At 41.1% G+C, this 125169-nt stretch overlaps 1 protein-coding gene across 1 annotated transcript; it reads right to left on the reverse strand.

The window, feature by feature from the left end:
• Window positions 1-65356: 65356 nt before the first annotated feature.
• On the reverse strand, window positions 65357-112049 carry LOC121863999 (acidic leucine-rich nuclear phosphoprotein 32 family member A-like). The gene is made up of 8 exons (XM_042362875.1): window positions 111919-112049; window positions 97463-97606; window positions 93971-94090; window positions 92375-92487; window positions 92138-92175; window positions 91310-91524; window positions 85614-85686; window positions 65357-73455 (listed from the first exon to the last, which is right to left on the reverse strand). Exons 1-8 carry the CDS (start codon window positions 111964-111966, stop codon window positions 73406-73408), a joined length of 801 nt encoding a protein of 266 aa, XP_042218809.1. The 5' UTR covers window positions 111967-112049; the 3' UTR covers window positions 65357-73405.
• Between the last annotated feature and the right edge of the window lie 13120 nt (window positions 112050-125169).

Genomic DNA, 125169 nt, shown 5'->3' on the forward strand with positions numbered 1-125169 from the left:
CAAGCTGGGTCTTTAAGCAAATGTAAACAAACTTTGATTCATGATAAATACAGTCGACCCTCGTTAAAACGGAGTAATGGGGGGGAAGGGTGTCCGTTTTAGACGATTGTCCGAATTAACCGATTTAGGGGTTAATATTGCATAGGCCTAAGTATATGATATTGGAAATACAGTACCATATATACACTGTACGCTGAACATGATACACAGTAACAAAAATACAGGAACTACTGTAAACATCATATAACTAGCAATATAAAACATTACAATATGTAAAAATAAAAAAGTTAATACCGTAAATTGTTAATTTCATTTACCTTTGGTAGATGACAGATGAGCTTGATGTGGTGGAAGTGGGGGGTAGAGGTGATAACTTGTCATTCGGAGTGAGTAGAGCTATGATGCTCCACTGGTCCTTGTCCCCCACTCGTAGAAGGCTGAGGTGACTGAGGATGGCCTGAGTCAGCAGCAGGAGGGTCATTAATATTGTCAGCAGGCTCAACAGCTGCAGCAGGGTTGAGACAAACTGGCTTGAAGAATGAGTCGAGTTTCAGTTGTTTACCTTGCTGATGCTGCTTCTGGATAATGAGTTCCCTAAAGGCTCTAATATGTTGATAGTAATGCTGAACATCAGTTTCTGCTGACAATTCAATGTACGAAATGACATTATCAATGGATTCTCATATAACAGAGAGTTTGGGTTTCTTGGGCAATGGTTCGTCGTCTTCCTCATCTTCACTATCTCTGCTGTCACCAAAGAGAACTTCATCCGCTATTTCTTTTTCTGTTAAGACTTGGTATCCAGGGTCACCCTCTGTGTCTTCTAGCCAGTTTCTGATGTCGTCTTCTGTGACATCATTTTCGCCCGCCCTCTTAAGGATACGATGAAAGTCCCTTGCCTCTAATCCTTCGAAATCATATTCTACTGTACCTCCACATTGTACAGAAGTTTTTTCCAAGCATGGGTAATTTTATTATACATTCCATAGCGATTTCTAAATCGCCATAACCACCCGTCACTAGCTTCGAAATTCTCGATGCCCATATGACTTGCTAGCTTAGCAGCAGCAGCTTGAATTTCTACACCACGGACGACATTACCACAGGATCGTTGCTGCATAAACCACTTCGTCACTGCCTCCTCAAGATTTGTATCTTTTGCCACTCTCATACGCTTCCTTGCACCAACAGATGATGACTTAGAATTTGCATCAACATTATATTTCAAAGAAAATGCAGTGAGTTTGTCCTTAGCCTTGCGTATGTCCGAAACTGTTTGCTCTTTAACACCATACTCGTCACAAACTCTAGCCACCGAAGCACCAGCCTCTAACTTCCTTATAAGTTCCAGTTTCTGGTTCACAGAAAGGGTCACATACTTCCTCTTCGGCGTATTACTCACCCTTGAAGACATGATGTAAAATACAAGGCTGAAAGATGCCCAATCACTGAAATATCAACGAAAATTGCAGGGCAACACAACACTGATACTCGAATATGGCGCTAAAAGTCAACAATGACTGGCGGTCTGGCGTGCGCAAGCCATCTATCGGACAATCCCAGAACCAGAAATTTGACACGGACAGTCCCTCGCTTAACTCAAATTTCATCCGGTTTATCCGATATCCGGATTAAAGGGGTCCGTTTTAACAAGGGTCGACTGTGTATCTACCACCCAAAATTGCACGATTAGAGTTATCAATTGAATAAAGCTAATAAAATACTGTAATGTACCCTAAAGTTATAGAGGGGTTAGCACTTGGCTTCTCAGAGAGAGAAACAAAGAAGTCTACTTGTGATGCACAGACAACAGGCACTGAAGGAATGACACAAGATTGAGAGGCCCATGTGTTACTCATCTCCCACACCCATTTTTTTTATTAAAGGTTAGGGGTATCACACAAAAGTAAACAACTGTATAATATTGAAAATTGTTCAGAAAAAATGTTAGGGGTCCTGGGAAAACAGTGTTTTCAATGTGTGGTCTTGTCTACCTATACTTCAGTCACGCTAGCCAAGTATCAGGTTATAATATGAGAGCCAAATTCAAAGTACTGTAGTATATTTTTAAATAAATCATTTAATACCTCCATAGTGATACAGTACTGTACAAGGAAGTGTCCAGTTATGTACGTAACAAGTTTGAAATAAGTTCAAAGTAAAACAAGAATTTTTTTTTTAAACTGAGTACTGTAGTAAGTCTAAAGAAAGTATTACAGTACTACTATACATGTAGAATATATGATAGGATCTAAACACTTAAGATTAATATACTGTAATGTATTTTGTGAAATACTGTACAAGAGTGCTTTGATTTACAAAAATTTGCTAATACAAAAAAAAAAAAATTGTGGTTCCAGCGCTTTGGTATACGAACGAAAACTCTGCTTTAAGAAAACAACTTACAATATGTTTCCGTAGCATAAGAAAATGCTGAGTTGTTAACACAGGCATTTGGGAGCATCTTATGCTGAACACATACTGTACAGTAAGCAGTGTACTGTTGAACACATACTGTACAGTAAGTAGGGTACTGTTGAACACCTACTGTACAGTAAGCAGGGTACTGTTGAACACATACAGTAAGCAGTGTAATGTTTAACACATACAGTAAGCAGTGTACTGTACTGTAGTGCAGGCTAGTGTGTGGCAACATTTCTGTACTTATACAGTACTGTATACATAATGTATACAGATACTGTACACAGTGGCATTTCTAGCCTTCGGAAAGTGGGGGGGCCACTTTGGGGCCAAGGTAAATGTTAAACCAAACCTGTGTACAACTTGCAAGATGCAGTTTTTGGCATTATTACACCAATTAGATTGACAAATGTGAAGTGACGTCTCTCATGACGCCAGCCTAAAATAATCAGCATATGGCGGTATAATGGCAACGCTCTTATTCCACTACCGGTAATCATGATTCATTGGAGTATTGACACACTTGAACATATCTCTAAAACTGTATTATTGCTCCCATAGTCACATAAAGGGCGGGTATACCACATGACAAACATTGAAAAATATAGCAGCGTCTTTACAATGTATGTACATACATCAGCGAAAAAATGATGATCTCACGCTTCACACATAATGGAAACAACGTTTACGTATTCAGACATGGGCGCCGCATGCAACTGTTACATTATACCCAATGGCAAAAGGCAATGGTGCGGTTTCAGTTCACACGGTACTGTGACGGTAGCAGTATATTCAGTGCAGCTTAATCCTACAATTATTATGTCAGTTGCCAAACTCGTCGACAAAACAATCTAAATCAATTCCCTCAGCGCATGCACTTTCAATCGATAGTGGCGCGATGTTACTCAGTCTGTCACTGGACATGGAATTTCTCAGGAATGTTTTCACTAATTTCATTTTCGAAAAGCTTCTCTCGCATGAAGCACTGGTAGCAGGGAGTCACAGCTATCAACAGTAATTTATACAAACAGTCAAATGCAGCCTTATAAGGGCATATAAATGACATAAATTGCACGAGCGATGAAGGTTGTTTATGTTCCTTCACGAGCAATTTCTTCACCAGAGGCATCTCTTGTAAATCACTTTGATTGACTGAGTGTGTAACTGCAAATGCCTTCAAATCTTCTTCAGACAAGAATGTCTGTCCTTCTGGACAAAGAGCTGAAATCCCACAGAAAATTGCACAGGAGTCATTGGAGAAACGCCTGTCTAATTCACTAATCAAACAGTCTAGGACTTCATAGAAGATGCCAATGTGCACATGACTCACGTCAGATCTTTGACCGGTCGTTTCCAGCACAATGAATTCATCATTCTGTCGGGGTTTTCTGGTTATATTTCGTGTCTTTGTTGGTGAAATGCTGCATTTCTCACAGAGCTCATCAATCTTCTCGGAGTAATGCTCAATCAAGTTACAGTGGCGTTTATCAGCTAGATCTTAACGGAGCGACGAAATGAGCATTGCTGCTTTTCCTAAGTCTGCTTGCTTGTCCTGTAGCTGCTGTGATACTTTATCAACTTTTCCAAGAATCTCTGAGAAAAACTGCAATAAGTAGACAAATTCTGCATCTATTTGCGCAAGTAAACCTCGAGCGGATACGGCTCGTGCTCCAGTGTCTTCTGTAGAAGTCTCCTTCAATAGTCTTACTATGCATTCGAGACGCAGCAGAGCAATTTCACATGAGGTGGACCGACACCACAACCGCGTATCACTCAGATGCTGCAGTTCTCGGACTTGTTCTCCTGGGAACATTTCTCGTTGTATAAAAATGAACCTCTCGTGAACGACAGGTTTTTAGAAGTGAAGATATAAGGACACTAACTTTTCAGAAGGAATTCTAAACAGCAAGAGCACTGTTGGCAACATTGATCAAAACCAAATTGAGCCTATATACCTTGGTGTACATAATAGGCAAGGAGCTTTATATTTTGAATGCATTTCTGAACACCGCTGATTCCTCCTCTTGATGATGTCCATCAAATCCTAAGCCAACAGAGTGAAGATTTGTAATCCAAACCGGATTTTCCAAACTTTTCGAATTAATCTAAAATGATAGGTACGGCATCCATGACACCATGGGAGTGAAGAAATGAAAGCACTCCCTGAATGCAATGTGACGCACTTCATCATAAATCTGACGACTATGTGCCAACTGCTCCTGTTTTTACTAACATCCTTTGGCCATCAGCGAATAAAAAAAAAGCCGTAATGACATGATTTAGCACTTTCTGCCAATTTCTTCTCTCACCATACCATAGATCTTGGCCCGTGTCAATCATCTCACATTCTGTAACCTTCGCCAGAACTTCTGGTGTATTCTCATTCTTTGGACCGCGCGGCGATCAGCTATAACAGGATCTTCTGGGGAGGATTTGTGGCATTGTGAGTTCCAGGTGCTTTCAATCGCACCATCTTTTCCATCAATGCTTTTGTATCCAGTTGGAAGCCGCACTCTTTCTGAATCACGTCATCTGCATTGCCCAGGCTGGTGAATTTTAAAATGCCTGCCAGGGAAACAGAACATTGTCGTTGAGAATATTCAGCCCTCATATTGGTCAAACCAGCACCCGAATAGCCAGGCATGGACTTTCCTTCACTATATGGGATACTCCCATTTCAAATAACATGGTTGCTATGGCAATTCTGAGATGTCAATTTGGCAATTGTCTTCCTCCTTATTTTTCTGTTTCTGCAATGGTATACACGCAGTAGTTATAGCATCAGAAATCCTCCTTTGACTTCTTTTGCAGGAGGCCCTCAGATTCCTTGTTTTCTGTTGCACAGCATTTGTTTTTAATAACAGAAATTTATCCATATTTGTACATGGTAATCTGTTATCTGTAAAAAAGACAAAACCTACAAATTAATGATAAATTATCCAAGATAATACGTAGAAATGGTACCACATGCGTAACCTGCAAAGGGCTCACGACCTATCGTCGTATTAGCATAATATAAAGCGTGTTAATGCTTCTCCTGATTAAATATTATTTGCGTCATTATTACACTGAATTACTCATTATGATAACTTCAGTCATTTTTGGAAAATACAGTACTCACTGATGGTGATCCTTGATACAGATAAACAATTATGGAATATGCGTGTGATTTGCCTATCACCTGGTGACTTGGCGAATGCAACTGACACTCGGTTTTCTTATTTTAATGCAATTCTTGTACCTTATTTCATTAATAAAGATCATTTTTTAACTATAGGATTATGGAGTAATATTTACAATCAGTCAATCATTCAGTTCAAGTCAATCAGAGTGGCTGTAGATGAGCTGAGCTAGACAGTGTAAGGTAAATCAGTACAGTCCATCCAGTTATTTCATTACAAAAATGTAGGCCTAAAAGCATTCTCACTTGACATATTAATTACATGTTCTTGTGACATATAATGTGTCTCAGAATGCCCCAGAGCCCATTACCAATAAGCTTTAATTACTCTTACCTGTGCAAACTGAATAGTGAGATGACTGATTGGCAATATTACTCTATAGTTGCTCGTTACTCACATGTTCTCTCTAAGCATACCTCCTTAGCAAGTAGAAAAAACCCACAGTGGCAGACCAGAAATATTTCTTCTGGGTAGTTTCGGCGACAAATTCGACAATTACTGTCAGTCTGTCACCCTCCTCAGTGGAAATACCGTGGTAATGTTCTGCATCTACCCATTAAGACAGTTTTGTTTATATACACGTGATGTGACCCCACCCGCATATCTGCACCCTCCCAATTCCTGCCCTCCTGGAGCCTCCCTCCCCTCACCCATGCCTGCATCTGGCGTCTGGTCCTGGTTTTGGGAATATTTTTGGAATTACAATTTTGAGAATAATATAAGTGGGGGAACCGAGACCAGCCCAAAATCTGGGGGTGTGCCCCCCCCGTAGAATTGCCTGACTGTACAGTACTGTAATATGTTATCCTCCAATGCGAATCTACCACCAACCTGCCCCACCATCACCCTTAACAACCACCTACAGTTTTCCAAGAGTAGAATATATTCTGTTATGGAATAAACAAACTTGATACTGCACTGTACTGTTTTATTAAAATTATTATTATTAATACATATTCTTAGTATTATTCCCCCCTCCCAAAAAAAAAAATTAAATTGCATTTATACATGGGAAGTTTTTAGCTGTAGGAACGCATCTCCTTTTATATTATGGTGGTCAATGGAAAAAATAGTTTCTATTTATAAAAGATTTTTCAGGGATATATACCTTTCATAAATAGAAGCCCTCATGGAGCCAAGAATGTCCTAACACTTAACCACTGCAACAGACTTGTACCTCATGTGAGTCAGTTTACACAATTGTGACAAGTCTCGTATGAGAACAAGCCTTTTTTTTTTTAAGTGTTGGCCAATTATGGCATTAATAAAACATTTCACATGTCCTAGTAGGCCTCCTCACACCTCAATAGGGCTCTAATTTGCCTTTGTCATCACGGATGATGCACATTTGTCACCATTAGTGGCAGTCTGCCCAGCTCCACCCTCCTCTCCCCTGGTAGCTCACCCCACACAATTCATTTAAAACACTCCACAGTGACTAAACAAATGTAAGAAAATTATTTATATTTTATTCATTATTCTTCTACATGCATATTCTATTTCACAATACTGTACAACAACACATCTTTAGGACTTTTTATACTTCATTCATATTGTTCACGAAACAGTAAGCTAGTTTTACAATACTACTAACAGATAGAGTATTGAAAAATAGAACTTCATTATGTAAAAAACATTACAAAACTTTCAAGATACTGTAACCCACCACATGATCAATACCCAGTAGTATGTGTGATCAATACCCAGCAGTATGTGTGATCATTACCCAGCAGTATGTGTGATCAATACCCAGCAGTATGTGTGATCAATACCCAGCAGTATGTGTGATCATTACCCAGCAGTATGTGTGATCAATACCCAGCAGTATGGGTGTGATCAATACCCAGCAGATATGGGTGATCAATACCCAGCAGTATGTGTGTGATCAATACCCAGCAGTATGTGTGTGATCAATACCCAGTAGTATGTGTGATCAATACCCAGCAGTATGGGTGATCAATACCCAGCAGTATGTGTGTGATCAATACCCAGCAATATGTGTGATCAATGCAGTAGTATGTGTGATCAATACCCAGCGGTATGATCATTACCCAGCAGTATGTGTGATCAATACAGCAGTATGTGTGATCAAATACCCAGCAGTATGTGTGATCAATATGTGTGATCAATACAGCAGTATGGGTGTGATCAATACCCAGCAGTATGGTGATCAATACCCGCAGCAGTATGGATCAATACCCAGCAGTATGTGTGATCAATACCCAGCAGTATGTGTGATCAATACCCAGCAGATATGTGTGATCAATACCCAGCAGTATGTTATAATCCAGCAGTATTGTGTGATCAATACCCACAGTATGTGTGTGATACCAGCAGTATGTGTGTGATCAATACCCAGCAGTATGTGTGATCAATGGTATGTGTGATCAATACCCAACAATAAATGCAACGCGTATGTATGATCATCCAGCAGTATGTGTGTGATCCCGTATGAGAGTCAATACCCAGCAGTATGTGTGTGATCAATCCCAGCAGTATGTGTGATCAATACCCAGCAGTATGTGTGATCAATACCCAGCAGTATGTGTGATCAATACCCAGCAGTATGTGTGATCATACAGCAGTATGTGTGATCAATACCCAGCAGTATGTGTGATCAATACCCAGCAGTATGTGAGTGTGCCCAGCAGTATGTGTGTGATCAATACCCAGCAGTATGTGTGATCAATACCCTTGGGATGCAGTATGTGTGATCAATACCCAGTATAGTGATATTACAGCAGTATGTGATCAATACCCAGCAGTATGTGTGATCAATACCCAGCAGTATGTGTGCAATCAATACCCAGCAGTATGTGTGATCAATCCAGCAGTATGTGATCAATCAGTGTATTTGATCAATACCCAGCAGTATGTGGATCAATACCAGCAGTATGTGTGATCAATACCCAGCAGTATGTGTGTGATAATACCCAGCAGTATGTGTGATCAATACCCAGCAGTATGTGTGATCACCCAGCAGTATGTGTGTGATCAATACACCAGTATTAATGTAATCAATACCCAGCAGTATGTTGTGATCAATACCCAGCAGTATGTGTGTGATCAATGCAGCAGTGTGTGTGATCAATACCCAGCATGTATGAGATCAATACCAGCAGTATGTATGATCAATACCCAGCAGTATGTGTGTGATCAATGCCAGCAGTATTGTGATCAATACCCAGCAGTATGTGTGATCAATACCCAGCGGTGTGTGTGATCAATACCCAGCAGTATGTGTGATCAATACCCAGCAGTAATAATGATCAATACCCAGCAGTATTTGTGATCAATACCCAGCAGTATGTGTGATCAATACCCAGCAGTATGTTGATCAATACCCGTGTGTGATCAATACCCAGCAGTATGTGTGATCAATACCCAGCAGTATGTGTGTGATCATCACCAGCAGTATGTGTGATCAATACCCAGCAGTATGTGATCAATACCCAGCAGTATGTGATCACACCCAGCAGTATATGTGTGATCAATACCCAGCAGTATGTGTGTGATCAATACCCAGCAGTATGTGTGATCAATACCCAGCAGTATGTGTGTGATCAATACCCAGCAGTATGTGTGATCAATACCCAGCAGTATGTGTGTGATCAATACCCAGCAGTATGTGTGATCAATACCCAGCAGTATGTGTGATCAATACCCAGCAGTATGTGTGTGATCAATACCCAGCAGTATGTGTGTGATCAATACCCAGCAGTATGTGTGATCAATACCCAGCAGTATGTGTGTGATCAATACCAGCAGATATGTGTGATCAATACCCAGCAGTATGTGTGATCAATACCCAGCAGTATGTGTGATCAATACCCAGCAGTATGTGTGTGATCACCCAGCAGTATGTGTGTGATCAATACCCAGCAGTATGTGTGATCAATACCCAGCAGTATGTGTGATCAATACCAGCAGTATGTGTGTGATCAATACCCAGCAGTATGTGTGATCAATACCCAGCAGTAGTGATCAATACCCAGCAGTATGTGTGTGATCAATACCCAGCAGTATGTGTGTGATCAATACCCAGCAGTATGTGTGATCAATACCCAGCAGTATGTGTGATCAATACCCAGCAGTATGTGTGTGATCAATACCCAGCAGTATGTGTGTGATCAATACCCAGCAGTATGTGTGATCAATACCCAGCAGTATGTGTGTGATCAATACCCAGCAGTATGATCATCACCCAGTATGTGTGTGATCAATACCCAGCAGTATGTGTGATCAATCCAGCAGCAGTGTGTGTGATCAATACCCAGCAGTATGTGTGATCAATACCCAGCAGTATGTGTGATCAATACCCAGCAGTATGTGTGATCAATACCCAGCAGTATGTGTGTGATACCCACAGTATGTGATCAATCCAGCAGTATGTGTGATCAATACCCAGCAGTATGTGTGATCAATACCCAGCATAGTGTGTGTGATCAATACCCAGCAGTATGTGTGATCAATACCCAGCAGTATGTGTGTGATCAATACCCAGCAGTATGTGTGTGATCAATCCAGCAGTATGTGTGATCAATACCCAGCAGTATGTGTGATCAATACCCAGCAGTATGTGTGATAATACCCAGCAGTATGTGTTATCAATACCCAGGCAGTGTGTGTGATCAATACCCAGCAGTATGTGTGATCAATACCCAGCAGTATGTGTGATCAATACCCAGCAATATGTGTGATCAATACCCAGCAGTATGTGTGATCAATACCCAGCAGTATGTGTGATCAATACCCAGCAGTATGTGTGTGATCAATATCCAGCAGTATGTGTGATCAATACCCAGCAGTATGTGTGTGATCATCACCAGCAGTATGTGATCACCCAGCAGTATGTGTGATCATCACCAGCAGTATGTGTGATCAATACCCAGCAGTATGTGTGTGTGATCAATACCCAGCAGTATGTGTGTGATCACCCAGCAGTATGTGTGTGATCAATACCCAGCAGTATGTGTGATCAATACCCAGCAGTATGTGTGTGATCAATACCCAGCAGTATGTGTGATCAATACCAGCAGTATGTGTGATCAATACCCAGCAGTATGTGTGATCAATACCCAGTATGTGTGATCAATACCCAGCAGTATGTGTGATCAATACCCAGCAGTATGTGTGATCAATACCCAGCAGTATGTGTGATCACACCCAGCAGTATGTGTGATCACCAGCAGTATGTGTGATCACCAGCAGTATGTGTGATCAATACCCAGCAGTATGTGTGATCAATACCCAGCAGTATGTGTGATCAATACCCAGCAGTATGTGTGTGATCAATACCAGCAGTATGTGTGATCAATACCCAGCAGTATGTGTGATCAATACCCAGCAGTATGTGTGATCAATACCCAGCAGTATGTGTGATCAATACCCAGAGTATGTGTGATCAATACCCAGCAGTATGTGTGATCAATACCCAGCAGTATGTGTGATAATACCCAGCAGTATATGATCAATACCCAGCAGTATGTGATAATACCAGCAGTATGTGTGTGATCAATATCCAGCAGTATGTGTGTGTGATCAATATCCAGCAGTATGTGTGATCAATACCCAGCAGTATGTGTGATCAATACCCAGCAGTATGTGTGATAATACCCAGCAGTATATGTTATCAATACCCAGCAGTATGTGTGATAATACCCAGCAGTATGTGTGTGATCAATACCCAGCAGTATGTGTGTGATCAATACCCAGCAGTATGTGTGATCAATACCCAGCAGTATGTGTGTGATCAATACCAGCAGTAGGTGTGTGATCATACCCAGCAGTATGTGTGGTCAATACCCAGCAGTATGTGTGATCAATACCAGCAGTATATGAGATCAATACCCAGCAGTATGTGTGATCATACCCAGCAGTATGGTGATCAATACCAGCAGTATGTGTGATCAATACCCAGCAGTATGTGTGATCATACCCAGCAGTATGGTGATCAATACCCAGCAGTATGTGTGTCAATACCCAGCAGTATGCATGATCAATACCCAGCAGTATGTGTGGTGATCAATACCCAGCAGTATGTGTATCACACCCCACAGTATGTGTGATCAATACCCAGCAGTATTGTGTGATAATTACCCAGCAGTATGTGATCAATACCCAGCAGTATGTGTGATCAATACCCAGCAGTATGTGAGATCAATATCAGCAGTATGTGTGATCAATACCCAGCAGTATGTGAGACCAATACCCAGCAGTATGTGTGATCAATACCCAGCAGTATGTGTGATCAATACTCAGCAGTATGTGTGTGATCAATACCCAGCAGTATGTGTGATCAATACACAGCAATATGTGTGTACACACCAGCAGCAGAGTGATCAATACCCAGCAGTATGTGTGATCAATACCCAGCAGTATGTGTGATCACCCAGCAGTATGTGTGAGATTAATACACAGCAGTATGTGTGGTCAATACCCAGCAGTATGTGAGACACACTCAGCGTTATGTGTGATCAATACCCAGCAGTATGTGTGGTCAATACCCAGCAGTATGTGTGATCAATACCCAGCAGTATGTGTGATCAATACCCAGCAGTATGTGATCAATACCCAGCAGTATGTGTGTGATCAATACTCAGCAGTATGTGTGATCAATACCCAGCAGTATGTGTGATCAATACCCAGCAGTATGTGTGTGTGATCATACCCAGCAGTATGTGTGGATCAATACTCAGCAGTATGTGTGATCACACCAGCAGTATGTGAGATCAATACCCAGCAGTATGTGTGATCAATACCCAGCAGTATGTGTGATCAATACTCAGCAGTATGTGTGATCAATACCCAGCAGTATGTGTGATCAATACTCAGCGGTATGTGTGATCATACCCAGCAGTATGTGAGATCATTACCCAGCAGTATTGTGATCACACCAGCAGTATGTGTGATCAATACTCAGCAGTATGTGTGATCAATACCCAGCAGTATGTGATCAATACCAGCAGTATGTGTGATCAATACCCAGCAGTATGTGTGATCAATACTCAGCTATGTGTGATCAATACCCAGCAGTATGAGAGATCAATACCCAGCAGTATGTGTGATCAATACCCAGCAGTATGCAGATCAATACCCAGCAGTATGTGTGATCAATACTCAGCAGTATGTGAGATCAATCCCCAGCAGTATGTGTTTTAGTGGGTGATCAATACCCAGCAGTATGTGTGGGTATACCCCCACAGTATGTGATCAATACCCAAGTATGTGTGATAATTACCCAGCAGTATGTGTAATCAATACTCAGCAGTATGTGTGATCAATACACAGCAGTATGTGTGGTCAATACCCAGCAGTATGTGAGATCAATACTCAGCAGTATGTGTGATCAATACCCAGCAGTATGTGAGATCAATACCCAGCAGTATGTGTGATCAATACCCAGCAGTATGTGTGATCAATACCCAGCAGTATGTGTGGTCAATACCCCACAGTATGTGTGGTCAATACCCCACAGTATGTGTGATCAATACCCTGCAGTATGTGTGATCAATACCCAGCAGTATGTGTGATCAATACCCAGCAGTATGTGTGATCAATACCCAGCAGTATGTGTGGTCAATACCCCACAGTATGTGTGATCAATACCCTGCAGTGTGTGTGATCAATACCCAGCAGTATGTGTGATCAATAATCAGCAGTATGTGAGATCAATACCCAGCAGTATGTGTGTTAGTGTGTGGTTAATAATCAGCAGTATGTGCGGTCAATACCCAGCAGTATGTGAGATCAATACCCAGCAGTATGTGTGTTAGTGTGTGTGTGGTCAATACTCAGCAGTATGTGTGGTCAATACCCAGCAGTTTATGTGGTCAATACCCAGCAGTAGGTGTGGTCAGTACCCAGCAGCATGTGTGGTCAGTAGGCAGCAGCATGTGTGGTCAGTAGGCAGCAGTATGTGTGGTCAATACCCAGCAGTAGGTGTGGTCATTACTCAGCAGTATGTGTGGACAGTACCCAGCAATATGTATGTATCATGTTTACTTACTATATAATGTAAAAGATAAAGATACAGTAAAACAAAATTTTAACACATCTACAAGACAAACAAGAACAGTGTTTCTTAAGTGTGCAAATCTCATCAGACCTCTTTGAAGAAAAGTTTATTACAGTGGTAGATATATGAGAGCATCCTACAGAGGAAGTTACACAAATGATCCAAGGTCGTATGTTACAGTTAGCTCTGAGTCAGTTGTTAATTGGTTAGGGCAAAAAGGCTTTGTCTGCCAAATACTACAACCGTGATTCTTCAGTGGTGAGTCAGGCATTGCACATGAACCAAAATGAAAGCGAAGGATGCAAAGTTTAGATTCGAAAAGTAAATTGAAGGGTCGTGATACATGTGTACTCAAGGGAGCGAGTCAGAACTAATTAACTATTAATGAGAGAACAAGGATCACAGTCATAAGTTAGGGACAGATGATGATGTGTTAGATGACATTATCTCAACGCGTGTGATATTAAGTACCTGTACATGGAGAAAGTAATGGTGAGGTCAAGTGACATTACATTTATGCTGGTTAAGCTACTAAGTTAGTGTTGGTGAGTAAGGATGAGTAAGAGAGGTGGCTGCTATGAGCCACCTCTTTTATTTTAGTCATACACACAATGGGTCATTACTGCCACACCCCGAGAGCGTCACAACCCTTCAATGATACAACATGATGGGAACTATCAGATAAATGTTGTGTGGCAGAGACCTTTCTTAATCCCCAAACACTAAATATATTTTATTTGCACTGCTTTACTGGTTCAGTTTGTCTTCATAAAACGAACACACCACCCGATGTCTCCAAGACCACGTGAGTTCCTTCATATCAACACCGAGACGAGTTACTGCAATACGTGAACACCACACCACCCGATGTCTCTCAATGACCAGCCCAGGCCCCGACCATCAACTGTAACTATAATAATTTGCATGTTCAATTCAAGTTCCTTCTTCTTTCAATAATGAAAGCTTTTATTAAACGACCCACCCACCCCATGTCTTTGTATGTAATAAGTCATTCTTGTCCAATGTATATTTTCAGCCTTTGGGCTGCAGAATCTTTTCAATAAACCGTTAATAATTATTATTATTATTATTATTATTATTATTATTATTATTATTATTATTATTATTATTATTATATTACACACACACACGCACACACACACACAAAAAAAGGGTGAGAACATACTTTAAGGCAGTCGTCGTCTTTTAGACCATGGAGACAGCTGCCAGCCTGGTATGTTGAGCCTATCTCCACCCCACCAGGATTTATCAACATCCTCCCTCCAAAAATATAGTACAAAGATTGACGATCAATCCACAACTGATATACAAAAGTGATAACTTCAACTCGAAAGGAATGAGAACAAATGTTACAGTGACAAGTCAATGCCCTGTGGTCAGAGGTCATGGCCCACCCAAACCTGACCACTTACCAACACCAGATGTAATAGGTACCCAGTCTCAGCTACACCAGTTGAAATATAAGAAATTTCAACTCCACCAGGTGAGAAACAAGGGCTCTCAACTCCACCAGGTGACAAATGAGAATTTCCAACATCAAATGAGAAACAAACCCCTCTAACACCCTGTGAGCTGAGGGACCTAGGCATGGGAGTGTAATTAGACACAAACCAGAGACCAGGATTGCACAAAGTTGTAAAACCTTCTCTGCTGTGTGAAGGCACCACTATCAACCCCCCAGATAGTTTACAAGACTGGCTGCTCTGCAACCAACGAGATTATTTCCATGTCTGTAGTTAATTTATGTGTTCACTCCAAACTTCTCTTTTTGTACTGAAAGCTTTTGTTAGTCAAGTGACCCACTCTCATTCACACTACAGTACAGTACATGTAACCTTTACCATCTATTTATTGTATATTTTCAGTCGTTTGGCTGCTATATCCTCAATAAACAGTTAATTATAATTATTACACACACACACACACACACTTGTATTTTTGGACAAAGTTTTGTCTTATCTAAAATTAAGACAACTCTGTCACTACACTAAAGTATTTTCAAGTCAGTATAAACTAATTTTTGTTTATAAACATGTGAACACTGTTAACCTATTTATGGTAATTTCAGTACAGTACTGCCAGTGTTTGAACTTCTCATTTAGACTGGGTACTTTTTCACACTAAAACACCTGTCAGTTTACAGTTACAGTCACACTAAAACACCTGTCAGTATACAGTTACAGTCACACTAAAACACCTGTCAGTATACAGTTACAAGCACACTAAAACACCTGTCAGTATACAGTTACAATCACACTAAACACAAACACCTGTCAGTATAGTTACATCACACTAAGACACCTGTCAGTATACAGTTACAAAGACGCCTATCACCATACAGCTAGTCATACTGAGCCACCTGTCAGTGTAGTGACTGTCAGTATACAGTCGCATGCATATAAAGACAGCCAAATGGGCACTTACCACAATGGATCCTAATAATCTGGTAATTGTGGAGGCAGGTAACACAGCCTCTCGTCCCCTTCTGCCCGCCCTCCCCAACATTACTAAGCTATCACTATGCCCAGCCGTATTATGTCTTACTATGTGTATCTTATTATCAGTCATATTCATTGTCATAATCCCTCATAATTCACCATGATAATGGCTGTACAATAGCCATTTTTGCAAGACAGTCAATCATGAGCAAACAAATTTCCATTGCATAATACTCATACAGATTCTTCACTTGCCAGTGCAGTAGCCAAGAAAGAGTTGCATCACTACACAAGGTCAGTGATATCCTGACCAATCAATAGCAAGAAAATAAAGTCACTGTGAAAAAACCTGTAGCCAATGACAAGGTATTTTCCACATGACATCTGAGGGAGGGAACTTTGAACCAAGATGCCTTGGTGGCCAACAGTAGTGAGGGAGGTTACCCGGATAACCCACTGCAGCCAAAAGGTTAAATGTAACCTCCTATGTTAAACAACACCTTAGGATAACTGAACTAATACAACCACAGTTAGTTTCATCGCACACATGACAGGACAAGAGTAATGTTCTGGAGTAGGAAAAACTATGGCTACCCAATAGGATCAAGATAGGCAAACCTGTACAGCACAGTACCAAATTACATTATTTTTTGCTAATACTGTACAGTACACATATACTGTATAAACAGCAGATGCACTGGACAAGTAGAAAAATCTTGAGAAAAATGTGACAGTACATAAAATTATTATGTTACAGTATACAGTACATACTGTATTATCCTGAAGTTGGAGAATGTATATAAAAGATGGAAGGAATAAACAGTACTGAAGAGTTATTGAATTTCAGAGATGCAGATGAAGTAACAATCTCAAGTTTGGGTAACAAGTGAGGTAGACAAAGACATGCCATTCAATGTTGGAGGGAAACTGATTATATGTAGATATAATGTACAGTAACATGTAGTACCAGCCATGCTGCCTCCTTGTGTACGGAAGGCTTTGTTTACAGTGTGCTGTATCCACACTGTCCCTAACAAGCAGTCATGCCTATGGGACCCACTTTCACTTTCACCTGTATTTTACATACCTACACATATTTATATCTGCACATACAGTACAGTACATCTAACTTTATTAATCTGGATAAAGACCATGATATATATAACTGTACTGTACAGTATAGTACAGTATATAAGATGGCTCTAGCAAAAGATCAAGTAACTGAAGAAATGTTATGTGACAAGTGTGTTGGTTCATTAGTGCTTTCATGCACCTAATGATTTGATGGATGTTGTGACTGTCCTACAGTATGAAGGGAAAAGTGCCAGGTATGAATGTAGGACCTGAGAATCCGTCAGTGGTGAGGAAATAGTAGGGCAAAGGAATAATTAAGAGAATTAAAAAGTTCACATGTGGTAAAGATAATATGTGTCTTCATATCGAATTTTCACAAAATTGATGATAAATAAAAAAGTTGGTAGTAGTGAAGAGGATGGCAACAGTTATCCTAGCCATAATGACAATCTACAGAAACAGTATTGTGATTATTTGATGTGGGAGAGAGACTACTGGAAGCTGCAAAAGATTTCTGTATGAAGAAGTAGGGGAAGGTCTTCACTAGACATTTAGATCTACAGGGAGTACTGTAACATTAATATGATGGATGGGAATGCTAGTTGAAGACACTGTTGCTTCCATAATTATGTGTGTATATACCAGTAATATAGCTATAGTATAAGAGATATCATAAAAAGTTTAAAGTAAATCACAGTAAAATGGTGGTGGGCTGTGAAAAGTGTCAAAGGGTAGATATGGTAAAAAAGTCCTTTGTTTTTAGGAAACAGAAATTTTTGGTTATGATGAAGGAATGGGTGGTGAGATAACTGATAGTTTTGAAGGAACATACACACACTTCAGAGGCATTAAACACACATTACGTAGATACAATGTTTGAAGTCTAATTAACTCCACAGGGAAAGTTGGATTTCCCTTAACACCCAAATTTTAGGAAATCACTTCACAAACCTCACTGTAACTTCAAACTTTTTTTATTGTAAACTTCTCACCAACTCATATGGTATTCCTTAATAAGTAACCTTAAGGAAATAAAATATTCAGTACTTATTGAATATTAAGAAAAAAATTTAACTAGGCATGCAGTAACCATTTACAGAATTATCTTCCCGGCACTACAGAACAGTATTAGGTAAGAACCAATCAAAAGCACTGTACTGCACTGAACATCTCATGCAACATTTACAACTAATTTTCCTTCACTTTCTCTCCTTGTAATGCTGTACAGTAGTTCCATCTCTCTTCTATCACTATTAATGTGGCTAATATCCTCACAACTTTCATTTTGTACACTAAAAATTTTCACAGGCCCAAGACCCTTAGACAGATTCCTCACAAGAGAAACTCATCCTTGAACCCACATTTCCTTCAACTACTTGTACTACTAAAGAAAAAAATCATCATCAGCCATCTAACAGATGCCTGGATCAATTCCTTGGTCATTTATTTCAATATCGAGCAACAGAGATGGCAGTTTGCCACCTGTAGCTCAAGTTACTTATAATAAAACACCCAGTATGCACATGCATACAACCATGCACACAGATACAGTATATGTACCAGTACAGTACATTCGTACTGTATAGTACTATACAGTATTTATTAAAGAGTTCTTAATATTTTGTAAAAAACAATGGTTAAATATTTCCTATGAATAAAAGAAAACTTAAAAAATTTAAAGCATTTACTGAGTTATTAACTGCTTGAATAAAATTTTGTCAAATGCCTCTGTTATTTGCACGTAATGATAAGTATACCGGTACTGTATATATTATATACAGGGTATAGTAGTTCGACACACTCTGAATCTCTTAAGTTAACTGTAGAAAGGGCAGTTCTTCCTATAACTTGGCAGGACATCATAAAGCATTTTGTTTCATTCCTGTATGTATGAATGACTAAGTTTTTTTTTGTTCAGTACTTAGTTACATTCTTAATTGTCACTAATATGATAATTAATACTAACATTACAATTACTCTACGTGTTGTACAGTACCTAAATAAATTTTCAGATTCTGATTAATATCAGCAGAGCTGGTCAACATCTCATTTTAAGGGCTGAACCTAGCTAACCCATCTCACATAAGGCTGTCTGGGGGCAGGTTACATGTCATGTCTGAACTCGATGATATAATGCTATTACTGCACTTTAATACTGGTCTTTCAGTGTGTGCCGTAAATAAGGTTAGTGCAGTAATTACACTAGTCCATCAACAAATAGAAATTATGAAACTGTAGACAGAACTCTCTACCACTTAAATACTTGTATCAACAACAACCTTCAATTACAATTTTTCAGATATACTGTGGTCCCTCTGTTAACGAACACAATTGTTCCACAATTCGTTAAATTATTTGTTAACCAAATCCATTGTTTTAATGGGATATTGGAGTAGTTGCTTCTACTGAGTACATACAATGTGCAAAGTACCTTTGGTGTGTATGTGGGGTGTGGGGTGGGGATGGAGAAATCACCTTTCAGGGACCCATGTTGATGCAGTAATTTCACCAATAAAATTTTAAGTTCACTAGGTGTAATTCAAGTATTTTATCTAAATTAACACTGCACTGCCCTATATTTTAAATATGTTAACTAAATTTCAGAATGACCAATAATTTTTAATGTAAAAATGAAAAAATACTCAAGACACCAACAAAATAGATGTTCACTCACTGTAAACAAAGCCAAACTGACCCGGTGGGTGAAATCAAGTGGCTGATAGTTGCAAAAAACTAGTTCTGTACTGCATATATTATCAATATGTTAACTAAATTTTAAAAAGACTAATAATTTTAATATAAAAATGCAAAATATTAAAAGAGCACAACTTTCTTGATATTGCACTGGAAACTAATGTAAACATAGAACAATTTACTGAATTGGCAGACTAGCCCATCAGCTGATGCTCACAACAAAGCGTGTTTGTCGTGGAAATTTGTTAATCAAAGTTTTGTTACGACATCCAAAAATCGTTATAGAAATGTAGTGCATTAACAGCTAAATTTCGGCTTCATTAAATTATTTAACACAGTAAAACATTCACCATCATTCACAGACACAACACTACTCTCCTTCACCCCAGATAATCCAGACATGTTTGTATTATTGTAAACCCGACTACATACATACCTTGCCCTTCTATCTAAACATCCCCGTTCATCTTGAAGCCGCTTGTGAGGTCTGCTGATGGATCTTTACTACGCTGTGAGGCTGGTCGTGATGACCTCCCACGCCACCATTCATCGTGACACTGCGCCTCTCACACACTCACAACACACACACCCAGTTTACTAGAGACACACTAGTGATATAACTGAGTGACAAAAACTAACATTATCATAAAAACAAGTGATCACATGCTAGACTACACTGACACCTATAAACATTGCCAACAAGTCTAACAGAACACTAGAGTACTACTGTATACTGTACTTCATCTTGTTGACATTATCTATCCAAAAAGCAATGTGAGTGAGGACAACATTATCCCAGCTGAGGGGTACAGTACAGTGGATAAACATAACATTGTCACATCACTCAGCAACAAGTGTTAGTCCACCACCACCACACCTGATGCCACACAGCCCTAATTGGGTTTGTATAACCAGCAATGTCGCACTCACATGTCACCTACCACCTGAGCTACAAACATTAAAACTCCTCTAATGTTAATGTCCGTGCTCCCTTGCCCCCCCCCCTCCCTCCTCCCTGCCCCGCCCTCATCCACTGTGCACAAGTTTATCTTTTATTGTTAATTTGTTTCCTTACCCCTCCCTCACCTGCAGTCCCCTCCCCTCCCTCCTACCTACCAGCCCCTCCTCTCCCTGCAATCCCCTCTCTCCCCTCCCTCACACCGTCCCCTCCCTCCCCTCCCTCCTCCCCCTGCTACCAGTCCTCCCTCCCCTCCCTGCAATCCCACCTCCCTCCCCTCACCTGCAAGTCCTCTCTCCCTCCCCTCCCCCTGCACCAGCTCCCTCCCTCACCTGCACCAGCCCTCCCTCCCCTCCCACCTACCAGTCCCACCCCTCCCTCCCTCACCTGCGGTCCCACCCCTACCTCCCTCACCTGCACCAGTCCCCTCCCCTCCCCTCCCATGCCCCTCCCCTCCCTCCCTCCCTCCCTCCCCCCACCAGCCCCTCCCTCCTCACCTACACCAGTCCCTACCTCCCCTCCTCCCCTACACCAGTCCCTACCTCCTCCTCACCTACACCAGTCCTCCTCCCTCCTCACCTACACCAGTCCCTACCTCCCTCCCTCACCTGCACCAGTCCCTCCTCCCTCCTCACACTCCTAGTCCCTACCTCCTCCTCACCTACACCAGTCCTACCTCCCTCCTCACCTACACCAGTCCTGCCTCCCTCCCCTCCTCCACCAGTCCTCCTTCCCCCTCCCTCCACCAGTCCTACCTTCCTCCTCACCTCCACCAGTCCCTCCTCCTCCCCACCTACACCATCCTCCTCCTCCCACCTACACCAGTCCCCTCCTCCTCACCTACAGTCCTACCTTCCTCCTCACCTACACCAGTCCTACCTCCCTCTCCCTCCCACCAGTCCCTACCTTCCTCCTCACCTACACCAGTCCCTACCTCCTCCTCACCTACACCAGTCCCTACCTCCCTCTCACCTACACCAGTCCCTCCTCCCCTCCTCCACCCCACCAGTCCCCTCCCCTCCTCCCTCCTCCTCACCTACAGTCCCTACCCCCTCTCACCACCAGTCTACCTCCTCCTCCCCACCTACACCAGTCCTACTCCTCTCCACCTCCACCAGTCCCTACCTCCTCACCTCACCTCCTGTCCTGCCTTCCTCTCCCCTGCACCAGTCCCTACCTCCCTCTCACCTACACCAGTCCCTACCTCCTCCCCACCTACACCAGTCCCTCCCCTCTCACCTACACCAGTCCCTACCTCCCTCCTCCCACCACCAGTCTCCCTCTCCCTCCCTCACCTCACAGTCCCTCCCTCCCTCTCCACCTACACCAGTCCCTCCCTCCCTCCCTCCTGCACCAGTCCTACCTCCTCCTCACCTACACCAGTCCTCCCCTCCCTCCTCACCTACACAGTCTCCTCCTCCCTCACCTACACAGTCTCCTCCTCCCCTACACCAGTCTCACCTCCCTCCCCACCCCTACACCAGTCCTACCCCTTCCTCCTCCCACCTACACAGTCTACCTCCTCCTCCTCCACCAGTCCCTACCTCCCCTCCTCACCTTCCACACCAGTCCTACCTCCCTCCCCCACCTACACCAGTCCTCTCCTCCTCTCCCTACACCAGTCCTCCCTCCCTCCTCACCTACACCAGTCCTACCTCCTCCCCACCTACACCAGTCCTACCTCCCTCCTCCCACCTACACCAGTCCTACCTCCTCCTCACCCCCTACACCAGTCCCTACCTTCCTCCTCACCTACACCAGTCCCTACCTCCCTCCTCACCTACACCAGTCCCTACCTCCCTCCTCACCTACACCAGTCCTACCTCCCTCCCCACCTACACCAGTCCTACACTCCCTTCCCCTCACCTACACCAGTCCCCTGCACTCCCTCCTCACCTACACCAGTCCTGCCCTCCTCACCTACACCAGTCCTGCCTCCCCTCCCCCACCTACACCAGTCTCCTCCCCTCCCCACCTACACCAGTCCTACCTCCCTCCTCCACACACCAGTCCTACCTCCTCCCCACCTACACAGTCCTACCTCCCCTCCCCACCTCACCAGTCCTACCTCCCCTCCTCCCACCTACCAGTCCCTCTACCTCCTCCTCCCCACCAGTCCTCCTCCCTCTCCCTACACCAGTCCTCCCCTCCCTCCCTCACCTGCAATCCTCCCTCCCTCCTCCCTCCCCCTCACTACACCAGTCCTCCTCCCCTCTCCCTACACCAGTCCCTACCTTCCTCCTCACCTGCACCAGTCCTACCTCCCCTCCTCACCTACACCAGTCCTACCTTCCTCCTCACCTACACCAGTCCTACCTTCCTCCTCACCTACACCCAGTCCTCTCCTCCTCACCTCACCAGTCCCACCACCTCCTCTCCCACCTACACCAGTCCTACCTTCCTCCTCACCTACACCAGTCCCTACCCTCCTCCCACCTACACCAGTCCTACCTTCCTCCTCACCTACACCAGTCCACCTCCCTCCCCTCTCTCACCAGTCCCTACCTCCTCCTCCACACCACACCAGTCCTACCTCCCTCCTCCTACACCAGTCCTACCTCCTCCTCACCCCTACACCAGTCCTACCTCCTCACCTACACCAGCCCTACCTCCCTCCTCACCTACACAGTCCCTACCTCCCTCCTCACCTCCCACCAGTCCTACCTCCTCCCTCCACCTACAGTCCTCCCCTCCCCTCTCACCTACAGTCCTACCTTCCTCCTCACCCTACACCAGTCCCTACCTCCCTCCTCCTACACCAGTCCCTCCCCTCCCCTCCTCCCACCTACCAGCCCTACCTCCCTCCTCCCTACACCAGTCCCTACCTTCCTCTCCACCTACACCAGTCCTACCTTCCTCCTCACCTACACCAGTCTCCTCCCTCCTCTGCACCAGTCCCTACCTTCCTCCTCACCTACACCAGCCCTACCTCCTCCTCACCTACCAGTCCTACCTCCCCTCCTCACCTGCACCAGTCCCTACCTTCCTCCTCCACCTACACCAGCCCTACTCCCTCCTCACCTACACCAGTCCTACCTCCCTCCCCCACCTACACCAGCCTACCTTCCTCCTCCTACCAGTCCTCCCCTTCTCCTCACCTACACCAGTCTGCCTTCCTCCTCACCTACACCAGTCCTACCTCCTCCCCACCTACACCAGTCCTACCTCCTCTCCCACACCAGTCCTACCTCCCTCTCCCACCTACACCAGTCCCTACCTTCCTCCTCACCTACACCAGTCTACCTTCCTCCCCACCTACACAGTGTCCTACCTTCCTCCTCCCACCTACACCAGTCCCTACCTTCCTCCTCCCCTACACCAGTCCCCCTCCTTCTCCTCACACCTACACCCCAGTCCCTACCTTCTCCTCCTACACAGTCCTACCTTCCTCCTCACCTACACCAGTCCTGCCTTCCTCCTCACCTACAGTCCCTACCTTCCTCTCCCCTACACCAGTCCTACCTTCCTCCTCACCTACACCAGTCCCACCTTCCCTCCCCCACCCACACCAGTCCCACCTTCCTCCTCACCTACACCAGTCCCACTTCCTCCCCACCCACACCAGTCCCACTCCTCCTCACCTACACCAGTCCCACTCCTCCCCACCTACACCAGTCCCACCTCCCTCCCTCACCTACACCAGTCCCACTCCCCACCTTACACCAGTCCCTCCCCCCCTCCCCACCCACACTCACCTCCTCCCTCCCCACCCACATCAGCCCCACCTCCCTCCCCACCCCACACCAGTCCTCCCTTCCTCCCCCTCACCCACACCAGTCCTCCCTTCCTCCCCCCCCACCCACACCAGTCCCACCTCCTCCCACCTCCACCAGTCCCCCACCTCCTCCCTCACCCACACCAGTCCCACCTCCTCACCTACACCAGTCCCACCTCTCCTCACCCAACCAGTCCCACCTTCCTCCCTCACCTACACCAGTCCCACCTCCCTCCTCCACCCACACCAGTCCCACCTCCCTCCCTCACCCACACCAGTCCCACCTCCTCACCCACAATCAGTCCCACCTCTCCTCACCACACCAGTCCCACCTTCCTCCCTCACCCACACCAGTCCCACCTCCCTCCCCTCACCCAACCAGTCCCACCTCCTCCCTCACCCACACCAGTCCCACCTCCCTCCCTCACCCACACCAGTCCCACTCCTCCTCCTCACCCACACCAGTCCCACCCTCCCCTCCCTCACCCACACCAGTCCCACTCCTCCCCTCCCCCACCCACACCAGTCCCACCCTTCCTCCTCACCCACACCAGTCCCACCCTCCTCACCCACACCAGTCCCACCTTCCTCCTCACCCACCAGTCCCACCTCCCTCCCACCCACACCAGTCCCACCTCCCTCCTCACCTACACCAGTCCCACCTCCCTCCCTCACCCCACCAGTCCCACCCTTCCTCTCACCTACACCAGTCCCACTCCCTCCCTCACCCACACCAGTCCCACCTCCTCCCTCCTCACCTACACCAGTCCCACCCCCACCCACACCAGTCCCACCTCCCTCACCCACACCAGTCCCACTCCCCACCCACACCAGTCCCACCTCCCTCCCTCACCCACACCAGTCCCACCTTCCCTCCCTCACCTACACCAGTCCCACCTCCCTCCCTCACCCACACCAGTCCTACCTCCCTCCTCACCCACCAGTCCCACTCCTCCTCCCACCTCACCCCAGTCCCTCCTTCCTCCCCACCTACACCAGTCCCACTCTCCTCCCCTCACCCACACCAGTCCCACCTCCTCCCTCACCCACACCAGTCCCACCTCCTCCCCACCCACACCAGTCCCACCTCCCTCCCCACCCACACCAGTCCCACCTCCCCTCCCCACCCACACCAGTCCCACCCCCTCCCTCACCCACACCAGTCCCACCTTCCTCCTCACCCAACCCACCCCCACCTCCCTCCCCACCCACACCAGTCCCACCTTCCTCCTCACCTGCACCAGTCCCACCTCCCTCCCCACCCACACCAGTCCCACCTTCCCTCCCCACCCACACCAGTCCCACCTTCCTCCTCACCCACACCAGTCCCACCCTCCCTCACCCACACCAGTCCCACTCCTCCCTCACCCACACCAGTCCCACCTTCCCCTCACCCACACCAGTCCCACCTTCCTCCCTCACCTACACCAGTCCCACCTCCCTCCCCTCACCCACACCAGTCCTACCTCCCTCCTCACCCACACCAGTCCCACCTCCCTCCCTCACCTACACCAGTCCTACTCTCCTCCTCACCCACACCAGTCCCACTCCTCCTCCTCACCCACCAGTCCCACCTTCCTCCTCACCCACACCAACCCCACCTTCCTCCTCACCTACACCAGTCCCACTCCCTCCTCACCCACACCAGTCCCACCTCCCTCCCTCACCTACACCAGTCCCACCTTCCTCCCTCACCTACACCAGTCCCACCTCCCTCTCCTCACCTACACCAGTCCCACCTCCCTCACCCACACCAGTCCCACCTCCCTCCTCACCTACACCAGTCCCACTCCTCCCTCCCTCACCCACACCAGTCCCACTCCCTCCCCACCTACACCAGTCCCACCTTCCTCCACCCACACCAGTCCCACCTCCCTCCTCACCCACACCCAGTCCCACCTCTCACCACCAGTCCCACTCCTCCCCCTCACCCACACCAGTCCCACCTCCTCCTCACCTACACCAGTCCCACTCCCTCCCCACCTACACCAGTCCCACCTCCTCCTCACCTACACCAGTCCCACCTCCCTCCCCTCACCTACACCAGTCCCACCTTCCTCCCTCACCCACACCAGTCCCACCTTCCTCCCCCTCACCCACCCAGTCCCACTCTCCTCCCTCACCTACACCCTCCAGTCCTCCCTTCCTCACCCACACCAGTCCCTCCTTCCTCCTCACCTACACCAGTCCTCCTCCCTCCCCACCTACACCAGTCCTCCTCCTCACCCACACCAGTCCTCCCTTCCTCCTCACCTGCACCAGTCCCTCCCTCCCTCCTCACCTACACCCAGTCCTCCCTCCCTCCTCACCCACACCAGTCCTACCTTCCTCCTCACCTGCACCAGTCCTCCTCCCTCCTCACCTACACCAGTCCTCACCTCCTCACCCACACCAGTCCCTCCTCCCTCCCTCACCCACACCAGTCCCACCTTCCTCCTCACCTACACCCAGTCCCACCTCCCTCCCTCACCCACACCAGTCCCACCTCCCTCCCTCACCCACACCAGCCTACCTCCCTCCTCACCCACACCAGTCCCACCCTCCCCACCCACACCAGTCCCACTCCCTCACCCACACCAGTCCCACCTTCCTCCTCACACCTACACCAGTCCACCTCCTCCCTCCCTCCCCCCCCTACACCAGTCCCACTCCCTCCTCACCCACACCAGTCCATCCCTCCTCACCCACACCAGTCCCACCTCCCTCCTCACCCACACCAGTCCCACCTCCTCCTCACCCACACCAGTCCCACCTTCCTCCCCACCACACCAGTCCCACCTCCCTCCCTCACCTACACCAGTCCCACTCCTCCCCACCCACACCAGTCCCACCTTCCTCCTCACCCACACCAGTCCCTCCTCTCCCTCCCTCACCTACACCAGTCCCACCTCCCTCCCCCTCACCTACACCAGTCCCACCTCCCTCCCTCACCTACACCAGTCCCACCTCCCTCCTCACCCACACCAGTCCTCCCTCCCTCCCCCTCACACCTACACCTCCAGTCCTCCCTTCCTCCTCCACCCACACCAGTCCTACCTTCCTCCCTCACCCACACCAGTCCCACTCCCTCCTCCTCCCCCACACCCAGTCCCACCTCCCTCCCTCACCTACACAGTCCTCCCTCCTCACCTACACCAGTCCCACTCCCTCCTCACCCACACCAGTCCCACCTTCCTCCCTCACCCACACCAGTCCCACCTTCCTCCTCACCTACACCAGTCCCACTCCCTCCCCACCCACCAGTCCCACCTCCCTCCCCACCCACACCAGTCCTACCTTCCCTCCTCACCCACACCAGTCCTCCCTTCCTCCTCACCTACACCAGTCCCACCTCCTCCTCACCCACACCAGTCCCACCTCCTCCCTCACCTACACCAGTCCCACCTCCCTCCCCTCACCTACACCAGTCCCTCCCTTCCTCCCTCCACCCACACCAGTCCTACCTTCCTCCCCACCCACACCAGTCCCACCTTCCCTCCCTCACCCACACCAGTCCCACCCTCCCCTCCCCCACCCACACCAGTCCCACCTCCCTCCTCACCTACACCAGTCCCACCTCCCTCCCCCCACCCACACCAGTCCCACCTTCCTCCCTCCACCCACACCAGTCCCACCTTCCTCCCTCACCCACACCAGTCCCACCTTCCTCCTCACCTACAACAGTCCCACTCCTCCCTCCCCTACACCAGTCCCACCTCCTCCTCACCCACACCAGTCCCACCTCCTCCCCACCCACACAGTCCCACTCCTCCCTCCCCACCTACACCAGTCCTACCTCCCTCCCACCTCCACACCAGTCCCACCTCCTCCCTCACCTACACCAGTCCTCCTCCCTCCCTCACCTACACCAGTCCTCCTCCCTCCTCACCTACACCAGTCCCTCCTCCCTCCCTCACCTACACCAGTCCTCCCTCCCTCCACCCACCCAGTCCCACCTCCCTCCCCACCTGCACCAGTCCCACCTCCTCCCCACCTGCACCAGTCCTCCCTCCCTCCCTCACCTACACCAGTCCCACCTCCTCCCTCACCCACACCAGTCCCACCTCCCTCCTCACCTACACCAGTCCCTACCTCCTCCTACCTACACCAGTCCTCCTCCTCCACCTGCCAGTCTACCTTCCTCCTCCCACCTACACCAGTCTACCTCCCTCCTCACCTGCACCAGTCCTACCTTCTCCTCACCTCCACCAGTCACCTTCCTCCTCACCTGCACCAGTCCTACCTCCCTCTCCCCCCACAGTCCCACCTCCTCACCCCACCAGTCCCTCCTCACCTGCACCAGTCCTCCCTTCCTCCTCCACCTCCACCAGTCCTACCTTCCTCCTCACCTGCACCAGTCCTACCTCCCTCCTCACCCCCACACCAGTCCTACCTCCCTCTCACCTACACCAGTCCTACCTCCCCTCTCCACCTACACCAGTCCTACCTCCCTCTCACCTACACCAGTCTCCCTCCTCACCTGCACCAGTCCTCACCTTCCTCCCTCCCACCTCCACCAGTCCTACCTTCCTCTCACCCACCTGCACAGTCCTACCTCCTCCTCACCTACACCAGTCCTACCTCCCTCCTCACCTACACAAGTCCTACCCCCTCCTCACCTACACCAGTCCTCCCCCTTCCTCCTCACCTACACCAGTCCTACCTCCTCTCACCTACACCAGTCCTACCTCCTCCTCACCTCACACCAGTCCTCCTTCCTCCTCACCTACACCAGTCCCTCCTCCCTCCTCACCTACACCAGTCCCCTCCCTCCTCCCACCTACACCAGTCCTACCTTCCTTCTTCTTGCCATCACAGTTCAATGTCTTATTATATTTATCTCAAAAGATTTACAAATTATGGAATGAAACTTGATATCTATGTCATCAAGTCCCTCCAAGTAACGATGTCTATGTGAACTGTGGGGGTGAGACCTGCTCTTACACGTCTAAGATGAAACACTTTTTCTCCCTCATGCATATATAACAATAGTCTATTGTGTGACAAGTCTCCGAGAAAGTCACTTTTCTCTTACATAAGTGATATTGCAAGTGTCCCACCAGCTGACACATCTTCAAATACTATACCAAAATTTACTTTACTGTGCCAAGACTAGTTTGGCAGTGACATGACAAGTGTTGTTGCTACAGTCTATGAATGATAATCAAAGTCAGTTGAGTACAGTAAAAATTTATGCCAGATTAGAAAGAAAAATAATGACAATATGGTTTGGGTCTGCCAGTCTGGGTTGTGTGTTAGGAGCCAGATTTTTTTTTAGATTTGCCCCAAGGGGACTAGTTTATTGGGCACCCCCTTACATCCTGTGCAAGGTGAAGAACAGAAGCGTTTACAGCGCCCATCTGGGAAGCATGAGTAGTTGATGCTTGCCTCTATGACTTGTGCGTTAAGGGCGTAAAAGCCTGAAGGGTCATGGGTTTTGTCAGCTAGTTACATAAAGTGACAGAATGAGGAGTGCGTGGGGAAAAATTCCCAGTACAATTTATCTGTTTATGGCAAAGTGTGGCAGGTCCCTAATAATGTCAAGTGGCAGGCCTGTCACTAGGAGGAGGAATATCTGGTCAGGGAGGGAAGAGGTGTTGGTAACGGCTGGGGACCTGTAGGAGGAGGTCACAGGGCAAGTGAGGTTATAGTGAGAGGGGGTGTAAATGTCCGGTTGACCACAAAGTTTACAAACAGTGCAGCCAGGCTCAGGGTAGCCAATGTACTAGGCGTGGCGAAGTACAGTGGGGGTGGAGGTGATATGGTGTGGTGGGACAGGTACAGTAGGGTGGAGGGAGGCATCTATGCATTGACAATGATGGGGGACAGTGCCTTTTAGTGTGATTGTGATGGCAATGCGTCGACATGCCGGTGGGGTAGGGGTGGTGTCCCCGTCACCATGGTAGCCCTGGTGGAGACAGCCAGTAGCAGGCACAGCTTGCGGTGGGTGGTGGACAGGTTGGCACCACGTGTCGTGAAGATGAGGCAGAACTTCGCTCGGGAGCAGGACACACCAGGGCAGGTTGAGGCGCTACACCAGCAGTGAAGGCTGCCGCGTGGAGTAGGCCGTGAGCAGGGGAGGCTCAGAGGTCTAACAGCCTGTGTCAAGCCAGAAGAGGGTGACTGGGTGACAACAGAGCAAGAGTAGGTCGGAGATGGTTGAGCTGGCCAGCGTAACAAGAGTTTTTCATCAGGGTTGGTAAATTCTTGGAAGAGGGATATGATTTGTGTCATGTCACTGAAGGGGGGTTGTGGGGGTGGGCACGGTGAACAAGGCCTGACAGCGTCAGAGTAGAGACAGGGAGAGGCCCAGTAGTAGTTGAGTTAGGAGACGGCCAGGACTGCTGTGTTGTAGCCAGGTGAGGCCAGGCAGGGGCAGGTGTTGTTGAAAGGCATTGCTGGAGACAGAGGGGCGCAAGAGGAGGCGGCCTGTGGGGGGGTGGCGTTGTGGTAGACGCGGCCTTCGGGGAGGCTTTTCCCCTAGAACAGACGGGCGAATGGGGCATTGTTGAGTCAGCATTGTGCTGCCACCACAGTTACAACACCTGGGAACAACTACATAGCCCACACCACCCTTATTAAGGTGGTCTTTGATTTTCTGGGCACAGGCGGCGGAGTTGTGGTTACGTGAACAGAAGCGACATCTGGGACGATCACGTCGACAGCAGGCAGTGAAGGTGAGACCCCAATGATAACAGATAACACAAAAAGCAGGCCCAGGATGATAGGGTTCTGCATACAGTGGGGGAGAGGAGTGGGTGGGCCTCCACAGTGGTTGGGCACTCCCTTCCCTTCCACTTGACAATGACAGCAGCTTGTGGGGTGTTCCCCCAGTAATCTCGACGTATACCGTACTGAGTATACTAGAATTAAAGTCATGCGTATCTTCGATGTCAGCGTATAGGGGGAATTGTTTCACTAGGATGTGGCAACATTCATCAGCATCTACGGGGGGGCCAGGACAACCCTATCAAACCCAACAGTACTGTTTCATAGACCTCAGGAGTCTGACACTTGATAAAGTTCAGGTTCTTACCTTGTTGGAATTTAATGTTGAGACAGTGTTGTCTACAGTACTTCATCATCCAGTTAAACCATTCCTCTACGGTTTTCAGAGAGTCCTTGGGGAAGTGCAGATTCAGCTTACTTGGCTGGTTGGCAGAGGACAGGGTGATAGGGTCTGTGGCATTAGTGTTTCCACTCCGGCTAGTGTTTCCCATTGAAACAATACCGTCACTGTCATAATCACTGGGGTCTGACTCTCGAAGGGTGATGGATTCAGTATGACCAGTCGAGTTGGCGATGGCATCCGTATCAGAAATGTCTGCGTCCATGAGAGAGCCTCTTCTGGGACATTTATGTGACCCCATGCTGGCAAAAACTTGCCGGCTGAGGGGACCTTTGTGGGACGATCGGGAAGTCAAGAGCACCTATGGGCACGTCTGTCACCTTATGTGGTCATGCCATGACTGCTGTACCATCACTAGTCCAAAACAACCTAATTTAAATCTCTGTCAGAGGTCAGGTCACAGCCTGGTATCAAATTACAAAACTGCTGACAGGTAAGCTAAGTACAGTACATTACTGAAGCTTAGCAGGGATACATCTTGTTGTCCCAGATTTAAAGGTTATATAGTAAAGTATAATTCTTGAAAGTTTATCAATATGATGATAATTGTTGAAGTTTTATTTCTCAAAAGCATCATATTATTTTAAAGAAAGAATCATTAACAATCCACATTCATAAATATTTATAATAGACCCAGAACAGATTTATTAAGCATTAAATATGTAGCAAAAACAATTATTTAATAAAAGCATTTGGGTTTATCAGCCAATCAACAGGCTCACTGAGACCCTAAAACAAAGACCTTAGTTGTGTTTACAACTTAAAAATAGCCATTGATAAAATTATCAATAACAAGGGTGGGATTCTACAGGCCACTGGCCCTCAGCATGGCCATCTCTAGTGGGTGGCCATTAGGTAAATAAAGTAAACAAGTTTCTGCAGTCAAGCTGCTTAAGGGAGACTGACAACTACCATACTTGGTACATTACACAAACTTTTACCTCACACTGTACAACATAGGTATCAATTGTCATGAAAACATCTGGTTGGAATGTTAGTGTTGCCCCAATAATCTACAAATTGATGGACAGAGATGGACAGTGATATGGTTCCTACAGACCCTACTAAATGTACAGTACAGTATTTTGATATGCAAAAGTATAAAAAAAAAAGTTGCAAGACGAAACTAAGTCTACAGGTACAGTACAAAGTGGGTTTCAAACTCCACTGAGATGGCAATGAGTGACATACAACCAGTTTGTTCAGGTCAACAGTAAGAATCATTCCTCATTGGGTTGTTGTAAAAATCAAACTGGTTCACAAATATCCAGACCGTTCGGGGAGATACTCGGTACCTAGTATCCTGTCCCAACCCAAGATGTCAGGCCCACATGACAGACACCGTGGGTTGACTCATAAGTTTTATGGTGTGCTAGATGGGCCTAGCATAACTGCAGGTCATATTATCAAGATAAACTTCATGAGTACCTTACCTATTCAATCACAAACTATACAAAAAGGTACAGTACAGTATAAAGAAACGATCACAGTGTAGAATCCATGCAATTTATCTTATTTTATTTTATTTTCTCATACATAAACTGCGGTTGAATTTAAAAGTTTCTGGTGACACGATAAACCTTGAGGATGATGCAGTGATATTAACAGCCAGCTCTTTTTTCAATGTCAATTTCTGGTCCAAGTTAAATGAGTCTTCACCCAACGTTTTAGTATTTACAATAACCTGACTGATGCGACTGAACCTATTATAAATGTGAAAAACAAAAGTTCACCTTTGTCCTTCCATCTGGATCCTACAGCCCAAGTTAACACCCTCAACTCCTCCCACTCACATCTGTATGCTCTTCAGCTTTCTTTGACAATTCTTCTTCTAGTTACACTATGCACTTTCTGCTCAACTATTCTAAACATAAGCTTCTCTGGTTTTCTACCTTTTTGTAATCAATAATTCAAAAAAGCATCATGCAATGAACAGTGCTGTAGGCAATATTGTACAGTATGTAACTTCATACAGAGTATAATCTAAAAAAAATTACCAACTGAATCTTACCCGCTAATACTGTACTGTTTTAGACATTTTGAGAATTTCAAATACTGATGATAACAGTGTCATGTTCCTTCTTGTTTTAAATTGTTGCATAACAACTATAAATTATGAAACTCTTGCATGACTAATTATGAGTTAAATTATGTTACGGTGTATTTAAAGTAATCTTTTAATTTTGTCTTCATGTATCACGATCAAGCTTTATAGAAAAAGTTCAGTAATCATATTTAAAACACCACTTCTAGCATAAACACATTTGAAGCATCAAAATCCACACACACACGCACACACACACAATTCTCCAACGTTCATTAAACTGATTTTTTTCCACTGAAGATGTACAGTTGTATAGCACAGATCAGCAACTAAATAATATCCTTCAACAACTTGGAATTACCTACAGTTTACTGTACTGTAGGTCTAGATCTAAAAGCCTTCCAACCTCATTATTAGTTATGATGCAGATGACCTCATAGTTATGAAAAAGAAAACAGAGCAAAAGAGCAATACTGTACAAAATGAGTACAGTAATGCCTGGTTTAAATTCAAAAACTACAATACAGTATTTGCTAACCTCAATCAATACACCTCATCACAGTAACACAAACACCATGAAGCAGATAGGGAGTAATATATTGTAATGAGGTCTACAGTACTACTGAACTTTCTAAACATTGCCATTATGCTTCAACTCCAAACACTTCTAATTGGACCATATGCTCCCTTCACCGGCTGACAACATTGACAGGAGAAGGCAGACATAACAGCTTGACCCTCACATACTGTATATGTCCATACAACAAGGAAGTTGTGGGATGCAAGACTCCATATAATAATGCCAATACAAAACCTTAGACCTTTAATATGTCTCATACAAATTAATATCCGGCCATATATCAAGTGTCCAGCATAAGTGGCACATATAGCGAAGACAGATAATGTAAAGTATATCCTTGTGCTGTCCAGTATAGATATAGTAATACCCCGCTTTACGCAGTTCTCGTTAACGTTTCCATTTCTGGCGGTACCCCGCCAGAACCGGAATTCCCACTTTACGCGGTGCATCTACTCATATCTGGAAGTGGCGCGGGCAGGGTGCGCACAAGGTCACTTAGTCATTAAACATTACGAAGTTCTTACCGCCACCCACCGGCCCAAGTTAGTGATAGTGAGGATATGGACTTATATGGACTTTGAGGTTTGACAAAGAGGCCCTGCAAGCCTCTGTGGTGGGTAGTGTACAATTGATACAAGTGATACAGGTGAGGGCCAATAATTATTAATCTGCCCTCTGCCTCGAGCCAACCCCATCGTGTGCCCAGCCATCTTTTCTACTAATGTAAGTGTTAAAAAACCTAATATTATTGATATATCTCTAAATTAATAATTGTGTGTGCATACCACCATAAAATTAAGTTATTTTACTACACGTAGTATTGTGTCTAAAAAGTGGGTTGGGGGTCGGCCAGTCTCTATTTCAATTAATCCCATATGTTCTGTTGTTCCATTTACGAGTTTCCCATTTCTGCGGGCCTCCGTGGGTTTAATTGACCGCGTAAAGCGGGGTTATACTGTATTCTTAATTGAAACCAGATATAAATCTCATGAAATATGCATGTACCTGTACTGTATTTAATGTCAGTTTCTTTCCTCCCACTATGCATTGTACTGTACAGGCAATTACAGCATTGTACATGTATACTATATACTGTACTGCACCATATTGTATAATGAAATACTTAAACCCAAGACAAGTTACAGACAGTGCAAAAGTGTTTGATACATGTCACTGTCACGCTTTGAAATATAGTATGCAAGAGTATATTGCCTCAGTTATATAAACAAGCATTTTAAGTTTGAACTGGTATATTTACACGATAACCCTACTGTAACTTTCCTTGTGGTTCTGAGGGCCACCCTCCATGAGTTCAGTGTTAGTACAGTACTACAGGAGGAAACTTTAGTACATTACCCAGAAAAAAACTGTACTATTTGGTAGGATGACACTGGACAACACCCACCTTACTTGTGACCCAGATGAGTATCAGCCCCGAGTCACAATGGTGAGGACAAGCATGGCATGTATGGAAAAGCGTGGCTATGAGATATATTTCCTACTATAAATTGTTTTTGAGCGTAAGAAGACCAAAGTGATTATAGCAGACCACAAAACTCCCTATCACATTCAGCACTAGTGAGGTTTTCCACTGCAAGAGCCTCTGTGACACATTTTTACACCCATTATTTGCCTATACTGTACTGTATGTGTTGCATTTTAAATTACCCAAGCATAAAATGAGAATGTATAAACTAGCTAAGTATGGATAAGTAAGGTGCAGCTGGGTAAGGTTAGATTAGGTATGGTTTGGTTACATTAGGTTAGGAAGGGTAAGGTGAGGCAAGGTTAGATCAAGTAGTGTAAGGTAAGGTAAGGTTATGTTACATTAAGTTAGGTTAGGTTATTCATAAACACAAGCATACCCACCCAAGACTCGTATCACACCACACCAGCAGAACACTTCCACCTGTAAGACCCAGCAGCCTTATATCCAGAATTTCTACACCTGTTCCTGATACTGTACATTGTAACCTTTATCTCATACTGTATTCCCAACTTGCTCCAGTCTCCTTTATGAGTCACACTAGATACTGAAGATATAAGCTCAACCCAAGGCCTAATGTGGAACCCCATGTTATTATAATGGACCCTATCACACAAGTGCTGTGGCTACATACTATTACTTAAATAATCTGAACACAGTACCAGTACCCACCACAGGTATGCAACTCCTCCATACAGGACTGAAAACCATGGAAAAATTTTTTTTTTCATTAAGCCTGACACATTTGATACATCAGTCGATTATGGGGAGTAAAGTTTTAACTGTTCCTATTACAGGTACAGTATTCTGATCAATAATTGTTGAAAATTTGTATGTTTGAAGCATGAGGAGGTTGCATGTTCTTGAGTTTCAGCAATTTTGGAGCACCTGTGAGACCTAGTCAAGTCTGTATTTTACAATAATGATCCAAATGTAATGCTTTCACATTATCTTCAAGAATATATTAGATAAAAAAAGTATTTTCCCTTGTATTCAGCCAACAATGTTTACTTCTACCAAAGATCAAAACTAAAGGTATCCCTCTATTTACGATAGGGTTGTGTTCCTGAAAACCTTAACAAACAGAATTAATCAATAAATAGAGCCTTTTAATATGTTTCAATGGGATATGTTTCTGGCCTGTCTGACACAGATGTGACACAAAAAACGATACTACACTAATTAAATACAGGTACAAAAAATTAAACAACATTCACTTCATTAATAATAAAAAGCCTGCTGTCAAACAAGGTCCAACTCCCTCTCCAGAGACACAGTCTTCCACAGAGCCTTGCCTTCCTCAAGAGGTGGGAGAGTCAGCAGGATGCTTGCTCACCATTTTCAAGTTACAGAGTTACTGTACAGTACACTATCACTTCACAGTCACCAAACTGTAAAATTTTAATTCCCAGACAAAATTTCTTAAACTGTACTGTACATGTACTGTACTCGGAAATTCATTACAAGTACCTGTATACAACAGACTGAAGGGCTTTAACATTCTTGGTTCAAACCCCACAAAATGATGTTGGTTGCATTGATATAATGGAACAATGAATATTAATTTGTAAACAGAATCTTACGAGAGACCATAAAGCTCAAAGGCTGGAGATCACTTCCCATCAAGACTGCACAGTACTGTACTGGACAACAGCAAGTGTAGTGTGGTAACATTGGAATGTTTTTTCAGGTTGGATGCGACTTTTTTTTGGGTAGCAGCTGATTAGGTATCACCATGGACTCAAATCTTGCAGTCCTGGATTCAAGTGCCAATTACAGACTGAACTGATTTACATGGATTATGTATTTCTGCTTAAACATCAATTGATATCACTTACACAAACTCTTTTTCCAAGTACCAGGTAACTGAAATATGTATATCTTAAACAAAAAGATTAAACTTGGAATAGACAAGCATCATCCAATATGCTAAGCCTCAAACACTAACAACCCTTCACTGCATATAAAGAATACAGATTGTGAAGGAATGTATGCTACAGTACATCTAGACCAACTCTATATCACTCAACTTGAACTAAACATTTACTGATTCGTTCTAATGTTTTTCCTTATCTTGAAGATATTTTATGAGGCTCACTCTTAATCCACCCAGTAACAAAGCATGTAAGAGAAGGTATTTTTTTATCATGTCTGTGAGGAAAACACATTATTGTTCAGTAGCTAAAACAACTATCTGTGCATACTTTGTGGGAAACAACATGAGACCATGGATGATAAATTTTGGTATATGACGGCTGTCACTAGTCACACGTAAAATTTTGGAGCATATCGACCCCCACCTGCACAGATAGTTGTTTTAGCTACTGTACATTCTTGCTTTTATATATATGAGGAAGATACATACTGGACTATTTCTTTACTATGTACTGTACCATAAAGTAAATAAACAGTACTGTGTGAAGATAAGGATTCTTTTATGATTAAGAAGTAAATACATGCAGATAGTAATATACTTTCCATTGTAATCGACCGTAGTTTTGATTCACTGGATGAATGATCAAACCCAACACACTCCACCTCAGCCTCAGCCACACCCACCAAGATAACACTGGGTTGACATTCAGAGGATGTGACATTATTCACAGTGGCATTAAAGGTATTGTTAATTTTAAATATTAACTTCCTTTCATTTAAACATATCTACAGTACATGCAAATATGAACCAGAGGACCAAGAGACATGATTTCAACCTTAACCAACTAAAAATCTTAAACTGTGTAAAAAAAAAAAAAAAACACACACATCATTACCGCCACCACTCCAGTGCAAGCCCCAGCAGTCACAGTGGGTGCCCATCCTCTCCAGCTGGTGCAGTCTGCCAAACTCCTGGGTGTAACTATAGACAACAAACTTGACTGGAAGGCCCATGTAAATAACACAGTCAAAGCAGCCTCGTACCGTCTCTACATGCTACGAAGACTTAAGTCACTTGGGACACCCACGCCAGAGCTGAGGACCATCTACAACGCCTTTATTCTCCCCAAACAAACGTATGCGTCACCAGACTGGTCGTCTTCTCTCAACTCCACCCAACAACGTCAGCTAGAGAAGGTACAGAAAAGGGCCTGCAGAATCATGCTCGGCGCAGAATACTCCGGCTACACCAACGCTCTCTCCACCCTGGAAATGCCATCCCTCAGTGACCTCCACCACCAAGCACTGGAAAGGTTTGGCCGTGGACTACTGCACCACCCTCGCCACCTCCTGCCACCCACCCAACTCACGCAGTCCGCCACTACAACAAAATTCAGCCCATAAGAGCCCGCACTGATAGATATAAGAACAGCACCATCCCATCTATTGTTAAAATAATAAACAACTCCTGATTTATGTACTGTACAGCCCTGTAAATGTATTCAATGCATATTATATCATTATGTCTAAATCAAATGTAAGTCTGTATATTTTCAGCCACCGGCTGCAACTCTATTAATAAACGTTGTTCATCACCCCCCAAGACCTCAGGTAAACTGTACAAAATACTCCTTCACAAAGAGAGCTGTGGACTCTTGGAAAATAGTGTACAGGTTACAATATGATGCTCATACGATGGGTAAAACATTACAGGTGAAATATCATCTATATATAATTAATGCAAACCCATGTGTAGTATGAGTAAGTCTTATTACAATAGTTATGACAGAACTCCTAATATTGTATATAAAAGGCTGATTCTGAGGTCCTCTTTTTAAGCTAAGCCCAAAGCCAGGCAGCTTATAATGAACAAAACAATTGAGGAGTCTAGGGAGGTAGATTATCCCCTAACTAGCAGCTGGGAATTAGTCTTATAAAACACTAAGTCCTCGTTTAACATTGCCCCTGACAACATTGTTTTGTTATAACTTCACTACTCTTCAGGTGCCCACGATTCGGACAACGTCCCGCGGATTCGGTATAATGTCGTCACAGACTATTTTGTACAGTGCATCACCCTCTCTCATCTTGGCGCACTACGCTCTCTCGCAGAGTGTCACAGCGTCCCCAGTCTTTGATAGGCTTCCACAGCGTACGTGCGTGTTTAAGTGTTTTTGCTCTAAATACTGTATTGTAGCCATTCGAAATTGTTTTCAAGTGCCCATCACGTGCTAGTGTTGTGAAGAAGCAATGTAAAACCTTTTTCGGCGAGCCAAGGATGGTTTCAAAGTTTTAAGCGTCGTTATAACTTCCACAATATTAAGATAACTGGTGAAGCCACTAGCTCAAAGATTGTACGCAACATGAAAGAAACCCTTCGGTGTTATAATGAGATCTACAAGGAAAAATGAAGAGGAGCACTAAGCAGTTGTCAGGATGGAGAATGGAAGGAACACACAACTTGTTAAACTTTGTTCCTACATAATAGCTACTGTACTGTATACAGGTATTACCAAAACCTCTCCACTTTCTAAGCCTGAGAAATGAAGAAACTTTCCCTTTTGTCACAGAATGTCATGCTTGATGAGCAAGCAGAAGGGACCAATGTCCAAAATCAAGTTACATATGACAGGTGGTCACTGAATGGAAGCCTGGTCTCCATGGTCAACCTTAATGCCTATCATCCATTAGTCCAAGTGTCTCTTCCGGTAAACCAACCAGGCACCTCATACAAGTAAACTATAATAACACATCTGAAAAAGGGGGCAGGTTCCATGGAATAAAAAACTGTACCAGCCCAATACTCACCTGAAAAAAACGAAGGTATAGTACAGCAATACTCACTCCTTAAAACAGGTCTCAAGACACAGCTAAGACTAAGAGACAGGTTAAGTACTATCCAGAACCCAAGCTCAGTATGAGAAATAAAGTACTGTACAGGCAATCCCCAATTTATGAAAGGGTTCTGTTCCTGAAAATAACCCTTTTGTAAATAGATTTTTCATAAATTGGGTCACATTTTCCCATAGACTCGCAATTTAAAGGCCGAGATACTGTACACTCCACCACAACAGTAGAAGAAAAAAAATCCAAAAGTGAGATACTACAGAACTGTACATGCAATGGAGGACAATAAAAAGCTGCACCACACACACACACAAACTCAGTTGAACGTGTCTTATACTTCTCATACAGAATAACCAAAATAAAACATCACTGCATACATACTTTAAAGAAAAAATACCTGAAATACAGTCTATACAGTATTTAGAAGTAAAGAATTCCCTAAAAGTTAGCTAAATGGGCGTGTTGATGTTCCAGAAGCTTCTAGTAAGTTATGTCATTTGTCAGAAGAATGGAGGTCATAAATAATTATTGTCTGATTATATAAACAGCCCAATACTATACTGTACTTAGATTATCTCTCTATATATTTATTTGTACAGTATTACTAAAATGTTGTTATTGCTTTCAGTTTTTTCTTTTAATTGGTATTGGTAAAGTTAAGCCAACGACTTGAGGTAATTTATGCCAGATGCTACTTGTTGTCACCAAGGATACAATCCCTGGAGTGAGAGAATGCAAGACACCTGGTCACACTATTTATTGGCTAGGTAGGCATGGCTGACTTTTTTTTCATCATCATTTTCACCACTGAACAGCTTACTAGCCATTTGAGTGGTTGGTCCATCCAGTGTTAGTACAAGAGAAACCGGACTCCGGGAAACATGTGAAGTTTGGTAGGGTCACACTGAATAACACCCTTCTCACGTGTGACTGGGCCAAGAATGATTCGAACCCTTGACCTATTGGCGAGAGATACGCACGTTACCGCTGTACCACTAAGACCCCTCATGAGAGCATCTTGCTGCCAACCCAAACTTTTAAAAATTGTGGCCATGCATTGTAAATAAACAGAAAAATAGATGTAAAGTATTTTTAATGAGGGAATTCCACCTTTAAGGGTGTGGCCAACCCCCCCAAATTTCTACCTTTGTGACACTTCTGGGATGTATGCACACCATGCCAAATTTCAGCTCTACCTAGAGAAGAGTTTTCTAGCTTAACACCCACTGCCAGGGATCTTTTTTTATGCTGAACTATTTTAGAACGTCAAGAACAATAGACTATCCCATAACTGTCACCCGGGAGCTGAGTTTATTAATGCCCTATCTTCCCTATCACAACTACAGTATGTATCTCCCTTAAGACCCAGAGCTGATATTTTTGCTTTTGCATGTCTACTTAATTTTGGCCAAAGACAGACACAGGCTATGAGATGCCCCTCTAATTCTAATGCAGGGCCCATCCTCTATAATGTTGTTTGTTCTTCACCCTCTTTAACATAGAGCTGAAATTTGGGATAGTTATGTAATTGATGATGTAATCTGGGGTGTTGGCCCTAACTAATTTGGTATGGTTATGTAACTTTACTTCATCAAAAACAAACCCGGGCAATGCCGGTTACTGTCAAATATTTCCGAAAAATTATAATTCTTGATGATTGTTCTTTCTTTTATACCAGTTAATTTTTCTATCAAATTAATTTCCTTATTTACCTTTTTATTTTGGTAGTCACCAGATAATTGATCCTTTATCTTGTGTATAATACACATGCAAGAACCTAAATTTAAGCTCCCTTCACAAAAATACTACAGTACTGTATAGCCATCCTTTAAACTAATACAGTATCATGGCTTCATTAGCTGATGGAGAGACTCACAAAATTAATCTCATTAATGAGTTGCAAACAGTAGAAGATGCCAACTGATGTATCATTTGGAAGAGAGCAAGAGATTGAGAGAAATGTTTCGCTCTTTAAATGTGTTCTCTGCACACAATGATGTTGCCTCATACTACTACACTGTCTTATAAATTCACAGTACTGCACAGTACAGTGTGCCCACAAAGTCCCGCTTTGATTTCAAACATTTATAATGTGCAAGCGGCATAAAATATTGAAATGCAGTTTTTTGCATTTGAAAGAGTAACTACAGTGTATTCAAGTTTTATTTTTCACCAAAGCAAATGCAAAAAAACAGCATTTTAATATCTTATGCCGTTTGCACATTATAAATGTTTGAAATCAAAGCGGGACTTTCTGGACATACGACATATGAACCCTCTCTCACGACTACTATACTGTATCCACATTATGCTAACTTTTTTATTTTTTTTTTACGGCATTAGCTCACCCGGGCACAGGTACTTCTTAAAGACCCACATCAAGGCCTGGTGGGCGAAAATACAATAAAATAATAATAATAATAATGATGACGACGATGATGATAATAATGAAAATAATAATACGTAGTAATAAAATTAATACAAATTTATAAAAATTATAAATAATAATAATAATAATAATAATAATAATACGTAATAATAATAAAAACAATAATAATAATAATAATAATAATAATAATAATAATAATAATAATAATAAAGAGCCATAAATAAATACAAAGTTAAGAAAAATATATCAAGAGTGAGAAATTATATACCCCTGTATGTACTGTATGTTGTGTTGTCAAAGTAAGAGAAACAATTGAGACCCTGCAATTGTGTGTAAATGAGGCAGAAAGTCAGTTCAGCAACCTGGGACTGGGTCACAATTCTCGTGATGCCATATGGCAGCGGGGTCTACCATTAGACAACACATTATGCTTCCAATATTTTCCCAGGCGGTAGTACCTCCCTGTTTGGTAGTTTGAGAAAAAACAAAACAAAAAAACACAGCTAATATTATTATTATTATTACCATTATTATCTTATGGTATTTACAGTACGTATATAGTTATTACTTTGCAAACTAAATGTAAGTTAAAATGGGAGAATTTAACCGTTTGTGGACAGGACTGCAAAATTCCAGTGCAGGTATACAAATAACATACCTGTACAGTACCTAAACAGTGCAAGGAGTGTACGGTATACAAAAAATGGCAAACTAAGTTGATTCGACCAAGGTTAGCAGACAAAGCCCAAAGATGCTTATTTCCAGTAAGATCATTCTCTAGCATTATTAAAACCCAGATAAAGACCTGCAGATATATCAAAGGTGAGACTCAAAAATGACAGATACTATCTGAAACCAAAGATGAAAAGGTGCAGTCAATATATGAATGTTTTCCTGTGTATGTGAATGATGGGACGATACCAACAGTGTAACAAACAATTAACCTAGTTTTGAAAGTTCAGCAGGGTAGATGGGTGTGTATTACAGTCAGGGGAGTTATGTTTAATGTCAATACAAGTGGCCTTGGTAGTGTGCACTCCAGTGTGTTATGGTAATTGCGTAATGAATTGTAAGGAGCCCTTAAGCAATGAGTTTAAGGGGACCGTGGAGGAAGAAAAAATATGAGTATTACAGTACTGTATACTGTATATCTAAAACAGCTGAGTACTGTACCATAAAACAAGTAGTTACAGTGCTTGATAGTATTAAATTGTAAGAGGCGCTCACAAGGAATATGTAACCTTGGTCAGGGGTGCAAGTATGTACAGTATTTATACCTGGAGAACACTTGAATGGGAAGTAGTCAGGACCCTGAATATCTGCACTCCAAACAAACTACAGTGTAAATTAACTATACTGTAGAAGCAAGTAATTACCCCATTTTGGTAAATATTAAAATAGAAACATGTTTAAATGTAAAATATATTTAAAGCTATCACAAAAAAAACATGCACTTAAGAGATAATTAACACTCACCCAATCCAGGGTGGTGATGGACCCAGCCATTAACTCGTCTAAAATTTTAACTTCCTCATTGACAGTTTCGGTGCTTTGCTTCCTCTCTCTACTGAGGTACAGTAGGTGTAGAAGGCATCTTAACTTGTTTAGAAGTCATTGTAGCAAGTAATAAAGGTGATGCTGGGAGATAAAAGATGAACCCGGTCACAAAAGAGATACTGTACTGGTTGGTGCCTGTGATGGATGTGTCTACAACTGCAGGGAGGAACTTTGACACTGGTTCTCAATTAATTATCATTTTCTCCTTTTCTTATTCCAGGTTCAAACCTTTTTCATAACTTATGTCCTGCAATAAAATTTTCAAATTTTCTCTTTGACATCATTTGTGGTACAAAGAATTTTTCTGCAGAAATTGAATTGCCTGTGCAGCACTGTATCACATTTTTCTTCCATAACACCAGATATCATCCACAATACTGTACAGTACTTAATATTGAAGCGGGTGACACAGAAAGGGAAATTATGGTCTAAATTGTTTCATCACTGTACAGGTATGACAAAATTACAAACTTGGAGACTGGAAATGGAGGGTTTTCTGATATACAGTACAGCATGTGCTGTATACTGTATATATTTATAAAATCACTTCAAGTATTGGTATACAGGAGTAGAGCCATTTTTGAGATCTGGACGAAAAGTTCCCAAAAGCTAAGGTACATCACATCAAATCATGTTACGACTACAACTTAAGAATATTCTAGCCCCTCTCCGAGTTTCAAGTCTTCGGAAGAATACTGTACAGATCGAATGAAAAATCATAAGGGTCAGTTAGCCATAGATGTGGGGCAAAAATTTATAGCTAGTGTGAAACCAGCCTAGCCAACACCAAACCCTGCAGGTGCTACTATGTGATACCTGATACAGGTATATATGTTCATAATGATGAATGGAACCACCTACAGTATTTATTACTTTCATAACTGTAATTACCATGTGTGATGATATGCACAAACCCACATACTGTACTGACAAACAAGTGACAGCAGGAAGAATAAATAACTAAAAAATAAAATACCCCTGTAAGTAAAAACATCAAACCATACAGGACGAGCAAATCCAGCGCTGGCATTAACCCAAGTTAATGTTTTCATGTGTGTAAAATTCCCTCTTCATTCTAATTGAAAACAAACAGTTTAGGTGAATTTGAAGAAACAGTCACCTTATCAAATTATTTCAAAATTATCCACCCCAGTACTGTACAGTACAGTATAGAAAATTTACCATAGATGAAGTGGACAAAAATCTTTCAGTGATACTGTATAAAGTGAGATATGAATTGAGCACTGCAGCATTATGAGAGGAAGTGGCATTGTGGCCTAAGTAGATATGAGGCCTCCTGTACTTAAAAAATTCTTTACAGGCAGTCCCCGTCTTACGACAGGAATACGTTCGAGGACCCTAATCATAAATCGATTGTTCCTAAATCAGAACAGTGTAATTCCATAATTTAGGATAGGTTAAAGCACACCCCTGTCCATCCAAAAATCAATACAGTCAACCCTCGCTTTACGCGGTCCCACTTTACGCGTTTCCACGTTTACGCGGTACCCTGCCGAAACCGGAATGCTCACTTTCCGCGGTGTGTGTACCCTTTTACGCGGAGAGCGGCGCGAGCAGGGTGCGCACAAGGTCGCCCAGTCATCAAAACATTACCGAGTTCTTCAACCGCCACCCACCACAGCCGGCCCAAGTCAGTGATAATGATAGTGAGGATATGGACTTATATGGACTTTGAGGGGTTTGACAAAGAGGCCCTGCAAGCCTCTGTGGTGGATAGTGATACAATTGATACAAGTGATACAGGTGAGGGCCAATAATCTGCCCTCTGCCTCGGAACCAACCCCCCATCCCCGTGTGCCCAGCCATCTTTTCTACTAATGTAAGTGTTAAAAAACCGAATATTATTGATATTTCTCTTAATTATTAATTGTGTGTGCATACCATTATAAAATTAAGAAGTTATTTTTACTACAACGTAGGAATTGTCTGAAAAAGTGGAGTTTGGGGGTCGGCCCGGTCTCTATTTAAATTAATCCCATATGTTATGTTGTTCACTTTACGCGTTTCTCACTTTACGCGGGCCGCCGTGGGTTCAATTGACCGCGTAAAGTGAGGGTTCACTGTAATATAATAATATAACAGACACAACAAATAAAGTAAATTTTATAAATACAGTACTGTATAGTGATGTATAGAATAATGAAAATAATAAAAAAATTAATTTAAAAAAAAATATTTTTAGATAGATGTACAGTACTGTACAGTATTGGGATCCCATCGATAAGTGTGGATGATCCTAAGTCGGACAGTCATAACTCAAGGACTGATTGTACAAATAATGAGTCGACTAAAATTACAAACTTCAAAATAGCTCTAGACAAAATTATCAAGAACAATGGAAGGATCCTACACAGGCCACTGGTCTCTTTCCCTTGCCATCGCCACCTCTACAAAGTGGCCATTAGGTAAATAAGGTAAATTTTTTGTCAGAAAAGCACTTAACTATACAAATTTCATATCAAGGCATATTTTTGGAAGGTTTGCAGCAAGTCACTGACTGATTTCATTGTGGTGGGTTATTGGTGTCTGTCTTGTGGCTAAAAGTCTACCTACACCCCAAATGCATCAGAATAAACAAACAAATAAAACAAGAGAGAGAGAGAAGTGGAGGGACTCAAGACAGTACAGTACAGGTATCTAAAAGTTTCTGACGGTATAGCTATCAACGTTTATCAGACAAGTAACAGAGGATGTCTATAATAACTGTAAAAGAAAATTAACACAATAAAGTCGCTTGTCCTGAAGGAGGAATGCTTAAAATGTAAATTTGAGCCAAAGAACAGCCACAAGAGCCCCCTACATTAATAAAAAACCCATTAACTACAGTCAAAACCCTGTACCTGTAATACAGTACATTCTTATGAAAAGTTAAATGTCAACCACCTTAGCAAGTAGCATAAAAGTTGCAACTTCATGAACAACTCTTTAAAAAGTGCCTAACAATTATCACAGCATATGAAAATTAAATTAGTAAAAACTGAGTGAAACATGGCTATCCTCCTCCTCGTCACTTGTCAGCTTAATAGATGGTTAGGTGGTCAATCAGTTCTCTGTTGAGCACTGATGGCAAGCTCTGGCCATAAAAGGGCTTTTGAATGTAAAGTACAGTACAGTACTTGAACATATTTCAGAGTTGGTTAAGCCTGGACTTTGTTAAGTGAAGCATATGAACATACAAGTTTATTGTTAAGTGAAGCATATGTACATATAGAGAAATCTGTTAAGTGAATCACATGGAAAAATAAATTTATGCAGGTAGTTAAAGGAAGAATATGGAGAGAGAAATCTGTAACTATGAGAAGTACTGTACATGGAAAAACAAATTTATATCTAAGTGAAGCAGTGGAGACGATCCTGAGCTACATATTAAAGAACAGAAAAGTTAAGTTCAAGGAAACATGACTGGTTAAATCTTCCAGGAAAGAGCCAAGGTGTTGTGTATAAGTGAGTGAGTACAGTACAATACTGGTAGATATACTTGAGTGACATCATGGGAGCAAATATGGTATAGCAAACTGAAGTCAAGTGTGCTAGCATGATTAAGTGAAATGTGTTGATATATGCAGTGTGTGCTATAAGTCCTCAATGAGTCAGCATCCACTGCTTTAAATGCCTCTACTGAGAGAAACTTGAGTAAGATGTGAATGAAGGTCACATGACCCACAATGAGAGCACTGAACCTAATACTGTACATGTTACAAGTACAGTACTGTATTTTATGGCATATAAGATGCACTTTTTCCTAAAAAATGGCGAAATAAATCACCCTGCATCCAATATGTAAAATTGAGGGTTCCCTGCAGGCTCATAAATCCCAGAGATGCTGTCTTCAGTAGGTTAAATTTACTTATCCCAACACCAGAATAAAAATTTAATTATTGTAAATATTAAAGCTGGATAACCTGAGACAATTATCATCTGTACAGCACCCAACTCTTCAGAGCTAATCAGTAACCGTTTTTGAACTCTTACAAGGGTTAATATCTATTAATGTCACACCTGTCACATTTATCTTATTATTTCTATTAGGAACCATCCTTTAGATTTTCAAAGAAACTTGAAATTATGATGATAACAGTGAATAACGCCGACAGCCATCACCAATCGCTCTTTAGTCTCACTAGCACATTACGTCATCTATCAGCGCACAACGAAGACTAGTACTGTACAGGTATTCGTGTTTCTGCAGTGTTTACCGGAGTATGGACACCTTAGTACAATACAAAGAGTAATGATCAAAACAACAATTTGGTAACAACATATCAACAAGAACAGTGCTAACACGTTGAGTTTATGGTATTTTACGTTCATTTTAAGAACACTGGCCACAGGGGGGGAAAGATTAAGCTATACTATTAGCCACACACTTGCTGTATCATGTTTCATATTAGTAGGAGTAAACTTTAAATGTTTAAATACATAAAAAAAAATCCTAAATATTCCCAGCTCAAATGGGGGATGTGTCTTACAGTATATGACCATGCATCTTATAGTTATGCTGTAAAATACGGTGTACTGTACTGTACTGTACTGTACTGTAATGTACTTCCAGTCACTAACAGAAGTCAAACTACAGTTTTTAGGAATCTATCATTTTTACTCTGGTACCTAAAATTACCAACAATAAATTCTTCATAACTACAATAACCACACAATATGTACATAAGAGTACCACTCTGTATCCAGTAAAGAGAGCCAACAGCACAGTTGAAATGAAGTTTTGTAAAACATGATGATGAAGGATTTACAGTAACACTAGTTCAGTAATATACCATACGTATTTTCTCATAACCAAATACTGTACGTACTGTAACATAATCAGTACAGTATATGGTAGCTTAAGACTTAATTTACACCAAATAGGAATTATTGTACAGCACTGAGGAATCCATTCAGATTGCTTTTAAGAGAAGGAAGAAGCACACTGAATGAGCCGATCAGTGGTGTAGAGGATAAAGGTAAAGTAAAAGGTAATCAACCTCAGCAAAAAAAAAGGGGGGGATCCACAGTAGCTTCTGTACTGGTGGTGGTCATGTCTATTGTCCAAAGGAAGTACTGTACTGTACTGTAACTTAGAATCATGAAAAAAGATGAAAATACAGTAAGTCCTCGCTTAATGTTGGGGCTACGTTCCTAAAAATGCGAAATTATACGAAATAACGTTAAGCGGATCAATTTTCCCCATAAGAAATATATAAAATGCGGGAGTTACATTCCTGAGCCTTCCTTTGCCCATGAAATACATTACATACGTATACAGAAAATCATTGCCATTTCTATAGAAAATAGTGCATACATATACAACTACTAAATTTGTACAGTATTGGTATTCACCGATGGGCAGAGGTGGTAGAGCGAGTGTGTGGAGGGTAGTGAAGCGAAGGAGGCTGATGGCAGGAGGGTGGGAACGGAAGAGGAGGGCGGGAGAGGAGGAGAGTGGAAAGTCAGTGAGACTGTGGCTGCCGAGAGAGCGTAGCGCGACCAGATGAGAAGGGGTGATGCGCCGTAAAAAGTAGTTTGGGACGACGCAAAACGACGTTGTACCGAGTCATCGGAACGTTAAACGAAATTTTGGTATCTAAAGATTAGCGACGTAGTCCCGAAACAACGTTAAGCGGGCCAATGTTATACGAGGGCTTATTGTACAAAAATACAATGAAATATTAATTTTTATGCCTGGATTGTAAATTCAGCTGGGGAACAACAGGGGCAGATCCAGGATTATCAAAAGAAGGGGGTTCCAAGAAGTTGAGGGTGGGGAACATGGCGAGCACAGTGCGCCCATCCAGTTTTTTTTTTTTTTTATTTGGAAGGGGGGGGGGGGCACTGTAAGCCACCCCAGAATTTTTGGGGAAATTTGACCACTATTATGGACATTTTTAGGCCATTTGGAAGCCAAGTGCACTTGATGTTAGATATTCTGATGCCAATAGTAATTACTTTTAACTACACAAAAATGTCTGAGTACAATACAGTACTGTACTGCATCAAAGAAAAAGTTTTGTAATTTTCTGATGAAAAGGGGGGATCCAGAGCCCCAGGAACCCCCTGAACAAGGATAAATTATCAGAATCTACTTAGTAAATGGCAAGTAGGCTGTAGCCCCCTGCCTTCAGCTCTATAGTAGGTCATCAAAAACCAACACTAAACTAGCTACTGTAGCTAATCTATTTGCAATTTTAGCAGAAACAAACTATTGTACAGAGTACTACTGCCAAACTTGAGTATATTACTAAGTGCTTCAAACTTCCTACAGTTACAGGTCACAGGCCAGAAGCCAGCCTTTTCTAGTGGGTGGCTCAAATTTTATGATGATGTAGCAAAAGTGGAGTGGGAAAGTAGAGAAAAGGAAACCAGGGACCAATATGCTGCACATAAAGCTCATCAGGGGGAGTCTAAACACCTACTTTCATGACTGAATCAGATCTCTTATAAATGATATCACCCACTTTGGTTACAAGTGAAGTCATTACACATCATGAGACAGACTGAACAAGATACAGAATACTGTACTGTATAATGATAGGGGTGAGTGATAAGTTGTGGATTATCAGACCAAAAACCCTTTGTACAGTACATGTTATTTCCTTCCAGTTTTCAATATTCACTAACAAAATTTGGGGTTAATTAGTAAGGTACCAACTGGGGAAATATTTATCCAGGAGCATGAAAGGACTATTGGCCATGGCCTACTTTATTCAGTGTTTCCAACTTAAATTTAGACTATTTTTCCTTAAATTCCCTCTGGATCTGTTACCAATACATGCATTCAAACAAATGTTTTAGTGAAAACCCTATAGGTTGCAAACCACTATTAAGTTCATGGAGTCGTTATAGACATTTATGTAAAGAAATACATGTACTGTATTGTACAGTATTAATGCAAAGTGTCAAACAGGAAGAGTGGAACTGCAATACTCATCCTTATCAGCTTACTAACATCATATCAAGACAAAATCCTCACAAACCCCCAGAATACCAAGGTCGTCACAATATGAGCTCTGACTGATAACTGAAGCATCCAGTCAAAATTATGACGATGATTGCCTTATACTTATCTATTTAGTTACAAAATGGTTAAAATCAAGAGTTTGCAATAAGAGTACCATACCTTAGCTATTCCATCTCAAAAAAGGGGTAAAGTCTAGGAGATTCTGTGGGAATTTGTCCCAACAATTTCCCCTTAAGAATTTTGCCATGGATGAACTGTGGAAGGGATATGAACAATAGGGGTTACTGTTATGTATAAACAGCAGTAACCCCTACTGTGTGCATTCCTTTGAAGAAGACTTCTGACAAAACATTAGGAATAAAGCTCCATCTCTTAGTCATGTTTCCTTCACTACCGTACCAGCATGTGGCAGGGATGTTGGTGGCAGGGATGTTGGTGGCACCCTAAACTACCAGTATGATTTGTTAATTTCCCTGACAGATCTGTTGTGATACATCTTATTGTCACCCCAAGGAAGCATTGCCCTACACCCACTTTGCAGGGTTTTGTAGGGAGCTACCAGTATGGTATTAAGTTTTTAGCTTCTTTATATTGTATGTCTATTTAGTCATACACTGAAGGAAACTGGTCAGAATACAGTACAGCACTACCATAAAGTCCTCAATATATGCGAGTTCAGCATACAGTATATGAATTCACTCATAGGTGAAGACTCTATTTCTACCAGGAATTCAATTAATTCGAGCAAAATTCAGCCTAATGTGAGATGTCACACTCTCTGATATGGATTCTAACCCTGATATTGACTGCAGATGTCACTCCAACACCATCACCCACTATGTGAAACCTCTACCGCCACCTCCATCATCTCGTCTACCCAAGTTGATGTATCTGCTGTTATTGTTAAGTCCACTGTACCCTCACTTTATCTATTATTTTAAAAATATTGCATTGATCTGTTTTAGAATTTGTCTTGAAATTTTGTTAAAAATGGGTATGGAACATTTTTATTTGGGGTTATGGAACGCACCCTACTTTTTTCCCATTTAACTAGGCATTTGATAGATGCGATTTTGGTTTGTGCGAGGGTTTTCAAGAACGCACCCCTCCCATATATTAAGGATTTACTGTATAAGAAAGTATATAATATTGAAATTTGGGCATACAGGCAGTCCCCTGGTTTGGAACATCCGACTTACCAACATCCACCAATACGAACAAGGTACAGGTATTTTATTTACCTGATGACTTCTTTTTTACTTTCATTTGATGTATTTTGTCATTGTGTTTCTTCTTTTGTCCTCTTAAATTAAGTGAATTCAGATGTATATAAGGACTTGGGCTATGATGTACTGTAATGGGATTTTAAACGTTGTTCTGTAAGTAAGGTACCAGGTATGCACATAGCATGTGTTTCAACTTATATACATTTTCGACTTAAGAACATCCCCAGAAACGGAACTCATTCTTAACCCGGGGGACTGTCTGTATTTTGAAGGTGATACCGAAGTTAATAAAAAAAAAAAGTAAATAACCACATAACTAAAGATCTTGAAAAGCTAAGCAGATACCCATTAACAGAACCATTTTAAGATACAGTAATGTACACAACGCTATGTGCATAAATACAAATCTTTATCAAATTTCATTATCACAAAATTATGACAAACTCACTAAAATAAAGTTTTCTTCAAAGTAAACTTTTTTACATCATCTCACTCATATTCAATTAAAAAAAAAATGTGTAAAGCTATAACTACCAGTAAATACAGGGTACAACAATTTATGATTTCAATGACTTCCTACTTATTAGAAAGACACTGCATATGGTCTGCATACTACAGTTTGTAAAAGTCATTCGGTAATGGGAGAGGTTTTGCACCTGTGATTTAAGGCACTTACAAACTAAATGTTTCCTACCTCTACCGCAAAATCTGTATTCCTGAAATATGAAAATGACTTACAGTAAACCCAACAGAAAGGGTCTCATTAATCTCAACATTTATGTTCTCAGGATACATTTCTTACTAGTGTATGTAATTTGCCCAGCACAGCACAGTACTTGCCAACAGTGCCTAACAGAAATGAAACCAACCGCCCCAGCGCCTAACATGCCGATCAGTGGTGATGAGGTTAACGTAAAGTAAGAAGTTTCATTTCAAAGTTTTATCTTTTCAATATAATATATAAAGATAAAACAATGATGAACCCAATATGAAATGCAGTTTATATATGGGTTGAATGCTGTTTTGTCTTCGTACTTTTACAATGAAATTTTTTGACATGAATCTTCAAACTACTTATGGTATTGTACACAAGATATACCCGGTACCATATGTCCTCAAAGCATAAATATTGTGATTTATTAGAAAACTTGCATTTTGTTTAGTCCATTTTCACGTTTCATGAGAACTAAACAAAATAAAACCAAAATAATACAAGCAACAAAATGGCTGAATGCAACAGCAGGTACTTTCCAGTGATCTCTGTGACAATCACCCCACATGTGATATATAAAGACAATACCAACTAGCACAATAAAAAAATTACATTTCCTTAATGTCTAGTAGCCAAAATATCTATTAACTTGTTTATCTTAGCAAACCTGGATGTGAAGAGCCAAATTTTAGTGACTCAAACAAGACTGAACATATGCCACTGAATATTAGGCCTACATGAGTTAGGAAGTACTGGGACACTTTAGTACAGTATAAGGGAAGGGTAATCACCTTCCTTGACCAGTGACACAGCGGAGGGCCAACTCACAGTACAGTAAGATCAAGTGACATTACTATACAAGATTATGGTTATAAAAAACAAATACCAGAGCTGAAGGTCAACCTTGTCCACTTCCTGACCTTACCAGCACCTCTCCCCTCACATCAGCCCTCCCCTTCACCATACAAGAATTCTATGTCCTTCACTAACACCCCTAACATTTTCCCCTCATAATAATCTAAATAATTACCTATACTGTACCCATCCAAAAATTCCCCCCCCCCCCTAATATGGTGGGGTGGGGGACTGCCTTTGGGGAGGGGACAGCCCCACCCGTCTCTGACAGTGCAGGACAAGTGTCAGCTATGGAGATGTTATCAGCAATGGGCAGGCCGGTGCAGGCTATAAGCCTATATTCCTAGGGGCCTGCGGTGGTCCCTCCTGCACCACCTATTACACCCGTCCCCTCCCATTTACGCCCCTGCCACCGACATTTAACACCAAATTCCATTAACCCACGATAAAATCTGGCGGTGTGGGTGCTTGTGGAGGTACCGGCACGGGATGGGGAGGAACGGGGGAGTATTAGTGAGAATTACAAGGCCATGTAGAGAGCAGAGTTGCCAACTGGCAGCGGTGGTCGTCCCAACAGCTGGTGACGACCCACAACTTCACTCCACATTTATGCTGATCTACACAAACTACATCTTATATAACACTCACCTTTCGATACGTGTAAGCTTTGGTGTTCATAACGCACAGTTGTTTCGGTAAATCAACCGCAGAGACATCAAGTATAGGGTTAATTCTTAAAGTAAAATCCTAAGCTAGAAAACATATATGGAACGTCAAGTGACGACTAGCGCACCCCAGGCAAAATAACAAACCACTCGTCATCGTACAACAACTTCTTTTAAATCAACCGAAGATTTTTCTTCCTCCTGAATAAAATTACACCAATACTTTTAAATTATTTACACCTTTGGGTGAGATTTATTTCAATCAACAAATTCTAGTATTTTAAGAATTGTTGACAGATAATGGATGGCAGTAGTGACAGGAGAGAGAGTATTGGAACGTGCGGCAAGTGGGATGGGCAGGGTCGCTGCTGGTCCAAGTGTCACCGACAATCCCTCAATAAAACTTTATAACTCTCGAAATTATGAAACATATCATAGCAGTTTATTGTTTAAGTATGCAGTGCTAAAGTAGTATATATAGCGAGGTGGTTCTTGTTTTTTCTATGACTATTATTCAGCGGAAAGTAAATATGATCCTTGAATATTATTCATTAAGAAACGACTTCGTTATAACGTTAGCTACCCTGTTATACAGTGTTAAATAACTCGACAAGGTCTTTTTATGAATGGTAAATTTCTAGCTCTCTGGGAAGGCTCACAATGGACAGCATTTTATTGAAAGTAAAGAAGTTTAGGTTAATGATACAAGAAACTCCAACTCAACACATGGCGCGATCATTTGAATCTCTCAAAGAAGGAAAGTTTATACATAAAAACATTATGCTTCAGCATTAAATGTATATATACAGAAGTCAAAAATTCCTTTAGGATAACATATACAATACACTTTGTGGACAAATGTTTAACAAAAAAGATGCCTGGACTACCACATTGCATCAACAGGTTCTGCAATGTCCGGGTGCAATGTGAGCCTCCCGGACCGGCTTGCGAGACACTAATTGAAAAATGACGCTAATTCATATTCTTGTGTAAGAGCAAAGCCGTGGGATGGACACGGTCTCTCTATATTACTCACCTCCTCGTGATCACCCAGTTGCAGACAGTCTAAAACATAAAGTACAATACTGTATAAACGCAATGAGATCAATGATCTACGGATATTAGTAAAAAAATGCTTATGACTCTTATGATATGATCCATTGTAATCTACTTGTTAAATACAACCAGGATGAATTGTTAGAAATATAATGAAAAACAGACTCGGAGTCTCTACCTTCATTCTATCTCTTGGCAGGTGAACTTATCTCTACTTCCAGTCTCTATAATTCTAATGCTAGGTCTATATATTTAATTTCTTTTGTGATAATTTGTTATTTAACTTGAGCCACTTACTTCGGTGCACTCCTATATTACGTACCTTCAGTTAGGAGGCTGATTCATCTTACGAACCTTTAAGAATCCGCGACTAGGCTCATAGCTAAACTCAGAGCAATTTACCTTATTTACCTAATGTTACCTGATTACATGTTATGATACACCGCGTAAATTCTTATTATCCTGCATAAATGTTCGGAGGTAAATACTGGTGTGGTCGTTGGGTTGTCCACGGCCGCCAGGCACGCAGCCGCGCATTCGTTGAATATTCTATCTGCAGCGGTTGCGTAAAGTTCGGGTCCGACTAATTACCCAAATGTAGCCGCAATGAAGTCAAATAATGGTCCTACATGAATAAATCGGACTGCCAACCATTTCTCGAATAGTATTTGGTGTCACGAAGTCACGAAAAAATGGTAAACTCTGAATAGATCTGGTATAATTACCCAAATGGTGTCAATGAAGTCAAATAATGGTCCTACATGAATAAATCGGACTGCCAATCACTTCTCGACTGGTATTTGGTGTCACGAAGTGGTAAACTTAATTTAATCTGAGTTAATAGATCGAGTGCATGTACCTAACCTAACCTAACACAACGCAGATTAAATTAAGTTTACCAATTTTTTGTGACTTTATGACACTAAATAATAATCGATAAGTGATTCACAGCCCGATTTACGCTTGTAGGACCATCATTTGACTTCATTGCGACTACATTTGGGTACATTTGGGTAATTACTCGCTCCCTCGGTACATGCACGCGATCTATTAACTCAGTTTAAATTAAGTTTTCCAATTTTTTGTGACTTTGTGACACCAAATACTATTCGAGAAATGGTTGGCAGTCCGATTTATTCATGTAGGACCATTATTTGACTTCATTGCGGCTACATTTGGGTAATTAGTCGGACCATAAAGTTCAGGTGTCGACGAGTAATCTCCTGCGGACAGAGTGATACGTACTTGTGTGGGAAGCTTTTGTGCGTGAAGCTGGCGCAGGATAGGTTCGGGAAGTCTGTCTGCGTGCCGGGAGTTCAGCCTACACATCTCCTCCCAGAGAAGTCCCGGAGTTGAGTTTCCAAGGGAGATAGAAGATAGGTTCTGCAGGAGACTGGGGCGGGTCCGTTGGTAAAGCATTTTTAAGGCGTCCCGCAGGGTGGCGAATTTGTTGCTCTCTGGAGGGTTGGAAGTAGTCCGTGATACATGCATGGCGACTTCCGTGGGCAAGGAGAGCAGGGCACCGTACTTTTGCTCGTCAGTAGCTTGTGAGCTGATGAGGATTGCTTTCACATGATCTAACCAGTCCTCGACGTTGTGGTTGAAAGTCGGTAGAGAGATCCGTTCCTCCTCCATCCTGTGTGAGTGCGTTTTTCCAGGGGTCACCAATTGTAGGGTTTCGTGATAGATTGTCTAGCACTCAGGATGGGATGGATGGAAACTCTAGGTGGTGGTTTTATTATATAAAATATATTATATACAAGACAGTCTGGTGCTGGAGATGCCGTGTGGTGAGGAGCTTGCTCAGAAGACACGTTCAGTGAGTAGCGTGTTTTAGGAGGTATCTGTGCAGGAGCTTCGTTAGAGGAGATGTTGCGTGTTGTTGTCCTCCAGGTTGAATGAGAGCTGGACAGCGAGGAGATTGCTTGGAGGAGGTGTTGCGTGTTCAGGAACGTAGGGCAGAATGAATCTCAATGGAGAGACTGAGAGCTTATATACACAGCAGCTGGAAGTAAACCCGTGGGAACTCGCCGGTTTCTTGACTCCGTTGCTTGGGTAGACGTAGGTGGTGACCCCCCCCCCCGAGCAGCTCGCTGGTTGCTAGGCTACTGTTGCATTGGAATGCGGATACGCAGTTGTAGGGGAGAGATCCACTACAATCTATTGCCTGGCCGTGTAGATCGGGGGTGGTAATGGACCTTTTGAGATTTGGTAACTTTTTGGGAACCATGTATGGTTGCTGTCGTTATCTGGTGGGAGTCTTTGAAGGAGTTCTTGCTCTGATCGTTCTATCTTTTGCCAGATTCTGCTGGCCAGGGTGTGCAGCTGCTGGTTGATGAGTTTCATTCTCAGGTCTCTATGTATCTCGGCTGTGGTTCTGGTGAAAGGGTATCTTTCGCCTGTGACGAATCTTAGGGCTTCATTTTGAACCACCTGTAATTTTAATGTTTGAGTGGTGCTCATAGTATGAAGAGGTATTGCTGAGTAAGTTAATATCGGTGTGATAAATGATGTCACCAGGCGGAGTTTTATTTTCTCAGGAAGCTCTTTAAAGCGGTATAGTTTTCTCAGCTCTCTTCTTGCTTTTTCCTTCCTGGTGTGGACATGATGGGAGTAACCTGTCTTGGATATATGCAGGCCCAGGAGGGTCCCTCTGCTTTTGTATTCTATCTGGGCATTATTGGTTACTAGTGGATGGGTTTTCCTTCTGCATAAGGGTATCACTGTGAATTTCGGGAGACTGGTTTGGATTTTACATTGTTTTTCGTAATTATTTACCCTTTCTAATTCCCGCCTGGTGTTGTCGGCCTGTAGTGCTGGCGATTTTCCTTGGTGTGTTGTTATTTGAGTGATGTCATCTGCATACATAATATCTTCGTTACCAATTCTCAAATACGTTTGCAGGATTACATTTCAAGTACTGTACAATGAAGGATCCCGGGGGTTAGTGTCCTGGGGGTCCGGATGCCCCCGTTTTATCAGAAAATTCCAATACTTTTTCTTTAATGCAGTATAGTGCTCGGGCGTTTTTGTATAGTAAAATGTAATTACTATTGACTCCAGAATATCTCCTAATAGCAAGTGCACATGGCTTCAAAATGAACTCATAATGTCTATGACATTGGTGAGATTTAAAAAAAAATTCTGGGGGTCTTATGGCCTCCCAGCAGGGTGGGCTCGATGTGCTCGCCATGTTCCCCCACTACAACTTCTTGGACCTTGCTGTAGTGTAGCTACAGTCAGCGTAGCGGATGAAATTTTTTATTTATTTTTTATATTTATTTTAATAATGACGTGCATGCATCTTCAAACTGTTTTTTACTTTGATCTTTATATAATAATAATAATGTATCTTCTGTTTTACAGTTAAGTATTTTAGGCCTAGTGGGAGCATATGCAATATACTGTATTTATATAGGTTTTAAACATGTTAACATTTTTGTTTAGATGCCCAAGTATTTCCATGGACGGGAAATGTTTCAGCTCTCTTTCTGCCTGTATATACACAAGAATCGAAATTTTACATACAGTTGAATTTTCTGTTTCAGACTCAGTTGAGTGTTCTTTGTTTTAATTTTATAGCTTAATTATTTAACCTACAATCTCATTCCACGTTCCCATATCGTACTGCTATGCTGCACAGATTGCGTCCTACTAAAGCAGTTCTTCACAGGTGACGGTCTTGACCTCGTATACTTCGTGATGGTGGAACAATCCTAAGGCATCCCGCCAAGGGGTGGAGTAACCCATTAGTTGTTGAATGGGTGATCTAGAACATCATCAGCACACTTGGCCACCTTCATTGTTACACGAACTCTTGTATGAATGAAAAAGAATAAGGAAGAGTCCTACCAAGTTAAAAGAAAATCAATTTTATCTTCATGAGTTTACTAATTAAACTTTCGGTATTTGTTTTCATTTAATTAATTAAGCCCTGGGAGCGGCAAGCCTAACATAGTATAAAACTATGCGGTCAAAATCATTTGTTGAGAAAAGCCAGTAGTTACCGTTGTGAGAGGAATGCCAGGGGTGCTTCTAAACTATCGGGTATAGTTTAGACTTTACAGGTTTTAAGCTCTAAACATGCAATCCTCACGCAAACCTTCGCCAGCCCTTTGATCTGACAAAACTGACAGTGATCTTTTAATTTCGATGTTACTATGCTTTTTGATTTTGTGATACTTAAGTTCTGAATGGACTCGTTCAAGGAATCTAAGCTATGAATCCACGGAAGTAGGGGAAAACGATACGATCATACGAACGTTCAATACAGCACCGAGAGAAGAAAGAAGTGAGCGCCTAGGAATGAAAGGTCTAAACCGTCTGATTGTTGTAAAGATTTACAATTATTGAATCAAAATAATTTGGCTACAGTGAACCGTGAAACTACCTTTGTGATCCTAGCCGTTTTTCAGTGAACTCCTTCACCAGAACCTCCTTAACCTACCCACTGTCAAATTTCTCATAGCAGTTAACTTAAGTCAAGATTTTTGAGGTTTATCAGCTGCTCCTTACTACACGGGTTTGTGAAAATAGGTATAGTAAGTAGTACAGTACATTTCAACGTGGGAGTACAAAATCGACGGCCATTTGTCGATTATTCGTTTCTTGAAATTTCGTGCGGATCATGGGAGTTCAAATGCCAGGACATCTCTTTCTTTAAGCCTTCCCCTAGAGTCTGCTGCATATGTTAAGCTGTCATAATATCCTTCTCACGCTTCTTTTCCTATCGACTTTACAACCATTCTCACTCACCGATCACTGAAAACGCTGCTGCAGTACCCCAAGGTGGAAGATGGCAACTTTTCTATGACGTCTATAACATGTGCTAGTGTTCTATAGGGTCCAAGTGAAATAATGAATAGTGACTGAAGAATGAAACTGTACAAGATGTAACACATACCTTTTCATAACATCAGAGCTTTTTTACTTTTACTTTTATCCTCTTCACCAAATGATCGGCTCGTTAGCCACTTGGGCGATCGGTCACGTCTCTGTTACGCACTGTTGGCAAGTACTGGGCATGCACCGGTTCCTGAATGTACCTGAACCTGCTCCAGTGTTGTCTTGTCTCTAACAGATGTACAGTAGTTGTCGCCGCTGGTGAAATCTTCTTTGTTAATTTCAGAGATCAGGCACTAACTGTTTCACGTCAAAGGAACAACTGGCAAGACGCGGGGAGACTTCACGATGGTTGAAAATAACTGAAACAGGCAATTTGGTAATTGGGTGGTTTACTGGTTCGTATGAAGTGGTCGCCTGGGGTGCTCAAAGACGTCTAGTTTTCTTGTTTCGTCTTGTCAACACACGGTAATCGTCTTCCCCATTTGTGGTTTATTTTCAACGATTGACGACTGCAGCTGCTCAGGCCCGATATTCCCAAACGTGAGAACTTGGAATAGCATTCGTTGCTTTTAAGATCACTAACAGCAACCTGAGATAAAAACTAACGGAGTTGTCTATGTATGCAGTGTCTGATTCAATAACCGTGTCGGAGCATGTGAGGTGTTGATGTTACTATGAATTATTGCGCTACAACAACTAAAGTCTTCGTATGCATACTGTATTTTAGTTTAGAAATTATATGGGGAGACAACACATTTGTTTTTTGTGGATTTTTCAAATGTTAAAAATTTGGCTAATTCATGGATCTTATTAAGAAAGCTCTGTATGAAATGAGAACTAACTGGAGCAAATAATGATCAACGTGGAAATTTCACGTTACTGTTACGTTGAAATTATTCTTATAATTCATAGAAATAAAAAGCAAAAGGTATTGCAGAGATATTGTTATATAGAACATTGGTATAAGAGTTCCGCCAGATGAATTCTGCTTACAAGGATACCATCCACCATCGAGTAAGGTCAGAGCCAGACGAGACGTGGAGGTGGAAGACGGGGCCACAAAAGGTGCAAGTGGAGTACATGGCCGCAAAACGTGGAGGTGGAGGATAAGGCCACAAGAGGAGGGGGTCAGGGCCACAAGAGGTGGGGGTCAGGGCCACAAGAGGTGGAGGTCAGAGCCACAAGCAGTGGAGGTCAGAGCCACAAGAGGTGGAGGTCAAGACCACAAGAGGTGGAGGTCTGGGCCACAAGAGGTGGAGGTCAGAGCCCCAAGAGGTGGAGGTCAGAACCACAAGAGGTGGAAGTCAATACCACAAAAGGTGGGGGTCAGGGCCACAAGCGGTGGAGGTCAGAGCCACAAGAGGTGGAGGTCAGGGCCACAAGAGGTGGAGGTCAGGGCCACAAGAGGTGGGGGTCAGAGCCACAAGAGGTGGAGGTCCAGGCCACAAGAAGTGAAGATTAGGGCCACGAGATGTACTTAATCTTTTTTATAACTTTACTTTATCTTCACCATGGTCAGCAGAGTGAATGTGGAAAGGACCGGGATGTGTATGTTGAGAACTACTGAAGTTCTCAGGCTATTGTGAGAAGGTGAATCAAGCAACGAAGCTGGTAGGTCTTATAAGAAGGTCTTTCAGATATCTAGACGGCCCTTCCCTCGTAACGCTCTGCAAGAATGAGGTGCTTCCCCATTTGGAGTACAGTATTGTCATTTCATAGCATCCCTGAAACATGCTGGAGATTGTCAGTTGATTGAAAATGTCCAAAGAATGGTCACCAGAGTGGTGCCAGAGATTTTGGAACTCTTGCATTTGCCTAGTTTATACCACAGGCGGGAAAGGGGTGACTTAATTGAAGTTTATAAACTTCTCAGAAGGCATTACTCAAATGCTCATACCTGTAACTGGCAGATGCCCACTCCACTAGAGGTCACAGCTCAAGGTTGAAGAAGCCACAAGTTCAGAAAATTGTTAGGGCAAACTTTTTTGGGAGTGAGATTGTAAACGCTTGGAACAGTCTGCGAGTGTTGTGACGTTACTGAGTGTGAACTCATTCAAGACCAGACTTGACCATCACTGGAGCAGGTACAGATACATTCTAGAGCGAGTACATACCAACAGTGTGTAATAAAGACATGACTGACTGCTAAAGCAACTAACGAGTCAATCAGTGGTGAAGAGGATAAAATAAAAGTGCTGTTAAGCAATAGACACAGGGTGATCAGTTACATACCAGGTACATCTCTGTTACACATTGTTGGCAAGTACTGGCTCCAGAATGTATCTGTACCTGCGCCAGTGCTCGTCAAGTCAGGTTTTAAGTGAGTTCAAAGTCAGTGCAGTCACAACACTCTTATGCAGATTATCCCAAGAGTTCACAACTCTTGTTCCAAGAAAAATAGCTCTGACAATTTCTGTACTTGTAGCTTCTTTAATTTGAGGCTGTAACTTCATCTGGGTCAGGAATCCACTAATTCCTCTTTTCTTGTAGGTGAGGCTTGTACGCCCTTCTGTCGAATCCCTCTTTTTCTAGTAAATTTATCGATAAAGCAAGGAGGGTTCATGCCTTTACATGTTTTTAGAGCCCTGTTGTCAACTACAGGCCTCCAGCCTCCTCCTGGTGCATGCTAAATGAGTCTATGCTTCGACTTATTCAGCTTTACTGACATGTAGCATTGAAACTTCTTTATTTCTCCTAACAAAATAAATTACCCCTTTTAAGACTTTTCAATTAATAACTTATTACTAAATTCATTAATCAGACCAAGCCTCTGTTTACAGTAAATTTGGCAGGAGCATCTTCATCTATGTTAGTCTAGTTCACTGAAATTCATTCTTATTTCAAATTCAGTTAATCTTTGCTTACCATTCAAAATGCCTTTTTTTGTTCGTTGTAAATAGTAAATTCTTCTATATTTTGTTAATTACACTGTCCTCTAAGTTTCCTTCTTGGGTACACGTTGATAATTTACATCGTTACTCTCTAATATTTATTTATTTAATTTTTTTCTATTTATAATATTTTTATTGTTGCTCAAGGTTCTTTCACGACACGAGTGATTCACAATATCCATTTATCTTACTTTTTAGATCTTAAAATTTTCACCAATTAGATTCTTATTCATCAAGTAGTATTGGCTTCATCTACCTACAAACTCTCATGTTTCTTTCTTCCCTTGTGATTTGCCAAATCAATTCTAGCTACATAAGCAATTCTATGAACATCAGTCCTGATTGTTTGACTGATTTACTAACTTAATCATGGACTGAAAGAAAACTTTTTAACTAACTTTAAACATGTGATCAAGACCTGGGCTTCAGCCTGTAGATGAGGTAAGAGCTCATTACTCTGTATCATAGCAGGGCTTCATTTTTTAATACCAATTTTGGAGTTCAGCTTCCTAATACAGGGCATCTTCATAATTAGCAGAGAAAATTACATACCAAATTTCATTATTTTTTTTTTAGTACAGGAATGTACATTTTAACTCTTGGACTTAGCTCTAAGCTACATTACATGTATATTGTCCATATGCTGTACATATATACCGCTAAGCAGTACGGGATGATATACACTCACTCTAAAAATTATCTGGTCTGTACAGGTACGGTCTTATAGCCACAAATTACAGTATTTCAACCTTGAAACAGAACTTTAAAATTTAGAGAAAAATTAAATCCCATACAGTACCATACTAGTTAGTGATAAGTATGAAACACAATTTGTGAAGATTTGACATCATTTCCTAAAAGCTTTAGAATGTCACTTATGCCAGGCATGTGAAGATACAAAAGTTTAAGAAAACAAGTCAGTGAAGAATTTTGGTGTGGCTTCTTTAATAAATTAAATTGGCCTGAGTGCCTGACTGACTAGAAAATACACACAATATGCAGTATTTTATTTCTCATATTTTAGTACAGTACAGAGTATTAGCTATATTGAGAACAACCCAACAATACTGGTATGGTATGAACAGCACCCTTCAACTGGCTGAGGCAATTCTCAAATATTTACTCAATATTAATTTTTTAAAGAATTCAATGGTTTTTAAATCATTCATCAATATCTTTAATGCCATTATCTGCACTACTTCAGGTAATAATCTTAACTCATCTCTACAGTCCTTCTCTGAGTCACACCTTACTTGTACTATCTCATCATCATCTCTTTAGTGTGACCTGCATTTTCTAACCCTCTTATAGAGTTTTCCATGTAAATATTCCCTTCTTGTCAGTCTTTCCATATACTGTTCTCATGGTCAGTCATTCTACATGCCTCAATCAAGTCTATACACAAATACAGTACAGTACCTGCAAACATCTATAGCCTTTGGAGTGTTTGTCTTGGGTACATTTGAGCCCATATTCATTGCCCTTTTTTGTAAGGACATCTGCTTTATTGTTTTCCTTACAACAATTCCATCGGACAGCGAGATACAGATACAGTTTTCCTAATGGCAAAACTGCACTATACTGTACTATAATACCATCAATATTAAGGTTCTATGACTAAGCCATTTTCTTCAACAAACTTTAAGCATATCTGTATTTTCTATACCTGAAGCTCGAATCTTAAAGTTCAGAAGCAAAATTATTTAATACAGGGAAAAGATAAAACCTTTACAAAAAAATGAAAGTGTATTTGCAATTTGCTTTCTACATTATTCATTAAAACAACCTCCCAGGAACGCAGTCTTATGATCACCTCCCAAAGCAGAATTAGTATTTAGAGTTCACAGTATCAATGAGCATTGTACTCAAATCCAATTCAATGTAGTAAAGTACAAAAATACTTTTTTTTTGGTAAATCACATGAAATTGCAGGTAAAAATTACACTATTGGAAAAGTGCCAAGAGTTTCCAATTCACAAAATACATATACCATTCACTTATCAAAACAACAGTAATATGTACGCTAAATAAAAACTAATTTATAAGTACTACAGTACTCAAAGAAAGTTTTCAGTGTTGTACTATTGTTAACCCATAATATGTTAACTAACAATTTAAAGTTAGCTGTATATTGAAGATAAATTCATGTTTAGACTGAAAAAATAAAATAAAAAATAAAATAAATTAATACACAAATCTGAAAGCCCAAAAGTTTTCCAGTTGGTGGGGTTCAGTACTGAAGGTGAAAAGCAGGAAAAAATCATTGAATATGCAACTAGAAAAATTCCCAAGCAACAGGGATGAGATTTAATAATGCTATACAATAGCCAGATTTGACTAACAGGCTTCACAGAACACCCAACAGAGTTTGAAGATAAATTAAAATTTAGGTGCACTCGACTTTAAATCATGACAACCACTCCCTATAACACCAACTGTAACTCACTGAGAGCCCACAAATGAATGATTCTTTTACAGGAATTGTGACAAAAAGTGACAGAACCCACAGCCATCAGTTAGCTATGACCATAGTTGGCCCTCAGTGAATTGAGCCAATCTCTTGAATTTATACAAAAGTTATCATTGGACCCAGTAAACAGCAATCACCTGAAGATTTTCGTCTTAAACATTGACTCATCATTGTGAAATTAATCTGCTGACAAGACAGATTAACTCCCCAGAAGTAAGAGTTGACACTGGTAATCAGGCTCCGACAACATTAATCAAAACACCGATAAAAAGAAGCCAGACATATGACTAGGAATTATTCTTAATTGCGCTTTTTCCTGAATTCACCTGATATTTTGAATGCCACCAGAGTGTTATCTTTACCTGACTGAGGGGGGCACTGTGATACACATGAAAGGCTCACTGACACTACACCTACATACACAAGATGTCTACTTTGTAATACTGTATGTACACTCATTCAGCTACAAGCCTATGGGGAAAAAATATAAAGGTGTTCACCAGACATCAGGGGTTCACCTGGGTTTTAAAACCAAAGGGGCAGATGATCATGATTTTAGGACTAACCAATGTAAAACAAGCCCACAAGCCAATTAATAAAAAATAAAAGGTTTCTAAAAATCATATGCGTACTGTATATACTTCTGCGCAACATATTTTCTGAAGGGGTAACAAGAACTACCCCTAAGAATGTCATTCCACATGTGATATTGTTTGTTCAAACAAGTAATGGAAAGATTTAATTAACAATCCTCCTACCAAGTTGTTGTTTTGAACACTGGGAAGGCGCAGCTGATTAAGTTAAGTGAAAAGAAGTCATGTGGCATGCAAATGAAACAATTATGATTACTGGTATACTTAAAGCAAAAAGCTTGGATATATTTTAATTTTCACCCTGTTCAGTTCTTAAGTGCTTGGGGTAGGGGTTAAGGTGTTAAAATGACTTTATGGGGGGGAAAGGTGACATTTCCACCCTCTTGGTGAACCCCTGGACATGGAAGCAGACGCTATCTGGTTGGGCCAGATCCTACAGCAGCAGCCAACCAGTGTCAAAATAATGGCCTTAAAAATTGCCTTGCATTTTCTGTACATAACCATAACCAACAAATATAAAATGTCTTTGGCTCAAGCATTTTAATCTTGAAGATGGAGACACTGATTTTAAGTACTATACAGGGTGATCATAAATGTAGATGAATTATAAAATCAGGAGGACCAGGATTCTGTATTACTTGGTCCTCGTCATTATATTTCAATTTATTATCAAACCACTTTTATTACAATACAGTACTGTACCCTCAATATTACCTTGACACTAGTTTCTTCCCCTACAGTTTTTAATATTTAACTTGCTGCTTCTTTAATCATTCCAAAGGAAACTTGAGAAGAAAATTCCAGCTAAATAATGGCTGATTTTGCACTTGTGGTTTCATCAAGGCTGAAGACAATATGTTGACACTGGAAGCATACATGAAATGGTGAATAAGAAATGTAAATAATAAAAAATAAAAAAAATAAAAATAATAAATAAAGGATACTATTCATAGAACTATAAATAATAGACAAAACATGATAGGATAAAAGTAAAAGCAGCAAAGATGCAACCTCAAAATTCATATCACTGACCCAGTTGACCAATAAGTCCTTGACAAATGAAAGTGTGTTGAAAGGAGGTACAGGTTTAACTCAAAGAAAGAAACTAATAATACAGGACAAAAGGTATATTTTAATATTCTAAAAGTCATATATATAAGAACCACAACAGACATTGTAAAATGTTAAGGACCCTTGCAGCCCTCAAACTCTTTGGAAGAGGCCAACATGTCTTTGTTAAAGTACCGGGTTTGCCAATGTACTGAGGCACTACGGAAAATTCATTTTACTTATCCAGCTTCAAAACCTTACGAACTGTATGTAACAACTGTGCTGCAGTCAGTCGTTACATTTAATGCACTTACACTGAATTGTGTAATCAAACTATGGACTATTACACTAATAATTTGAATTTAGTAAGGCTATAAATAATGCCCCTACTGTAAACATCCAGTTCCTTACCCTTGTGTTGTGCATATACTGTAAATGAAGATATGGTAGTTACTGGCACTGACCTTCCAGGACAGAGGTTAAAGGAAGTATACAGTGGTGCAGTACAGTGCTCAAGTGCATCTTCTGACTACAGCTTCGTGTGTAATGCAGAGATTGTCATCAGTATGGCATATGCCAGTTGACTTGGGTCACTAAATAAATTTCTGGCATACTGTACTCAGTTTATCCCCTTAGAAACGTCTGCTTAAAATATTTATAATGGCTCCCATAATGTTTCACATAATACTAATGAAATGAATTGTGTCATAAGTCTGTATTTGAGCAAATAACTCTTACTTGAAGTGATTTCCACCTGCAGTACATAAAATATTAGTTTCAATTAAATATGCACGTACCAGTAGGCATTAAATTACAAGTACAGCAGAAATAGATATTCTAATAAACTGTAATAATTAGCTCTGTCATATATTCACATAAAACAATTTCAACAGCAGATTCTGTGGTATCCCACAATATGAAGCAAATATTAGAAGGCAGGTCTTGTCAACATCAGAACTTGTCTCCAACTCCTTTTCTAATAAATATTTTTTGAGTTACACTTTTACAAAGGTGACAGCTGACTATTCAATTAAGAAGCAAAATTATGAAGTTGGCTTACTGAATTTTACAAAATAAATAAATTAACCATAAACCCAAAGCTGCCACACTTTCGAAAGCAGTCACAAAAACTCAGACAATTAAATAATTTATAGTTGCAGAACTGATAAACAATGTTGAAAATATCAAGTTATACACACATGTAATAAAAAAAAAAAATGTGAATACACGTACACAAATTCTCAGTATACTGTACTACTGTGTGTGTGTGTGTGTGTAAATTATCTTTTTTTTCTTCTTATTAAGAGAAAAATCTTACACTACAATGGCCAGACACAATCATTAGATGTGATCCCTGATAAATCAAAATATTCTCCACAAGTTGTCTTCAATACTAACACTTGTAACTTTACTATTATCATTTCATTACCTCACACACACATAAGACTGCTCACTCTTACACATAAGTACAGTGCAACATAAAATCTTTACCACACAAACTTCAGATTTTTTTGAGTTTTTAAAAAAATTTGTACTTAATTGACACAGAAGGTAGAAGACTTGGGCAGTTAAAAACAGACTGAGAATGTGGATAACCTCCCTCTAGCCTTTCCACACATATCATACTAATAGCAAATTTAATGAGCCTCAGCCAAACAATTCCAGTGGCTGTATTCAGAAGATGCAACACTTGTATCAATACTCTGGAGACTAAGTTGAGTGTGTAGGCATGAGAGCCCTCCGGTGTGGTAGTTCTTACACAGTACAGTAGTGGATGCTTATATCTGGGAGTAAAACATACCTGAATAACCTGGTCATAACACAAGTTTTAAAGAATAGGATACAAAGCAGCAAAGATAAAGCAGTGGTATGAGTAAGAGAACTACCTCCAGCTGCTATAAAAGTAACAGAAAAAATGTTCACTTGTTACATAAGTAAGAGAACTACCTCCAGCAGACACACATGCCGGAGCCTTGATTCACAAGATTAAAGATAATTGGTAAAAATTTCAAGCAAAACTTAAGAGCAGCTAACATTAAAAACATGTATTGAAGCTTTATAAATAACAGTAATAAACTGGCAATAATTTAGAACAAACTGCTGACCTTTAACTGATTGGGAAAAATATATGACTGGCTAAAACAGAGCAGGTTACATTAACCACAAACACTGGGCATGAATAGACAGAATGGGGCCTCCGACGGGATCATTGAGGGGTGGGAGGCCGTGGTGGCACCCCTCAGGGAAGGCACCTCTCTCTGCATGGGGTCTACGGGTTTACTACTCCATGAGGAAGCACCTGGGGACACCAAACTCCTTTTATTTATTATTCTCTCGAGATTTCCCATATGAAACTTGTACATATATTTATTGTTAGTTATAAGCTCATTACCATAGCAGATCTCCTGAATTTTGAACATGTGGTGAGGGATTCTCATAGTTAACTCAGGTCCCAGTCCCAAAATGCCACCCCTACTAACTACCCTGGGAGGTGATCACACTAACGACCCGAGAGTATGCGGCGGTTCAGTGTGACCTTGATGGCACCTCATGCCTCCCACATCTTCAAGCAGTGTAGGCAACATTTGGCAGGCATTCAACCCTTCACATGTTACAGGGCCTCTTCTTATCTCTGGTAAATACTCTGTAATAAACCTATGAGTATAAGTAGTTCTAATTAATTTATAACAAATATACACCCAAACATGTGAAGTGCTCAATGCCAGCAAAACATGAACTACACATGACAAGTTGCATCAGATTGCAGCAAGTTCATAAAAGTTAGAGCACAGGCAGTGCAGGATTATACCGGATGCTCACCAAGGCCAGTGTGCCACTTCACGCACCCATAGACGACAACAGTAGCCCAAATTACCTCCTTACACCCTAAGTCAACTGATAGTTGCTTTGTGAGGCATCACATTCCTTTATTTCTCACCTGCTGATGCCCAATGCTACTGTGATTTTAACACTTCAAAAATATCTCTTTGGTTGCCCTAACAAAAGTAATGTCAGAAACTGTGGAACAAGAACTTCCTGTAACTGGAAATACTACTATCCCTATTTTCTGACAATACAAGTCTACCATGAGTGCAATACCCTGGATTTCTACTTCATAATTAAGAGTGCAAGTCTACAATAAACTTTAAGTTGACTTTCATGGGTGACGATAAACCTCACATCAATGTAGAGGCACATGGGCTTACTAATGTCTTTAACAAATGTGTGTACACTTCATTTTTATAAAGCCTCCTGCTGGCTCAGATGACATAGCCCACACAATAAGAGTTCTGTGGGGTGAGACGGATAACTTGCACAATGCTGCTCAGCCTGATAAGAGCCTGTGATCACTGGCTGCAGCAGAGGCATGGCGGCGGGATACTCAATGATGGCTGGGCCCTGTACTTTGTACTCTAGTAACTGTGTGGTGGGCACGCCAACCAAACATCTGCCACCTTCACAACCACCACCAACTTCATGCATGTCAATATAGTCTTCAAATAACTGACACAACTTTACAAATTATCATATCAAATTAATGCTATTCATTAAAGTACTCCTTTCAATTGAAAAATTTTTTTCTCCTCATATTTGGTCATATAAATAATGACCAATTCCATAATAATTACTTATAAGGAGAAAGAGTCTGGTGTTAGAAGTGTGGGCAGCAAGAACAGGTGGTGATGGCGAGAGTGTACAGGCTGGTGCACGGACCTGCGTGGTCCACACCCACACAGTTGGGGGTCATGGCTGCTGCGGCTGTCCAACATGTGGCCTTCACTTTGAGATCAATGACTCACATTCCTAACTAGTGCATGCCAGTCCAACTAATGCCTCTTTGTTTCCATTGCACCATAAACTGTCTTATATTCCAATATATTCTAAGGCCTAGTTTCCAAGAGCTCAACTCCCATATCCTGCACTATTTTTTATTTAATTATATATTCTATTTACAAGACAGTATAAAGCTTAAGACTATTACCTTATGGCCACACCATTTGGACCACAAGCACGTTTGCCTTAAAGAGATAAAGTCCACTTTTGTACCCCAACTTGACCAGCAACTGTCCACTACATGTGAGTCCATAACTCCCATCCCTGGTTAATCCTTCAATACTCAACAACCAATAAAATAATTACTATTAAAAAATAAAAAACAAATTAAAAAAAAATAAAACAAAAAGAAAGGAAAGAAAAAATAAATAAAAATAGTTTTATATGTACCGGTTACTGTATATATATATATATTTACTCCAATGCAAATTTCGCTCTGAAGGACGGCCTTAATATACTCATCAAGAAATGGGAAAGACAATGGAACCTTCATGGCAGGAACGCAGTCAATAACCCTAAAGCCAACCTCATCCAGCCTGGGCAGCCATGACGGAGGTCTTGCCCAGCCACATGGAGAGTCTCGCAGGGCAGACACCACCTACAGTATGTACTAATACACAACAATCTGTTACTGTATAAAGTATGAAAATTAAAAAATTAAGAATTGTCTTAGATAATCCTGTTTCAATGTGTCTTACAATTACTGTACTGATGGTGTTCTCACTATATTTTATATACAAGTCCCTTTAGCTAACCATCATAACTAAAATTCTTATACCTGTACATAGAAATATTGACACTGACCACCAATCATGATTTAAACTGAACATATTATTGCTGATATTAAGTTTAAAAAAAGATCTGAACCATTGTTAAACTACTAACAGATAAGTTAGATTTCTGACAACATTCCAAATACTTCAACAAATTCAAGACACAAACATCAAAGGAAAGAAAGCAACTTGTAAGTGATTTACAGCAGTTGAGATGGACAAACAAATTAGCCAAGTCTTGTTGTGCACTGGCTACACACACACACACACACACCAAGACCTCTGATGGATGCCACTCTCAACTTAAGGTTGGCTCCACTGACACACACACACACACGACCTGACGGCCAGCATCCAAGCTGTTTCACTGAGGTCCTACAGCCCACACAAGACACACAATAATTTGTATCTTCCAGCCAACTAAGTTCTTCCACAGCACGCTTGATGATTACCTACACTTTTCATGAGTTGCGCTTCAGGAACCATTACAAATAATGCCATCCAACAGCTCAACTAAAACTTATAATATTTAGTCAAATATATCAACATGAAGTCCCTCAACGTTAACTTCAATTGTGACAGTCGTGTTTGGGTCAAGTGAGGTAAGTGGTGGCCAGGGCAAGTGCAGCGAGCAAGGCAGAGGGTGCCAGTCAAGATGAGAGGGCAAGACTAACACCCCCCAAATTACAAAGAGGGGCTGGGAGAGGGTTTTTTTGGCCATGTTCCATCTTCAACACTGATATTCAAACTGAATCTGGTGCAATAATCAATCCATATTGGGCACAGTCCTGACACACAAAATTATCCCTCCCCCACAAAAAATATAAAAGTTTTATTTTCAAGATTAATAAAAGATAGAACAGACTTTGATCTTCCTATGCACACTTTAAACACATATCAACAACTCTCTAACTACTCAGTTGCCACCCAGCAGTGTTTATTGCATCCAGAAAGAGCCACACAAACTCCACAGTGAAGTTGTTGCAACAGTGCCTCCACCCGTCCCCTTGCTGCCCTCTCGGCTACAGGTTGCCACGTGCCACTGTAATGTAAATTTTAATCTTCCCCATCCTCGAGTTTCCTCTTTTGACCTCGCTGAGCATCACCTGAAAAATGTAAATAGTTTTTAGACACTACACATAAGTCATCACTCTCACTTTTGATGAATAAGTTGGAATAAGACAGGGAGAATTGGAGGAAGAAAGGGGGTGGGGGGGATTGAATTGGTGGAGGGGGTTGAGTGAACTAGGACTGGAGCCCCCCCTCCCCCAAGTAACTGAAAAATAAAGTACAGTTAAGAATTTGTCAAGAGAACATTACATACCATAATGTCACGTGGTTTGTTTAAATTGTTGTGAACTTTGTTTGCATCAGTCAAGTGTGTCAACTTTGTTCCCTCTCTATTTATGCTAGACACCTACCCCAAGAATCTTAGGGGTTACAGAATTTACTGTTGGATTTAGATAAAACTTTCTGAATTTATATAGGGTAGTGGTCATACCCCTTAAATCTGCAAAATAATTATTAGCATTGAAATCCCTAATTTGATCTGGCCTCTTGCCCTCATCACCATCTTACAGCCATTTTCTTTGCTTCCAAGGATTAGCCATGATTTTGTGTTGGAAAGGTGTAAGTGTTGCCACCAGGCAAATTTTAAGCAAGTTTTACAGCTGGATGATCTTATATATAGGACTAAAAAGCACCCTCTCAGGTGACACAGGGTTGTTACTCCGTGACGTAATCAAATAGTAGTCACCTACCTGGAAGAGGTAACTATACTGTATTATATAAATTTATAATTTTGTTGAATAGTAACAAACCAGAAATGCCATCAAAATATTAAATTTAATTTAAACATAAATCTATATTGTATTTATTAACCCCTATTATTTGATACACAAAAAAAAAAAATTATATATATATATATATATATATATATATATATATATATATATATATATATATATATATATATATATATATATATATATATATATATATATATAAAAAATATATATATATATATATATATATATATATCACTTTACACGGTTAATTCAACCCACAGGGTACAGCGGAAAGTGAGAAACTCGTAAAGTGAACAACATAACATATGGGATTAATTGAAATAAGAGACCGGGCCGACCCCCAAACTCCACTTTGACGACACACAACTATGTTGTAGTAAAAATATTATCTTAACTTTATGATGGTATGCACACAATTAATAATTAAGAGAAATATCAATATTAGGTTTTTTAACACTTACGTTAGTAGAAGAGATGGCTGGGCACGGGGATGGGGGGTTGGTTCGAACAGAAAGGGTGGTGTTGGCCCTCACCTGTATCACTTGTATCAATTGTATCACTATCCACCACAGAAGCTTGCAGGGCCTCTTTGTCAAACCCCTCAAAGTCCATATAAGTCCATATCCTCACTATCATTATCACTATCAATGACTTGGGCCGGCTGTGGTGGGTGGCGGGTGAAGAACTCGGTAATGTTTTGATGACTGGGCGACCTTGTGCGCACCCTGCTCGCGCCGCTTACACAACATGGCGGGAGAGATGGCGGGAGGTTTGGATCCAAATGGCACGGCTCGCCGCCGCTCTCAGCGTAAAGGGTATATGCTGTGAATGTGAGCATTCTGTTTGGGCAAGTGCAGCGTAAACGTGAAGCAGCGGAATGTGGGACGCGTGCAAAGCTGGGGTTGACTTCAATATGTATGTATGTATGTATGTATATGTATATATATATATATATATATATGTATATATATATATATATATATATATATATATATATATATATATATATATACCTAGACCCCGACTTACGACTACGTGGACTTACGACCGTCGGGACTTACGACCGCCTCAGATATAGATAAAAAATAAAAAAATAAAATAAAAAATAAATAAATTTTTTTAAATGACACACGCATTTTCTATACCGAAACGTTTCCAGTTAATGTAGTCTCCATGTATAATTAGAAAATTATGGGGGCCCCATGTGCATTCAGCTGACTACATTAAAGGTTAACCCTTTAGGTGCGTAATTAAATTTCGCGCCGGTTCCTGAAAAGTGTCAATTATCCTGCCAAAAATGAATTTCATATAATCACATTTTCTATATGTTTTTCCTAGAGAAATTTTAGTATATTTTCCAAATCTGGAAAAAAAATTCACATATGTGTGCAAATTTTAGAGAAAAAATGACATTTATACCCAAAAATGCAGGAAATTGGTATAAATCAATGTCTGGTATATGGCAAATAAATTTAATCAATTTGGTTACTTAACAGCAAATTTAGATATGTATTACATATTCAGATAATATCAAACAAAATAGTACAAAACTAAGCTATATTGCATTCAGGAAATACTCCTATACCTCAATACATAATATGTCCGCATGTCGTCTCATTTGGGGAAGTTTTTTCAAGGCCGTGGGATATCCCCGCTTGTCGCATTTAATTAATATAATATTTTGGGCGGGTTTACCCGCATGTCGCATCCAAAGGGTTAATGTAGTCAGCTGAATGCACACGGGGCCCCCATAATTTTCTTATTATACATGAAGACTACATTAACTGGAAACGTTTCGGTATAGAAAATCCGGACATCATTTTGAAAAAAATAAATAAAAAATTGGTCACAACTGCGGCGGTCATAAGTCCCGACGGTCGTAAGGTCAGAGCAGGTCGTAAGTACCGATGGACGTAAGTCCAAGCAGTCGTAAGTCGGGGAATATATATATATATATATATATATATATATATATATATATATATATATATATATATATATATATATATATATATATATATATATATATATATATATATATGTGTATGTATGTGTGTGTGTGTGTGTGTAATATTCAGAAATTCAGTGTAATTTCAAACGCCGCGCCATTGGAGAGACTGAGTTCATGGTCGTCTGAGGGAAGACCGCGCTCTCGTACGTAGCGAGAGTTTGTGGAACTAGGCCTATATGATATTAAATGTAATTTACCGAATTAATAGGGACGCGAATCATGAAATTAAATATCAGTTATTAAATTGAAAATAATTATAGATCGTTTCCCAGTCTGAAAATGTTGCGTACGTCCTAATTAAGCTGTTAATCGTCTGGTAAATAAGTCACTCCTGGAAAGCGTGAACCAGTGAGCAAGCGTGGCTGGGGAGCGGTGAGAGAGGTCAAGGACCACCTCTGTGCTGTACCCAGGAGAGACGGATCGCGTGACCTGGTTCCTTCGTTTATTTAACATCAGTATTAACAAGTAAGTTTTATTCAATCTCAGACAAAGCTTGATAGGGCGGTAGGAACAAACGGTGATGTGAGACAATAGCTAACAGCCCGGGTTTTTCAGGGTTCTGTAGACTCATCGCGGTATGATAACATCCACTGGCGGTATGAGACACGAGTGGTGAAGCGAGCTGTATGACCATCCACTGACCTGGGTTTGAGCCACCTGTTGAGTATGGTGAGAGTTGGAGTGAACCCAGCTGTCTAGGTGCCCAACTAACGACGTGACGATCGTTTGGGGTCATCAACTCTCCTCTACCTCGGCTCACAATACCACATATCTTCAAGCAGCTTAGTGAAAACCTTTTACTACCGGGAAGCTAAAGCTTCTCTCAACTGTACAAGGTCTGAGTGGCTCACTCCCTTCCGTTTCATGGATGTACTGGGGGTAAAGTGAAGCCAGCTGAGTGATACAGGGTCACACACTGGGACCAAGAGTCCAGTGGAACTTAGAGGTACATTTCCAAGGTTGAGAAAGGCTGGTTTGGGCCTTAAACTACAGGTGCCTGTTGGTTGTGCCTTAAAAAACTACGGAGTGCAGGTGGAATCTATGTGTTAGGTTAGGAAGCATGGTTCACGGGTATTGGTGGACTCAGTAACTTCTTAATAATAGTGATAATATTTTTGTGTGTACTTAATACTATTTTTTCAGTTACTAATGTATGCTGTGTGCATTTAATATTTCCTTATAATTTCAATCTCAGGTATAACCCTTGTTCCCCAGAGTAGTGTTTAAGTTAGGTTAGGAGGTGTGTATCTGTTGGGGTAATATAATTTTGCTGAGTGCCCTGAAGGCCTACTCAGGGTGGAGTTAATAAGTTCTATTTTTTATACCATTTTCTCAGTGCTGGATATCATTTTGTTGAGTGCCCTTAAGGCCTATTCATTGTAGTTATTGATTTCCTATTTTTTTATAAAATCTTCTCAGTGATTGATATTATTTTGTTGAAAGCCCTTAAGGCCTGTTTCATGTGTGCAAGCAACATTTCTTAATACTTTAAATTTATTGTTGTCTAATGAGGCATTGTCTGAATTTCTAATATTTTCAATATCATGTATAACCTTTATTCCCCAGAGTAGTGCTTTAAGTTCAGGTTAAGAGGTGTGCATATTGGTGTACCATTATTTGATTGTGTCTGTAGTGTTGGAGGGAATATAAGTGTCTAAATTTTACAGTGTGTCTCATTCATCCCAGTCACAGACGCTATCCTTCCACGGGTCATGGACAATTCATTTTGTTTAGTAAATTTAAGTGTTCTTGTGCTGGTTCGGGATTTCTCTCAAAGGGGCGCTTCCACTGCAATTACCATCTAATAATCTTTAATAAACCCCAAGTCTAGTGAGAAATTAAAGTCCAGCAAATTCCGACCGGTTACATATATATATATATATATATATATATATATATATATATATATATATATATATATATATATATATATATATATATATATATATATATATACACACACACACACACACACACAGTGATCCCTCGGTTAACGAAATTTTGGTAAACGAATTAGCTTCCATAAGATTCTTCACTTCGGTTAACAAATTCCTTACGAATTTTTCCCAACATGTTTTCGCTTGCTTTCGGCTGCTCACCAACTGTAGTATTCGTTACCATTTGAGTAAATATCAAGAAGGTTGTACTATTCAATAACTTTAAAAGTTTTATATTAAAATTTTTAGTAATTTTAACAATTATTTAACATAATGGAAGTACAGGGAACTAGTTTTTAGCGCACCAAACAGCCACTTGACTCACCCAAAATGGCGTCACTGTGTGTCCCTACTCAGTGGAGGAAGCATCTTGCTCGAGACTCTTGAACATAAACTGTTTTTACGTTTTTACAGTACAATTATTGGTCATTCTGAAGTATATTTTACATATTGACAATATATAATCTTGAATGACACCAAGTGAACTAAAATTTTATGGGTGAAATGGCAACATGAAGCATGGGGTGACTTCTCTTCCACCCCAATGCCTTCTCTTCTCCCTTCTCCTCCATCCCCACTTCTAATTCCCATCATCATCATCAACCAGGAGCCTTCTACATGCACACCTCAAAGTAAGTGTACTTTACTGCATTTATTTTTAGTTTGTATGTAATTTTCGGTGAGCTGGAACCAATTACCCAAAATCCCATTGAAACAATGGTTTCGGTTAACGATATTTTTGGTTAATGAACGACCTTCTGGAACGAATTGTGTTCATTAACCGAGGGACCACTGTGTGTGTGTGTGTGTATATATATATATATATATATATATATATATATATATATATATATATATATATATATATATATATATATATATATCCTTTAAAAACAATAATTTAAATTTTGCACCATTTTCAATATTCCCCTGTGCGGTGTGGCAAACAGACGCCACCCTTTCCTGCCTCAGACACCCGCTGCTCCGAGAAGCCTCAGTCCACACGTGCCTACCGTACTATAAACGCTACTGTGATTACCTCTTCTGTTTGTCCTCCCACGTGCATTCCACATGGCTCTTGGACGTAAGCCAGCCTCATCCAAGGCAAATATTACTAGCAAAGACTCTGAAGTGACCAAGAGATCAAGAATAGTGATGACCTTAACGGAAAAAAACTTTTATTGGACAAGCTCAGAGGTGGAATGAGCTATGGCTCGAGATGTGGTGAAGACTGACAATTCATTTGTGTCTTGTCAGAATACAAGTCTTCAAGTGGAGGAATGTGGGTGGAAGAGGACTGGCTGGCTGGCGTGACTGCATGAGGGTGGGCAGACGCCAGGACAGTAGGGAGAGGCTGGCAATGCGGGTGTTGCCGACCTCAACGAAATATAAATTTTTTTATTTACGTGTAAATAAAATTATTTGGTATATAACTGTGTTTACGTTTTTCCATTATTATACTACAATATGATTAGTTTCAAAATAATGATGTTAGTAAATGCCGTTACATTGCATCAGTGATCAGTGTGACCACTGGGCCGTGAGTGGAGAGCATGGCGTGGTTAAGTGCATGACCTACCTGAGCTGTTTGGTGGCCACAGGTACAGTGATTCCTAAAAGAGTATTCGCGGTTTTGGCTTTTCGCGGGGGTTTCAGGAACGTAATTCCCGCGAAAAACACGGGATTACTGTATGTACAGTACATATATATACAGTGGTCCTTAGGTTAACGATTTACCTTCAAATAAGATTCTTAACTTTAGTTGCAGGCAATCCCCTCAGATTCTTGGTATTTTCTGACTAGCTTCAACATGTTTAAAGCACGCATTTGGCGGTCCTGGCTGTAGTATTAGTCGAGTTAGTCTCTCTCTGTTTTCAGTGGAGGTAACATCTTGCTTGAGACTCTTCAACTAAATGCTTTTTTTCTGTTTCCAAGCAAATTATTGGTCATTTTGAAATATATTTTACATATTGACAATATATAATGCAGTGCAATGTTGATTTAAAGAAAATAATCTTGAAATACACCAAGAGAACTAAAATTTTATGGGTGAAATGGTGCCATGGGGTGACTTCTCTTCCACCCCAATGCCTTCTCTTCTTCCTTCTCCTCCACCCCCATTCTAATTCCCATCATCATCATCCAGGAGCCTTCTACATACACACCTCAAAGTAAGTGTACTTTTCTACCCTTTTTGTTGAATTTAGGCAATTTTCGGTGAGCTGGAACCAATTACCCAAAAACCCATTGAAACAATGGTTTCGGTTAACGAGTTTTTCGGTTAACGAGTAACCTGCTGGAACGGATTGTGCTCGTTAACCGAGGGACCACTGTATATATATATATATATATACAGCCACTCCTCGACTTATGACCTATCCGACTTACGACCACCGCAGTCGTACCAAAATTTTTTCAAATTACGTATTTTCGAGTCCTGACATTAGTGATTGAGCTGTGTAATGACAAAATTTTCGTCTGTAATTCCATTTAAAATGGCTGGCATGCTTAAAAGTGAGAGTTTTGTGGTGCTGAGAAGAAAAAGAGACACCCATTTTAGATTTTCTATGTATTATTTTCGCATTTTCGACTTATGACCAATTTGATTTACGACATGGAATTGCGTCCCTAACCCCGTCGTAAGTCGAGGAGAGACTGTATATATGTGTGTGTGTGTGTGTGTGTGTGTGTGTGTGTGTGTGTGTGTGTATATATATATATATATATAACAGACACCGCTTAACGCCACTTAACGCTAAGATATACCGTGCCTTGCCAAAGCTGAACTTTCACTTAACGCGCATTTTTACTATACGGTGAGTGTCCGCTCGAGAGCTTATTTTAGATTCAGACCACCCCCACCCGCCACCCTGCCTGACTGCCTGTTTTAGCTCATAAATTCATACAAATTACCTAGCCAGAATATAATTTACATTGCTGGAATTTATAATTTGGTGATCATTTTGAATATAAAACAACATATTTTATTAAACATACAATTTTAGATAAAAATTGTTCTCTAGGTAATTATGTTATCTTTTGTCCAAAATATATGACATTTATATTCAAAATATTCCTGGTCTTACATGAATCCAGCAATGTCAATTATATTATCCTAACTTTAGTTTGAGGTATTATTTATTAAAATTTAGTGGTTATCCCACACATCTCCTTGGGACGGTTGGTGGGGGTGGGGAGGGAGGACCGACCGACCGACCATCTGTTACCCCTGAAGAATTATTTTTTTTTATTAACTGAAGATATTTGTTTTAGCTCATAAAATCTATACAAATTATCCCGCCAGAATATAATTTACATTGCTGGAATTCACAATTTGCTGATCATTTGAATATAAACATCATAGATTTTGCATTAGACATACAAATTTTAGATGAAAAGTTTATTCTGAGTAAATATGTTATCTTTTGTGAAAAATATATGACATTTATATTCAAAATATTCCTGGTCTTACAAGAATCCAGCAATGTCAATTATATTATCCTAACTTTAGTTTGAGGAATTATTTATTACTATACCTGGTTTCAAAATTTCTCAGAGGGAAGAGCCAGTGAGTGTAGTGTGAGAAGAGGAGGAGTTGAGTCCATTATTTGAATGGACATTAACTTGGCGACTGTTTCTCTATTTCTTAAGTATTAATTGTGCATGTACCATCATAAAATTAAGATGTTATTTTTACTACAACATAGTTATTTGTCGTCAAAAAAGTGGAGTTTGGGGGTCGGGCTGGGTTCTATTGGAATTAATCCCATATGTTCTGTTATTCACTTAACGTTTTCACTTAATGCAGGACCTCTGTTCAAATGGACTGCTAACTATATATATATATATATATATATATATATATATATATATATATATATATATATATATATATATATATATATATATATATATATATATATATATATATATATATATATATACAGTGGGTATGCTATAAATCTAACGGATTCTACTACAAATATCTAATAATCTAACGGTTTTACCTATAAACTTGAGAATGCTATAAATCTAAACTAAACTCCTACAATCTAACATTATTTAAAAAATTTTTTTTTACTAATTTATTGTTTTTTATTACAAATATTAATGATATTCTTTATTTCAGGGGTTTAGATGCATATTTATGCACTTTTTTACAATTTACAATTTTATATTACATTTTTCAGTGTTAAGTGGTTTATATTTGGGGCCTGGAACGGATTAATCCTATAACTAATCTAGTGCTATAACAATGTTCCTAGAACCACTAGACTATAGCATACCTTACTGTATATATATATATATATATATATATATATATATATATATATATATATATATATATATATATATATATATATATGCAAGTAAATCACTGTGGGTGCGCATGATCCAGGTATATGCTGATAACCACAAGGAAAGAAGAAAACATTTCGTGTTTTCTTCTTTCCTTGTGGTTATCAGCACACACACACAGACCACCGACGGGTCAAGACGGGTCAGACGCACCTGGCGCTGCTCAGCAGCAGCCACGTCAACTGCTATGTTGGCCCATACCAACTCCCTCCCCTGAACCCTCCTCCCCACCGGAATATCAACAAGTTCTCGCCAGAAGTTACTATTTCATTTGGGAAAGGAATGGAACCAGTGTTGAATAGTGGTGAACAGTGCTTAAGTCAGTGAAAAACAATTTGGCAGTTGAGTCTTACCCATGCTAACCTTCACACAGTGAGGTCCCAGGTACCCAGTGATAATTCCCCTGAGATGCCATGATAGAGAGGCCTGGGACCACACCTCACCCACTTGAGTGAGTGAAGTCCTGTGACAACAGATCAAGTGGTGTCCCCATGATGCTACGACACCACGTAGTGAATGAGTTGCTACAGCATCATGTGATGCCCCTCATACACCATCTGTGAGAGAATTACTACACCACATCAGGCCCCTCATACACCATCTGTGAGAGAATTACTACACCACATCAGGCCCCTCATACACCATCTGTGAGAGAATTACTACACCACATCAGGCCCCTCATACACCATCTGTGAGGGAATTACTACACCACATCAGGCCCCTCATACACCACCTGTGAGGGAATTACTACACCACATCAGGCCCCTCATACACCATCTGTGAGGGAGTTACTACACCACATCAGGCCCCTCACAGCACCACCTGTGAGGGAACTAGTACTCCACGTGATGCCCCTCATAACACCATCTGTGAGGGAGTTACTACATTACGTGTCTGCTGTTCAACACCTCAGCTCACATGATCTACGTGTGTAAACATTAATCTGTATGTTCACTATATGTTCCTTCACCTTTCTCTAATGAAGGCTTTTGTTAAACCACCAATGTATGTAATAAGTCATTTATGTCCAATGTATATTTTCAGCCTTCGGGCTGCAAACTTTTTCAATAAACCGTTTATTATTATTATTATTTTATATATATATATATATATATATATATATATATATATATATATATATATATATATATATATATATATATATATATATATATCACAGACTGCAGAATGTTAGTGACTTTGAATGTTTATAAGAAGTTAACTATGTACCCACAGAAAGGCTGGAGAAACTCAACATTGGGGATATGTCTCTGGACTGTGCTGATTTCTGTTACCTGGATGGCATGAACAGTGCCGGTGCGGGTGCAGAAGTCTACTCGTTTGCAAGAGTCAGAAATGGATGGAGGAAATTTAAGGAGCTTCTGCCTGTTTTGATAGCAAGAAGACCATCCCTCAATGTGAAACAGAATGTATGCAGCTAGAGTGAGAAGTCTGCTGTTGTATGGGAAGGAAATATGGGCAGTTAAAAGGGATGACATAAGCAGGATCGAACGAGATGAAGAGAATAGTGAGGTGGATGTGCAATGTGACACTGAATAACAATAGGCCCAGTTCAGTTAAGAGGGCAGCTGAGTATTGAAAGTTTGGGTATGTGGTGAAAATGAGAGATCAATTGGGTTAAGAGGTGCAGGAGCCTAAATGTGGAAGGGAGGAGAACCAGGGATAGGCCAAGAATAATGTGAGGAAAGGAAGAGAGATTATAAAAAATGACATTTAGAGTTAAGAACCAGACAAGAGACTGTCAGAGACCAAGCAGCATGGAAAGTTGCTGTCAGGTAATCATGGTTAACACACTTAAGCATGGCAAATGGCTATAAAACGTGTTGATGATAATACATATATAGTATATAATATCCCTAACACTTTCTTCATCCAAGAAACATGTGAACAGAAATGGCACACATAATCAACTTTGGCAAATTGTGGGATTTTAAGATTTTGAAGAAACTGATGTGGTGGAGCTGCCTAACCTTTATGCAGAGGAATTGACTCACGAGGCTCTGGTTGGCTGAGCTGACACTGCTCGAGGACGAGGAAGGAGCAAAGCTAAATGAAGTTACCTTACAACAGAGCAAGGTGATGCATTAACCCACATTCCTTGACCAAGTGATTCAAGGATTGATAAGAATACCAACCTGGAGCAAAAGTTATAGACTTGCGAGTTCCATTTAATTAGGTTATTGGACCGAATTTAGTTAGATTATTGTGCCTAGTTAAGACAAGTTATTAAGCTGGTTAAGCCAAGATATTGTACTTTATTTAGATAGCCTATTGCACTAAATTTAGCCAGGGTATTGTGCCATATTTATACAGGTTATTGCCCAGTGTATGAGGGAGGCAGACTGCATGTGGTTTGGTGTGCATTAAATTTGAAATGGCAGCCAAGTAACAAATTACATGTAAGAAGGTTTGCTTATGTATTGGGGAGATGAGTGTCACAATTTCTTGCAAGTAAACAGATTTGTGTAGACATGCACTGGACAAGGAACTACTGTAATTTACACCAATTTGCACAGAATGAAATTTTTTCTACTCTTTGTATGTACACCCGTGGTCAATAGGTCTTTTTTTTTTTTTACGGGTATTAGCCCATCCGGACACAGGTCACCGACCCACATCAGGGCCCAGGGGGCGAAAACGCAATAACAACAACAACAACAACAATAATAATAATAATAATAATAATAATTCAGATAAGTAAAATTTATAATAAAAAATACAAAAATAAAAATAAAATAATAATGATGATAATAATAATAATGAAAACACTGCAATAATAATAATTATAATAATAATAAGGAACAATTAAGATAATAAAAAAAAAAAGATCATTAGTGAGAAACGATATATGTATGTTGTGTTGTCAATAGCAAGAGAAACAATTGAGACCCTGCAATTGTGTGTAAATGAGGCAGAAAGTCAGATGAGCAACCTGGGACTTGGTCACAATTTTTGCAATGCCATATAGCAGCAGGGTCTACCATTAGACAACACATTATGCTTCCAATATCTTCCCAGGCTGTAGTACCTCCCTGTTTGGTAGCTGCCTACTGCCTGGAATGCCTCTGTCAACAGTTACAAGAGACGACTTTACGTATACACTGTAATTGAAAAGAAGGGGGTCTTACCGTCTTCCTCTTCCTCGAGAACAACATCATCATCATCCTCTCCTTCGGCTGCCTCATAATCATCATCACCCACCTGAGGAACAAACCAAGTCAATAACAGTACAGTATTTATCATCATACACTTCAATAATAACTGGTGCCTATGTAACTATTGATTTAAAAATATAAATGACATTATTATTACAGTGGGGTATGCTATAACGAACGGATCCTACTACGAATATTCCTATAACGAACGGTTTTACCTATAAAATTGAGAATGCTATAACGAACGCAACTCCTACAACGAACGCGGATGAATACGGGACTATTTCACCTGGCGCATGAATATTGTTGTACCGCGACCCACAACAAGAGCGTCAGGCGCCATCTTTGTCTCATTGTGTAGCTAGTGCACCACTGTTATTGTTGAAATTTCGTCTTTTGATGTGGAAATTCGCGTTATTTGTATAACTATTTTGTTATACAAGTATACAATTGTAACAATGAGTCGTCCAAAGCGAGTGAGAAAGCTAATAACCCTTGAAACTAAGAAAGAAATTATAAAGAAACGTGAGAATGGAAGAAGCATTGCGAAACTTAGTGATGAATATGGGATGGCTAAATCGACTATATGTACGATTTTGAAGAATAAAGAGGAGTTAAAAACTGTGCAAGTGGCTAAGGGAATCTTTAGACTTAGCAAAGCAAAGTGTAATGTGATTGAAGAGATGGAAAATTTACTCTTAGTGTGGATAAAGGAGAAAGAAATGGCAGGTGGTAACATTAGTGAAGCTATAATTTGTGAGAAGGCCAGACAATTGTTTGAGGACCTTAAAGCCAAGACTCCCAGTGGAAGTGATAGTGATGTGCCAGTGTTTAGGGGTACCTGCATGCTGAATAACACTAAGGTAAGATAAAGTACCGTATTTTTTACATTTTCCACAGAATTTTTTCAGTGTTAGGTGGTTGTATTTGGGGGCCTGGAACGGATTAATCCTATAACGAACGAGGTTCTGGAACCAATTACGTTCGTTATAGCATACCCCACTGTACATATAAGCACTGTATGAATTGTTTAGGCACTGGATCACAAAATTGGTTCATGCAATCACATAAGGTAAAAATTTTAAAATTCAAAGGACCGTTAAAAAAAAAAAAAATACATATTTACCCTACTTTTAAAGACTAAGAACCCCAATGAAAGTGCTGGGCAAAGAATCCCACACATTACATGTAGAAAGAATCCCACACATTACATGTAGGGGCAAGAAATATTAAAAGAATTATATACAGTGGTCCCTCGGTTAACGAAATTTCAGTTAACAAATTACCTTCCATAAGATTCTTCACTTCGGTTAACGAGCATTCCCTCGATTAACAAATTCCTTACGAGCGCCCCTCAACATGTTTTCGCTTGCTCACTAGCTGTTGTATTAGTCTGCCAATACAGTAATTGGTTCTAAGGCTTAAATTCCTTACTATTCTAGTAAATATCAAGAAGTTTGTACTATTCAATGATTTTAAGTCTTATATTAATTTTTTTAGTAATTTTAACAATTATTTAACATAATTTAAGTACAGGGAAACTAGTTTTTAGCGAGCCAAACAGCCTGTCAACAAACCATACAAGCGTCAGTCTCTGTGTCTTTTTAGTGGAGGTAACATCTTGCTTCAGACTCTCTTCAACATAAACGCTTTTTTTCTGTGTTTCCAGTCAAATTATTGGTCATTTTGAAATTTATTTTACATATTGACAATATATAATGCAGTGCAGTGTTGATTTAAAGAAAATAATCTTGAATTACACCAAGTGAACTAAAATTTTATGGGTGAAATGGTGCCATGGGGTGACTTCTCTTCTCCCTTCTCCTCCACCCCAATGCCTTCTCTTCTCCCTTCTCCTCCACCCCAATGCCTTCTCTTCTCCCTTCTCCTCCACCCCGATTCTAATTCCCATCATCATCATCATCCAGGAGTCTTCTACATACACACCTCAAAGTAAGTGTACTTTACTCCCTTTTTTGTTGACTTTAGGCAATTTTCGGTGAGCTGGAACCAATTACCCAAAAACCCATTGAAACAATGGTTTCGGTTAACGAGCAACCTTCTGGAACGAATTGTGTTCGTTAACCGAGGGACCACTGTAGTGCAATACTGCATATACAGAGACCGTACAGTATTTAATTTTGAGTGTCTGCATAAACCTGGCCTAAGTTTCTTGTGATCCTGACAGGGGAATAAAGCCAAGGGAAACAATGGAACAATTGGAATTTAGGCTTCATAAAGCCCTTATAGGGCAGTGGTTCTTAAACTGCGTTAGCCCCATGCCCTCCTAACTCGGTCTGACCCGATGCCCCCCCCCCCAATGCACACACATTTAACACTTTCCCAAGCCTCACGTTTAGGTCACCCCACCCATGTTAGGTGAACCACTGTGGGCTGCTCCTGACAGCTTGCTTCCATGCAGAAAAGTTTACAAACATTTAAAATTTATGATTTATTTTCAGTCATATATTTATCTATTTACACGTGAGGAGTTTTGTACAGAAAAGCCAGCAGTACAAGGTTGCATCTCAGAGCCAGGTAAATTTACAGTACCCCTCCCCCCCCCCTGCAGGGATAAAGCGAGAAAAATCAACTTTAAAAATAATGATGGGAAAATAGGCGGATGCTCTGGAACGTCACCTGGGGCCTAAGGGTTAGTTAGAAAGCTACTCCATAGGGCTGTCAGGCACCCTCGCTCACTTGTCAGGTTGCCAAAGGGTACCGTATTTTTCGGCTTAAAATACGCACTTTTTATGACAAAAATATACTGTACCTCGAAAATTAACATGCGTTTTCCAGGACACTAGTCGATGAGTTGTAGCAGAGGTTTTTGAAATCAGCCCCTTACAAAGACTGTTACCTCATTACAGTACTTAACAATTACAAGTATTCTCTATACAGTACTATAAAACTATTGATTTAACTAATATTGTTGATATATTGAAAAATAAAAATAAACCCTTGCTGCTGTGTGGTCTGTTTACTAATGGCAGTGGTGCGGCAGCGCCATGTATTGAGGAGTTGCTAAAGGTTGTCTGCTGGTCTCAAAGTGCAGGAATGTTTGTTTCTTTATTTGTAGGCTCGCATATTTGGACACCTATTTACAGTAGGCTCTCATATTTGGAGACCCATTTAGACTGTAAAAACCCCACAAAATTAAAATCTTCCAAATTTAACTACAACTTCGTCATCCAAGTCAAAACACACACAACAACAACATTGGCTGTCCATATGTTTTAAACTTTACCACCACTGGTGGGTAGAATTTTTTTTAATTCAAAAACTTTAATTAAAATATATATGCACAGTAAATAAGTGTTGCTTTCATATTCTTACGTAGAGTAATGACGATATGTTTAAACATGTGCTCACTTACATACGCAATCTCACTTTTTTTTTACCATTAATTGTTAGCTACTTCAATTGTTCCATTTATTAACGTTAAATAACATTACTTAAAACAACCATACTAAGTTTTCTACATTAATTTTACTACAGCTACAAACAGGGTCTTATTTTCTTCAGTTTTATAATTATGTAGAACCAATCAGTCACTGGTTTTGCAAACAACGAGTTGCTTTTTACTTTTATTTTCTTGTTTTTAAATAAAGATTTTTTGTTTTATTTAGACATTGATATACATGTTTACATTTGCTTACCTTCTACTGTTGGAAAATATTTCCCGTCGTTGTCATACCGACAAAAACAAGAGAAAGAATGTAAACACTACAGCCCCCAAGATGCTGAGGTGACCAGGTGTATAAAATGAGTGCTGTATTAAAAATTTCACCTTCTTAAATTTTTGTTTTTTAAATTGATGAAAATGACGACTGATAAGTAATTCTAAGTGATGATATTCAAAGAGGTGTGTATACTTGTGCCAAAAGGGCTGTATAACTATCAAGCAACGGTTTCACTGGTGTTGGTAGTTGACAGCTACCAAACAGGGAGGTACTACTGCCTGGGAAGATATTGGTAGACCCTGCTGCCATATGGCATCACAAAAATTGTGACCAAGTCCCAGGTTGCTGAACTGACTTTCTGCCACATTTACACACAATTGCAGGGTCTCAATTGTTTCTCTTACTATGACAACACAGCATACTGTACATATATTGTTTCTCACTCGATTTTTTTTTATTTTCGTATTTCTTTATGGTTCTTTATTATTATTATTATTATTATTACATTTTCGCCCCCTGGGCCCCGATGTGGGTCAGTGACCTGTGCCCAGGTGGGCTAATATTCGTAAAAGAAAGAAGAAAAAAAAAAAAAAAAAAAAAAAAAAAAAAAAAATCATTTCCAAACCAGGGTGCGTCTTCCACGCCGAAAAATATGGTAGCCAAAGCATATGGGCAATAGATACAGCCTGTATCATGGCTACTCATTGAAAGTAAAAGCAGCTCATAGCTTGGGGAGTCAGTTCCAGATAAGAATTCCTGTAATATTATGTTGTAACATGACTTAAGCATATTAGGTAGCTTTCTCTTCATGTAAGGGTTACGTCTGATTCTAAATGGACATAAGAATTATGAAATGAAGCAAAGGTGAAGGTTACTAGACTAATGAAGGATCAGGTAAATTCATTGTACAGTACAGTCATCCCTTGGTCATAGCCCACTTGGTTATCGCGATTTTCGTTATGGCGCCTCCATCAAAATCTTCACAACTGCTGTTATAGTGCATTTTTCAAGCCAAGAATTTCGTTATCACGCAGTTGCCTCCAGGTGTTTTGACCCATTTGCTTCACCTACATCTATTGAGGATAAAATCTTTCACCTACAAATTGACAATAACACATTTGCTGTAATCAAACATATCTAGTTGCCTCAACAATTGCACCCCCAGTTGCAATTTAAAATTCTGTGTCATTACTAAGGAATAACGAAGTCTCGGGTGCACTCTAAGATTGAGAGAAAACGGAGGACTCAGGTGTCCTGAAGCGATGAAAAAACGGACTCCTCAGACAGGGGACTCAAATAAAGAAAGCATAGCTACATGTTTTGTGGACTACAGTATTGGGCGTACCCTTTTCATCACTTTGTAATAAATCTAGCCATGCCTATGTGTGTTTCTGATACTTAGCATAACATTATCTATATCTTTAGTGGGTCTAAATGGTCGTAAAATGGGAAAATTGGGGTTGGGTCTTGGGTGCCTGGAACCAATTAGAATAAATCCCATAGGTTCTGTACTTTTATTATCGCGTTTTTCGTTATCACGCACTCGGCGCGGTCCCAATTAGGCGTGATAACCAAGGAATAACTAAAGTTGAGAGTTGATACAAGCTAAGTACTTGCTCAGAGACTAAAAGCAGTTCATAAAGTGATTAATGTGTGAACTTATTATTGATAAGTATACATTTAAGGAAAAAAGACAGGTTTTTTCTGTGTGTGTGTGTGTGTGTGTGTGTGTGTGTGGGGGTGCAAAAGTGGGCTAACAGGCTGAAAATAACAAGGTCAAATGCAGCACTAAAGTCAAGCTACAGGATACAGCATTCCAACCCGACTAGGAGTATACTTAAGTTTATGAACAATATGGCAAAGCCCAATGTATACACCAAGACCTGTTTGGTATGTAATTGTGTCTTGAACCTGTGCTTTATGGGTACTGTACAGCTATATTTGAATACTATACATATCGTAACACATAAAAAGTGCAAAACTTACTGGGTTGTACTCCTTATACAGTGCATCCAAGGGTACATCTTCTTCCTCCTCATCCTCATCTTCCTCCTCTTCAACCTCTTCCTCATCAATTTCCTCCTCTTCCTCTCCATCTATGTCTTCATCATCCTGCTCGTGATCACCCTCCAAGACCTCCACGCAGTCGTCGTCATTCTCACCTTCACCAAGTACCTCTACACCATCCTCTTCTTCCTCACCTACAAAACACACACGAGGAAGAAAAAAAAAAAAAAAAAAAAATTATTATATTCCTTCTTGACAAAACACGCCCCAACAAACTTAATAAATATTACAAAAAATATGAGCTTCCCATTAATATCAAAGGACCAATATTTCTGCCAATTATTTCAAAAACACTACTTTCCTATTAAGTGATCATTCTCCTATAAAAACCATTGAGTGTAATCTAGAAACAATTAACCTGTTTAACAATACCATAAAAAACTGCATGTCTTCAGTCTGTTACAAGAAACAGTGATACTTGTTTTTCTCATAATTTTCACTCCTCCCTCTCATTCAGGGTAACTGTACTACAAACATCTTCTCCTTATACTACTGCCTGTACCTTACCCAATTTAAGATCCATTCCTAAATATTTATAACCACCCACAGTCAAAGGTGCTTGCAAATCCACCTCTCGTGAACTTGGTGGTGAAGAACGTTGAATATAGGAGTATATAATGAAAACAAACAATTTCCGACTCTCCCCACAAGACAATAGTGCTACTAATGAGCCTGGTAAAACAAAATGGTTCCCACATACAGACACAAACACACACATTCACCAAAAGCAAAGCAAAAGAGACTCACCATCCTCCTCCTCTTCACTATTATCCTCCTTATCAAACCTGTAGAAAATATTTTGTTATTGACTTTAGAAAATTCTGTTTTACTGTTAGCATAGGAGAAAAAATAAATAAATAAAATAAAAATTTAACCCATGGGATGAACTAAATTTTAAGGGGAATATACAAAGCTATAAGGTCATACATTTACCAATTAGAAATATATTACACGCTAATACGTGAATGCAATGGATCAACTCACCCATCAAGGTAGACCAGAGAGGGGATGAGAGCGAACATCTTTTCTCTGTAGTTCTCAACCTGTGCCACCTCGCAGTTGAAGAGGTCCAAGTTAAACAGAGACTTAAGGTCCTTCTGTATCCAGGAAAATGAAATCAAATTATAGTGGATGCTGAATAACAAAACATATTTACTGATAATGATAAAAAATAACCCACCAAGCGTAAGTGCCGTCCAATACGTTTACCCCCAAAGTCATCGATCACCAATATCTGAGGCATCAACTTGTGCCCTATTAAATGTTACGAATTAAAAAATACTGTATTTTGTACCTATAATGCTGGAGTTAAAATTAAGGAAAAGCAAAAGGTAATCTGGGGAATGGACAAGTTACTAGGTTGTGGGAAGCAACAAGAGAAAAATTTAAACATTTCAGGCCTTATGTGGAAAGGGAACAAAATAGTGGGACACATTTGTTACAGCAGTAAAATTATAAGAATGCACTTCATATTTGTATTGAATATTATTTATTTTTTATCTTTCTATTTTCACAAAGAAAAGATAAAACTTTGAAATGATAATTAAAATTGTATTCACAAACGAAAAGTGTACAGTACAGTATCCTCAAAACATGAATACTGTGGCCAATAAAACTCTTCCACTTTGTTTAGTTTGTTCATTACATTTAGCTCGTTTTCAGATTGTGAAAGCAGCACCACCTTGACCCCACCCCTACCTACATCAGGAGGAGACATATTTTAGAAACATCATATACAAAGTAAATACAGTACTGTATCGGCAGACAACCACAAATATTGTTGTAATCTTTAATAAATACTAAAGTAACAAATAATAATTCCTGAAATGTCCATCACATAAATAAGTTTTATATCCGAGAGGTTGTACCAGGAACTCACAACAAATACTGTCACATGACAATGAGGTTGACCTTTAACCCAGTCACTATGGGGATGCCACTTTTAATATTTTATTTTCCTAACAAGAAAATTTTATTCAACTGAAGAGGGAGCTCCATACACAAAGGGTTGCTGTAAAATGATATTTATCCAGTGATAATGATAACTATATAACTATGAGGTTGGACTATGAATAAGTTTTTCTGCAATTAGTTAACCCTTAAGCCCCCGGGTTAGGATGCTGCTGGCAGTACCTAAAGCAGGGATAAATCGAGAAAAAAATCAACCTTCCCCAAAATAAAATAAATAAATAAAAAAATAAAAAATTGGCGGACGTTCTGGAACGTCACCCGGGGCCTAAGGGATAAGGAATTTTAAAAAATTGGCATTTCAGGCTGCAGAATACATCAATGAACTTGTGTGTCTATGAAAAAATGCAAGGAATTGTGCAAGGTGGGCATTACAGAAGAGGCTTTGCCTAAGTGAACGGAGAGGACAAAGGGCTATATGAACCTACTGCAGAGATTTTGTATGAGCCAATCAACAAAAAATATTAACTTATATCCTGTGCAAAACATTAAGGTTTATACAATCTTAATTTGACTGACAAAAGTATATGAAGCACACTCATAAAACTTTTCTTATGGATGAAAATGCTTAAAAGATAATGATTCAACTGATGAAGTATTAAGATCACTCACCAAAGGTTCTAGTGTTTCCAAATCCTTAATCCTGTTCCCAGAAAGGTTCAGGTAGGCTAACTTTGGCAGGCAGGTGAGGGCATTCAACCCACCAGAGATTCGGTTGTCACTCAATTCCAACTGTGAAATACAAAATGCAATGATGACCATAGACCAATGAATTCATATATACAGTGACCCCTCGTTTAACGAACTGCCTTCCATAAGGATCTTCAATTCGGTTAACGAACAAAAATTCGGTTAACGAATTTCTTACGAACCGACCTCAACATGTTTTTGCTTGCACTGACCGGGCAACCAGCTTTATTATCAGTCCGCCAATACATTAATCGGTTCTAGGGCTTAAATTCCTTACTATTTTAGTAAATATCAAGAAGTTTATACTATTCAATAATTTTATAAGTTTAATATTCAATTTTTTAGTCATTTTAACAATTATTGAACATAATTGAAGGTAAAGTGACTATTTTAATGCGCGGCATCCAGCCTCTTAACACAGCAAACAGGCGTTAGTCTCTCTCTGTTTTCAGTGGAGGTAACATCTTGCTTGAGACTCTCTTCAACTAAATGCTTTTTTTCTGTGTTTCCAAGCAAATTATTGGTCATTTTGAAATTTATTTTACATATTGTCAATATATAATGCAGTGCAGTGTTGATTTAAAGAAAATAATCTTGAAATACACCAAGAGAACTAAAATTTTATGGGTGAAATGGTGCCATGGGGTGACTTCTCTTCCACCCCAATGCCTTCTCTTCTTCCTTCTCTTCCACCCCAATGCCTTCTCTTCTTCCTTCTCCTCCACCCCCATTCTTATTCCCATCATCATCATCATCCAGGAGCCTTCTACATACACACCTCAAAGTAAGTGAACTTTTCTACCATTTTTGTTGAATTTAGGAAATTTTCGGTGAGCTGGAACCAATTACCCAAAAACCCATTGAAACAATGGTTTCGGTTAACGAACGACCTTCTGGAACGGATTGAGTTCGTTAACCGAGGGGTCACTGTACTGTATCTATAATAAAAAAAAAAAAACATACAATTGTGGTCTATCACAGAGAGGCTTGCTAGGAACACCTTCAATGAAACAAAGGAAAGATCTGTTTGCATTAGTATTTTCTACCAGTAACAGCTTTGAAAGAGGCTGTCGTGTATATTGTGCTATGCACACAAACACAACATTCATTCTGTGGCTTAAACCCAAACATTACTTGTTCATATTCTTTTCAATGCATATCCTACATTTATACTGGCCTTCCTTTTTTCTCAGGGAAGACCTCAGACATTCAAGAACATGTGTTTCAAATCCACTGTCTATGTTTCTTCTTGTATCTGAATCCTCTATGTATACTGTACTGTACTGCAATTCCTTTAATCAGAATTCTATCTGAATATTCTAGGTATCTGAACTTTTGTCCCATTTGGTCCCATTCGGTTAGAATTTTAATTTAGTGCAACAATCCGAATGCAGCTGAAGTTATTCGTTCCTGTGTCTGCCACCAGTGGCACTGTAACCGCTTTGTTTACAAGCTTGCTGGGCTCTAATGTCATGCTATGTTAAACAATAAAACTAATATACAGTATAGCATATCATAAAATACAAAAGCACATATTTATGTATTAAAAAAGAAAAGAAAAAAAAGAAGCTTCTTCCACACTCAAACCATCCTTTGAACAATGCGACACAGCTTAGCTAGGCATGCAACCAGCTGACTTGAAGAGACACGAGTGTGTGTATGCCGTAATGTCACATCAGAGAGAGGGAGCATGGGTGGCTGGCAAGTCGGTGATGCAGTTACAGCCCAGTGTCTCCACACACGTTCACTTTACACATATACGAGCACAGTACCCTTTTTCTTTTTCCTTTTTTTACAGGAATTAGCCCACCCGGGCACAGGTCAAACGACTCACAACGGGGGGCCTGGGGGGCCCCGTTCTTATTTTATAGTTTTACATTATATTTTCTTTATTTCTAAGCCACATTTCAGTTTTGTAATGATTATTCCACAACTTTTATAGTTCCATTACATGTAACAATGGTAACATGAGTAGCCATCTCACAGGCTACCCATCCCCAGTTCTTCCCTCTTCCCAGTGAGTCAAGGTATTGCTGAACAAAATTTTGACCTAACGTTAATTATTGCATGTTCTTGTAGGCACATACAGATAAAAAGAATTGGACTGTATAAAATACATTGTCTGAGTTTTTTATGTTCTTTATGCATTGCCAGTTTAAAGAAAGAGCTGAAATTTGGTATGGAGGCATAGGTGGCCTAAAGAATGGTCATGCACTCTCCTGTCCTATCACCAGTATAACTCACCCAGTATTATATCAAAAGCAATATTTCTCTGAATGTCAATGATACACAAGAAATCTCTTTCCCAGTTGATGCGGATGGCTGGAATCTTGAGCAACATAAACTCTCATCATTCACTGTAATTTACTCTCTCAAAACTGTTGCATCCTTTCTTAATTTGGATCTACTAATGAGTAGGCTTAAAATAATAGCACTTTCTGCTGGTTGTCTGTGGCAAATCTCAACTAGTGATGAAGAAAAATTGCTAACTCTTGATACATAGATAGTACAGTACTGTACAATGATTTCTTATGGAAGGTTTGATGGCCTTGTCTCAAACAGGTGGGTTAGATTAGATCTGGTTACCTTAGGTGGTATATGAGATTTAGGTCAGGTTGGGATAGGTCTAGTTACCTAATTACAAACACAAATTGTTCATAAATGGTTAAACCACAAAACCCTGTCCCTGCAAACACAGGGCAATAATGTACAGTATACTACGCTATGTAACTGCATAAAGCATTACTGACAGGCCACCAGGGTTGCAAGACTGTTTTGTACATAAATAGGAAGATCTGAAGGCTGAATTTGATAAATGCTATCTATTTTGTTACTGTACTGTTAGACCCAAAGATTGACAAATGTAAGTGTACCCCAGGTCAGCGATGTACCCCAAGCGGGGCATAAAACTGCCTGCTTAACACACCAGTGTAGAGTGCGCAGCCACCAGTGATACTGTTTCACAAGGAACCCAATCACCCCACCTCATCTCAGTGTGGCAGACACATGCATCAAACACAAGCAGCCACGGGGATTCCTTGTGAGACACCAGTACTGCTGGTGGCCCACTCTACACTTCTGTGTATAGAAGATGGTTTTTTGCACCACTTGGGGTACATCACTGACCCAGGATACATGCACAATACTGCACCTACATTTGAGATGATAAAAAAGTAGGTCCACTACATTATTATAAAAACTGTACACTAAGTTAAGTACGATTTAAATATATTTCTATTCACAGTTAGGTTAAAACACAACCTTTATAATACTGTACTTTCACCACATAGGAATTAACACAACAGCGCTTAACATCTAAATCTGTATTAGTAATGCTTCAAATAAATTTTGAAATGTTTGAGCTACTACCACACACTGACCAGGGAAGAATAATCTGTATGACAAATTCCTCACCTTGCGAAGATTGGGGAGAGCCGGAAAGCCCTTGAGGGAAGTGAGGCCTACATTGATGAGACTCAACACCTCCAGCTTCTCAAACTCCTCTGTCAAACCTACAATGGACGTGCTCTTGCAGTTGTCCAAGTTTAATTCCATAATCTGAAAGCAACAATTGTCATGTCAAGCACTGCCAAAGAAGCTAAAAACAGTATTCTGAAAGTATGAAAAACTTTAGCTGTCTATCTAATTATAATAAATATTACCGGAGCTGCACAAAATTCTCAGTAATAAAAAATTCAGGTCACAAACTTGGTTAACATTAGTACTAACAGTAATCTTACCAATGACCATAGAGTTGAGTGTGAGCAGATTGAGCCTTGATATGAGAAAATATGTTTTTCTTGAATGGTCTAAGAAGCCTTCAAGGTGGAGGAGGGGTCATACCCGTAGGAGATTTTATTACTTACTGCAGATGAAAATTAATAAAAGGGAAAATAAGGCAACAAATTTATGTAAGGAAGATCACTGAGGAAGTACTGTACATAAAATTAATATTCTAAGTAAACAACACAATACTGACTAGTCTTTGGTGACAAATTTCTTTGGGACAAATATAGCTTAGAGAGAGGGAGTGAGCGAGTTTAACTACATTAAATGATGGACTGGCTAAAATTCCATTGAAAAAACAAATAAAAAAAAAAAGAGAGAAAGAGAGAGAAAGAGAGCCTGGACTGAATGACCTGTATCATGTATCCAGCTAAATTTACCACTTGAAATAGTGGCTGTTACCTATAAAATTAATAATAACACAGTATTTCCCTAGTAACCAAAGTCTCAAGGAAGCACACACAGAAGCCGGATATTTGCTTTAACGCAGAAGGCTATCAGGCTCTTTGCCATGCAAGCAGGATGCATCATTTCAGCCCACTCATTGTTTACATGTAATCCACAACAACAAACTATACTTCAGTGTCAGCAACCTCACAGAAGATCCTTAGGGTCAGGAAAGGTAACCATGGCACTGTCCAATTTCTGTTACACTATGGGATTTCATATCATTTATGACCATAGGACTGTTCTGAGTGTCCCACAGTATTCAACTTAAGAGAGGAGCTCCAACTGTTATGAACTACAGATATCTAAACTTACATGCTCCCCAGATACCATACAATCATTCAAGAGTTATAAGATACAGTATTAGAACAAAAAGAGTTGCAGGGAGGATGTTAGATATGTATTATAGGATGCCACTGATAATGTGATGCCTATAATGTTGCTTCCTGCTGTGTACCCCAGCTGTGAATTTAGTACAGTACTGTAACTTGAACAAAAACAATCTTTAAAGAAAGCTCAAGACCTCCATCATATGAACAATAATTCAGACTCAGGGTTTTGATGAAGCCTAAGAAATAAGACAAGTATACTAGAACAGAACAAAGTTGAGAGAGACACATCCTTGTCAAACACAAAGCACCAAGCAGCTGAAACACAATCCTACTTTAATAACATAATGCTGTATAAAGCTTGGAAATATTCCAAGAAAACTTACACTATCTACTATGGGACCCCCATTTGGAAATCACTAAAAGCTTGTCAAGGAAACCTATAATGTACCTGGTGGAGAAAGAAAAACTTAGAATATGCAAACACAAAGCAATGAAAGGGAAGAACAGGACAAGAGACTGGCTTTGAACTTGAACCAAAGCCGGAGATGGAATCCTCATATTGTAAAAATCATCTCGTCTCATTTGTTAGGAAAGGCGGTACCGTATATACTCGTGTGTAGTTCGAGTTTTTAAGACCAAATTTTTAGGCAAAAAATTGGGGGTCGACCTCTACATGGGTAATAGTTTTGTTAGGTTGAGTCCGTGCATGATGGGAAGGGCGAGGAGCAACTTTTAGCTTCAGACATGAAAATTATTTACCATTTACTGCCAGTAAACAATGGAAACATAAAATATGTACCAATTAGTAATGAACAGCTGTGCAGTGCCTTCAGCAGATGAAGCTCACCAACTAACAATAGGCTAAATTACCTTAAAACGTGCTTTCAGTAGTCTATGTTGAAGTTCTCAGCACAGGCTAACTTATCATATCGTATACGGTATCACAGTACTCATTGACCTACAAAAAATACAGGTAATAAAAACCTTTTCGATATTTCACTTAATATAATACCCGTTAATCCACCTCAACCTCATATTGTTTACAACGATGCACGACGCACCACCAGCTGTTGAGTATCACGGTACACGTGTTTTTCGAATCGTTTTCAGTTAAAAAACTGTTACATCACAAATATATTTTACCTTAACTGTGCCTGAATTAATATATTCTCGGAAATAAATACTAGTAGTTTTGCTGAAACGTGATGTATTTCAATGTAAAATAGGATAAAATACATGACGAAAACAAAAGACTTTACCTAACCCTCCGATGTTCAAGAGATGTTACTCGTTTTTTTATAGTTTTCGGTTAAAATACAGTTATATTACAATGATATTCTATTCATACTGTGCTTGATATAATACATTCACGGAAATATAATATTTTTGCTGAAATGACATATACGTATTACAGTGGAAAGTGGGATAAAACCATGATGAAAACAACCAATTTTCTCTTTCTTTCGTTGTTCAAAAGATGTTATCGTAATCGCTTTTCGATTGGTTTTCAGTTAAAAAAACCTGTTGTATTACAATAATATTCCCTCCTAATTGACTTGAATAAATACTTGAATGGAAATATACAATACTTTTGCTGAAACTACCTGCGTGTCAGTGTAAAGTGTCGTAATAATGGTAAACAATTTGCCTTCGGTGCTCGGTGTTTCGGGAACGGTGACCCTCAGTTATAGGACGTAGAGTGTTTTTACTGAAGGTTTTTGCTGTTCCATTACCCTCAAAAACTTGGGTCGACCTATAAACGAGGCATATCATAATTTAATGATTTCTTGGTAAAAAAATCAGGGTTGACCCATAAACGAGGTAGAATTATAGACGAGTATATACGGTAATTTACATGAAAGAATCATATTCTGTACAGTAGTTGGACTACACCAAACTTCTGGGGGCTGGACATGACACTGGCAGAGGAGATCTTTGGGAATTCACAATGACACCAATAGCATTAATTATATATACAGCTAGACCCCGACTTACGACCGCCGCAGTTGTGACCATTTTTTTTTCTTCTTCAAATGACGCACGCATTTTCTATACCGAAACGTTTCCAGTTAATGTAGTCTCCATGTATAATTAGAAAATTATGGGGGCCCCATGTGCATTCAGCTAACTACATTAAAGGTAAGTGCTCAGTCACACTGTATCCATTCCTCATTATTTATTACTTTCACTGTACTGTATTTCATTGTAGATTTATTATTAATTTTTTTTTATCTATGTCGGACTTACGACCATTCGGACTTACGACCTGGATTTGGGTCCCTAACCCCGTCGTAAGTCGGGGTCTAGCTATATGTATATATATATATATATATATATATATATATATATATATATATATATATATATATATATATATATATATATATATATATATATATATATATATATATAAGTGAGGTTTCTTCGCAATAAATACACATAATTTCCTTTCAGCAACTATATATGATTACGTACTGTAATTATACAGTATATGGGAATTAAACAATAAATTACAATGGACAAATAAGCTAAAAAATATGAATGTGATATTAACCGTAGACATACCAATGAAATAGCTGCCTAAATATCTTTTATTCAAACCAATGTTGATATGGAAAAAAAAAAAAAAAAACTTTTTTTATCTTCTCATTTGTTTCCTTCTTGGGATTGGGCCTGTCACATTGTTCTCTGCCCACTCAATAACCTTGCTCTATCTGCTCTGGTTCTTTACCACTGTCATCCATCCTCACCTCTTGTTTCCACCATGTTCTTGGCTCACGTCTCCCCCACCTCGGATCAGGGCTTCCTTTCTTTCTACATCACATTACAAATCCACCTTGCCACTCTCGTTTCAGTTTGCTTAGGCCCACATGACAGTACTGTATGTCACCTTCTTTAACTGTCATGCAGCATCACACTTCTCACACCACTGAATACATCTTTCCTTTTGCATGAAGAGAAGGTTCTCTTGCCACCAATAAAGCTAACAGCTCCCTAAACTTCCTCCAGGCACTTCTGATTCTTGCAACTGAGATAGCTTGTGTGTGTTGATCATGTCAGCCAAGTAGCTGAACTCAACAGTCCAGGGAAATAAACCCAATGTAGAGTTTTTCCAGCCTTGTTTAAGGCCACATGATTACCTTCATATAAAGTCTGCCATTTACACCCCTTGTGTACCACCTTCGACACTCACTGCACATTGCTTCCAACAACTTTCTTACAGACAGCACAAAGTGATTTACCATTTTTCTCCAAATGGTCCTATACTCCCACCACTAACCATTACTTTTATTTTGTCATATTCACTGTCAGGCCCTTTTTTTTACTCCATTTCACCTTTCCATTTTTCAAATTTCTCAACTATCTCTTCAATACTATCTGCCATCAACACTTAAGGTATTAGCATACAACTACAGCACTCCCAAGGCAGACCAGTCCTAATTAGTAACCAATACAAGGCACTATTTTGTTTAGCAAAATTCTGCTTCAAGGCAGTGACCATATTCAGAAAACAACAAAACCTATAAATACATAGGCACTCTGCCCCAACATCACTGGACTTCTGTGGTCATAGTGTATATCTGGATCTAGAACAATATCTCAGCAAGCAGAATGAACTTATCCACCTCATGAAGGGCAACTGCCCATAAAACTGCCAGACTAAATTACTTACTGAGGAACAGTGTACTGTAGTATGGGTTTGAGAACACACCAGAGGGCCTTGAAAATTAAGGCGCTACACTCTACTGGCCAGAAGTATCACTTATCAAAAGACAGACTGGGTTACTCAAAGTGAGATCAATTGGTACCTTGATACAATACAAAGTGAGTCATGTTGGTGCCCAACTGACATGTTGAAACCAAACTGGGTCATTTGCAAATACAAACTTAATCGTTTAGACACACCGTTCGACTATCACTTTGCTGGAGCGCTTCTCAACACTCCCTCTTCCACCTGGTAGACGACACTCCATAGCTGTTGTCATACAGTGACGATGTCAGCTGACAGCCGCCACCCTCATTGTTGTTTATATGCATTACATGGCTGTTACAATGTCAAGATATGTTGTGTAAGTGTGAGGTATTTACCATGTTTCTGATGCTTGTTAAAAAACTGGACAGTACGTGACTGCATAGTGTACAGTACAATACGTACATTGAAATCTAAAAAAATAATTTGTTCTCCCAACATCACTTCCTAATATTTTTCATATATCATAGTTCTATATAAATGTTGTATAATTGTATGGTTTTGTTTGCTTTATCTGAAATTAATGGGCATGACAAAATAATTTTTTTAAGAAATTTTAGCAAAGTCAAAGGGCGTAAAAAAAAATCAAAAGGTTTTGGAATTACTGTATACAGTATACCAAATTATTTGGCTCCATAATGCCAGAGTAACGTTTTTTAAGGTTTTCTGACAACATTTGATACACCAGTGGCAAATTTTTATAGCATTAAATGAGGAATCTATAAATAGTTAATTTTAATTTTTTGTTCATATTATTTTTTTCCCCTGCTGTCAGGTGTTGTTTTAAGAAATATTGAATTTAATGTCACACATGGTAACTTTATGCTTTGGTCTTGCTAATACCAATTACCAGCTTGGAAAAGAAATATGCATCCAAAGGGTTGAAGCAACTAATGAGAAAGCACTTATCTTTGGTGTCAGCAGCTGGGGTGAACACAACAACTATTCAATTTGAATGTGCGGCTAGGAATTGAATGGGGACTGTGGCTTGGGTGAACTGAACCCAGGGGTGAAGTGTATACTAGCTACTGTGACACCACATGCTTTAAGACCTCCAGCTCTCTACTGTCAACAGGGGAAATGTTGGGTTGTTTTCTCCCCTTTCAAGGTAACAATTGTAATGAGGAGGGTTACCTACCATTTAGATTAGTCACCAACATGAATGCCGGGTCTTCTGAAGCTAGACCAATGGCTCAATGTGTGCATTATATTTGAACTGTCGAGTGAAAGGTAAAAAGCCATAAAATGATAAGCTTTTGGCCTATGGTCTACTGGTTAGTTTGGTTAAGCCTGTCTTTAAAAACAACCCCCCCCCCAAAAATAGGAAAAGGTCTTGTCCTGACCATTTTCCCCCACACTTTATTGAAGTTAGAGATATGAATCAACATGATATTAGTGAACATAATTCTGTAGTACTGTGCCCATACCTAATAGATGAGGTCAGATATCAAATATTTTCAACTTCAGTTCTAAAAGTTTGCAATAAATTATCATATCATGTGAAAGATAGCAACAGAATTTAGCAATTCAACAATAAAAATAAAGAATTAATAGCCAATTATTGTTTTATGGCCATTTTCCACACTTGTGTGGGTTTAGCTGTGATTACCTGATGGCAGCTCTCCATGCTGTGAGAATTCTTGCAAATTCTCTCATCAGGATCCCAACTCTTGGGTGATTTATTACATTCCATCCTCGTGTCAGTCATGGACTACCCCTCGTTCTCCTTCCCCTACATTCAGACTCATGCACCTCTTGACCCTATTGGGTTCCTCCAATCTCTCCACATGCCCAAACTGTCTCAGCCTACCTCTACACACAACTTCACCAATACTCTTTCAGTCACATTACACATCCACCACAGCATTATCATTTCACCTCGCTCAAGCCTGCAGATGTCATCCACTGTAACTGCCCATGTTTCACTGCCATACATCACACAACAGTAGTTACACATACAATATCTTTCTTTTCAAAGAGAAGGTCCGCTTGCCATCAATAAAAGCAGCAACTCCCTAAACTTTCTCTAACCATTTTTGATTCTTGTAACTGAACTCGCTTCAGGACCACCTCCAGAACGATCCTTGTCACTCAAGTATCAGACCTCATCGCCACAGTCCACGGATATATCGCCAATGTCGAGTTTTCCAGCCTTGCCCACATGATTACCAATGCACACAGCACAAAAACCTGCAACTTCCTATTAAAATAAAAAAAATTTTGTATTACCGTACTAAGATAATGTTGTGCATTGATAAAAACTTACAAGTCTCAATTACTCTAAGTGTTATGAAGTACAGTACTGTACCTGTCAAACTTACACTAAAAATTTTTAATAATGTATTTTGTAGGTTTACTTAATTAAAATGAACACCCACCTCTTCCCCATCCAGTCACCACATCCTCACATCAGTAGTTCAGCACCCCAATGGAAATTATACTCTAATGGTTTTCTCAGTTTATCCTTGCTTTGCACTGTCATGCAGTTTTATTACTGACTGTAGCTTTGTCTATACTGTTCACAAGCATGTTGCATAAATGTGATTTTGTGTAATGATTTTCAACTGCATAAACTTCATTTGAGCAGCACATGTTTAACATCTTCAAGCACAGACTGGATAAACTGTGGAATCCAGAAAGGTAATGCAATGATTTACAGTTACAGTATACAACTACATAAACCTTGTCAATAGACATCCCAAAACCATTTAACCAGACAGTGACTTTGAATACCCTAATGGTAAGGAAATATGACACCAGAGGGTTTCAAACATGTCACAACAATAAGCACAGAAAGGTAAAAAACACAAACACTATATGTATACAGTCAAGCCTCGCTTTATGCGGTCCCACTTTACGCGGTACCCTGCCGAAACCGGAATGCTCACTTTCCGCGGTGCGTGTACCCCTTTACGCGGAGAGCGGCTGGCGAGCCGCGCCATTTTTGGATCCAAACCTCCCAACCATCCGCCATGTTGTGTAAGCGGCGCGAGTAGGTTGAGCAGTGTGTGTCTTTGTTGCGTTATCAGTGACGTCATATGACGTATCGGACTGTAATTGGGCCATGCATCCTTACCTCCCTCCGCTGCTAGCTGTGATTGGTTTAAAGTAATAAGACGTGTCCACCCGCGGGAGGGAGGGAGGAAAGACAACGCTTGACCTAGCCGCGGCAGTTTCATCCCTCCAGGCCACACCGTGTATACGTGAATCCATTGTTCTGTAAAATGGCTTCCGTCGGACCACCGCCCCCAGAGAGAAACCTTTCCTTACCTGGACCCAGCCGCCCTAAGCCAAAGAAGACACGACGTTCCTTAAGCTATGAAATTAGGTATAAGATCATACAAGAGTTGGAGAAAGGAACAAGACAGGTTGATCTCGCGCGCCAGCATGGTGTTAACGAATCTACGATCAGGACAATTAAGAAGGATGCAGCCAAGATAAAGGAGCACATGAACATCACAAAGTCTACAGGTACTTCTATGATCAAGTATTGCCACAACCAGGTGCTTCTCAAGACAGAAAAATTACTTGTGAGCTACTTGGTGCATCAGGCGCGACGGAACATGGCGGTAGACACGAGCTCAGTTAAGGAGTACGCACGTGAACTGTATGCTGCAGTGTCACGAAAGACGGGAATTACAGAGCCCAAACCCTTTAATGCTTCCCCTGGGTGGTAACAGAGGTTTAAGAAGAGAAACAAGATCATCAATATCAACATTGGTGGTGAAGAAGCTAGTGCTGACCGTGTGGCGGCTCGGGAATTTCCTCCGTTTTTACGCGAGATTATGGAGGAAGGACAGTACACCGACGACCAGGTGTTTAACATGGACGAATCTGGTCTTTTTTGGAAAAAACTACCTTCCAAGACCTTCGTTGTGAAGAATGCCAGCAAGTGTCGGGGCCGGAAGTTGCAGAAGGAGCACATCACCGTCCTGTTTACCACCAATGCCTCCGGTACCTGTAAGCTTAAGTTATCGGTGATCCACACAGCACGCAAGCCGCACACCTACAAGAGCATGGACATGACCAAGCTAAATGTCCACTGGCTGACCGCACGTAAGGCGTGGATGTTCTCTACACTGTCCCTCTCCTGGTTTGATGACTGTTTCGTTCCCGATGTGAAGAAATTCTGTGAGCAACAGAATGTGCCATTCAAGATTTTGTTGCTGCTGGACAACGCACCAGGACACTCGCCCCTACTGTTAGATCGTCACCCCAATGTAAAAGTGGTCTTCCTTCCTCCCAACACTACGTCTATATTACAGCCCATGGACCAAGAGTTAATCTGTAATGTAAAAGCTGCATTCTCTACTAAAAAATTCAAGCTCCTGAACGACTACACCAACACCAAGGAAGAGTTGCGTAACCTGAGTGACACCAACACCGATAGCAAGAGCGAAGACGACGAGGATCAACAGTTGGCAGAGCAAGAAGTACTTTTAAAACAATTCTGGAGAACATTCAACGTCAAGAAAGCTGTGGACTTCTTGGTGGAGGCATGGGATCAGCTGTCTGTAGCAACTGTTCGTCACGCATGGAGACATGTGTTGCAAGGCATTCCGGGCGTTAGGCAGAGTAAATCTGTGACTGGTGAGGTTCAGACTGTTGCAGTAGCAGAGTGTTACAGCTGCAGGCTTCTCCGAGACCACCAACGACGACATCCTGGAGGTGATAAGGGATCCTGATGTGACTACCGACGACATGGTAGATGATGATGACGTCAGTGAAGAGGCAGGTGGTGCGTCATCCCAAGAAGAATGCCGTTTATCCCATAGTAATGTTAGGGGTGCCATCGAGTGTATCGAGAAAGCCAAGCTCCTCCTTTCCGACGACCCTGACGCAAACAGGTATGAAATCTTCACTACCCAGCTGTTGCAGACTATGGAGCCCTACATCAAGGTGTATCACGACAACATAAACACCAGCCGTCAGCAAAGCATAACAGAGTTCTTCGCTCGCAACCCACCACAGCCAGCCCAAGCCAGTGATAGTGACAGAGGTAGAGACAGTGATGATGACTTTGAGGGATTTGTCAGGGAGGCACTAGTAAGTGTGGATGACACCGATGAAGACTCACCTGAGGGCCAGTAGCCTGCCCTCTGCCTCGGAACCAGCCTCCATTCCCCTACGCCGACCCATCTCTTCTACTAGCGTAAGTGTTAACCCCAGCCTTGTTTTTTTCTAACCTAACCTTCAGTTTATTCTTCTCTTATTGACTGTTCCCTTCTATATTATGTGTGGGTGAATACCATCATAAAGTTAAGAGGTTATTTTTAGTAAAACGTACGTATTGTGTCGGGAAAAAGTGGAGTTTGGGGGTCGGCCCGGTCTCTATTTCAATTAATCCCATATGTTATGTTGTTCACTTTACGCGGGCCGCCGTGGGTTTAAATAACAGCGTAAAGTGAGGGTTCACTGTATAAGTTAATTTTCTAACACCCCCAATACACTGTGGCTCTCAGCATCAATTTGCGACCAATGCTTCATCTGCAAACACACTACCATTCAATTACGGTATTCCTTAATACAGTATACAACAGACACATTAACCTTATGCACCAGTGTTTAAGAGAAGCTAAAAGTATGCCAGTGAACACCTGATCATATATCAGTACAGTAATCCATATCTCAACACTTAGCCTTAAAACCACTGAGTCCATAAAACAATGGCCAGATACATCATGGAAATGGTTAATTGTAATACACCCCTGTAATAGAATACTGTACTGTACGGTTACTTTATAGTTTTGAAACTTTTTCCATTAATTCAAGTAGAATAATCCAGAGAATGATTTTCCATCATGATGAGCCAAGTTGTGCAGTTTCACACTAAATGAATAAAAAATAAATAAATTGAAGGACTTGAGAAGACTAATTTTTTTTTGATAGCAAGGATGACATGCAATATTGGAAGGTCTTTGAACTTTCAGTTTGGTGAGCTAAAAGTCATCTTTTTCTGGCAGTCACCCAAAATATGATGGCAACAAATTGAAACGTTTGCCAAGGTATACTGCACTTGAATTGAATTGAAACAGTTTATTTAGTCAGAAAAACACAGATACAGAGTGGATAATAATAACAATATTAACATGGCTGAGCCATTTGAGAACCTGAGCTCTCTTTGAGGCACCTGATATATACTATACATTTATCTCAAGGAAGTACTGTACATATTATGTAACAATTAGTATCATCTGGAATAGTACAAGAGCATGGTGGTAATAAGAACATCTCATAATGTTACCACGGTTATCACTTCAATATTTATTAATTTTATTTATTTATTATTATTATTATTATTATTATTATTATTATATATTATATAAATAAATAAATAAATAAATAAATAAATAAATATATATATATATATATATATATATATATATATATATATATATATATATATATATATATAAATAAATAAATATAATGGGGGAGCAGTACAACATAGCTTGTACAGTAATAAGGTTGAACAAGAGGACAGAGCTGTCAGGATTATGTCTAGTTGGCAATTATGTTTATTGCAATGGTAATTACTTATCTATTTACATGATAATTCCCAATAAAACGGTTTTGATGATACAATAAAAGCAGGTACTGTAAATATAGTAGGTGTTACAAGAAATATTAATACTTAGACAGATATTTTGTAAGAGATGATTTAAAGGAAGGGAGCGTAGTCTTTGCTTGGATGGGTGGGGGTAAGTTGTTCCACACCTTCACACTGTGATATTTTATGGAGGTCTGGGACTGAGAAGAGCGCATGGGGGGGGGGTCCTAGTAGCTCTGGGTGCCTTAAGTTGTAACTCGGATTATTCCGGAACTGGAAATAATTATTGTCAAGCAAGTGATTGATAGATTTGTAAGCAAAGAGGGCACAGCAGTAGGTGTTAATATCTTCAAATTTAAAATTTTTCGTTTGTGTGATCTATTTTTTTCAAGTAGGTCACTGTCCGTACAATTCTCTTTTGTGCAGTAACCAGAGATTGTGTTTTTGAAGAGCCAGAGGCCCCCATAGTGTGTGACAGTGTATCAGGTGTTGGGAAACAAGATCATGATAGATTTCTTTCATTGCCGTGAGTGAGTGACTGTTGAGTGTGATACATGATACCGCACTGAGTTAGTGATTAAATAATTTTACCTTTAATAGTGTGTTTTAACATTGACAAAGCTTCAATGTGCAGGTTATACGTATATAATTTTTTTTTAAGGATTGTAAGGTCAAAAAACTCCTAAGGTAAAGGTTTTACTCTGACATCATATTATTTGAAGAGATCTTGTTCTTGGGTGATGGTATTTTCACCAATGTTCATTTTAATGTAGAGAATGTTAATCAAATGACAATACCTGTACAAGGAACAGCAGACCATAAGAACTAACCAAACTCAATGCCCCTACAACAGTTTTGGATGGGTTTGACTGGCTCTTATGGTCTGCTTCAGAAGTGGTTCTTTAACTCATTGTTTCCACACACACCTAACAGGTTTGCATTCTGTGCATCAAAATAGATACTGGTGAAGAAGCCACAGAGAAAACACAAGAAGAGCAGAGTGAAACTGATGGAAAAAGAACTTTGGCCATCCTCTTCTTGTCATATTCCCTGGACCATCTTTGCAACTCTGGCTTAACCTTCTACTCTAAGGCTAGGTGCAAACTGAGAATGCAGGTCAGCAGCACAGAGCATCAGCAGAGCACAGTAGAGGTGTGGTGCACACATTGACCAGCAGTCGGTCTTGCTGCATGGTAGTCATGTACTGAATAATTACGTAAATTTCTTTCATAATCAATATTAGTTTTAGTATTGATTTTAAATCTTTGCTTTAGTTTGCAATACTGTACATTTACTGTCTTCTAACTTGAGAGTTTCAGTCATACAATCCCATATGCCATCTTTCAGTTTGGTTTTCATGTACTGTAGTCAGGATGGCTAGTGTCATAAAGTACCCTTTGACTCCAAACAGCCTCTATAAGTTCCTCCGCCATATAAAAAATTTATGATTTTATGCCTTGAAACACCTAGCACGTGCACAGGTCGAGCAGAAAACTGTGTTCCAACCACTATGCTGTGCAGCCCAACACAGGCCTGCGCCTCCTCTGTGCTGCCCTAGGCCCCAATGTGCACTGAAATTTGAAAAGACTAGACACAGATTTCTGCACTGCCCTGCATCACCTGTGTTACCTGCATCTCAATGTGTGCTTAGGCTCACTCTCCCCAGCCATATTGCATACCTATGTGACTTTATATCTTTCTGTAGTATAAAGTTTAAAGAATTACAGGATCTTCTGTTCTGAAATCATACAGGAAATTACAATCACATCTACAATATAATTATTTCTTTAAGCAACTACACACCGAATAACTATAAAGCCCAGGACACTGCAGCCCAAAAATAGTGGTGCAGATTTGTTAATAAACGACGGTATTAAAACAAAAACACAAATAAGGTTAATGTGTATTGGAATGGATCGGTCAAGTTTATTTTCAAAATTTCCCTTAAAACAAAAATTAATCTTACCTAATCAGTTAAGAAAACATACATGGTTCTAATTTCAACCGTAAATTTTCTCTATTCTTAAAAGCCATTATCATTTTTACTGCATAGCTTACATCAAGAAAGTAAATCTGAAAAGTAGAGAAAATTTAAAGTCTAAATGGGCCCAATCATCATTAAATACATGGAATAAAAAATAAATTAATAAATGCAGATAATGAAGCTTCCCTAAAATTACATTTTCCAGACAACTAACTCAATTTTCAATTACACACTCGAGAACATCTCCAGAACTTCACGATTCAGTCTAAAGAAACGGCTAACTCCTCCGAGACAGCAACAACAGGCCTAGCACCGACTTTTCTCTTCAAACAAAACTAGTTCAACTTACAACCCTCAGAACTTCCAAAGCAAACCTCTCAAGTCTTACGAAGCTCTGCTCTGTGATTAGTGTGTAGCTGCTATGGCTGACCCTCTGTTTCTGTCTCACAATCGTGTTTTGACTACATAAACCACAAGAAATAAAAACCTCACTTATGAATCTGATGCCAAAAACCCAAACTGGGGGTCAAGCAAGTGTGGCCTAGTTAAATGAGGCAGCTGGCTGGTGAGGTCCAGCAGCTGGGCCACCGTGCACACATTCCCAGGTCACCACCACCTGGTAAACAGTTAGAGTCAACAAGCCGGGAGGACCCAAGAAAAGTGGTGGTAATGTTTGTGAGAGTGGTGGTGATGCTGGTGATACTGGTTGGAGGTGATGATGGTGGCAGGAGATAGAGACGCCGCTGCCCGTCACCTGGCAGCCTCCCTCCCTCCACCACTTCCACACCAGCCAGGGCGCCTCCACCGAGCCAGGAAGGGTGGCAGTGGCCCAGGGCACGGGTTGGCCATCCCTTAGGAAGCCACATGCCCACGACATCTACTGTCAAGAGGTGAGGGACGGCCACAACCCGTCACCAGTGTGGTGTCCGTCTGTGTGACGCAGCTCCCATCTCTCCTTATTACACTCCTTCTAACACACTTTAACACCCGCTTGGGCCTCCACCATTGCCTTCTACCTACCTTGGAAGGGCTTCTGCCCCTTCTTTCCAGTTCTATCCTCTTCTCCATGTCCGCGGTGCGTGTAGGGCGGCGTGGGACATAACCTGGCTCAGAACCACAAGTGTTCGCGCGTCTGTCGCCCCGCGCCTCCCCCCGCTCCTCCCCCGCCACCACGCCTTTCCTCCCCGCCACCCTCCAGTCTTCCCCCGCCACCACAACAACCAACACACAAAGACACTCACATATTGCCACCAAAATTATTATTACCCTCAAAGCGTCAAACTACATGACAAAACTCAAGTACGCTCAAATTATTGAGTTACATATGGCCTTCCAAACCACTTAAACATATTTCCAGTTAAGTGTATCGCGGAATCACTTTGTTGATAACAGGTTTGCATATTTTTACATTTACATATACATACATAAAACTATGCCAGAAATATATGTCATGCATATTAAAATAGGTTAGTTCCTACTCCAGGAATCACAAATACTCTATTTTGTTTGAGGAGAGGATTCACATACGCCTTCATACGCTTCTCCATACTTCCCCATGTTACACATTAACTTAGGAGTTATTCATCAGACAGACATTAGTAGAGTTCTGTGAACTTTGTTACGCGCGACAACTTTACTTCACATTCCCTAACATACACACATTCTACGGCCATCTACAGGGTCTTATCAGTTACTCTTTTAATACAGCCATTCTGCTAATAATTTACAACAGAAGATAATACCAATTTAGTTTAATTACTTTGTGAATTCAAATCGATCAACATTATATCAACTTTGATATCGTACAAAATCGCAAAGGTTGCGAAAATTGTTCTGTCTATCTGATATTTGTTATCTCCCTTGTTCTAAATGAAAAAGTGCTTTATATAATTCAATATATTAATTAAATATAAATAATTATTAGAGTAATTTTAAAATAAAAAACTTAATAGATCGAAGATTTACTAGCCCCTATCAGAAATTTCCCTCAATTTAGGGAAATTTTACCAAAACAGCATCGATCTTGGAGGTGGAAGCGCCATCTTCAAAACAGCCAATCAGGGCCCGGAGTCACCACTACTTTCTCGTGACGTCACTTTGCGAAATATTCGAAACGTTGAGCTGAAAGTCTTGAATAATCTATCGGTACATTTTTTGTATTACATTTCAAGACCGATGGTGATTAAAATAGTGTCTTAAATTCTTGAAAAGTCTTGTAAGCAATTGAGATTCACAATAAGGTATGAGTTTTACCTGGCATTTCAGTGACTCACACAGTTGCAACATGGTAACGTGTGTATGAAACGTTTCACCATAATGGCTTAACTTGACAAGGTACAATATCTTTTGAGCCTATATTATACTCTACGGAAGGTACCAGAGCTTGTTGTCTTCATGTAACTCATTTAGAGCGTAAATAAACAATTGTTTTTTAATTGTATGTGTGAATCTGTTTCATGATAAACCATCACTTAAATAAACTTCCCTGTGATAGAATTATTAAAATTATATGTAATAATCATTATAAACCTTTCCTAAATATTAAAATCCAGCAAGTGATTATTATACATTTGTTCAATTGAAAAAGGAAGAATAAACGTCATCGCTTCACGAAATACAAGAAGGATTAGGAGCTTATCCCCTTGTCCTACATAGTCAATTATTCACCACTTATGTTATCAGTTTCGCAATAGATACATTAATACGATGATACATGCACTTTTGAGGCTCGGAGTTGGAGTCACAAAAAATATGCATGATTAATATTCCTCATATGTGACGACGTAAGAATGCGCGTGAACAAATTACAAGAATACACACGTCACACACACCAAAAAATCCAAATTATACGAAGGCTACATTATCTAGACACATTTCCTTACCACTACTTGGGAAACAAAATTCTGGAACAGGGTGGTAATATCGACAATATTTACTTAGATTTTGCCAAGGCTTTTGACAGTGTACCCCATGAAAGGCTGAAAATTAAACTGGTAGGGTACGGGATTCAGGAGAATGTCCTGGCGTGGGTAGAGGACTTTCTACATGACCGCAAGTAGTGTGTGGTGGTTAATGGCACGAAATCATCGTCTATATCCGTAACAAGCAGTGTATTGGGCCAGCTGCTGTTTGTTTGCTTCATAAATGACATGCCTGACGCTGTACATCCCTCCATACAAATGTTTGCGGATGACGCCAAGTTGTTTCGGGAAATTAAGAACCACGAGGACTGTGAAGAGCTGCAGAAGGATCTCTGTGAGCTTCAAGAATGGTCGAAGAAATGGCTGCTAAGATTCAATGCCACGAAGTGTAAGAGGATGCACCAGGGACGTACCAACAGTAAGGAGGCGTATCATACTGTATGTCCCAACGGGACGAAGCGACTGCATTAAATGAGACGGAATTTGAGAAGGACCTAGGTGTGTACGTTGACAATGAACTGAAGTTCTTGGGCCATTGCGAAAAGAAGGAAAACCAGGCAAATAAGCTATTAGGTCTCATAAGAAGGTCGTTCAGATATCTAGATGGTCCGTCCCCCGTAACGATCTTCAAGAGTGAAGTGCTTCCCCGCCTGGAGTACTGTCACCCCGTCTGGTCCCCGAGATATGCTAGGGACTATCAGCTGATTGAAAATGTCCAAAGGAGGGCCACCAGATTGGTGCCTGCACTGCGGCACCCCAGCTACCCAGAGAGAATGGAGCGCCTGAACTTGCCTATCTTGTGCTACAGACGGGCAAGGGGAGATCTGATTAAGGTGTACAAGCCTCCTCCTGTCCGCATGCCCAGTATTTGCCAACAGTGCGTGACAGAGACGTGACCGATCGCCCGGGCGGCTAGCGAGCCGATCTTTTGGTGAAGAAGATAAATAAAAAGGAAAAGTAATCAGAGACGTGACCGATCGCCCAAGCGGCTAACGAGCCGATCAGTGGTGAAGAGGATAAAAGTAAAAAAGTAAAAAGTAGGCGGAGCTGGTGCCACCTCCCGGGTGGGGGTTACAGCGGGTGGAGGGTGCACTGCTGCCCCCTGGCCCTGTGTCGGCACACTTGCTTCCACAACCCTCCCCCTGAGTATAACCCATGTACACCCGTCCCCGTTCTTCCTTGACTCCTCCCTCTTCTGTTTCATTATTAGGGACCTGCCACGCTTTGCCATAAACTGATAAATTGTACCGGGAATTTTCCCCCCACACACTCATCATTCTGTCACTTTATGTAACTTGCTGACAAAACCCATGACCCTTCAGGCTTTTACGCCCTAATGCATGAGTCATAAAGGCAAGCATGAACTCCGCATGCTTCCCAGATGGGCGCTGTAAACGATTCTGCTCTTCACCTTGCACAGGATGTAAAGGGGTGCCCAATAAACTAGCCCCCTCGGGGGCAATCTGTGAGGGGTAACTTTTTTGAAGTGAGAGTTGTGAACTCTTGGAACAATCTGCAGAGTGTGGTGACGGCACCGAGTGTGAGCTCTTTCAAGACCAGACTTGACCAACATGAGCAGGTTCAGATACATTCAGGAGCCGGTGCATGCCCAGTGCTTGCCAACAGTGCGTGACAGAGACGTAACCGATCGCCCAAGCGGCTAACGAGCCGATCAGTGGTGAAGAGGATAAAAGAAAAAAAGCGGGTGACGGTGACGAGGATGGTGTGTAGTAGCTTCGTCTCAAACTGACAGGTGACATGGTGACGATCGGAGAGTTGAGTCAGTATATTGAGCGCCTCTTGGTCTGTGGTGATATAAAGAGGAGAGAATAGTCTTGCATGCCCTCTTCTGCACTTCCTCTTGGAGTCTTCGTTATGTAGCATTTAAGGAAGAAGACCAGGCAGGGGAAACATATGTGAGCTTAGGAAGAGTGAATGTTATGTAAACATTCAAGAGCTCGGACGCAGGAACTCCAAAGGGACTTTATAGACGACGTGACGGAGGATGGGACACGATAGCTGGAATATTTGACGGTTGTACTGATGTGTTCTTTCCAGTTCAGTTTGCTTTATAGTGACGCTGAGAAGCTTGGTGGAATTCACAACCTGGAGTGTGTTGGGGCACAGAGTGTGTGTGTGTGTTTTAGTTAAAGTGAACGTAACTTTGTTAATTCTAAGTTGGGGTTTATAATTTTACCGCAATCTAAAACTCTTTATCAATTCCGAATTATTGACAGATTTTGACGCACAAAACTATAATTGTTATAGCGATTTGTAGTGATAGGTATAGGTATGTTGAGTGATCCAAGAGAAGGTAATGGTGGAGGTGATAGTACAGAACTAACATAATTAAATAACACACTAAAACGCCACTCCCGATGAAGCTTATTGTGACAATTTGAACGATTTAGACAAATTTAAACGTGCTTGATAAATTATTTTTATAAGCAGCATATTTTTACGTAATGAGTTTGTTTTTACTGTTTTTGCGTTATTTGTCGACGCTTTTAACGTTTTGTTTAATTAAATAAAAGTTCCTGGTGACAATTTCCGTTTATTTTTTATCAATTCTTAGAGTAATATTAAAGAACATTTGCCACAACTCTCGTGTGTTCTAGTGGGAAGGTCCCTCACAATAAGGCAATCAAGGCAATAGATTTGAAGATCATTAGATGCTGGAATTTCTGGGACGATGAGACAGTTTGCAGGAAGAGAAGTATGGGACATCCTCCGCCTCAGAGATTTAGCTATACAGTACTTTACTTTATCCTCTTCGCCACTGATCGGCCTTGTCTGTATCCCCAGACCAATATGAACCGAGACAATATTATGCCTGTGAACCATAAGTCCACGTCGATGATACTTATATGAGAAAGAAGGAAGCTGATTATCTGCCACCCTGTGAGTGTAATTATTAATTAATTACCTAAAGATTAAAAAATGTGACGGATGGATAAGCTACTTTCTCCATCACCCTGTGGTGGGTTGTAGCGAAAAAATCGCAAGAGGACAGACACTAAGCTTGTGCTGTACTCTAATCGACTTGTTTCATTCTCTCGGTGTTACCTTTTTAAGGATACTTATTTGATTATTCAGGATAACTCGATTAATAATACGTGGTTTATAGCACCAACCAAACCTACTTAACCTTACCTAACTTCAGAGCCCCCAGACCCCCGGCATATTGAATATCTCGGTTATAGGTCGTTTGCACGGGAGACGTCATATAAAAAGTGTCTTAGAATTTTCTAATATATTGTTTGCAAAGAAAAAAATTCCCGAGTTTCGGTTGCTGGCAAGATATGTAATAATAGCTTTTCTAGTACAGTACTGTAGTTATCTGATTTTCAACTCACGATATCTCTATTATGCGTAAAATGAGCTTAAAGTGTTATAGAAGAAAATCGTCTTGTTTTTGTCTGAAATTAACATTCAACACAAAAAAACACCCTATATCTAATTATGTCTTTTACTATAAATTGACCTTCAACATTCAAATTATAATAGAAACATATGTCACACAGGAACTCGACTGATTTAATATTTTTCTCCCGGAAGAGCGAAGCTTAATGAGAGACGCCTCTCGGTCACACCGGAAGGCTTCACCGCGACGGTGACGTGCCATACTTTTTATTTTATAGTCATTTTATTAGTTGAGGAGATTATAGTGCAGTGTATTAAAAAACTGTTTGCACAACGTAATGAATTAATACGCGCGTACAGGAGTACAGGAGACCTTGATAATTGTGTTTAGATATTCCCTAGAAGTAATGTGGGGTTATGAGATATTGGTTCACACTCAGGATGGGATGGAGAAAGGAAACTCACAATGTGCTCTCTGTATACATATTGTATTGGATGTACAATGCAGCTTGGTGCTGGGTTGATTGATTGATACGTTTATTGAGATACAAAAAACATTAATACATCTCAAAGGGATGAAGTGACATGTCATCCCCACCCCAGTCCAGGAATGTCCCTCTCAGGACTCACATAAATCCCTAATATTTCATATAATCAGTTATAGTACATAGTTATATTCTAGATGCAAAATTTCTATATTTCTTTAATATTTCATCTATTTTCCTATTTTTAAACATCCACTCTATTTGCATGGGGACATTATTTATATGGGCATTTCTATATACATTAAGCAATGGGCATTCCAGTATTTGGTGCTGGGGAGTGGCAGCGTGGGTCCAAACGTGGAGTAGAGAGAGCTGGTTGGTGAGGGTGCTCAGAGTAGGACACGCAGCTTGTAGCCATAGTCGCCGGCGAGAGGGGGAGCCACCAGGCAGGAGTGGAGGTGTTGCTTGCTGGTGGCTGCAGATAGAAGAAGGAGGTGTTGCTTGCTGCAGCTGGGCTAGAAGAAAGAGGTAGGTCAAGGCCACGTGAGGTCTTATATTGCGGGGGTAGGCGTGGCTTGATAGTTGACCTCCGCTTTGTTAGGCGGCGCTGGTTACCGACCTAGACCACAAGGCGCAGGCTGGGGAATTCGGAGAGGGTCGGCTGGTCAGCGACAAATGGCGGTTGTAGGGGAGGTATTCACTACAGTAACACGTATAAAACATAAATGTGCATTCCAGCTTTTTTCTGCTCTTAACTGTTTCTTCATAATGTTAGCTGTGACGTGTATGTACCCGTAGTACGTACTTCTAACATCCATTCAGACTCCTTTCATTCCTCATATATGTTGGTATTGTAGTGGACGTCTCCCCTACAACTACATATCCGCATTCCGATGCGCCGCCGTATCCTAGCAACCAAGCGAGCGGCGACAGCAGATGTTACCACCTTCCCTAGCAACGAACCAAAGACCGGCGACTTTCTCGGGTTTTCCCAACATGACTCACAGAGGACTCACGGCTGCTGGGTATATAAGCTCTGTCTCTCCATTGAGATTCATTCTAGCCTCTCTTCTACAACACGCAACACCTCCTCCTCCGCCGCTGCCTGGCGGCCCTCGCCTCTCCTCCGCCTGCCTGGCGGTCCTCGCTCCCGCCAGCGAGCATGGCGACCCACCAGCTGTCCTTCTCTGAGCTTCCTCACCAACCAGCTCTCATTCTGGTCTCTCTTCTTGAACAAGCAACACCTCCTCCAGCAAGCTCCACGCTGTCAGCATTCATTCAACCAGGAGGCCAGCAACAGGCAACATCTTCTCTAACGAAGCTCCTGCACATCTACCTCCTTCAACACGCTACTCACCGAACGTCTCTACTGAGCAGCTCCTCACCACACGGCACCTCCAGCACCAGACTGTCTATCATATAACTTATATTATACAAGAAAACCACCTTAGAGTTTCCATCCATCCTGAGTGCTAGACAACATTATACCACGAACTCCTACAAATGGTGACTCCCGGAGATTAGCACTCACACAGGATGGAGGAGACACTGATCACGCTCCCAGTCTTCAAGCAGCATAGAAGAATGGCTTATCCACACAGAAGCAGCTCTGCTACTCTAAGCAGACACCAGCTCCTCTTCCTGCCCCAAGCACCACATCCTGACGACCCCAGCACACCCGTCCTGCCTCAGACGCCGACCCCGGCCCAGCAGTAACCCCTGACGCGGCCTCTGTTCCTGAGTGCGGACCCACACACACACCCCTCTTTTCTCCCTCAGGTACTCCCTGCTAATGTCCTGCACCCTGCTGCTGTCGTGGACCCAGCTGCTGTCACGAGCCCTAATCCGCTTCTGCTGACGCAGCCCCTGCTCCTGACCCAGGCCCACACACACCCCAGCAGGCGCATCTGACGACCCTGTACCTGTCGTGAGGGAAGCACAACATTCATCGCCTCCACACACCCTCTTTTCTCCCTCAGGTACTCCCTGCTAATGTCCTGCACCCTGCTGCTGTCGTGGACCCAGCTGCTGTCACGAGCCCTAATCCGCTTCTGCTGACGCAGCCCCTGCTCCTGACCCAGGCCCACACACACCCCAGCAGGCGCATCTGACGACCCTGTACCTGTCGTGAGGGAAGCACAACATTCATCGCCTCCACACACCCTTTTTCTCCCTTCTCCCACAGATAGTGTGTATCTAGACAGTTGTATTTCAGCGATCGGCTCATTCACGCCATCGCCGTTGTCTCACATGAGGCATGCACCGCCCGGTCTGCCTCACATGTGCTAAGCAACTCTACAGACAACAAGTCTCCTACACCGCCTGGAGGGAAGGGGGAGTATTGTAGTGGACTTCTCCCCTACAACTGCGTATCCGCATTCCAATGCGACCGTATCCTAGCGAGCGGCGACCAGATGAACAACAAAGACCGGCGACTTTCTCGGGTTTTCCCAACATGACTCATAGAGGACTCACGGCTGCTGGGTATATAAGCTCTGTCTCTCCATTGAGATTCATTCTAGCCTCTCTTCTACAACACGCAACACCTCCTCCTCCGCCGCTGCCTGGCGGCCCTCGCCTCTCCTCCGCCTGCCTGGCGGTCCTCGCTCCCGCCAGCGAGCATGGCGACCCACCAGCTGTCCTTCTCTGAGCTTCCTCACCAACCAGCTCTCATTCTGGTCTCTCTTCTTGAACAAGCAACACCTCCTCCAGCAAGCTCCACGCTGTCAGCATTCATTCAACCAGGAGGCCACCAACAGGCAACATCTTCTCTAACGAAGCTCCTGCACATCTACCTCCTTCAACACGCTACTCACCGAACGTCTCTACTGAGCAGCTCCTCACCACACGGCACCTCCAGCACCAGACTGTCTATCATATAACTTATATTATACAAGAAAACCACCTTAGAGTTTCCTTCCATCCTGAGTGCTAGACAACATTATACCACGAACTCCTACAGTAGCTACTGTGATATTTTGTCAACTGGTACCCTTAAATGCACAACGTTTTCAGTCGATTGTCTTTTTTTTCTATAGGTGCTTCAGCCGCCAGGGTTATCAAACACCGTCCTTAAGGTTTATTTCTACCACAGACAACGCTTAGAAATTCATGTAGGAGGCGCCTAGTCACCTCAAGTAATACCCAGCGGGTAATTTAGCGAATATAATGCTGCCCCACGGTGCATATTGTAAACAGCTCAGAAGCGCCAGTCATTTCCGGCGCAGTGACAACCTTTCCTCAAAATAATTAATTTTCTTTTAGATTTGCTCAATCTTTTAGAAATAATGGCAGAAAACAACACGGGCAAAATAAACGTATTCTCTGACATTTTAGGCTGAAGCAAAACAGCCAATGGAGGTGTATTGCCGTCTGGAAATTTCTTCCAAGTTAGATTTTGATAGGTAGGCATTAAACTGGCACTCGCCACCCAGTTGTTTTACAGAGGAACATAACTATAGTGGCGAACAACAGCATCTGATTGGCCAGTTCACCAATCAACAGGGTACGATCACAATTCAGGAGCGTCATTGGGAGGCTGGAAGCACTCGACCCCCAAGGCCTGGCTTGCTCCTCCCAAGGGCTGTCTTGCTCTCCAAGGAAAATTGTTAATGATATTCCTTTTTCATATAGACGAATTTGGATTTGGTGAGATCATCTCAATGGTATTTTTATGATGCATAATTAAACAAAATGATGAGTATTCATTTGTTTTCATCGTTCCCATTGCCTATCATTTATAAACTTAATAGCAGCAAGGAAGTAAGTCATATTGCTAGCAGCCACGCGGTCCACACCGGGCATTCAAAATGCAAATTGAAAATATATAACATATTGGAACGTGTTCCGTCTGTTACAGCATCACTGGCGGCACTGCGGTGGAGCAGGATTTTGACCCCTACTCTTTGCATGTAATGGTGTCCCACCCCCCTCCCCCACCTAAGCAAAATCTGAAATGACGCCCCTGTCACAATTAGATAAAAATTTTATCATACCAGCCGATCAGTGCCTGCACTTCGGCACCTCAGCTACCCTGAGAGATTGGAGCGCCTGAACTTGTGGGGTACGTGATATTTCTCCTCCATCCTGTGTGAGTGCGAATCTCCGGGGTCACCATTTATGGGGTACGTGTTGTTTGGTTCACACTCAGGATGGGATGGAGAAAGGAAACTCACAATGTGCTTTCTGTATACATGTTGTATTGGATATACAATGCAGCTTGGTGCTGGGAAGTGGCAGCGTGGTTACAAGCGTGATGTAGAGAGAGCTGGTTGGTGAGTATGCTCAGAGGAGGACCAGCTTGTGGGTCGCCATGCTCGCCGGCGGGAGCGAGGGCCGCCAGGCAGCGGCAGAGGAGGTGGTGTAGCTTGCTGGTTGGTGTAGGTAGAAAGAGGGCGATGAAGGCCAGGTGAGGTCTTATATAACCGCGGTAGGCGTGGCTTGATGGAAGGCCCCCGCTGTGTTTGGCATCGCTGGTTACCTGACCTTGACCACGAGGGATACGCCGGCAGATTCGCGGGGGGTCGGCCAGTCAGCGACACACGGCGTTTGTAGGGGAGGCCTCCACTACAAACTTGCCTAGCTTAAACTACAGACGGGCAAGGGGTGACCTAGTTGAGGTGTATAAGCATCTCAGGGGGCACTACTCAGTTGAGTGTCCTTATTTGGAGCTGGCGGACACTCGCCCCACAAGGGGTCACAGCTCAACATTGAAGTAGCCGCAAGTCCAGAAAACTGTGAGGGCAAACTTTTTCGGAGTGAGGGTTGTAAAGTCTTGGAACAATCTACCAGAGAGTGTTGTGACGGCACCGAGTGTGAGCTCTTTCAAGACAAGACTTGACCAACACTGGAGCGGGTTCAGGTACATTCAGGAGCCGGTGCATGCCCAGCAGTGGTGGGCACGGTTCCGCTAACTGCTAATTATCGAAGCTAACTTTCACGGAGCGGGGGTCAACTACTAAGCCACGCCTACCCCCGCTATTTAAGACCTGACCTTGTGGTGACCTGTCTCTTTTCTACCCACACCAACCAGCCAGCAACACCTCCTCCCCCTCCGCCTACCTGGCGGTCCTCGCTCCCTCCGGCGAGCATGGCGACCCACAAGCTGGTCCTCCTCTGAGCATCCTCACCAACCAGCTCTCTCTACATCACGCTTGTAACCACGCTGCCAATTCCCAGCACCAAGCTGCATTGTACATCCAATACAACATGTATACAGAGAGCACATTGTGAGTTTCCTTTCTCCATCCCATCCTGAGTGTGAACCAAACATCCTGAACTCCACAATCTCCTCAATGAAGACTTTAATTCAGGACCAATGGACTGAACTCCATATGAAAATATTTCCTCCCACCCAGTAATAAGCTCCAATAATAAAGAATTAAATGTGTTGCATAAGAATCAAACAACAATGTATTTATATCCTAAAAAAAAGAGAAAAAAAGGCTTATTTACTGAGTAGGTGACTGAATTAAAACTGAACTGCACATTCTAGATTGTTGTGGACAATAGACAGTATTGTACAGTACTACTTACAGTAGGTAAACCTAAGAACCAATCTTGATGCCAATGTAATACAGTGATCCCTCGGTTTACGAGCGCCTCGGTTAACGAATTACCTTCCATAAGATTCTTCACTTCGGTTAACGAGCAATCCCACGATTAACGAATTCCTTACGAGCGCCCCTCAACATGTTTTCGCTTGCTCACTAGCTGTCATATTAGTCCGCCAATACAGTAATCGGTTCTAGGGCTTAAATTCCTTACCATTTTAGTAAATATCAATAAGGTTGTACTATTCAATCATTTTAAAAGTTTTATTTTAAATTTTTTAGTCATTTTAACAATTATTGAACATAATTGAAGTACAATACAGTCAACCCTCACTTTACGCTGTTAATATAACCCACAGGGTACCGCGGAAAGTGAGAAACGCGTAAAGTGAACAACATAACATATGGGATTAATTGAAATAGAGACCGGGCCGACCCCCAAACTCCACTTTTTGACGACACACAACTATGTTGTAGTAAAAATATTATCTTAACTTTATGATGGTATGCACACACAATTAATAATTAAGAGAAATATCAATAATATTAGGTTTTTTAACACTTACATTAGTAGAAAAGATGGCTGGGCACACGGGGATGGGGGTTGGTTCCGAGGCAGAGGGCAGATTATTGGCCCTCACCTGTATCATTTGTATCAATTGTATCACTATCCACCACAGAGGCTTGCAGGGCCTCTTTGTCAAACCCCCAAAGTCCTAAGTCCATATCCTCACTATAATTATCGCTATCACTAACTTGGGCCGGCTGGGGTGGGTGGCGGGTGAAGAACTCGTACAGTGACCCTGGATTAAGCGAGCCGCCTCGTGCTTGAGAAAATTTCGGGATTAACGAACTGCCTTCCATAAGGAATACTTCAATTTCGGTTAGCGAACAAAAATTAGAGTTAACAGAACTCTTACGAACTGATCTCAACATGTTTTAAGCACATTGGCGGGCAACCAACTTTAGTATCCGATCGCCAATACATTAATCGGTTTTAGGGCTTAAATTCCTTACTATTTTAGTAAATAAAAAGTTTATACTATTCAATGATTTTAAAAGTTTAATATTAGATTTTTTTAGTCATTTTAACAATTATTGAACATAATTGAAGGTAAAGAAGTGACTAGTTGTCTTGTGACATCCAGCCTCTTAACACAGCAAGCAGGCGTTAGTCTCTCTCTGTTTTCACTGGAGGTAACATCTTGCTTGAGACTCTCTTCAACTAAGCAGCTTTTTTCTGTTTCCTAGCAAATTATTGGTCATTTTGAAATATATTTTTGCATATTGACAATATATAATGCAGTGCAGTGTTGATTTAAAAGAAATAATCTTGAATTACGCAAAGAGCTAAAAATTTTATGGGTGAAATGGCACCATGGGGTGACTTCTCTTCCACCCCCAATGCCTTCTCTTCTTCCTTCCTCACCCCATTCCTAAATCCCATCATCATCATCATCATCCAGGAGCCTTCTACATACACATCTCAAAGTAAGTGAACTTTTCTACCATTTTTGTTGAATTTAGGAAATTTTCGGTGAGCTGGAACCAATTACCCAAAAACCCATTGAAACAATGGTTTCGGTTAACGAACTTTTCGGTTAACGAACGACCTTCTGGAATGGATTGAGTTCGTTAACCGAGGGGTCACTGTAATGTTTTGATGACTGGGCGATGACATTAGCACCATGCTGCTTACAACAACTGAATCGGGAAGAGATGGCGGGAGGTTTGGATCCAAAACTCATCAAAAATTCGCACTTCAAAATGTAATCTCTTTAATACGGTACGGCGTAGCGATGGGCAGCGGAATGTGGGACACATAGCGAGGTTGACTGTACAGGAAAGATTATTTTCTCAGCCAAACAGCCTCAACACCAAGTTTGGCGTCCGGTTACACAGGTTCAGAAAACATCTTGTTTGAGCTCTAACAAATGCATTTTTCTGTGT

This window comes from Homarus americanus, unplaced genomic scaffold, assembly GCF_018991925.1.
Source record: "Homarus americanus isolate GMGI-L3 unplaced genomic scaffold, GMGI_Hamer_2.0 scaffold39209, whole genome shotgun sequence".
Lineage (NCBI taxonomy): Eukaryota > Metazoa > Arthropoda > Malacostraca > Decapoda > Nephropidae > Homarus > Homarus americanus.

Excerpts from the sequence above, each read along its gene's own strand:
- LOC121863999 (XM_042362875.1), bottom strand. The coding sequence starts at position 111,966 with ATGGAGAAGAGGATAGAACTGGAAAGAAGGGGCAGAAGCCCTTCCAAG. Across the intron at positions 97,607-111,918 it reads GGGGCAGAAGCCCTTCCAAG|ATTATGGAATTAAACTTGGA; the intron begins GTAGGTAGAAGG and ends TGTTGCTTTCAG. Across the intron at positions 92,488-93,970 it reads TGGAAACACTAGAACCTTTG|AAGGACCTTAAGTCTCTGTT; the intron begins GTGAGTGATCTT and ends TCCTGGATACAG.